At 43.0% G+C, this 144,179-nt stretch overlaps 5 protein-coding genes, 1 long non-coding RNA gene and 1 pseudogene across 7 annotated transcripts; 2 read left to right on the top strand and 5 right to left on the bottom strand.

Moving 5' to 3' along the window:
* Positions 1–17,700: 17,700 nt before the first annotated feature.
* On the bottom strand, positions 17,701–27,573 carry LOC311142369 (NLR family CARD domain-containing protein 3-like). Its single transcript, XM_084178013.1, has 6 exons — positions 27,490–27,573; positions 25,524–27,324; positions 25,018–25,191; positions 22,366–22,539; positions 21,325–21,371; positions 17,701–20,860 (listed from the first exon to the last, which is right to left on the bottom strand). Coding segments are annotated over exons 1-6 (2,727 nt in total). The 5' UTR covers positions 27,491–27,573; the 3' UTR covers positions 17,701–20,330.
* A 12,636-nt stretch (positions 27,574–40,209) lies between these two features.
* LOC311142704 lies at positions 40,210–44,654 on the bottom strand. Its single transcript, XR_014614367.1, has 4 exons — positions 44,581–44,654; positions 43,093–43,281; positions 42,394–42,510; positions 40,210–40,256 (listed from the first exon to the last, which is right to left on the bottom strand). It is a non-coding gene; the product is annotated as an uncharacterized lncRNA (long non-coding RNA).
* A 2,051-nt stretch (positions 44,655–46,705) lies between these two features.
* LOC311142118 (phosphatase and actin regulator 3-like) lies at positions 46,706–94,354 on the bottom strand. The gene is made up of 3 exons (XM_084177707.1): positions 94,038–94,354; positions 48,140–48,304; positions 46,706–47,589 (listed from the first exon to the last, which is right to left on the bottom strand). Exons 1-3 carry the CDS (start codon positions 94,147–94,149, stop codon positions 47,387–47,389), a joined length of 480 nt encoding a protein of 159 aa, XP_084033833.1. The 5' UTR covers positions 94,150–94,354; the 3' UTR covers positions 46,706–47,386.
* A 2,103-nt stretch (positions 94,355–96,457) lies between these two features.
* On the top strand, positions 96,458–111,701 carry LOC311140961 (GPI transamidase component PIG-T-like; annotated as a pseudogene). The gene is made up of 11 exons: positions 96,458–96,653; positions 98,252–98,429; positions 98,854–98,981; positions 99,643–99,805; positions 100,128–100,215; positions 105,171–105,258; positions 106,492–106,651; positions 107,052–107,253; positions 109,481–109,646; positions 110,123–110,206; positions 110,441–111,701. The product of its transcript is annotated as a GPI transamidase component PIG-T-like (transcript).
* Positions 111,702–112,969: 1,268 nt separating this feature from the next.
* On the top strand, positions 112,970–116,790 carry LOC311141737 (uncharacterized protein). The gene is made up of 6 exons (XM_084177169.1): positions 112,970–113,553; positions 113,670–113,803; positions 114,677–114,824; positions 114,920–115,168; positions 115,276–115,546; positions 115,867–116,790. Exons 1-6 carry the CDS (start codon positions 113,168–113,170, stop codon positions 116,062–116,064), a joined length of 1,386 nt encoding a protein of 461 aa, XP_084033295.1. The 5' UTR covers positions 112,970–113,167; the 3' UTR covers positions 116,065–116,790.
* Positions 116,063–121,221, bottom strand: LOC311142108 (uncharacterized protein). The gene is made up of 4 exons (XM_084177695.1): positions 120,895–121,221; positions 120,226–120,372; positions 118,306–118,443; positions 116,063–117,949 (listed from the first exon to the last, which is right to left on the bottom strand). The coding sequence occupies exons 1-4, from the start codon at positions 120,992–120,994 to the stop codon at positions 117,813–117,815; spliced, it is 522 nt and encodes a 173-aa protein (XP_084033821.1). The 5' UTR covers positions 120,995–121,221; the 3' UTR covers positions 116,063–117,812.
* An 11,503-nt stretch (positions 121,222–132,724) lies between these two features.
* On the bottom strand, positions 132,725–142,187 carry LOC311140951 (WAP four-disulfide core domain protein 18-like; the record flags this gene model as incomplete). The annotated part of the gene is made up of 4 exons (XM_084176210.1): positions 132,725–132,736; positions 140,475–140,611; positions 141,145–141,282; positions 142,085–142,187. The coding sequence occupies 4 exons, from the start codon at positions 142,185–142,187 to the stop codon at positions 132,725–132,727; spliced, it is 390 nt and encodes a 129-aa protein (XP_084032336.1).
* Between the last annotated feature and the right edge of the window lie 1,992 nt (positions 142,188–144,179).

The raw sequence follows: 144,179 nt of genomic DNA, 5'->3' as shown, positions 1-144,179 counted from the left end.
AATAGGGCCTACATTACATGTATAATGTATAAATACTCCTTCCATAATATTCCCCTTAATGTTATTAGCCTACCTCCTCCTTCTCTCTCTATTGGTGCTTCATTCCTTCCTCGCTTTAAAACAGTCATCATTGTAATGACATGCTGAATAATAGACCTTCCACTACAGAGACAAAGGAGAGGGAGAGATTGTAGATGTTAATACTGATCCTTTAACAGAGTAGACCTTCCACTACAGAGATAAAGGAGAGAGAGATTGTAGATGTTAATACTGATCCTTTAACAGAGTAGATCATCCACTACAGAGATAAAGGAGAGAGAGAGATTGTAGATGTTAATACTGATCCTTTAACAGAGTAGACCTTCCACTATATAGATAAAGGAGAGAGAGATAGATTGTAGATGTTAATACTGATCCTTTAACAGAGTAGATCATCCACTACAGAGATAAAGGAGAGAGAGGGGGATTGTAGATGTTAATACTGATCCTTTAACAGAGTAGACCTTCCACTATAGAGATAAAGGAGAGAGAAATTGTAGATGTTTATACTGATCCTTTAACAGAGTAGACCTTCCACTATAGAGATAAAGGAGAGAGAGAGAGATTGTAGATGTTAAAACTGATCCTTTAACAGAGTAGACCTTCCACTACAGAGATAAAGGAGAGAGAGAGAGAGATTGTAGATGTTAAAACTGATCCTTTAACAGAGTAGACCTTCCACTATAGAGATAAAGGAGAGAGAGATTGTAGATGTTAATACTGATCCTTTAACAGAGTAGACCTTCCACTATAGAGATAAAGGAGAGAGAGATTGTAGATGTTAATACTGATCCTTTAACAGAGTAGACCTTCCACTACAGAGATAAAGGAGAGAGAGATTGCAGATGTTAATACTGATCATTTAACAGAGTAGACCTTCCACTACAGAGATAAAGGAGAGAGAGATTGTAGATGTTAATACTGATCCTTTAACAGAGTAGACCTTCCACTACAGAGATAATGGAGAGAGAGATTGCAGATGTTAATACTGATCCTTTAACAGAGTAGACCTTCCACTACAGAGATAAAGGAGAGAGAGATTGTAGATGTTAATACTGATCCTTTAAAAGAGTAGACCTTCCACTACAGAGATAAAGGAGAGAGAGAGATTGTAGATGTTAATACTGATCCTTTAACATAGTACACCTTCCACTACAGAGATAAAGGAGAGAGAGAGAGAGATTGTAGATGTTAATACTGATCCTTTAACAGAGTAGACCTTCCACTACAGAGATAAAGGAGAGAGAGAGAGAGATTGTAGATGTTAATACTGATCCTTAAACAGAGTAGACCTTCCACTACAGAGATAAAGGAGAGAGAGAGAGTTTGTAGATGTTAATACTGATCCTTTAACAGAGTAGACCTTCCACTACAGAGATAAAGGAGAGGGAGAGATTGTAGATGTTAATACTGATCGTTTAACAGAGTAGATCATCCACTACAGAGATAAAAGAGAGAGAGGGGGATTGTAGATGTTAATACTGATCCTTTAACAGAGTAGACCTTCCACTATATAGATAAAGGAGAGAGAGATTGTAGATGTTAATACTGATCCTTTAACAGAGTAGACCTTCCACTATAGAGATAAAGGAGAGAGAGAGAGATTGTAGATGTTAATACTGATCCTCTAACAGAGTAGACCTTCCACTACAGAGATAAAGGAGAGAGAGAGAGATTGTAGATGTTAATACTGATCCTTTAACAGAGTAGACCATCCACTACAGAGATAAAGGAGAGAGAGAGAGAGATTGTAGATGTTAATACTGATCCTTTAACAGAGTAGACCTTCCACTACAGAGATAAAGGAGAGAGAGAGAGAGATTGTAGATGTTAATACTGATCCTTTAACAGAGTAGACCTTCCACTACAGAGATAAAGGAGAGAGAAAGAGAGATTGTAGATGTTAATACTGATCCTTTAACAGAGTAGACCTTCCACTATAGAGATAAAGGAGAGAGAGATTGTAGATGTTAATACTGATCCTTTAACAGAGTAGACCTTCCACTATAGAGATAAAGGAGAGAGAGATTGTAGATGTTAATACTGATCCTTTAACAGAGTAGACCTTCCACTACAGAGATAAAGGAGAGAGAGATTGCAGATGTTAATACTGATCCTTTAACAGAGTAGACCTTCCACTACAGAGATAAAGGAGAGAGAGATTGTAGATGTTAATACTGATCCTTTAACAGAGTAGACCTTCCACTACAGAGATAAAGGAGAGAGAGATTGCAGATGTTAATACTGATCCTTTAACAGAGTAGACCTTCCACTACAGAGATAAAGGAGAGAGAGATTGTAGATGTTAATACTGATCCTTTAACAGAGTAGACCTTCCACTACAGAGATAAAGGAGAGAGAGAGATTGTAGATGTTAATACTGATCCTTTAACATAGTAGACCTTCCACTACAGAGATAAAGGAGAGAGAGAGAGAGATTGTAGATGTTAATACTGATCCTTTAACAGAGTAGACCTTCCACTACAGAGATAAAGGAGAGAGAGAGAGAGATTGTAGATGTTAATACTGATCCTTAAACAGAGTAGATCATCCACTACAGAGATAAAGGAGAGAGAGGGGGATAGTAGATGTTAATACTGATCCTTTAACAGAGTAGACCTTCCACTATAGAGATAAAGGAGAGAGAGATTGTAGATGTTAATACTGATCCTTTAACAGAGTAGACCTTCCACTACAGAGATAAAGGAGAGAGAGAGAGTTTGTAGATGTTAATACTGATCCTTTAACAGAGTAGACCTTCCACTACAGAGATAAAGGAGAGGGAGAGATTGTAGATGTTAATACTGATCGTTTAACAGAGTAGATCATCCACTACAGAGATAAAGGAGAGAGAGGGGGATAGTAGATGTTAATACTGATCCTTTAACAGAGTAGACCTTCCACTATAGAGATAAAGGAGAGAGAGATTGTAGATGTTAATACTGATCCTTTAACAGAGTAGACCTTCCACTATAGAGATAAAGGAGAGAGAGATTGTAGATGTTAATACTGATCCTTTAACAGAGTAGACCTTCCACTATAGAGATAAAGGAGAGAGAGAGAGATTGTAGATGTTAATACTGATCCTTTAACAGAGTAGATCATCCACTACAGAGATAAAGGAGAGAGAGAGAGATTGTAGATGTTAATACTGATCCTCTAACAGAGTAGACCTTCCACTACAGAGATAAAGGAGAGAGATATTGTAGATGTCAATACTGATCCTTTAACAGAGTAGATCATCCACCAATGTTCCCTCTAAATGTTTTGGGGCACTGAGCAAATTTCTGCTCTTGTGAGCGGAAACTTGAACGTTGTGAGAATTCTGAGCAACTTCCGGCGCACGTTTACAGTGAACACTGATGCTGTACCCTTACAGTTGTAGACAGTAGCCAATAGGCTGTACCCTGACAGTTGTAGACAGTAGCCAATAGGCTGTACCCTGACAGTTTTAGACAGTAGCCAATAGGCTGTACCCTGACAGTTGTAGACAGTAGCCAATAGGCTGTACCCTGACAGTTGTAGACAGTAGCCAATAGGCTGTACCCTTACAGTTGTAGACAGTAGCCAATAGGCTGTTGTGGCTATTGGGGTATAATGTAGGCCTACCAACCAAACCAATGGTGCAAATCCTATATGTGGTGTTCAATGCAGGCCTACATTGCATGAGACTTCAAAAAAAGTTTTTACCTTATTCAGGGCTTGCCATTAACCCTTAAAAGTATATTGACGCACCAGTGCGTCAACCTAAGTAACATAAAAATCCATAAAAATCCCCAACAAAATCAGTCAGTTAAAGCTGGAGATATCGTCTCAATCCACTGCATCCGCCTATGTTGGCCTTCCACATCTGCGGTGGAAGGTGGCGGATCTACAGCGGAGTTTGTCAGACCATGAGACATCCCGAAAATTGGTCTTCTCACGAAAATGTCTGTAGCATCTGTATGATCCCACTATGAAAAGGAGAGACTCTTGTGAACATGGCAGTGTTCTCCGTTTTGCTCTACGACCCACACAAGTGCTACGGGACTCGTCTGAAGCTATCCCATACAAACAAATAGAAGCATGGAGGTAGTTTTGTGCCCCATAAATATGGGGTTATATGGGTAAAGAAAATGTAAGAATCCTGATCTGTCTTATGTCTCCTAGATACAGGACAGACACTTCAAAACTTTATTCCTTATGATGTATTTTTTTGACTGTCTTTTTTTGCCATTTATGAATGTGTTATTCAATGAGTTTATATGGGCTTTAGTAGTAAAGGACAAATTCAATATTTTATCTAATAATTGTTATATATATATATATATATATTACTAAAATATTACTATTTTTTTACATCTAATGCTAGCTAGCTACCCAACCAGCCCATAGAGAGAGCATTGCGGATGTTGTAGTCAACTTTAACTGCAACAGATTTCCACAACAATTTTCACGTTGCTACCAACCTTACTATACCACGAAAATTTAATATTTGTTCACAAAAAACATTGTTCTCACATATTAGTGTTATTTAACGCTGTAAATTATAGGAATTTGTGGTTTTGGGTGGATTTTTCCTTTAATTTAGGCACGACAGAAAAACATAAAAGCCCATTGATGTAGCTATGCTCTTTTAGGTAAATCAATGAAACAAGCTCCAGTAGGCTAATCTTTTTGAGTGTGGACTGTACTGTATGGTATTATACTGTATTATATGGACTGGAATTACACACATTGTTCAAACCATGAAGCTGGGAGAGAACATGGATGCTTTCGCAGGACATGTAACTGTCACGGATTCTGCCGAGGCTGCTCCTCCTCCTTGCTCGGGCAGGCTTCGGTGTTCGTCGTCCCCGGAGTACTAGCTACCACCGTTAGATGTTTCGATGTTTGATTGGTTTGGTCTGTCTGTTGCACCTGTGTCCGTTTGTGTCTGATTATGTGTCCTATAAGTTTCCTGCTTTGTGTTTGTGAGTTTGTGTGTTGTTGTCCGCCTGTCCGTTGGTGCTGCGTGTTTTTTCTCTGATTAATTTTTTTGTAGTTTACGCACAGTTTGCGTAATCGCTCGCCTCTGTTTTGTGTCGAGGCCGTTATTTGTATTTTGCCTAGTTTTGACTAGTAAAGTCTGTTGGACTAAGCTTCTGTGTCCTGCGCCTGACTCCTACACCACATATACATCAGCCCTTGACAGTAACCTACAAAGTTACAATCATAAGCTAGCGAATTAGATTTTAATAATAGTGCCTACTTTACATGTATAATGTATATATACACCTTCCATAATATTCCCCTTAATAATAATAATAATAATAATATGCCATTTAGCAGACGCTTTTATCCAAAGCGACTTACAGTCATGCGTGCATACATTTTTGTGTATGGGTGGTCCCGGGGATCGAACCCACTACCTTGGCGTTACAAGCGCCGTGCTCTACCAGCTGAGCTACAGAGGACCACAGCTACCTCCTCCTTCTCTCTCTATTGTTGCTTCATTCCTTCCTCACTTTAAAACAGTCATCATTGTAATGACATGCTGAATAATACAGGACTAGAATAATATGCAGACGTCTTTCACTTCTTTTCACGAAGATTGAACAGTTATAGGTCTGAATAAAGAACTGCTATAGCCCAGAGTTTCCCAAACTTGGTCCTGGGGCCCCTCCCCCCGGGTGCACGTTGTGGTTTTTGACCTAGAACTACACAGCTGATTGAAATCATCAAAGCTTGATGTCAGCCACACCAATGTGTCGGAGGAAACCACTTTCGACTGACAACTGGAGTTAGCTTGCAGGCGCCCGGGCTAGAGCGTGGCGAGCCAAGGGAAGCCCCTTGGCCAAACCCTCCCCTGGACGGCACTGGGCCAATTGTGCTCTGCCCTATGGGCCCGGTCATGGCCGGCTGTAGTGGCGCCTCAGCACTGGGATGCATTGCCTTATGAAAGGAGAAATCCACCCATTCCTATAATTTACATTGTTAAATAACACTACTAATAATATTACTAATATGTGAGAACAATATTTTTTGGTGATCAAATGTTTAATTTAGCCGTTATAATAAGGTTGGTAGAAACATGTAAAAATCGTTTTGGGTATCTGTCGCAGCTCAGGTCGACTACAAAATCCACAATACAATTCTCTCTCTATGGGCTGGCTGGCTGGCTAGCTAGCAAGCAAGCAAACGTAGCTACACACATTAATACCAGAGACAATATCAGCATGTGAAGTAGCTAGGTAGCTGTAAAATCGCCTTAACAAACTGCACTATCAATTTAGGGGTCTAAAATCTCACCATGTTCAACCTGCAGATCGATGTGCATCACAGAGTGGAGCCTGACGTTCACAACGGCAGAGATACTTTTGAGGAGATGGGGAAACTCCATTGGACTCCTGGTAACGCCCAATGGTGTACATTGCCCATGCTACGTCCATGGGCCGCGCGGTGCATTCTGGGACAAGGAGAGCTCTCCTTCAAGGAGTGACTGGGAGGCAATAGGCCCTTTTCACGATGACGTCATCTAACTTCCGCCTTTCCGCGTAGCAGGTTAACTTCACTTCCGTTCGCCCGTAACCTGAGACTTCTCAACGAGTAATAATGTTTACGTATATGCAATGGTTTGTAACTTGCTAACGTTATTGTTAATTCATAATTGTTCACTGCCTTAGTTACTTAAAAGTGGGCTAACGTTAGCTAACAACAACTTAGTACCAGATACCGATAACGTTAAAAGGTAGCGTTACATTGCTGCCTGGCTGTAATGTAACAAGTTTACTTAGCTAGCTATCTAACCCTTTGTTAGGCAGTTAGTTTATTCATGAATGTAAAGTAACTCACCTATTCAAATACTGTTGTGCATGATAGCTAGATAAATATTGATTCCTGGTCAAAGCTGAATGTTAATTTAGCTGTTTCTTTTCTCCCGGTGTCTGTATCGCAACAGTATCATAGGCCATCGCCCGGCTGAGGATTTTAGTCGAGAGGGCCATACGGAGGGTGAAGGAGTACCATATCTGGGATGGGCTTGTTCCTCTTTCCACAGTGGGTTCAGTGAATCAGCTGTGGGCCATCTGCTGCCTCATGTCGAACTATCAGGGACCTCTTGACATTAAAGGAGACAAACCAGATGTTTTTGTCAACTGGAAGTTGTATATTTCCTGAGTAAGCTAGATGGGCTGTAAATAGAAGTACTTTTATATTACTGTATTGTATGTACAAAAAAATGTAAATATGAATTAACTTTGTTGGTAATTTAATTGATCTAATGTTATACTGTATGTTTTTGTTAAGGGTAATAACTTTTTCATAGCTATTAATGAACCTAATGTGATATATTGTAAAAATATCCAACTATTAACCATGTTATGTGCTTATGTGTCATGGCACTGATGGAACTATTAAATATATGTTTGCAAGCAACTGCTTCCAATCCTTTTTGATTTTGGTAAGAGCAAAAAGGATTTTATTGTATTTCAATACATAGATATACAGTATATAACACAATTAAGTTCATTTGCAGTTAAAGAAAAACATGTCGACATTTACATCACATTCCTTTTCAAAATGTGTGTTTCAGTACATAGGAGATATACAGTATATGACAAGTTAATTTGCAGTTAAAGAAAAAAATGTCAAAGGTTCACCTTCCACATTTACCTTAACACTATTTACACATAAAATTCTGCCTTATGTTTTATAACTTAAGAAGACATCCATGTAGATGTTATAATAGAAATGATCAAGCTTCTGTCGCATTGAGTGGATAATCTCCTCATCCCTAAAGATTCTCTCAACTGTGAAGTCAGTGCGGGTATCTGTAATGAAGTCACACCACTGAAGTCCGCTTAAGGCGAGTTGGCCTTGAACCTGATAGTAGTATTTGTGGCTCTTCTTAAGGCAGGCCTGGCCTTTAACTGTGATCAGGTGTTTAACTTGGGTAACATTTTCAACATCGCAACTCTTAACCTCAGCAAGACCAAATGGTGGTGCTTCTGTTGGGCAGAAGACTTTAGCATCCGGGCTGGCTGCAAGGTGAGGTGAATCAGGGTGGATGATAACCCCGCATTGTTTCAGAGAGACATCACAAAAATCAGAATATTGCCTCAGTATCTCAGGTTCCAGATCCAACCCTCTTCTCATAGCAGCTGTCTGAGGAGTTCCTCTCAGAATGCGGGTTGCCAAAGCCTTGGCAGACAACTCCCCACGAACATGGCATATTTCACGGAATCTGCTGGCTGTCAGTCGGGGTTTGCGTACCTGGCTCCACAGCTGGCATTCTGACTGCATTCTTGTTTCTGCTTCAATAGCAGCAGACATCTCCTCTGACACAATCAGGCTGTCCAAATGACATTGTTGTATGTAGTTGGGCTCAAAATCAATGGGAAATTTAAAGTTGTAACCTTCAATAGGCAACTGAGGAAACTCACTGGCACCAGGGTGTTTAATAATATCTCTACTTAATTCTAGAGGGCACTGGTAAGAAAGCACAGACCCAAATGGTACAGGGCCAAATTTAGAGTCCACCAAATTAAGGCCCTCAAGCCCGTGCAGCAATTTGCAAATCCCTGGTTGTGGACGGTTGTCTTTCAGTTTCTCAGCACTGGCCATGACGTGAGGATCCGGAATAGGCCCTGGCATGAAAGTGAGATATGTCAAGTTTAGATTTCATTAAATGCAACCTTATCTTTTTCACTAAAAAAGACAACCACACTCATCCAGTCTCGTACATGCTTCTAATACAAATAAAAAAATATCCACTGAAAGTCTATATAAAAAGTAACAAATAATAATCACTTTTATGTTTGTATTATTTTAGAAATGCACTAAAGTCTTTGTGCTCTAGTACAGGCGGGGGCTCATTCAGACTCACCATCATAGGCTCGGTACAGTGTGCACTTCACACCAGCTCTGACACTTGTTTTTTTCTTAGCCGCTGGTTTACACACCGCCATATCATTGGTGGCCTCTGGTACAATTCCCTGTGATATAATAATGATGAACAATACATTGTCAAAAGTCAATACAAACTGCAAAGTTCTGCATCAGTGTAACAAATAATATCTGACCTGTGTCCTAGGCCGGTGCCAGGTCTGCAGTGCGCTGGTGCATGACAGAGGCAATGGCACTGTCTTAAAGCCCATGGTAACATAGTGAGCACTTTGAAAAAGAAGTGCTACTATGTGATTACATAGTGCTTTCCCAGCAGAGCAGGAACATGACATGTGATTGAGTACCACAGGAACCTCTGCAGAGTCTAGTGTAACCTGTTCATAGAGACATAACAATTAGTGCTGTACTTACAAAACATTTTTTCTGCGTTTCATTATAAACTACTGTACACAATTTTCAAAACCCAATTTCTTTTTTTAATTAAGAAAAATTGGCTGTTCTGAAACCTTTGACAAGTAGTGCCAACACTTATCGAAAATTTGAACATTTTGAGTTATCACAGAATCTTTCCCAGTCTTTATTGCCGTCAACAACCCACATCGGTTTGTAAGAATTTCGTTGTGTATTAAGTTTAATGATACAAAATCAGAGCTCAGACTGAGAAACAAACTGATCCACAGTGGAACTTTGTGGAATCATTCTTATTAAATCTGCAACCGCAGCAAAACACAACAAAAAGAAAACGTATCTATCTTAACCTATCTTATCATAATGTTAGAGAACTGTTTATCTGAGAAACCTGAAGCCGATGAGCCTCCTCATTTTTCTTCATGGACCTGTAACATCGCCCTCTCACTGTCACCTCACCGTTAACTACACTTGAGACTGTTTCAATACAGTGATTGGGAGAAAGGGCGCAGCATTAGCCATTAATACATTACTGACTCTTATCTTACGGTCGATACAAACAGCAGTAATATTAAAAAGAGGCTGCAAAACAGAAACTCGTCAGCTCATAACCTTCGCTAGCATAGGGCTAATTTAAGCTAAATAAAGATAAACACGTACCTTCATAATCAAACAGGTAACCTTCAACGAAGAACTTGTAGCCTTTATCAAGCTTCGATCTTGAAGTAAGGGACCACTTGTCAGCAAGTCGTTCTACGTCGTTAAGTCGTATTGGTGGCAGATGTGAAAGGGACTGGGTGAACTCCATAATGATGTGCTACTAGCTAAGCGTTCCTAAGCGACACCGGATGTAAACATAACCTGCATCGCGGCAGAACGGAAGTTGTCTGACGTCACGTGAAAAGGGCCCATTGAGTGCTAGCCAAAAAAAAAAAACATTAGCACGAATTTCGTCAACAAGGTACAACATTACGAATCTTTTCCGAGTTATGATACAATTGATCTCTTTATATCTGTAATATTGTATAGCTTTGGAATCGTCACATTATGTACTTTCGAGGAAAATAGGCACGTTTCTCGACTCATACCCTGACTTTGAGAAGGGATTGCGCGACCATTAGTTTAGCAACCGCGTGACGCTGCATGACAACTTCAACGGGATTGGTCGACAGTCTGCTGGGGGTGGAGCGTTATACTCTCCGACGTGCATTGCCCAATGTGATTCCTATCTGTTTTCTCTAATATCTCTGGCAACGGCACCATGCAGTGCACCCTGGACTGAAGAGGCAGACAAATAGGAGAAATGTGCTAGACAGATGGTTTTATTTGGTTTTATTTCCTGCAGTGTCTATTCATTGTCCAAACGCACGGCCGCTTTCTGGCTTGCTCCTGACTGCTATAGAGTTAGTACACATCATTCCCAAACATTCAAAATAATTTATTAAAATGTGAAAATGAACATTTCTAAGTGGTCACTTGTCAGAAAATGTTTTTAAAGTATCACATTATTCCCGGGGGTGTATAATGCATGTAATTCAGTTGACTGATTTCCTTATATGAACTGTAACTCAGTAAAATCTTTGAAATTGTTTGCTGTTGCATTTATATTTTTGAGAGAAAGACTGCGAGAGAGTGCTGGCATTGATTTAAAGCAACTATATTCAAGTCATAGGCTGTTTTAAAACTCTGCCGCTGCAATAAATAAAAATATAAGTATCTTTACAATAAAAAATGTGCCCCCCACCCCCCCCGAAACCTGATGTAGATGTGTAAATTAGACTCGCATTCTGTCCTTATGTTACTGTAGCAAAAGTTACCATGATGAGATGGTAGGTCTACATGCATTGTCCTGCGCTCCATCCTGAGAGGTGCTCTGTCCCCACCCGGAGGGTTGATGATTGATCATGCAGATAGCAGAGACAAGGCCGTCGATAAGACAGATTTAGACATTGCATATCATTTGACAGTTCCATTTTACATTTTGCTGTTAATATAAACAATGTATTATAATCGACCGGTTTGTGGGTTTGAACGGTAGATATCGGTAACCCGGTTCCCGCTATTCAACCCTAATCACCATGCACTCCTTAAATATCTCAGTGTCTGTGAAGAACTTGGTGTGTTAAGTTAAAACCAGGGCTCTAATTGAGGGGGTATGTGAGGGTATTGTGGCTTTTGTTAAAGAAAATGGCTGATTATATAAAGCGATCTATATGCCAGAAACAAGCTGTAAAATGCAGGCGAAAGACGTGACCGATGCATATTGGACATCTTTGATTTGTCTATGATACTCAGAGGCTGCACAACATTTTATAGGATAAACAAAATTGACTTTGCTTAAGCAATGTGTGATTATGTCACCATCAATTGATGTTCGACATTTCAACCGGCTGTTAAACAACATACTAACACTAAATGATTCAGGAGCAAGCCAGGTAGCCTAAGGAACGAAAATGAATTATTTAGGCTGTATTATTATTATTATTATTCCAAGGCTATAGCCTGCCATTTAAGAAATCAATTGTGAAGCATTTCAAATCAAAATCAAATGAAATTGTATTGGTCACATGCACATGTTTAGCAGATGTTATTGCGGGTGCAGCGAAATGCTTGTATTTCTAGCTCCAACAGTGCAGTAGTATTTAACAATTCACCACAGTACACACTAATCTAAAAGTAGAAGAATGGAATTAAGAAATATATAAATATTAGGACGAGCAATGTCGGAGTCACTGCTGGTGACTCTCAGATCCACCTCTATGCAGACGACACCATTTTGTATACATCTGGCCCTTCATTGGACACTGTGCTAACAAACCTCCAAACGAGCTTCAATTCCATACAACACTCCTTCAGTAGCCTCCAACTGCTCTTAAACACTAGTAAAACTATATGCATGCTCTTCAACCGAACGCTGCTTGCACCCGCCCACCCGACTAGAATCACTACTCTCGACGGGTCTGACCTAGAGTATGTGGACAACTACAAATATCTAGGTGTCTGGTTAGACTGTAAACTCTCCTTCCAGACTCACATAAAGAATCTCCAATCCAAAGTTAAATCTAGAATCGGTTTCCTATTTCGCAACAAAGCCTCCTTCACTCATGCTGCCAAACATGCCCTCGTAAAACTGACTATCCTACCAATCCTTGACTTCGGCGATGTCATTTACAAAATAGCCTCCAACACTCTACTCAGCAAATTGGATGTAGTCTATCACAGTGCCATCCGTTTTGTCTCCAAAGCCCCATATAATACCCACCACCGTGACCTGTACGATCTTGTTGGCTGGTCCTCACTACATATTCGTCGCCAAACCCACTGGCTCCAGGCCATCTATAAATCACTGCTAGGCAAATCCCCGCCTTATCTTAGCTCATTGGTCACCATAGCAACACCCACCCGTAGTCTGCGCTCCAGCGGGTATATCTCACTGGTCATCCCCAAAGCCAACACCTCCTTTGGCCGCAATTCCTTCCAGTTCTCTGCTGCCAATGACTGGAACAAATTGCAAAAATCTCTGAAGCTGGAGACACTTATCTCCCTCACTAACTTTAAGCATCAGTTGTCAGAGCACCTTACCGATCACTGCACCTGTACACAGCCCATTTGAAATTAGCCCGCCCAACTACCTCATCCCTATATTGTTATTTATTTTGCTCATTTGTACCCCAGTATCTCTATTTGCACATCATCTCTTGCACATCTATCATTCCAGTGTTAATACTAATTGTAATTATTTTGCACTATAGCCTATTTTATTGCCTTACCTCCATAACTTGCTAAATTTGCACACACTGTATATTATATGTATTTCTGTTGTATTTTTTACTTTGTTTTGTTTTACCCCATATGTAGCTCTGTGTTGTTGTTTTTATCGCACTGCTTTGCTTTATCTTGGCCAGGTCGCAGTTGTAAATGAGAACTTGTTCTCAACTGGTTTACCTGGTTAAATAAAGGTGAAATAAAATTTAAAAAAATATAAAAAAAAGTGGCATAGACTAAGATACAGTAGAATAGAATATATTACAGTATGTACATATGAGATGAGTAAAGCAGTATGTAAACATTATTAAAGTGGTTAGTGTTCCATTATTAATGTCGCCAGTGATTCCATGTCTGTGTATATCGGGCGGCAGCCTCTAAGGTGCAGGGTTGAGGAACCGGCTGGTAGTGTTCCATTATTAATGTGGCCAGTGATTCCATGTCTGTGTATATCGGGCGGCAGCCTCTAAGGTGCAGGGTTGAGGAACCGGCTGGTAGTGTTCCATTATTAATGTCGCCAGTGATTCCATGTCTGTGTATATCGGGCGGCAGCCTCTAAGGTGCAGGGTTGAGGAACCGGCTGGTAGTGTTCCATTATTAATGTCGCCAGTGATTCCATGTCTGTGTATATCGGGCGGCAGCCTCTAAGGTGCAGGGTTGAGGAACCGGTTAGTGTTCCATTATTAATGTGGCCAGTGATTCCATGTCTGTGTATATCGGGCGGCAGCCTCTAAGGTGCAGGGTTGAGGAACCGGGTGGTAGTGTTCCATTATTAATGTGGCCAGTGATTCCATGTCTGTGTATATCAGGCGGCAGCCTCTAAGGTGCAGGGTTGAGGAACCGGCTGGTAGTGTTCCATTATTAATGTGGCCAGTGATTCCATGTCTGTGTATATCGGGCGGCAGCCTCTAAGGTGCAGGGTTGAGGAACCGGCTGGTAGTGTTCCATTATTAATGTGGCCAGTGATTCCATGTCTGTGTATATCGGGCGGCAGCCTCTAAGGTGCAGGGTTGAGGAACCGGCTGGTAGTGTTCCATTATTAATGTGGCCAGTGATTCCATGTCTGTGTATATCGGGCGGCAGCCTCTAAGGTGCAGGGTTGAGGAACCGGCTGGTAGTGTTCCATTATTAATGTGGCCAGTGATTCCATGTCTGTGTATATCGGGCGGCAGCCTCTAAGGTGCAGGGTTGAGGAACCGGCTGGTAGTGTTCCATTATTAATGTGGCCAGTGATTCCATGTCTGTGTATATCGGGCGGCAGCCTCTAAGGTGCAGGGTTGAGGAACCGGCTGGTAGTGTTCCATTATTAATGTGGCCAGTGATTCCATGTCTGTGTATATCGGGCGGCAGCCTCTAAGGTGCAGGGTTGAGGAACCGGCTGGTAGTGTTCCATTATTAATGTGGCCAGTGATTCCATGTCTGTGTATATCGGGCGGCAGCCTCTAAGGTGCAGGGTTGAGGAACCGGCTGGTAGCCTCCTAGTCATGGCATGTAGCATTGGTCACATGCTGCATGCTGGCAGGAGCATTCAGCATTTCAACAACACATGAACAACAGCACTTCAACAACATGCCTATACATTGAGAATTTAGGCTGTATAAAACGTATGCCTTATTAAGCTATTCAGTGCCTTTGAATTTACTTTTTAGAAACACGAGTTTGGCCAGTCTTTGGTTTGAGGATCATGTGGTGAGTTATAAATGCCTGGTTTGGTAATTTAGCCTAGCAGAGGCTAGTGTATTCCCACGCCCTAATCACAGTCAACACAAATCTATTTTGTAACGACGATATCATAGAATGAAATAGAATACATTAGAAAATAATAGTTTCCCCCAAAAATAATTTACAAGTGCACATTTGCCCACCTGATGATTTGCGGCTGCTGTGTTAAAAAATGAATAACTTTTTCTCTAATTCATTGATGATCAGATACTTCAGTTGTAACTGGTTCTGTTTACATTTGAGTCATTTAGCAGACGCTCTTACCCAGATCGACTTACAGTTAGTGAATGCATACATGTTCTTTGTGTTTTTTTTCATACTGGCCCCTGTGGGAAACATCCCACATCCCTGCCGGCCAAACCCTCCCCTACCTTGGATGACGCTGGGCCAATTGTGCGCCGCCCATGGGTCTCCCGGTCGCGGCCGGCTGCGACAGAGCCTGGACCCGAATCAGGATCTCTAGTGGCACAGCTAGCACTGCGATGCAGTGCCTTAGACCACTGCGCCACTGTTGCACTCCATGTTTCCAGTTGATGGACAGCTTTAGCACTGTTTTTTTAACAATAGCCTGTATAGATATCAAGATGTATCAGGTGCTGCAGCAGGAGCTCATTCGTTGTCATGCTCTGCTGTGGTATCAAAAAAGATTCTGCTTGTCACCAGTCATGTAAAATGACGTAGAATTGCATGAATTGCATTAAAAGGCAATTTTTTTCTCGGACCTCAAATAAGATGATAGACTCATGCAGTGTTTTTATTATAATGGATATCTTTTCACCCCTACTCTTGTCCACGGTGGCCTGCGAATCCACAACCTTCTGGCTACTTTGACATGTAGTGCTTACAAAACGAACAACAGTTTGTAAAACTGCATATCTAAGGCTCTGGTCTGTCCTAGGAGTGAGGGTAAATGCAGGGTTCGATACTGTGATCGATTGACTTGGCAGTGTGTGTGTGTGTGTGTGTGTCCTGTGTGTGTGTGTGTGTCCTGTGTGTGTGTGTGTTTGTGTGTGTCCAGTGTGTGTGTGTCCAGTGTGTATGTGTGTGGTTCCAGTGTGAGTGTGTGTGTGTGTCCAGCGTATGTGTGTGTGTCCAGTGTGTGTTTTTCCAGTGTGTGTGTGTGTGTTTGTGTGTGTCCAGTGTGTGTGTGTGTGTGTGTGTGTGTGTGTCCAGTGTGTGTGTGTGTGTGTGTGTGTGTCCAGTGTGTGTGAGTGTGTGTGTGTCTGTGTCCAGTGTGTGTGTGTGTCCTGTGTGTGTGTGTCAGGTGTGTGTGTGTGTGTGTCCAGTGTGTGTGTGTGTGTGTGTGTCCAGTGTGTTTGTGTGTGTCCAGTGTGTGTGTGTGTGTGTGTGTGTGTGTCCAGTGTGTGTGTGTGTGTCCAGTGTGTGTGTGTGTGTGTGTTTGTCCAGTGTGTGTGTGTGTGTGTGTCCAGTGTGTGTGTTTCCTGTGTGTGTGTGTGTGTGTCCAGTGTGTGTGAATGTGTGTCCAGTGTCTGTATGTGTGTCCAGTGTGTGTGTGTGTGTCCAGTGTGTGTGTGTGTGTGTGTGTTTGTCCAGTGTGTGTGTGTGTGTGTGTCCAGTGTGTGTGTGTCCTCTGTGTGTGTGTGTGTGTGTGTGTCCAGTGTGTGTGTGTCCAGTGTGTGTCTGTTCAGTGTGTGTGTCCAGTGTGTGTGTGTGTCCAGAGTGTGTGTGTGTCCAGTATCCAGTGTGTGGGTGTGTTTGTCCTGTGTGTTTGTTCAGTGTGTGTGTGTGTGTCCAGTGTGTGTGTGTGTGTCCAGTGTGTGTGTGTGTCCAGTGTGTGTGAGTGTGTGTGTGTGTCTGTGTCCAGTGTGTGTGTGTGTCCTGTGTGTGTGTGTCAGGTGTGTGTGTGTGTGTGTGTGTCCAGTGTGTGTGTGTGTGTGTGTCCAGTGTGTTTGTGTGTGTCCAGGGTGTGTGTGTGTGTGTTTGTCCAGTGTGTTTGTTCAGTGTGTGTGTGTGTGTTCAGTGTGGGTGTGTGTGTCCAGTGTGTGTGTGTGTGTCCAGTGTGTGTGTGTGTCCAGTGTGTGTCTGTGTCCAGTGTGTGTGTGTGTCCTGTGTGTGTGTGTCAGGTGTGTGTGTGTGTGTGTGTCCAGTGTGTGTGTGTGTGTGTGTGTGTGTCAGTGTGTTTGTGTATGTCCAGTGTGTGTGTGTGTGTGTGTCCAGTGTGTTTGTGTGTGTCCAGTGTGTGTGTGTGTGTGTTTGTCCAGTGTGTGTGTGTGTGTGTGTCCAGTGTGTGTGTTTCCTGTGTGTGTGTGTGTGTGTGTCCAGTGTGTGTGAATGTGTGTCCAGTGTCTGTGTGTGTGTATAGTGTGTGTGTGTGTGTCCAGTGTGTGTGTGTGTGTGTGTGTGTGTTTGTCCAGTGTGTGTGTGTGTGTGTGTCCAGTGTGTGTGTGTCCTCTGTGTGTGTGTGTGTGTGTGTCCAGTGTGTGTGTGTCCAGTGTGTGTGTGTCCAGTGTGTGTCTGTTCAGTGTGTGTGTCCAGTGTGTGTGTGTGTGTCCAGAGTGTGTGTGTGTCCAGTATCCAGTGTGTGGGTGTGTTTGTCCTGTGTGTTTGTTCAGTGTGTGTGTGTGTGTCCAGTGTGTGTGTGTGTTTCCAGTGTGTGTGTGTGTCCACTGTGTGTGTGTGTCAGTGTGTGTGTGTGTGTCAGTGTGTGTGTGTGTGTGTCAGTGTGTGTGTGTGTGTGTCTAGTGTGTGTATGTGTGTACAGTGTCCAGTGTGTGGGTGTGTTTGTCCAGTGTGTTTAAACAGTTGTAAAAACCCACTTCTTCCAGACAGAATAGTTCCTGTAGATTCAGACTTACTCATCACCAATCTGTTGTTATGTCTCGTTGGTTTCATAACTACGTCTGTATAACAATTCAATAATGATGAGACAGGAGACAGGAATCAGTTCAACCATTTATCTGGAACGTGATCATCTCAATACATACAAACCCCCATGATGCTCTGCAGCACAACCCCAATATACAACAAATACATAAATAAGTAAATGGACACGAAACAAAACTCATAGAGGAATTGAAATGTTCAGTTGTAGAAAGTAGGGCCATGGGATAGGGTCAGAAAGGTCAGTATGTTTGATAACTGGTTACAGAGGTGACATAACAAGCATAAGGTCCATTATAACACAGTGAAGTAGAGGTGGGAGCTAAAAGCAGACATGGACAGTGAGACAGTGTGAGGAGGTCAGGGGTGAAACACTAGATCAGGACAGGTAGAAATGGCAGGGCTGGAAATAGACACAGAGACACATTCTGATCATGGCTAAGACCTGACCTGAGACACCCAAACAGAAGATGCCATAGCAAAGTCCTGTCCAGTAGGCTATATGGGATTTCCTTTCATCAGAATCCAACACATGGAAATGTGTCTAGTGTGTGTGTGTGTGTGTGTGTGTGTGTGTGTGTCATGTGTGTGTTTGTCCAGTGTGTGTGTGTGTGTCCAGTGTGTGTGTCCTGTGTATGTGTGTTCAATGTGTGTGTGTCCAGTATGTGTGTGTGTTCAGTGTGTGTGTGTGTTCAGTGTGTGAGTGTTTGTGCGTGTGTGTGTTTCCAGTGTGTGTGTGTGTGTGTGTGTGTGTGTGTGTCCAGTGTGTGTGTGTTCAGTGTGTGTGTGTCCAATGTGTATGTAGGTGTGTGTCAAGTGTGTGTGTGTGTGAATCCAGTGTGTGTATGTGTGTGTGTGTCCAGTGTGTGTGTGTGGATGCGTGTCCAGTGTGTGTGTGTGTGTGTGTTCATTGTGTGTGTTCAGTGTGTGTGTGTGTGTGTGTGTGTGTTTGTGTGTCCAGTGTGTGTGTGTGTGTTTGTGTGTGTCCAGTGTGTGTGTGTCCAGTGTGTGTGACCTTTGTGTGTGTGTGTGTCCTGTGTGTGTGTGTCCAGTGTGTGTATGTTTGTGTCCAGTGTGTGTGTGTGTGTGTGTGTCCAGTGTGTGTGTGTCCAGTGTGTGTGTGTCCAGTGTGTGTGTGTGTCCAGTGTGTGTGTGTCCAGTGTGTGTGTGTGTATCCAGTGTGTGTGTGTGCAGTGTGCGTGTCCATTGTGTGTGTGTGTGTCATGCGTGTGTGTGTGTGTCCAGTGTGTGTGTGCCCAGTTTGTGTGTTCAGTGTGTGTGTGTCCAGTGTGTGTGTTCAGTGTGTGTGTTCAGTGTGTGTCCAGTGTGTGTGTGTGATTGTGTGTTCAGTGTGTGTGTGTTCAGTGTGTTCAGTGTGTGTGTGTTAAGTGTGTGTGTGTGTGTGTGTGTTTTCAGTGTGTGTGTTCAGTGTGTGTGTGTCCAATGTGTATGTAGGTGTGTGTCAAGTGTGTGTGTGTGTGAATCCAGTGTGTGTATGTGTGTGTGTGTCCAGTGTGTGTGTGTGGATGCGTGTCCAGTGTGTGTGTGTGTGTGTGTGTTCAGTGTGTGTGTTCAGTGTGTGTGTGTGTGTGTGTGTGTGTTTGTGTGTCCAGTGTGTGTGTGTGTGTTTGTGTGTGTCCAGTGTGTGTGTGTCCAGTGTGTGTGACCTTTGTGTGTGTGTGTGTCCTGTGTGTGTGTGTCCAGTGTGTGTATGTTTGTGTCCAGTGTGTGTGTGTGTGTGTGTGTGTCCAGTGTGTGTGTGTCCAGTGTGTGTGTGTCCAGTGTGTGTGTGTGTCCAGTGTGTGTGTCCATTGTGTGTGTGTGTGTCCTGTGTGTGTGTATGTGTGTGTCCAGTGTGTGTGTCCTTTGTATTTGTGTGTGTCCTGTGTGTGTGTGTGTTTGTGTCCAGTGTGTGTGTGTGTCCAGTGTGTGTGTGTGTGTGTCCAGTGTGTGTGTGTCCTGTGTGTGTGTGTCCAGTGTGTGTGTGTTTGTGTCCAGTGTGTGTGTGTGTGTGTGTGTCCAGTGTGTGTGTGTGTGTGTGTGTGTGTCCAGTGTGTGTGTGTCCAGTGTGTGTGTGTGTCCAGTGTGTGTGTCCTTTGTGTGTGTGTGTGTGTTCTGTGTGTGTGTGTTTGTCCAGTGTGTGTGTACTTTGTGTGTGTGTGTGTCCTGTGTGTGTGTGTCCAATGTGTGTGTGTGTGTGTGTCCAGTGTGTGTGTGCTTTGTGTGTGTGTGTGTCCTGTGTGTGTGTGTCCAATGTGTGTGTGTCTGTGTGTCCAGTGTGTGTGTGTGTGTGTGTGTGTGTGTATCCAGCGTGTGTGTGTGTGTGTCCAGTGTGTGTGTGTCCAGTGTGTGTGTGTGTGTGTGTGTGTGTGTGTGTGTGTGTGTGTGTGTGTGTGTGTGTGTGTCCAGTGTGTATGTGTGTGTGTCCAGTGTGTGTGTGTGTCCAGTGTGTGTGTGTTCGGTGTGTGTATCCAGTGTGCGTGAGTATGTCCAGTGTGTGTGTGTGTCCAGTGTGTGTGTGTGTGTGTGTGTGTTTGTGTGTGTATCCAGGGTGTGTGTGTCCAGTGTGTGTGTGTCCAGTGTGTGTTTGTATCCAGTGTGTGTGTGTATACAGTGTGTGTGTGTGTGTCCAGTGTGTGTGTCCAGTGTGTGTGTGTGTGTGTGTGTGTCAGTGTTACCATGGTTATTATTTACAGGGACACTGAGGAGTCATTACAAACCGTAAACCCTGGATAGAGGGGCTCAGTGAATGTGGAGTAGAATGTGTTCAGGTGGGTCAGTGTGTCAGAGGAGACTCTGTAGAAGGACAGAGTGCCGGCTGGCCAGTCCAGATACACTCCTACTCTGTGGGAGCTGGAGGAGGGGACGTCTATGGTAGTGGACTTCTTATTATTGTGCTTGGCAGAGTAACTGTTGTGAAAGCAGTACAGACTCCAGGACTTGTCATTACATCCAATCCCACAGTCATCACCCCCTCCTCTCCTGCTGATTCCTTTATATGCCACTCCTATATCAGCCCCTACCCCACTCCTCTCTACCTCCCAGTAACAGCGCCCAGTCAGACCCTCTCTACACAGCACCTGTCTCCTGTCCTGAAATCTCTCTGGGTGATCAGGATACGGCTGCTTCTCACTCCACATATATGTCACCTTTCTGTTCTCCTCAGACAGAGAGAGGCCTCTGTTTACTGTGTTTAGGTCCAGTGTGAGATCACAGACATCTGATGGATGAAACCAGACACAATATTAGAAATCATCATCATTCACATTAGAATGTTAACTCACTTTTCACTAATTCATTTAATGTAGATGTTTCTAGGTATCAAAAGGAGAAGTTAAGGTAACTTGAGAGTTGTTCAATGATCATATGTTATACTGTATGGTAATATAAAACACACTTATTCCCATTAATTACACACACACACACACACACACACACACACACTGGACACACACACACACACACACTGGACACACACACACACACACACACACACACACATCCTGAACACACACATTGTCAAAGCAACTCTTTGTAAACTTTGGTGTCCCTGATTTGTGCTTCTGTAGAACAACAGCTGATATTTAATATGACCAAGTAAGTAATGATGGTGGTCTTTGACTTTGACTTCACTTGAATTAAGACTTATTCTCAGTCATATTCTTCACAGCAGTCAACACTCACATTTTCTAAGTCCAGGTTTCATTCTGTTCTCTCCACCATGTTCCACACTGTAGCGGTAAGCAGAAGAACAGACAGTCATTGAGGGATACACCTGAACTCACACACACACACACACACACACACACACACACACACACACACACACACACACACACACACACACACACACACACACACACACACACACACACACACACACACACACACACACACACACACACACACACACACACACACACTGGACACACACACTGTATACACACACACTGGACACAGTGTGTGTCCAGAGTGTGTGTGTGTGTCCAGTGTGTGTGTGTGTCCAGTGTGTGTGTGTATATCTAGTGTGTGTGTGTGTCTAGTGTATGTGTGTGTGTCCAGTGTGTGTGTGTGTCCAGTGTGTGTGTGTTTGTCTAGTGTGTGTGTGTTTGTCCAGTTTGTTTGTGTGTCTAGTGTGTGTGTGTGTGTGTGTGTGTCTAGGGTGTGTGTGTGTGTGTGTGTCCAGTGTGAGTGTGTGTGTGTCCAGTGTGTGTGTTTGTCCAGTGTGTGTGTGTGTGTGCGTCATTTGTGTGTGTATGCGTCCAGTGTGTGTGTTTACAGTGTGTGTGTGTGTGTGTGTGTCCAGTGTGTGTGTGTGTGTGTGTCCAGTGTGTATGTGTGTCCAGTGTGTGTGTGTGTCCAGTGTGTGTACTGATACACGTGCACACACACACACTGGACACACACACTGGACACACACACGACACACACAGACACACAGACACACAGACACACACACACACACACACACACATAGGACACACACACACTGGACACACACACACACACTGGACACACACACACACTGGACACACACACACACTGGACACACACACACACTGGACACACACACACACTGGACACACACACACACACACACGCACACACACACACACACACACACTTTATATAACTTAGTCCAAGTCGTGGTCAGAATGTTTGTCTTAACTAGCCTGATAACTCCAACATGTCTGATATGAACATTGACATAAACCCTCTACATACTTGAGTTTCTCCAGTCTGCAGTGTGGATCCTCCAGTCCAGCAGAGAGCAGTCTGACTCCTGAGTCTCCTGGGTGATTGTAGCTCAGGTCCAGCTCTCTCAGGTGTGAGGGGTTTGACTTCAGAGCTGAGACCAGAGAAGCACAGCCTTCCTCTGTGACTAGACAGCCTGACAGCCTGCAAAGAGTCAAATCATATTAAAACCACACTGCTATTCTTTGGTGGTGAAAAAAGTGGCAGTATATTTTTTCTACATATTATGATACATTAATTTATGAATAGATATGGCAGGTTTCAGGACACTGATGTATCATTATTAGATATTATCATAATATTGCTTGTAGAGAGAAACATGTATAGTCCAAATATTTGAGTAGACTGACCAGAGCAGTTTAAAAAGCAGTATCAGTCAAAAGACAGACAGTTAGGTATCAGATTTAGATTGTATTGAGTTTACAGTCCACACCATATCTATTTTGACAGTGAAGCTAACATTTTAAATGTGGCTCTATACTCCAGCATTTTGGATTTGAGATCAAATATTTCATATGAGGTGACAGTATATAATGTCACCTTTTATTTGGCGGTATTTTAATACATATCTGTTTCACCGTTTAGAAATGAAAGCACTTTATGTATCTAGTCCATCCATTTGAAGAAATCATAAGTATTCTGACCAATTCACTCATAGTGTATTAAAGTAGTCAAAAGTTGAGTATTTGGTTGTAAACACGTTGGTTGCATTTGCAGTTTGTCTTGGTTGTGTTTTGGGTTATGTTTTGCCCAATAGTAACTGAATGGTGGATGATGACTGGAGTAATTTTCTGTCTAAGTGAGTAGATAACATGTTTCTAAACACTACTAAATTAATCCTGATGATGCCATGACTAAGAAAAATAATGAATTAATTATTAATAATAATTAGTGAGAGAGTTACAGAGGCTACAACAAAACATGCTAAGCTCACCATTAACATCAAATAAACGGTGACATTCTGTAATGTCACCTAATATGAAACATTTTATCTCAAATCCAAAATGCTGGAGCATAGAACCAAATTTAAAACTGTAAGCTTCACTGTCCAAACACATATGGTGTGGACTATGTGTGCCTGGTAAACACATGTGGATCTGGTGAACAGTTATCACTTGTTGACCAACTACAGGAATACTGACCTCAGAGTCTCCAGTTTACAGTGGGGATTCCCCAGTCCATCAGAGAGCAGCTTCACTCCTGTATCCTTCAGGTCATTGCTACTCAGATCCAGCTCTCTCAGGTGTGAGGGGTTTGACTTCAGAGTTGAGACCAGAGAAGCACAGCCTTCCTCTGTGACTAGACAGCATGACAGCCTGCAAAGAGTCAAATCATATTAAAACCACACTGCTATTCTTTGGTGGTGAAAATAGTGGCAGTATATTTTTTCAACATATTCAGATACATCAGTGTCCTGAAACCTGCCATATCTATTCATAAATGACTGTATCATTATTAGAAATTATCAAATTATTGCTTGTAGATAGAAAAAATTTTTGTACAAATATTTGAGTAGACTGACCAGACCATTTTAAAAAGCAGTATCAGTCAAAAGACAGACAGTGAGGTATCAGATTTAGATTGTATTGAGTATACAGTCCACACCATATCTATTTTGACAGAGAAGCTAACATTTTAAATGAAAGCACTTTATGTATCTAGTCCCCCCATTTGAAGAAGTCAAAAGTATTCTGACCAATTCACTTCAAGTGTATTAAAGTAGTCAAAAGTTGAGTATTTGGTCCCAAACTCATTGGTTGCATTTGCAGTTTGTTTTGGTTGTGTTTTGGGTTATGTTTTGTCCAATAGTAACTGAATGGTGGATGATGACTGGAGTAATGTTCTGTCTAAGTGAGTAGATAACATGTTTCTAAACACTACCGAATTAATCATGATAATGCCATGATTAATAAAAATCATGAATGAATCATGAATAATAATGAGTGAGAAAGTTACAGAGGCTACAACAAAACATGCTAACCTCTCACCATTACCAATAACAGAGGGGGTATGATCCTTGTTCCTCTGTAACTTTCTCATTCATCATCATTCACGATTCATTCATGATTATTCATAATCATGGTAGCATCCACATGAATGTAGAAGTGTTCAGAAACATCTTCTATTCTTACTGACAATACAAGTGAAGTGACTCCAAAATGACAGGACATTATTCACCATTCAGTTTCTACTGGGAAAAACATAATCCAAAACACAACCAAGACAAACTGCAAATGTATTCAACAAGTTTGTAGAATCACAAGCTTGATGTAATCACTGTGGGTAAGGAATATGGGACCAAATACTAAACTTTGGACTAAATGAATTTGTCCAAATACTTATGACTTTTTCAAATGGGAGAACTAGATACATTAAGTGCTTTCATTTCCAAACAGTAACACAGATATGTATGAAAATATCCTCAAATAAAAGGTGACATTTTGTACTGTCGCCTAATATGAAACATTCTATCTCAAATCTAAAATGCTGGAGCATAGCGCCAAATTTAAAACTGTAAGCTTCACTGTCCAAACACATATGGTGTGGACTATGTGTGCCTGGTAAACACATGTGGATCTGGTGAACAGTTATCACTTGTTGACCAACTATAGGAATACTGACCTCAGAGTCTCCAGTTTACAGTGGGGATTCCCCAGTCCAGCAGAGAGCAGCTTCACTCCTGAATCCTTCAGGTCATTGTTACTCAGGTCCAGCTCTCTCAGGTTTGAGGGGTTTGAACTGAGAGCTGAGGCCAACACTTCACAGGATGTGTCTGTGAGTTCACAGCCAGTGAGTCTGTCAACAGAGTAAATACCATGAGGGACAGGTTGTATTAAAATGTTACATTTAGCTTTTCCTGCTTACAGTTACCCCTGCACTAATAATGTGAACACTGTGTATAGATGTCTCAATGCTACAACTTTTCTGATCCGTTTGTATTACAGTTTGTTTAAGACTTTTCAGCTGATAGAAAGTTTAGTCAGCCAATGAAAATATTGTTGTTCTTACATACAGTAAAGTTTGGTCTGAGGGATAGTCACATGAGTACTTACAGAGCCAGTCAGCCAATGAAAATACTGCTATAACTACAATGTATTTTGGTGTGGGATATTTTCATGAATACTTACAGAGCTTTCCTGCAGCCTCTCACAGCTGGGAGCAGTCTCCTACGACCCTCCTGTGATGTCTTGTATTGCTTCAGGTCAAACACATCCAGAACCTCCTCTGATATCTGTAGCATGTAGGCCAGTGCTGAACAATGAGAAAGTGTGAGGTTTTTGGATCTCTTCTCTGACCTCAAGTACGCTTGGATTTCCTCCTGTACTGAATGGTCTTTCATCTCTATCAGACAGTGGAAGAGATTGATGCACCTCTCAGGGGAGATGTTCTTCCTCTGCATCACCTTAAGGGATCGGATTGTTTTCTGGACGCTGTCTGGACTGCTTTCTGTCTGTGTCACCAGACCTCGTAGGAGTTTCTGATTGGACTCCAGTGACATGCCATGAAGGAAGCGGACAAAGAGGTCCAGGTGTCCGTTCTTGCTCTTCAAGGCTTTATCCACGGTATTCTTCAGCAGCTCATGCAAGGTTAGCTCTTCAGATGCAGCTCTAGACTTTCTCTTGAGGAAGGGCTTCAGTGCATCCATGTTCTTGGTTGTGTAACAATGGTACATGTAGACAGCTGAGAGAAACTCCTGAATGCTCAGATGAACAAAGCAGTACACCACTCTCTGAAATAACACAGACTCTTCTTTAAAGATTTGTGTGCACACTCCTGAGTACACTGAGGCTTCTTTGACATCAATGCCACACTCTTTCAGGTCTTCTTCATAGAACATGAGATTACCCTTCTCCAGATTTTCAAACGCCAGCTTCCCCAGCTTCAGAAGAATTTCCTTATCTGACTCCATGAGCTCCTGTTGATCCATCTCATCTCTTCCATGATATTTCTGGTTCTTCAGGCTGGTCTGAATGAGCAGGAAGTGTATTGCCATCTCAGTCAGAGTCGTGGGCATCTCTCTCCTCTTGTCTGTACTCAACATGTGCTCAAGGACTATTGCAGAAATCCAACAGAACACTGGCATGTGGCACATGATGTGGAGGCTCCTTGATGTCTTTATGTGTGAGATGATTCTGTTGGCCAGGTCCTGATCACTGAATCTCTTCCTGAAGTACTCCTCCTTCTGTGGGTCATTGAACCCTCGTACCTCTGTCACCTGGTCTACACACTTAGGGGGGATCTGATTGGTTGCTGCAGGTCGGGAGGTTATCCATAGGAGAGCAGAGGGAAGCAGGTTCCCCATGATGAGGTTTGTCAGCAGAACATCGACAGACGATGTCTGGGTGACATCAGACACCTTTTCATTGTGCTGGAAATCCAATGGAAGTCTGCTTTCATCCAAACCATCAAAGATGAAGATAGCTTTACAGGCAGTGAGTTTCTTTGCATGGTCTATGTCTAGTTCTGTGTGGAAATCATTTAAAAGTCCAAGAAGACTGTACTGGAGATCTTTAATCAAGTTCAGCTCCCGGAAAGGAAGCACAAATACGATATCCACATCTTGGTTCGCCTTCTCTTCAGCCCAGTCTAGGATGAACTTCTGCACAGAGACTGTTTTTCCGATGCCAGCGATGCCCTTCGTCAGCACAGTTCTGATGCTCCTCTCTTGGCCTGGTAAGGGTTTAAATATGTCATTGCAGTGGATTGCTGTGTCATGTGAGGTTGGTGTCCTGGATGCTGTCTCTAGCTGCCACACCTCATGTTCATTGTTAACCCCTTCACTCTCTCCCTCGGTGATGTAGAGCTCTGTGTAAATCCTGTTGAGGGGAGTTTGGTTCACTGCTTTTTCGGTGCCTTCTATCACACATTCATACCTCCTTTTCAGACTGTCTTTATGGTTTACTATAGCTCTCTGCAGGCTGTCATCCACTACAAGGGAAGAGGAAAAATGATGTGTATCAGAAACATTCATTGACAGGATGAAAAGTGGGCCTTCCACAACTACAGTAACTTCTATTATCTCATAATATTGTAGTTACCTACTGTAAATCATATTAAGGTATTGACTTGGCCCACGTGTGCAAGTGGTCTTACTGTTTTCAGAGCCTCTTGTTTTATTGGGTTGACTCAGCTGCTGTAGTACAGGACGTGTTCTGGATCTCTTTCTACACTGAGGACAGTCATAGTCTCCTGAAGGAGCAGGTTTCTCCCAGTATCTGGTGATGCACTGTCTGCAGAACCTGTGTCCACAGGTGATAGAGACTGGATCCCTCAGCACCTGCTGACACACTGCACACCTGGACTGATCCTCTGGCAGAGTAGACCTTCCACTACAGAGGTAAAGGAGAGAGAGATTGTAGATGTTAATACTGATCCTCTGGCAGAACAGACAGACAGACAGACACACACAGAGAGAGAGAGACTTAATACTGATCCTCTAACAGAGTAGACCATCCACTACAGAGATAAAGGAGAGAGAGATTGTAGATGTTAATACTGTTCATAGACAGACAGCTGGGAACAGAATACTCTGCTCTCTGAGTGGTAGTAGCCTCTGGAATGGATAACATGTCCACAGTGGTATTACTAAACTATATGAACTCAGAAGGTTGTAGAAACATGTCCACAGTGGTATTACTAAACTATATGAACTCAGAAGGTTGTAGAAACATGTCCACAGTGGTATTACTAAACTATATGAACTCAGAAGGTTGTAGAAACATGTCCACAGTGGTATTACTAAACTATATGAACTCAGGTTGTAGAAACATGTCCACAGTGGTATTACTAAACTATATGAACTCAGGTTGTAGAAACATGTCCACAGTGGTATTACTAAACTATATGAACTCAGGTTGTAGAAACATGTCCACAGTGGTATTACTAAACTATATGAACTCAGAAGGTTGTATAAACATGTCCACAGTGGTATTACTAAACTATATGAACTCAGAAGGTTGTAGAAACATGTCCACAGTGGTATTACTAAACTATATGAACTCAGAAGGTTGTAGAAACATGTCCACAGTGGTATTACTAAACAATATGAACTCAGAAGGTTGTAGAAACATGTCCACAGTGGTATTACTAAACTATATGAACTCAGAAGGTTGTAGAAACATGTCCACAGTGGTATTACTAAACTATATGAACTCAGAAGGTTGTAGAAACATGTCCACAGTGGTATTACTAAACTATATGAACTCAGAAGTTGATGATACGCCTGTTGCGTAGCAGCCACTGAACTGCTCTCGGACTTACTTATTGCTGTTCACTGGACCTTATGATCACTCAGCTACACAGCTGATGCCTGCTGGACTGTTCCTTTATACAGTACCCCATCCTGTTGATCTGTTTAGCCTCAGCTCAAACTTTCGTCGCCATTACCAGCTGTTGTCTTAGCCCTCTCGAATAACACCTGTGATTGCTTTATGCCTCTCTCCCATGTCAATATGCCTTGCCTATTGCTGTTTCGGTTATTTCTTATTGTACTATTTCACTGTAGAGCCCCCAGCCCAGCTCAACCTGCCTTAGACAGCTCCTTTGTCCCACCCCCCCATACATATAGACCGTCTCAATCGGTGCCTCCAGTGATGCTATCTCTTTCATTGTTACCCAACGCTTAGGTTTACCTCCACTGTACTCATATCCTTCCATATCCTTGTCTGTACATAATGCCCTGGACACCATATGTGAATTGATTGAACCCCATCTATCTTCAGAGTTCGTATTGCTTGGCAGCGATCACTGCCTCATTGCCTGCGTCCGTAATGGGTCCGCGGTCAAAAGACCACCCCACATCACTGTCAAACGCTCCCTAAAACACTTCAGCGAGCAGGCCTTTCTAATTAACCTGGCCCGGGTATCTTGGATGGATATTGACCTCATTCTGTCAGTAGAGGATGCCTGGTTGTTCTTTAAAAGTGCTTTCCTCTCCATCTTAAATAAGCATGCCCCATTCAAAAAATTCAGAACTAAGAACAGATATAGCCCCTGGTTCACCCCAGACTTGACTGCCCTTGACCAGCACAAAAACATCATGTGGCGTACTGCATTAGCATCGAACAGCCCCCGCGATATGCAACTTTTCAGGGAAGTCAGGAACCAATATACACAATCAGTTAGGAAAGCAAAGGCTAGCTTTTTCAAACAGAAATTTGCATCCTGTAGCACTAACTCCAAAAAGTTTTGGGACACTGTAAAGTCCATGGAGAATAAGAGCACCTCCTCCCAGCTGCCCACTGCACTGAGGCTAGGAAACATTGTCACTTCCGCTAAATCTACGATAATCGAAAATTTCAACAAGCATTTTGCTACGGCTGGCCATGCTTTCCGCCTGGCTACCCCTACCCCGGCCACCAGCTCTGCACCCTCCACTGCAACTTGCCCACTCCACTGCAACTTTCTTTCTAAAATTAGCCGCAGAAATTGTCGCAACCCCTATTACTAGCCTGTTCAACCTCTCTTTCGTATCGTCTGAGATCCCCAGAGTTTGGAAAGCTGCCGCGGTCATCCCCCTCTTCAAAGGGGGTGACACTCTAGATCCAAACTGTTACAGACCTATATCCATCCTGCCCTGCCTTTCGAAAGTATTTGAAAGCCAAGTTAACAAACAGATCACCGACCATTTCGAATGCCACCGTACCTTCTCCGCTATGAAATCTGGTTTCCGAGCTGGTGCACCTCAGCCACGCTCAAGGTCCTAAACGATATTATAACCGCGATCGATAAAAGACAGTACTGTGCAGCCGTCTTCATAGACCTGGCCAAGGCTTTCGACTCCGTCAATCACCACATTCTAATTGGCAGACTAAATAGCCTTGGTTTCTCATATACGTGCCTCGCCTGGTTCACCAACTACTTCTCAGATAGAGTTCAATGTGTCAAATCGGAGGGCCTGTTGTCTGGACCTCTGGCAGTCTCTATGGGGGTGCCACAGGGTTCAATTCTCGGGCCGACTCTATTCTCTGTGTATATCAATGATGTCGCTCTTGCTGCTGGTGACTCTCAGATCCACCTCTACGCAGACGACACCATTTTGTATACATCTGGCCCTTCATTGGACACTGTGTTAACAAACCTCCAAACGAGCTTCGTAGCCTCCAACTGCTCTTAAACGCTAGTAAAACTAAATGCATGCTCTTCAATCGAACGCTGCTTGCACCCGCCCACCCGACTAGAATCACTACTCTCGGCGGGTCTGACTTAGAATATGTGGACAACTACAAACACCTAGGTGTCTGGTTAGACCGTAAAACTCTCCTTCCAGACTCACATTAAGCATCTCCAATCCAAAGTTAAATCTAGAATCGGCTTCCTATTTCGCAACAAAGCCTCCTTCACTCATGCTGCCAAACATGCCCTCGTAAAACTGACTATCCTACCGATCCTTGACTTCGGCGATGTCATATACAAAATAGCCTTCAACACTCTACTCAGCAAATTGGATTTAGTCTACCACAGTGCCATCCGTTTTGTCACCAAAGCCCCATATACTACCCACAATTGTGACCTGTACGCTCTTGTTGGCTGGCCCTCACTACATATTCGTCGCCAATCCCACTGGCTCCAGGTCATCTATAAATCTCTGCTAGGCAAATCCCCACCTTATCTTAGCTCATTGGTCACCATAGCAACACCCACCCGTAGTATGCACTCCAGCAGGTATATCTCACTGGTCATCCCCAAAAGCCAACACCTCCTTTGGCCGCCATTCCTTCCAGTTCTCTGCTGCTAATGACTGGAACGAACTGCAAAAATCTCTGAAGCTGGAGACTCTTATCTCCCTCACTAACTTTAAGCATCAGTTGTCAGAGCAGCTTACCAATCATTGCACCTGTACACAGCCCATCTGAAATTAGCCCACCCAACTACCTCATCCCAATATTGTTATTTATTTTGCTAATTTGCACCCCAGTATCTCTATTTGCACATCATCTCTTGCACATCTATCACTCCAGTGTTAATACTAAATTGTAATTATTTTGCACTATGGCCTATTTATTGCCTTACTTCCATAACTTACTACATTTGCACACACTGTATATAGATTTTATATTGTGTTATTGACTGTATGTTTTTGTTTATCCCATGTGTAACTCTGTGTTGTTGTTGTTTTTATCGCACTGCTTTGCTTTATCTTGGCCAGGTCGCTGTTGTAAATGAGAACTTGTTCTCAACTGGCTTACCTGGTTAAATAAAGGTTAAATAAAATAAAATAAAAATTGTGCAAGGGTACCAGGTAGTTAAGGTAATATGTAGGTAGGGGTGAAAGTGACTAGGCAATCAGGATAGAGATTACATCTCCTTATCCAGGGAGTGCACACACACTCACACACAGCGAATGTTGTGTTTGTTTAATATTGTTTTAGGACTATGAAAATGGAAAAAAGGATTAGCCTATGGATTATGAAAACAACAAAAATAAATGGGAAAATGGGAGAGGAGAAATGACTAGAGACAATGTTGTTTAACTCACTGACCATGACCCATGAGTTCTTCTTACCTTTGTTCAGTAGAAAAGTCTCCCTCTCTAAAGTTTAGAGGTTGACTCATAGACCAGTCACTCTTCATGGACACACAGCTGGGGACAGGGGAGGCTGGTCTCTCCTGCTTGATTGGACTTCAATACAACAGAGACAAACATTACATCTCTCATCTACTCTGAACTCAGATGGGGAAACATAAGAGAGTTTCATTCCAAAACGCTATATATCCATTTTCAGAAATGTTGGTAAATTAGCTTTTATTGTTTAAATAAATTATTAAACCACTACAAGGCTTTATAAAGGCTTCTAACGTGGGTAAATTCCACTTAAAGTTTCGGACTTGATTTGCCCTAATGAAAAATTTATCAGCCCTTACAAAAAATGCCCCTTAATTATAATCCACATAAAAATGCACATTTGCTGTTGCTGCAGGATTATTTTCCTGCTGTGAGAAACTGGGTCAAATTAAGATATGGCATCTGTAAATGCATTCATCTTAAGGTAGCTAGGTGAGACAACCACGTATCACAGTCAAATATACAGGATACGAACATTACATTCCAGCAAAACATTGGATATAAAGCGTTTTGGAAAAAAACTAATTTTCATGCACATCTAAACTCTAGAACATTATATTGAAGCAATCATTTCTGATGAAAAAACACAAATATATTTTTTTTTGTTGCATATAGCGTTTTGGAATATAAATTCTTAAACAATATTGTCAACTCACCCAAAGAGACTCATTTTAGAGGCAGGGCCCCCCTCCTCTCTCTCCCCAGAGAGACTCATTTTAGAGGCAGGGCCCCCCTCCTCTCTCTCCCCAGAGAGACTCATTTTAGACCACTGACCCCTAAACAGAGATGCAGCATGTTGGTTGTGGGTAACACAGTGACAACTAATTATTGAAGGTAAATTGTTCTATTTTATTCATTATCTCTTAGAAATAAAACACTTTACTAACAGACACATCCAAACAGTCAGATGATTTAATGCAATGACTTTTTCTAGCCCAATGACTCCGCCAAACCCACCAACAAGGCCTGAAAACTAGGCCAAAACATAGCCCCTGATATGCCTACATCTTATTTCAGATAGCCTCCAGTAGCCTGGGCAACATGTAGGCAAGCTGTAAACCGAACGATTTAGCAGCTTGCTTAGTTCAAATTGACAGACTAATTTATTTAACATGAATAGCAAGACGATGTTGAGGTAGGAAGTGCTTCTGTTGCCCAGTAGCCTGCTGGAATAGGCTACTGAGGATGGGGTCGTAATTTCAATCAATGAATCAAATATTAATAATATGGATATGAACTGAATAGGTCCATGCTTGTCAACAACAGCCAGGTTATTTCTTTACCTGTAGCCTAATCTGGCTGACTGTTACCTTCAATCTAATGCATTCTAACATCTGATCAGCAATTGACCATGGTGACACTTGATAACTTCCAATTGAATTAACTAAACACTGCCATTTATAGTTGCATAATAACACGAGGCTACAACAACATTTATTAAATCTGTTTGCCAGCTCCAGGTTGTCTACACAAGTGGCACACAATGATTTGCAACTAGACTATATACAAGGAGTACCAGTACTGAGTCAATGTGCAGGGGTACCAGGTAGTTGAGGTAATAACTAGACATATACAAGGAGTACCAGTACTGAGTCAATGTGCAGGGGTACCAGGTAGTTGAGGTAATAACTAGACTATATACAAGGAGTACCAGTACTGAGTCAATGTGCAGGGGTACCAGGTAGTTGAGGTAATAACTAGACTATATACAAGGAGTACCAGTACTGAGTCAATGTGCAGGGGTACCAGGTAGTTGAGGTAATAACTAGACTATATACAAGGAGTACCAGTACTGAGTCAATGTGCAGGGGTACCAGGTAGTTGCGGTAATAACTAGACTATATACAAGGAGTACCAGTACTGAGTCAATGTGCAGGGGTACCAGGTAGTTGAGGTAATAACTAGACTATATACAAGGAGTACCAGTACTGAGTCAATGTGCAGGGGTACCAGGTAGTTGAGGTAATAACTAGACTATATACAAGGAGTACCAGTACTGAGTCAATGTGCAGGGTACCAGGTAGTTGAGGTAATAACTAGACTATATACAAGGAGTACCAGTACTGAGTCAATGTGCAGGGGTACCAGGTAGTTGAGGTAATAACTAGACTATATACAAGGAGTACCAGTACTGAGTCAACGTGCAGGGGTACCAGGTAGTTGAGGTAATAACTAGACTATATACAAGGAGTACCAGTACTGAGTCAATGTGCAGGGGTACCAGGTAATTGAGGTAATATGTACATGTAGGTAGGGTTAAAAGTGACTAGGCAATCAGGATAGAGATTACATCTCCTCATCCAGGGAGTGCACACACTCACTGACAGACACACACACACTCACTGACAGACACACACGCACACACACAGGGAGGGAATGTTGTGTTGTTTAATATTGTTTCAGGACTATGAAAATGGAAAAAAGGTTTAGCCTATGGATTATGAAAACAACAAAAATAAATGGGAAAATGGGAGAGGAGAAATGACTAGAGACAATGTTGTTTAACTCACTGACCATGACCCATGAGTTCTTCTTACCTTTGTTCAGTAGAAAAGTCTCCCTCTCTAAAGTTTAGAGGTTGACTCATAGACCAGTCACTCTTCATGGACACACAGCTGGGTACAGGGGAGGCTGGTCTCTCCTGCTTGATTGGGCTTCAACACAACAGAGACAAATATTACGTCTCTCATCTACTCTGAGCTCAGATGGGGAAACAAGAGTTTCATTCCAAAACGCTATATATCCATTTTCAGAAATGTTGGTAAATTAGCTTTTATTGTTTAAAGAAATGATTAAACCACTACAAGGCTTTATAAAGGCGTCTAAAGTGGGTAATTTCCACTTTAAAATGTCAGACTTGATTTTCCCTGAGGAAAAATGTATGAACCCCTCAAAATATCCCTTAATTATAATCCACCGAATAATACACATTTGCTATTGCTGCAGGATTATGTTCCAGCTGTGAGAAACAGGGTCAAATTAAGATATGGCATCTGTAAATGCATTCATCTTAAGGTAGCTAGACAACCACGTATCACAGTCAAATATACAGGATACGAACATTACATTCCAGCTAAACAATGGTTTTAAATCACATCTCAAATCTACAATAGTTATATTGAAGGTACCCATTAGTAATCATTTCTGATGAAAAATCACAAATGTGATTTTCTTTTCTCCTATATAGCATTTTGTAATATAAATTCTTAAACAATATTGTCAGCTCACCTCTTAGCTTTGGTGTCATGTTCCCCAGAGAGACTCATTTTAGAGGCAGGGTCCCCCTCCTCTCTCTCCCCAGAGAGACTCATTTTAGACCACTGACCCCTAAACAGAGATCCAGCATGTTGGTTGTGGTGAACACAGTGACAACTAATTATTGAATGTACATTATTCTCTTTTACTCATGATCTCTTAGAAATAAAACAGTTTACTAACAGACACATCCAAACAGTCAGGTGATTTAAAGCAATTACTTTTTCTAGCCCAATGACTACTCCATCAGGCCTGAAAACTAGGCCAAAACATAGCCCCTGATAGGCCTACATCTTATTTCAGACAGCCTCCAGTAGCCTGGGCAAGATGTAGGCAAGATGTAAGCTGAATGATTTAGCAGCTTGCTTAGTTCAAATTGACAGACTAATTTATTTAACATGAATAGCAAGACGATGTTGAGGTAGGAAGTGCTTCTGTTGCCCAGTAGCCTGCTGGAATAGGCTACTGAGGATGGGGTCGTAATTTCAATCAATGAATCAAATATTAATAATATGGATATGAACTGAATAGGTCCATGCTTGTCAACAACAGCCAGGTTATTTCTTTACCTGTAGCCTAATCTGGCTGACTGTTACCTTCAATCTAATGCATTCTAACATCTGATCAGCAATTGACCATGGTGACACTTGATAACTTCCAATTGAATTAACTAAACACTGCCATTTATAGTTGCATAATAACACGAGGCTACAACAACATTTATTAAATCTGTTTGCCAGCTCCAGGTTGTCTACACAAGTGGCACACAATGATTTGCAACTAGACTATATACAAGGAGTACCAGTACTGAGTCAATGTGCAGGGGTACCAGGTAGTTGAGGTAATAACTAGACATATACAAGGAGTACCAGTACTGAGTCAATGTGCAGGGGTACCAGGTAGTTGAGGTAATAACTAGACTATATACAAGGAGTACCAGTACTGAGTCAATGTGCAGGGGTACCAGGTAGTTGAGGTAATAACTAGACTATATACAAGGAGTACCAGTACTGAGTCAATGTGCAGGGGTACCAGGTAGTTGAGGTAATAACTAGACTATATACAAGGAGTACCAGTACTGAGTCAATGTGCAGGGGTACCAGGTAGTTGCGGTAATAACTAGACTATATACAAGGAGTACCAGTACTGAGTCAATGTGCAGGGGTACCAGGTAGTTGAGGTAATAACTAGACTATATACAAGGAGTACCAGTACTGAGTCAATGTGCAGGGGTACCAGGTAGTTGAGGTAATAACTAGACTATATACAAGGAGTACCAGTACTGAGTCAATGTGCAGGGTACCAGGTAGTTGAGGTAATAACTAGACTATATACAAGGAGTACCAGTACTGAGTCAATGTGCAGGGGTACCAGGTAGTTGAGGTAATAACTAGACTATATACAAGGAGTACCAGTACTGAGTCAACGTGCAGGGGTACCAGGTAGTTGAGGTAATAACTAGACTATATACAAGGAGTACCAGTACTGAGTCAATGTGCAGGGGTACCAGGTAATTGAGGTAATATGTACATGTAGGTAGGGTTAAAAGTGACTAGGCAATCAGGATAGAGATTACATCTCCTCATCCAGGGAGTGCACACACTCACTGACAGACACACACACACTCACTGACAGACACACACGCACACACACAGGGAGGGAATGTTGTGTTGTTTAATATTGTTTCAGGACTATGAAAATGGAAAAAAGGTTTAGCCTATGGATTATGAAAACAACAAAAATAAATGGGAAAATGGGAGAGGAGAAATGACTAGAGACAATGTTGTTTAACTCACTGACCATGACCCATGAGTTCTTCTTACCTTTGTTCAGTAGAAAAGTCTCCCTCTCTAAAGTTTAGAGGTTGACTCATAGACCAGTCACTCTTCATGGACACACAGCTGGGTACAGGGGAGGCTGGTCTCTCCTGCTTGATTGGGCTTCAACACAACAGAGACAAATATTACGTCTCTCATCTACTCTGAGCTCAGATGGGGAAACAAGAGTTTCATTCCAAAACGCTATATATCCATTTTCAGAAATGTTGGTAAATTAGCTTTTATTGTTTAAAGAAATGATTAAACCACTACAAGGCTTTATAAAGGCGTCTAAAGTGGGTAATTTCCACTTTAAAATGTCAGACTTGATTTTCCCTGAGGAAAAATGTATGAACCCCTCAAAATATCCCTTAATTATAATCCACCGAATAATACACATTTGCTATTGCTGCAGGATTATGTTCCAGCTGTGAGAAACAGGGTCAAATTAAGATATGGCATCTGTAAATGCATTCATCTTAAGGTAGCTAGGTGAGACAACCACGTATCACAGTCAAATATACAGGATACGAACATTACATTCCAGCTAAACAATGGTTTTAAATCACATCTCAAATCTACAATAGTTATATTGAAGGTACCCATTAGTAATCATTTCTGATGAAAAATCACAAATGTGATTTTCTTTTCTCCTATATAGCATTTTGTAATATAAATTCTTAAACAATATTGTCAGCTCACCTCTTAGCTTTGGTGTCATGTTCCCCAGAGAGACTCATTTTAGAGGCAGGGTCCCCCTCCTCTCTCTCCCCAGAGAGACTCATTTTAGACCACTGACCCCTAAACAGAGATCCAGCATGTTGGTTGTGGTGAACACAGTGACAACTAATTATTGAATGTACATTATTCTCTTTTACTCATGATCTCTTAGAAATAAAACAGTTTACTAACAGACACATCCAAACAGTCAGGTGATTTAAAGCAATTACTTTTTCTAGCCCAATGACTACTCCATCAGGCCTGAAAACTAGGCCAAAACATAGCCCCTGATAGGCCTACATCTTATTTCAGACAGCCTCCAGTAGCCTGGGCAAGATGTAGGCAAGATGTAAGCTGAATGATTTAGCAGCTTGCTTAGTTCAAATTGACAGACTAATTTATTTAACATGAATAGCAAGACGATGTTGAGGTAGGAAGTGCTTCTGTTGCCCAGTAGCCTGCTGGAATAGGCTACTGAGGATGGGGTCGTAATTTCAATCAATGAATCAAATATTAATAACATGGATATGAACTGAATAGGCCTATGCTTGTCAACAACAGCCAGGTTATTTTTATACCTGTAGCCTAATCTGGCTGACTGTTACCTTCAATCTAATGCATTCTAACATCTGATCAGCAATTGAGATAGAACCGTGACCATGGTGACACTTGATAACTTCCAATTGAATTAACTAAACACTGCCATTTATAGTTGCATAATAACACGAGGCTACAACAACATTTATTAAATCTGTTTGCCAGCTCCAGGTTGTCTACACAAGTGGCACACAATGATTTGCAACTAGACTATATACAAGGAGTACCAGTACTGAGTCAATGTGCAGGGGTACCAGGTAGTTGAGGTAATAACTAGACATATACAAGGAGTACCAGTACTGAGTCAATGTGCAGGGGTACCAGGTAGTTGAGGTAATAACTAGACTATATACAAGGAGTACCAGTACTGAGTCAATGTGCAGGGGTACCAGGTAGTTGCGGTAATAACTAGACTATATACAAGGAGTACCAGTACTGAGTCAATGTGCAGGGGTACCAGGTAGTTGAGGTAATAACTAGACTATATACAAGGAGTACCAGTACTGAGTCAATGTGCAGGGGTACCAGGTAGTTGAGGTAATAACTAGACTATATACAAGGAGTACCAGTACTGAGTCAATGTGCAGGGTACCAGGTAGTTGAGGTAATAACTAGACTATATACAAGGAGTACCAGTACTGAGTCAATGTGCAGGGGTACCAGGTAGTTGAGGTAATAACTAGACTATATACAAGGAGTACCAGTACTGAGTCAACGTGCAGGGGTACCAGGTAGTTGAGGTAATAACTAGACTATATACAAGGAGTACCAGTACTGAGTCAATGTGCAGGGGTACCAGGTAATTGAGGTAATATGTACATGTAGGTAGGGTTAAAAGTGACTAGGCAATCAGGATAGAGATTACATCTCCTCATCCAGGGAGTGCACACACTCACTGACAGACACACACACACTCACTGACAGACACACACGCACACACACAGGGAGGGAATGTTGTGTTGTTTAATATTGTTTCAGGACTATGAAAATGGAAAAAAGGTTTAGCCTATGGATTATGAAAACAACAAAAATAAATGGGAAAATGGGAGAGGAGAAATTACTAGAGACAATGTTGTTTAACTCACTGACCATGACCCATGAGTTCTTCTTACCTTTGTTCAGTAGAAAAGTCTCCCTCTCTAAAGTTTAGAGGTTGACTCATAGACCAGTCACTCTTCATGGACACACAGCTGGGTACAGGGGAGGCTGGTCTCTCCTGCTTGATTGGGCTTCAACACAACAGAGACAAATATTACGTCTCTCATCTACTCTGAGCTCAGATGGGGAAACAAGAGTTTCATTCCAAAACGCTATATATCCATTTTCAGAAATGTTGGTAAATTAGCTTTTATTGTTTAAAGAAATGATTAAACCACTACAAGGCTTTATAAAGGCGTCTAAAGTGGGTAATTTCCACTTTAAAATGTCAGACTTGATTTTCCCTGAGGAAAAATGTATGAACCCCTCAAAATATCCCTTAATTATAATCCACCGAATAATACACATTTGCTATTGCTGCAGGATTATGTTCCAGCTGTGAGAAACAGGGTCAAATTAAGATATGGCATCTGTAAATGCATTCATCTTAAGGTAGCTAGGTGAGACAACCACGTATCACAGTCAAATATACAGGATACGAACATTACATTCCAGCTAAACAATGGTTTTAAATCACATCTCAAATCTACAATAGTTATATTGAAGGTACCCATTAGTAATCATTTCTGATGAAAAATCACAAATGTGATTTTCTTTTCTCCTATATAGCATTTTGTAATATAAATTCTTTAACAATATTGTCAGCTCACCTCTTAGCTTTGGTGTCATGTTCCCCAGAGAGACTCATTTTAGAGGCAGGGTCCCCCTCCTCTCTCTCCCCAGAGAGACTCATTTTAGACCACTGACCCCTAAACAGAGATCCAGCATGTTGGTTGTGGTGAACACAGTGACAACTAATTATTGAATGTACATTATTCTCTTTTACTCATGATCTCTTAGAAATAAAACAGTTTACTAACAGACACATCCAAACAGTCAGGTGATTTAAAGCAATTACTTTTTCTAGCCCAATGACTACTCCATCAGGCCTGAAAACTAGGCCAAAACATAGCCCCTGATAGGCCTACATCTTATTTCAGACAGCCTCCAGTAGCCTGGGCAAGATGTAGGCAAGATGTAAGCTGAATGATTTAGCAGCTTGCTTAGTTCAAATTGACAGATTAATTTATTTAACATGAATAGCAAGACGATGTTGAGGTAGGAAGTGCTTCTGTTGCCCAGTAGTCTGCTGAAATAGGCTACTGAGAATGGGGTCATAATTTCAATCAATGAATCAAATATTAATAAATTGGATATGAACTAAATAGGCATATGCTTGTCAACAACAGCCAGGTAATTTGTTTTAGCTCTCTCTCTCTCTCTCTCTCTCTCTCTCTCTCTCTCTCTCTCTCTCTCTCTCTCTCTCTCTCTCTCTCTCTCTCTCTCTCTCTCTCTCTCTCTCTCTCTCTCTCTCTCTCTCTCTCTCTCTCTCTCTCTCTCTCTCTCTCTCTCTCTCTCTCTCTCTCTCTCTCTCTCTCTCTCTCTCTCTCTCTCTCTCTCTCTCTCTCTCTCTCTCTCTCTCTAAATAAAAAAAGGAAATAGTAACACAATGAAATAACAATAATGAGGCTATAAGGAGTACCAGTACTGAGTCAATGTGCAGGGGTACCAGGTAGTTGAGGTAATAACTAGACTATATATAAGGAGTACCAGTACTGAGTCAATGTCCAGGGTACCAGGTAGTTGAGGTAATAACTAGACTATATACAAGGAGTACCAGTACTGAGTCAATGTGCAGGGGTACCAGGTAGTTGAGGTAATAACTAGACTATATACAAGGAGTACCAGTACTGAGTCAATGTGCAGGGGTACCAGGTAGTTGAGGTAATAACTAGACTATATACAAGGAGTACCAGTACTGAGTCAATGTGCAGGGGTATCAGGTAGTTGAGGTAATAACTAGACTATATACAAGGAGTACCAGTACTGAGTCAATGTGCAGGGGTACCAGGTAGTTGAGGTAATAACTAGACTATATACAAGGAGAACCAGTACTGAGTCAATGTGCAGGGGTACCAGGTAGTTGAGGTAATAACTAGACTATATACAAGGAGTACCAGTACTGAGTCAATGTGCAGGGGTACCAGGTAGTTGAGATAATAACTAGACTATATACAAGGAGTACCAGTACTGAGTCAATGTGCAGGGGTACCAGGTAGTTGAGGTAATAACTAGACTATATACAAGGAGTACCAGTACTGAGTCAATGTGCAGGGGTACCAGGTAGTTGAGGTAATAACTAGACTATATACAAGGAGTACCAGTACTGAGTCAATGTGCAGGGGTACCAGGTAGTTGAGGTAATAACTAGACTATATACAAGGAGTACCAGTACTGAGTCAATGTGCAGGGGTACCAGGTAGTTGAGGTAATAACTAGACTATATACAAGGAGAACCAGTACTGAGTCAATGTGCAGGGGTACCAGGTAGTTGAGGTAATAACTAGACTATATACAAGGAGTACCAGTACTGAGTCAATGTGCAGGGGTACCAGGTAGTTGAGGTAATAACTAGACTATATACAAGGAGTACCAGTACTGAGTCAATGTCCAGGGGTACCAGGTAGTTGAGGTAATAACTAGACTATATACAAGGAGTACCAGTACTGAGTCAATGTGCAGGGGTACCAGGTAGTTGAGGTAATATGTACATGTATGTAGGGTTAAAAGTGACTAGGCAATCAGGATAGAGATTACATCTCCTCATCCAGGGAGTGCACACACTCACTGACAGACACACACACACTCACTGACAGACACACACGCACACACACAGGGAGGGAATGTTGTGTTAGTTTAATATTGTTTCAGGACTATGAAAATGGAAAAAAATGATTAGCCTATGGATTATGAAAACAACAAAAATAAATGGGAAAATGGGAGAGGAGAAATGACTAGAGACAGTGTTGTTTAACTCACTGACCATGACCCATGAGTTCTTCTTACCTTTGTTCAGTAGAAAAGTCTCCCTCTCTAAACACTATAGAACAATCCATAGACCAGTCACTCTTCATGGACACACAGCTGGGTACAGGGGAGGCTGGTCTCTCCTGCTTGATTGGACTTCAACACAACAGAGACAAACATTACAGCTCTCATCTACTCTGAGCTCAGATGGGGAAACAAGAGTTTCATTCCAAAACGCTATATATCCATTTTCAGAAATGTTGGTCAATTAGCTTTTATTGTTTAAAGAAATTATTAAACCACTACAAGGCTTTATAAAGGCGTCTAAAATGTGTAATTTCCACTTACAAATGTCAGACTTTATTTTCCCTGATGAAAAATGTATGAACCCCTACAGAACACATCGCTTAATTATAATCCACATAAAAATGCACATTTGCTATTGCTGCAGGATTATGTTCCTGCTGTGAGAAACTGGGTCAAATTAAGATATGGCATCTGTAAATGCATTCATCTTAAGGTAGCTAGGTGAGACAACCACGTATCACAGTCAAATATACAGGATACGAACATTACATTCCAGCTAAACAATGGTTTTAAATCACATCTAAAATCTACAATAGTTATATTGAAGGTACCCATTAGTAATCATTTCTGATGAAAAATCACAAATGTGATTTTCTTTTCTCCTATATAGCATTTTGTAATATAAATTCTTGAACAATATTTTCAGCTCACCTCTTAGTTTTGGTGTCATGTTCCCCAGAGAGACTCATTTTAGAGGCAGGGCCCCCCTCCTCTCTCTCCCCAGAGAGACTCATTTTAGAGGCAGGGCCCCCCTCCTCTCTCTCCCCAGAGAGACTCATTTTAGAGGCAGGGCCCCCCTCCTCTCTCTCCCCAGAGAGACTCATTTTAGACCACTGACCCCTAAACAGAGATGCAGCATGTTGGTTGTGGTGAACACAGTGACAACTCATTCTAGAATGTCCATTGTTCTCTTTTACTCATGATCTCTTAGAAATAAAACATTTACTAACAGACATATCCAAACAGTGAGGTTATTTAATGCAATTACTTTTTCGAGGCCAATGATTCCTCAAAACCCGCCCACAAGGCCTGAAAACTAGCCCAAAATATTTTTCCCTGATAGGCCTACATCTTATTTCAGACAGCCTCCAGTAGCCTGGGCAAGATGTAGGCAAGATGTAATCTGAATGATTTAGCAGCTTGCTTAGTTCAAATTGACAGATTAATGTATTTAACATCAATAGCAAGGCGATTTTGAGGTAGGAAGTGCTTCTGTTGCCCAGTAGCCTGCTGGAATAGGCTACTGAGGATGGGGTCGTAATTTCAATCACTGAATCAAATATTAATAATATGGATATGAACTGAATAGGTCCATGCTTGTCAACAACAGCCAGGTTATTATTATACCTGTAGCCTAATCTGGCTGACTGTTACCTTCAATCTAATGCATTCTAACATCTGATCAGCAATTGCGATAGAACTGTGACCATGGTGACACTTGATAACTTCCAAATGAATTAACTAAACACGGCCATTATTAATTGCATAATAACACGAGGCTACAACAACAATAAACTGAAGTTAAAGGCTATTTATTACATCTGTTTGCCAGCTCCAGGTTGGCTACACAAGTGGCACAAAATAATTTGCAACGACTCCAGTCATTTCAACATATTTATAGTATAAAATGGCAGGCTACAGTTGCCTGGACAGGCATAACAATGAATAGGCTACTTGATGGCCAACAGATCTATCATTCTCCACATTTAATGTCTGTTTCATTGTGGAGTTTTTCTCATAACAGAAGCACCTGATGGAGTTCCATAACTTATTTTTTCAAAATTTACACTCGAGAAACCCAAGAACTGAGCATGTGTAAAAACCTTCGCATGATATGGTTTTCCATAAGCAAAGTCGACATTAGAATGCAGTTTAAACCAACTCCGACAGAATGTATCTAACGTGCTCTAGAGCGCCTAAAGTAGTTTTCCTGTGATTTGTCACCTTATTTCTTGATGCGCATCAGTTCTACAGCGTTAATATGTTTTATGGAATAAGGGTTGTAAAATAGGTGTCTCCTTAATGACAATCTAAATAACATGTATAATAGTCTACCTTATATCTCATTCCAGGTATTCATTCTCTTACTCTGTCCTTTAGAATAGATTATTGTTCAGATTATTGTTCAGAAATACTTACTTTATTATTCAGTTCTCTCCATATAGTGTTTTCTGCTCTGTCATCTCCAAAATGGACAGCTCAGCCGCAGCTCAGTCCCTAAAATGGATCCTGTACAAAAGAACAACTTTCTGTTTCACTCACAATGAAGGCTTTTCCACGTTCTGTTTCATCTCAGCCGTCTCCACCCCTGAAAATAAATTTTTATTGGTATTTCCACTAGATGGCAGTAAACACCTGCTGTAACTAGACTACGACTATGTGTTCGGTTTCATACATGCAGTTTCCCAGAGGAGGAGTGCTGATCTAGGATCAGGTCCCCCCTGTCCATCTAATCTGTTTCATTATGATCTAAAAGGCTAAACTGATCCCAGATCAGTACTCCTACTCTTTATGAATACTGTCACAGGTGACTCCTCAAGATGAGGCTCATGATTTATAAGTTATATTCTTTAAGAGTCAATTAATATCATTAATTGAACTGCTTTGCCATGAACAGATCTGTGACATCTTAACTTAAAGGAACTATACAGACTTTATGGTCATTTAAATGGGGTTGAACATTAATCCCATCAGATTGTGTAAAGGATTTTATGAGTTCTGAAAAATACTGACTTGGAAGCATCTCTCTGATCTCACCCTGCTGAAACACACCCAAGTAAAGACCACATAGCTACAGTTATATGCTTTTCTGTTTTTACCCACTTTTACAGCCAATGTGTGCACTGGCATCCATATGAATCAGTGGAAAATACAGACTAGTTAGCCATCTCCCAATAGATGGACCCCACGCAGAACTTTCAGCTATGCAGCATCTTCAGTAAGCGAGTATTCCAGACACTCTCTTCTTATGAACCAGTTGCTATTAAATGAAGGTTTTTTGGACAGAAAACCTGCGGCTACGGTAGGATTCTAGGCTAATCTGGGCTGGCACCTCTGTTCCAAGATAGTCAGGAACAGTCGGAGGTGGAGGGGGCTGTGGAGCCATTATCCTGGCGGTGCTTGTGGAAGGGTGGGTAGGCTCTGCACACGGAGCTAACTGGAGCTCGGCAGCATCATCACTGTTGGGCTTGCCGGCGGCCTCGCTGGTTTGATGATGCTGCTGCTGCTCATCACTCTCCTTTGGCTTTGTTTGGCTACTTTTTGTACCATTGTCTGAAGAAGCCTATTGTGGTGAAACGTCAGGAGTACATTTTTTTTTTTAACGTTTAAATGAGCCACATGGATGCTAACTGGGGACTCAGCTAAAACTAGACAAATACACCTTTTAATTTTTGTATTTTGGGGACCAAATACATGTATACCTACAGTGGACAATTCCCAGCAAAAGCATGGAGTTCCAACTCTCTATTGGAGAATAGAGGGAGTATTCCCCTTGGAGAATCCAGAGTGGCTCACCGAAGAAAAACATATTGGAGAATAACAACAATCTCAATCTGAAGCTATAAAGAAAAAAGGGGAATTCCTCTGAAAATCAGGAACACCATTCTTCCTCCTGCCCCACCTATTGTCCCTGTATGAATATTAGTTGGCATCTAATTGAAGAACATACTGCTTTATAGATCCCAGCCTGACAAACAATTGTTTGGGCCTTACTTTGAGCACTTTGCACTGTGTCTCCATTGAGTCTCCATGTGTCAAGCAGTACAGAGAAACGCCCTCTATATGACAGCAGAGGCCTGCTCTTGGATCTACCCTGTCTAACCACCAGTTTAGTGACCTTATTCCATCAATATGTCCATACTACTTCACAACCGATTTGAGGTGTTGACCAGCAATGTCCCATTGGGCTCAACCAAGCCGAGAGTGAGGTTCTAGAAAGAGGACTGACTTTCATACCAACTCCTAAACAGGTGGACTGCGGGGAGCTCCGGAGGGATCTACACTTCTATCATAGAAGATTGAAGTTATTAGATCATTTTGATTATGAAACAGATTTTCCTCATATACTATTTCCAAACCCCTCACATTGGTAACCTCAGTTGGAGTCAGTGTCAGAAACTATACAGACTGTTATACGTAGGGATGTGGCTTCCTTTTCACAATTCAGAACCAGACCTGTATATCAGCTTAACCTTACACATCTTTCAAAAAATCAAGCTCTAGAAACATTGAACATCAGAATATAGTGATTAAACCAGCAGATAAGGGGGCTCAGATTGTTGTAATGGATAAAGTGAATATCTTCTTGAAGCCAATAGACAATAGGATAATGGTAAACACTATGTTCCATTGTCCCACTCAACACAACCTGAAAACACAAAGATTAATCCAGGAGATAGTGAGTAAACTATATGAGGATAAGTACATTACAGATAAACAGATGGTCTATCTTTTTGGCGCAGATTCTCCAAGGCCTAGGCAGTTATACTTACTGCCTAAAATACATATCTCCTGAGACGTTGGCGGTTCCCTGCGGCTGACCAATAGTAAGTGATTGTGTCTCAGAATCTTCCTGTATTGCTGATTATATTGACTTTTATATCAACCCTCTATCCCAGAAACACCCCAGGTATGTTAAGGATAGTTATGAATGCAGGGTTTATTACTATTGTATTACTCTTTATATTAACTTAGCTACTGACTTGTTCTATTGTTGTTGTCAAGAGGTTAACCTGCTAGTCAGCATTTCATTGCACTGTTAACTCCATGTATATGACAAATAAACCAACTTGAACTTAGAAGGGAAGGGGGAGGGCAGCCAGAAAGGGAGGGGAAAAGATGGCCAGCTAAATTACAGTATGTGTCCTCAAATGTTATGTCATCTAAACATCTCACATTAGCTGGAAGAACTGACAAATGAAATGAATCATAGAGGTCTTATAACTTATTCCATTCTACAGGTCCATTGTTTTGTCTCATGTCTCTTTATATTGAGTTCCTCTTCGGGGCCCAAATACTCCACACTGCTGACTGTAAGAGTGGCGTTGAGCGACCCCCCAAACCCCCCCAACATGCCTGTCCCATCTGAGGAGCCCTGCAAGGGGGAACCGGGCTCTGGAGAGAGACACCCACTGGACAACGCCACATCTGCAGGGAGAACATAAAAGAGACAACATACATGGCTTAGTTTTACAACCATGTTTACCCTCTATTTGACACTCATCATCTCCATAGCATGACTGCTAGTCGCGGAAATCTCAGATCTAGGGCAACAGCACTATGCTGTATGCTGTGTGTGTCAGAGGAGGCTGGTGGGAGGAGCTATAGGAGGGCGGGCTCATTGTAATGACTGGAATGTGGTTTCCATATGTTTGACGTGTTTGATACCGTTCCATTTAAGTCCATTCCAGCCATTACAATGTGCTCGTCCTCCTATAGCTCCTCCTACCAGCCCTCTCTGGCATGTGTATGCTGGAACATTGTTAATGTGGGCAGAAACCCGTCTGCTTAGGGAGACTACATGACTACATTTTAAATAGTTGGAGTATTACCCAAGTGTTTTTACTCATAATCTGCTACGCCTGGCCTAATTTTGTAGGGGAGAGGATGGGGAAAAGGTGAGTGTTTGTGTAGCTTACCGATGGATGAGTCTCTCTCTCTCTCACACACACACACACACACACACACACACACACACCTGTGGAGCTCTGCTTCAGCTTCTCGCTTTTCTTTTTCCTCCACTTCCAGGGTTTGAAGATGCGCCTCAGGCTGGCCAGCTTGCTGTTGCGGCGGATGGGCGGGGTGTGCACCCCCGATACCAGGCAGCCGCTATGCAGCACCCTCTGCTGGTCCATCACCTCCACTGCAACCAGGGAGGGCGGTGTGGGGTAGACACGGAGGATGGAGAGACCGGAGGGGGAGGAAGAGAGAGAAAATAGGGAGCGGTAGAAAAGAGAGAGGAGGAAAGGGGGTAAAGAAGGAAGGGGTAGAGATAGGGATGTGGGGAGATGGGTGAAGAAGAGAGACATGGGTAGGGAGAGAGAAATTAGTTAACATTTAAATATGCAAATATTCCCATTATATATGAGCATTTCATGGTTTGGCAAATCATGCCATGGTGTCATTGTTCACCCAATGCCTTAAGTAAATGAAATGTATTTTAATTCAATTGATGTGAACTAACAAAGAGAGACAGAGAGAAAATATTTTATGAACATACAGTGAGGGAAAAAAGTATTTGATCCCCTGCTGATTTTGTACGTTTGCCCACTGACAAAGAAATGATCAGTCTATAATGGTAGGTTTATTTGAACAGTGAGAGACAGAATAACAACAAAAAAATCCAGAAAAACGCATGTTAAAAATGTTATAAATTGATTTGCATTTTAATGAGGGAAATAAGTATTTGACCCCCTCTCAATCAGAATGATTTCTGGCTCCCAGGTGTCTTTTATACAGGTAACGAGCTGAGATTAGGAGCACACTGTTAAAGGGAGTGCTCCTAATCTCCGCTTGTTACCTGTATAAAATACACCTGTCCACAGAAGCAATCAATCAATCAGATGGCCAAGATCAAAGAGCTCTCCAAGGATGTCAGGGACAAGATTGTAGACCTACACAAGGCTGGAATGGGCTACAAGACCATCGCCAAGCAGCTTGGTGAGAAGGTGACAACAGTTGGTGCGATTATTCACAAATGAAAGAAACACAAAAGACCTGTCAATCTCCCTCGGCCTGGGGCTCCATGCAAGATCTTACCTCGTGGAGTTGCAATGATCATGAGAACGGTGAGGAATCAGCCCAGAACTACAAACCTGGTGGCCAACTACTAGAAACGTCTGACCTCTGTGATTGCCAACAAGGGTTTTACCACCAAGTACTAAGTCATGTTTTGCAGAGAGGTCAAATATTATTTCCCTCAATAAAATGCAAATCAATTTATAACATTTTTGACATGCGTTTTTCTGGATTTTTTTGTTGTTATTCTGTCTCTCACTGTTCAAATAAACCTACCATTAAAATTATAGACTGATCATTTCTTTGTCAGTGGGCAAACGTACAAAATCAGCAGGGGATCAAATACTTTTTTCCCTCACTGTAGAGAATGTCCCATCCTTATGTCTCATATGGTTTTCCCCTTTAAGACTTGAAAGCAGAAACCCTACAGTAAGACTCTACAGCTACTAAAGATGGAGCACCGAATATACAGTGGGGAAAAAAGTATTTAGTCAGCCACCAATTGTGCAAGTTCTCCCACTTAAAAAGATGAGAGAGGCCTGTAATTGTCATCATAGGTACACGTCAACTATGACAGACAAATTGAGAATTTTTTTTCCAGAAAATCACATTGTAGGATTTTTTATGAATTTATTTGCAAATTATCGTGGAAAATAAGTATTTGGTCACCTACAAACAAGCAAGATTTCTGGCTCTCACAGACCTGTAACTTCTTCTTTAAGAGGCTCCTCTGTCCTCCACTCGTTACTTGTATTAATGGCACCGGTTTGAACTTGTTATCAGTATAAAAGACACCTGTCCACAACCTCAAACAGTCACACTCCAAACTCCACTATGGCCAAGACCAAAGAGCTGTCAAAGGACACCAGAAACAAAATTGTAGACTTGCACCAGGCTGGGAAGACTGAATCTGCAATAGGTAAGCAGCTTGGTTTGAAGAAATCAACTGTGGGAGCAATTATTAGGAAATAGAAGACATACAAGACCACTGATAATCTCCCTCGATCTGGGGCTCCACGCAAGATCTCACCCCGTGGGGTCAAAATGATCACAAGAACGGTGAGCAAAAATCCCAGAACCACACGGGGGGACCTAGTGAATGACCTGCAGAGAGCTGGGACCAAAGTAACAAAGCCTACCATCAGTAACACACTACGCCGCCAGGGACTCAAATCCTGCAGTGCCAGACGTGTCCCCCTGCTTAAGCCAGTACATGTCCAGGCCCGTCTGAAGTTTGCTAGAGTGCATTTGGATGATCCAGAAGAGGATTGGGAGAATGTCATATGGTCAGATGAAACCAAAATATAACTTTTTGGTAAAAACTCAACTTGTCGTGTTTGGAGGACAAAGAATGCTGAGTTGCATCCAAAGAACACCATACCTACTGTGAAGCATGGGGGTGGAAACATCATGCTTTGGGGCTGTTTTTCTGCAAAGGGACCAGGACGACTGATCCGTGTAAAGGAAAGAATGAATGGGGCCATGTATCGTGAGATTCTGAGTGAAAACCTCCTTCCATCAGCAAGGGCATTGAAGATGAAACGTGGCTGGGTCTTTCAGCATGACAATGTCCCAAACACACCGCCCGGGCAACGAAGGAGTGGCTTCGTAAGAAGCATTTCAAGGTCCTGGAGTGGCCTAGCCAGTCTCCAGATCTCAACCCCATAGAAAATCTTTGGAGGGAGTTGAAAGTCTGTGTTGCCCAGCGACAGCCCCAAAACATCACTGCTCTAGAGGAGATCTGCATGGAGGAATGGGCCAAAATACCAGCAACAGTGTGTGAAAACCTTGTGAAGACTTACAGAAAACGTTTGACCTGTGTCATTGCCAACAAAGGGTATATACAGTGAGGGAAAAAAGTATTTGATCCCCTGCTGATTTTGTACGTTTGCCCACTGACAAAGACATGATCAGTCTATAATTTTAATGGTAGGTTTATTTGAACAGTGAGAGACAGAATAACAACAAAATAATCCAGAAAAACGCATGTCAAAAATTGTATACATTGATTTGCATTTTAATGAGGGAAATAAGTATTTGACCCCTCTGCAAAACATGACTTAGTACTTGATGGCAAAACCCTTTTTAGTATTCACAGAGGTCAGACGTTTCTTGTAGTTGGCCACCAGGTTTGCACACATCTCAGGAGGGATTTTCTGTCCCACTCCTCTTTGCAGATCTTCTCCAAGACATTAAGGTTTCGAGGCTGACGTTTGGCAACTCGAACCTTCAGCTCCCTCCACAGATTTTCTACGGGATTAAGGTCTGGAGACTGGCTAGGCCACTCCAGGAACTTAATGTGCTTCTTCTTGAGCCACTCCTTTGTTGCCTTGGCCGTGTGTTTTGGGTCATTGTCATGCTGGAATACCCATCCACGACCCATTTTCAATGCCCTGGCTGAGGGAAGGAGGTTCTCACCCAAGATTTGACGGTACATGGCCCCGTCCATCGTCCCTTTGATGCGGTGAAGTTGTCCTGTCCCCTTGGCAGAAAAACACCCCCAAAGCATAATGTTTCCACCTCCATGTTTGACGGCGGGGATGGTGTTCTTGGGGTCATAGGCAGCATTCCTCCTCCTCCAAACACGGTGAGTTGAGTTGATGCCAAAGAGCTCCATTTTGGTCTCATCTGACCACAACACTTTCCCCCAGTTCTCCTCTGAATCATTCAGATGTTCATTGGCAAACTTCAGACGGGCCTGTATATGTGCTTTCTTGAGCAGGGGGACCTTGCGGGCGCTGCAGGATTTCAGTCCTTCACGGCGTAGTGTGTTACCAATTGTTTTCTTGGTGACTATGGTCCCAGCTGCCTTGAGATCATTGACAAGATCCTCCCGTGTAGTTCTGGGCTGATTCCTCACCGTTCTCATGATCATTGCAACTCCACGAGGTGAGATCTTGCATGGAGCTCCAGGCCGAGGGAGATTGACAGGTCTTTTGTGTTTCTTCCATTTGCGAATAATCACACCAACTGTTGTCACCTTCTCACCAAGCTGCTTGGCGATGGTCTTGTAGCCCATTCCAGCCTAGTGTAGGTCTACAATCTTGTCGCTGACATCCTTGGAGAGCTCTTTGGTCTTGGCCATGGTGGAGAGTTTGGAATCTGATTGATTGCTTCTGTGGACAGGTGTCTTTTATACAGGTAACAAGCTGAGATTAGGAGCACTCCCTTTAAGAGTGTGCTCCTAATTTCAGCTCGTTACCTGTATAAAAGACACCTGGGAGCCAGAAATCTTTCTGATTGAGATGGGGTCAAATACTTATTTCCCTCATTAAAATGCAAATCAATTCATAACATTTTTGACATGCGTTTTTCTGAATTTTTTTGTTGTTATTCTGTCTCTTACTGTTCAAATAAACCTACCATTAAAATCATAGACTGATCATTTCTTTTTCAGTGGTCAAACGTACAAAATCAGCAGGGGATCAAATACTTTTTTCCCTCACTGTAACAAAGTATTGAGAAACTTTTGTTATTGACCAAATACTTATTTTCCACCATAATTTGCAAATACATTTATTAAAAATCCTACAATGTGATTTCCTGGAAAACATTTTCTCATTTTGTCTGTCATAGTTGACGTGTACCTATGATGAAAATTACAGGCCTCTCTCATCTTTTTAAGTGGGAGAACTTGCACAATTGGTGGCTGACTAAATACATTTTTTCCCCACTGTAAAAGCCACAGCTCCCAAGAGGAAAACAGGTACATCAACCCAAACAAGTTTCTCATGAAGGCATAAGCAGAGTATGTACAGAAAGACTGAATCTCTGATAATCTGGCTCTATCTATTAGTCTGATTTGATGAACTGACTGCGGTGACTGATTTGACATTACCACATCAAGAGCTCCTCAACATCAGAAGTGAACACGGGTGTCAATGAATTACTGCATGAGTGACACGGCCACAGGCCCACACAACAGTTACACTGACTTAGATGCGTTCGGACTGTCATGTTGTGTTAACATTCAATCTCAAACAAACAGATACAATACATAAAAATGTGCAGTAAATAGACCAGAAAAAAATCCAAGCGCCAAACATTACTCTGACTAAACCCACTACAACAGGAACAGGCAGGAGGCAGACATTTTGGTTTCTTTATTCAGCAGAGGTGGCAGTTCAATCAAAACGGGGAAATTACTGGAAAATCTCAGTTCACTGAAGCTCTGGGTGTTGTTGGAGTAAAGTGGGAGAGAGGGAGGGTGGATAGAGCCCTGATGCTGTGATAACATGCTTTTCTCTCTCTTCTTACAAACACATGGCCTGGGGATGGGATGTGGGGGAGGAGCTGGCTCTGGCGTTTGACCCCAAATAATGGGGAAACGCCAGCACACCACGGAATCCAGGTCAAGCCTGAAGACGTGCAGCGGCGAGCATTACCACAGTGAGCTTAGAAAAGGGGGGAGGAGGAGGATGGGGAGAGGAGGGGAGGGGGAGGGGGGGTGGACCATTGCTGTTGCCATGGCGACCACATCCAGATGCTGCAGTCAGTCGGTGGGGAGGAGCCCCCTCGGAGGCAGAGCAGTCCAAGTGCATTCAGGGAAGAGGGTAAGCAGCGTGGAGGAGGTCTGTGAGTAGAAAAGGGGAGGGGGACAGGAGAAGAGAGAGGGGGGTGGGATTCCAGGCTGTTGCCATACGGAAGGAGAATCTCCAGCAGCCAATCAGAGCCCAGCAATTCATAATGTATATCAAGTATTTCAAAACATTTCAGAGGGAAAGCTGTTTAAAAACAATGTAGTCATATAACATTGAATTTGGAGAAAGCTCAGCCTTTTCTTCAACGGATGGGTATATATAAAAAAAAGTATGTCAAATTTCCATCATGAAAGGTCTGTTCCACGTGGTGAACAATACTATTTAAATGAATATGCTAATTACATCCATGTATCGTGTTTAGGCAGCACACCATGTCTTTGCAGTCCAACAAACAGCGTGTATTAGGCGAGCAGACTAATAGCCTATACAAGCCTACCTAACTGTAAAGTTTAGACGAAATACATTTTGTGGGGAAAAGGGGGGAATTCTAATTGTTTGCAGCATTAGAGTCCAATGATTTTCATAGTATATTGTGCATACAGTATTCTAGTTCTCACACTTGCTAGATGTTTTATATATATGTAGACTGTTGTCATGTTACCTAATGATACTGAGGATTCCATAAATAATCCAAGTCTACTAAACCACTGTGCTTCTGCATGTTACTGAAGAGGGACCCCACCCCATTTCACCATGCTGTCAGCAAATTCAAAACCAGAATTTTAACCAGCAAGCCTGCTCTGTATAGCTCCACAGCCAGTCACTCACCTTCTAGTCTTTTACTGATGAAGAAAGGAGAACAAAGCAATTGTCATTTTAACTGCCATTATGGTAGTCACTCATGTAAATATGAGAGGACAGATTCTAAATATTTCAACATTTAAAAGATGTTAGCTACATCTACCCCCCTAAAATACTATATTTATTGCTAGCTGCATATCTGATGATACACTCTGTTTTCCTGTGACTTAGTGTCTTTTTGATTCAAGGCCAAGTGCACAATCAACAGATAAGTGTGACACTCAGATATAGAGCAAGATTGATATTTTCATGCGTGATTGACAGTGTTGTGAGAGGTTACTGCTGTACCGTCACAATAAAACAATGAAAACTGAGCAAACAACATAGTTTGCATCTTAAATAGGCCTTTTATGTTGTAATGAATACCCTTCAGTGTGGATGCTATGGTAAGGGTTCTTCAAATTGTGGAATTATAGTTACAATAATGGTGCCCTGCTGACTGGCCGAGTTTAACTCCCTCACTTTTCACACACTTGAAGACCAGGGTTGTGTTCATTTGGCACCAAACCGAAGAAAACTGACAAAACCGGGAGGGACTACTTGAATTTGCAAATCATTATAAAATGTTTTCAGTTGCGTGCCCCAATGAACATGACCCTGCTCTGTATTTGGTCCTACTTAACCTGCCATATCGCACTCATACATAACACTAAATCTCATTCAAATTATTGTAATGAATTTACAACGGTCTATCTAATGACAAAAGTCAGACATAAAACATGACTGACATAATGTATGACAGACACAGTTGTACCTAACGTCTGTTGTCCTAAGGTGGAGTTGAAAGGTGGGCTGTTTATAGGTGCAATTATAACAGCCTTATGACCATGTTACAAGGGCATTGTTGAAGTGCACTTCGTGGTGCAATGTCACGGTCGGTGGAGGTCAGACTCACACGATACACACACATGGCTTGTAGAATAACCTAACGTAGCAGGTGTAAAAGATGCCTGAAACTAGATCCCCCTACATACTGGTCTTGACGAGAAGCTTCTCTTCTGCACTGTTCAACCAATCCAGTAAATGTGGAGGAGGAGTTAAGATGCAGTGCCACCTTGTTAACATCCAAAAGCGGAAGTCGTGTCACAGGCTCTTTCCATTTCCCCTGAAAACCGGACATCTGGATGTTGGAGACTCAGAGGCTACTTGTAGAGTAACATGGCTCGAATCTCACACAGTGAAAACGAATGGATCAACCAACCTCCAGAAATCCATTCACAGCTCAGGATATGGCTGTGTCTAGATATTTATATATGTCAATGGCTTCATCATGCCCTCTGATAGGCCAGGTGGAATTGTCGCCATATCACTTTCACCTATCCAATTGTCTCAGATATATCCAAGTGTATAGGGGGTAGGGGCTAGCAGTTGATTTGGGGTTCAGGGTCTTCTCAGTTCAGTCCTGACTCCTGTTCAAAGCTACTTTCCATCGCCCTATTTTTCCTTCACCAGGGGGATTAACAATGTGTCCTTGAACAGTCCACCTCCTTACCCGCTGCCATGCCAGCTAACCTCCTCACTTACACCCCCGGCACTGCAACTTTGCTGCCATCTGTCCATGGCCTACTGCCTACGGGGCTGCCACAGTCAGAGCACACAGCTAACTACCAGAACACAAACAGACAGAGAGACAGAGAGAGAGAGTGAGAGAGTGAGAGAGAGAGACTGCCTGTGTCTATGCTTCCTAGTGAGCAGCCACACAGTGATTTAAGAGGGAAAGTGATCTGAGAGAGACTAGAGAGCACCTGCACCACCATAACACAAAGGAAGGTGCAGAGTTCAGAGCGAGCTGGTCTATATACAAAAGAGTGGCGTGTCCACACTAGCAACTGGTTGGTCAATGAATCACTTAGATCTTTGTTATTGCTTAACACTGAATTGAATGATAACATCGTATAATGGCAAATATAGTTACAGGGAATAAAAATGTAAAATGACTAAACAGTTTTAAACAGCAGACCCTTCCATACAAAGCTATTTTGAGTTGCATCCTTATGCAAAGTCAATGGGTGAGTGGATGTTGTATGTGAGGTCGAGCTATATCACAAATATAACGAATATCACCTACATTTATTCTACTCCTTGGCCTGTATTCATAAAGCGTCTTAGAGGAGGAGTGCTGATCTAGGATCAGGTCCCCTGTGTCCATGTCATCGTATTAATTATGATCAAAAAAGCCCTGATCTAAAGGCAATCCTAGTTTGAGACGCTTTATGAATACAGCCTGGACTTAGAGATTCTGCATTGAATATGCTTTTCAGTTCAGGAGTAGACTTACCTAAATCAGCTGAATAACTCAGTCTGAGAAACCGGCCTTATGTGTGGTATTCTCATATGTGTGCTACTGGCTTTAAGAAACAATGTCAGGAATGAGAGCAGCCAATAGTAAGTGCCAGAGGGCCTTGTTTGCTACCATATGTTTGAGTTAAGAATGAGAACTGGTGGGGGAGTACACAAATAGACTGACTACTGCAGGCAGGCAGCCTCACAAAAAACACTTAGGATCAAGTCCTGTTTTACATATTTTCAAGTAAAAACATTTAGGATCAAGTCCTGTTTGTATGTATTTTCGAGGAGGCTTATTTCTGCCCTTTGTTTTGTATCTGCATAGGATAAGAGCTACGTTGGTTTTGATTTTGACACACACAAGGCATATGCACATACTGTACACAAACACGCATGTATACACGCAAATACATGTGCACGCACACACGCACCCACAATTTGTCTCATGGCCTGAACCAGGCATGCTGCTTTGAGGTTAAATACTGTAACATACAGATGTAGGATCTTAATTTGATCACTCTAATTGTTGCTGAGAATTTCACTGGATTTGAGTTAAAAGGCTTCTAAAGTTTGTAATTTCCATTTTGAAATTTCAGACTTGATTTGCCCTAACGAAAAATGTATCAACCCCTACAAACATTTTCATTAATTATAATCCACATAATAATTCACATTTCCTGTTGCTGCAGGATTGTTTTCCTGCTGTAGCAAACTGGCTCAAATTAAGATCCTACATCTGTACACTCTTAGAAAAAAAGGTGCTATCTAGAACCTGAAACGGTTCTTCGGCTGTCCCAATAGGACAACCCTTTGAAGAACACTTTTTGGTTCCAGGTAGAACCCTTTTGGGTTCCATGTAAAACCCTTTCCACAGAGGGTTCTACATGGAACCCAAAATAGTTATCCTAATAGGGACAGCTCTTTTGGAAGTGTACTGTACACACTGACCATGGCTGGTCTTTGACAAGGACATAGTATGTTCCATTCACACACGGTAAGATCAGAGCCTAACAGCCAAAACACAGGCCCACACTCCTATTTGTAGTATGTGTTTGTAACACGCTTTCTCTCTCCCACACATGCACGCACACAAACACACACTGATCATACCACCCTAATCCAGCATCTCCCTGAAAGCAAACAGATTTAACCAGTGGGATGTAGCTAGTCGTGCTAAGAGTGTCTATCTTGCCCAACTCCTATCACTCACACAATAGGCTCAGACACTAAGAATAGATCTGTTTCATGAGAGTGAGAGAGCACCCTCAGCTCTCTGGTTTCAAACAGTCAAGTGTCTGTTTGTGTCTGTGACTAAACATATAAAAAGAGGATGCACATACCGGTGCGTGTGTATGAGTATGCGTGTACTATATGTGTGCTGAATGGCTTCCATTGGGCACCCTGCAGGCAACACTGTACTGGCAGTCTACTACTACAGCATCATGGTCGCTAGGCAGGATAGGCAAAGCGAGGCGCACAGAACAGGGAAAATCCCCACTGCTGACATTTTAGTGATACATAAGTGGAATGGTTTTACTCTGATTCATACTAGTTCAACAGTCAAAAGAATAGCTTCAGAAATAAGTAGAGCTGTGAAAAATAATATATTGACAAAGTCGCTCTACTATATGCAAGTACAGTGTAACCTTATGGGCTAAAGTACGTCTGTGAATGATGTATCCTGAATAAAATGTAATGTGTAAAAAGATGTGATGCTGTATCCCAATGCTTTAACTCAACAAACACATGCACAAAAAAAGAGCATGGAAAAATCAGTGGCAAGTGTGTGCGTGCGTGTCAGAGACGTGTCTGGTTTGCCATAAGACAGATACAAGAACTGAGTGGGTTGGGAGAACAAAACCCATGAGTTAGAATAACTAGCTATGATCCATTGTGTTTGTGAATATAGACAGGTAACCCAGGTAACAGTTCAATTGATACTTCTCTTTCTCCCTCCCGCTCTCTCGTAACATAGTCACGACCAATAATGTATATAAACCCTGGATTGCTGATGCTATGTATTGTCCATTGAAAGCAGTGGAGGCTGCTGAGGGGAGGACGGCTCATAATAATGGCTGGAACGGAGTAAATGGAATGGCATCAAACACATGGCATCAAACACAAAATATATATTTTAAGGAAAACATTTGTATATATTTTTTCATTTGTATGTTTAGCTCACTGAACAAAAACATAAATAAAACATGCAACAATTTCAAAGACTTTACTGCGCTACATTTCATATAAGGAAATAAGTCAATTGAAATAAATTCATTAGGCCCTAAATCTATGGATTTCACATGACTGGGAATACAGATATGTTAGTCACTGAAATAATTTTTGTTAAAAGGTAGGGGTGTGGATAAAAAAAACAGTCAGTATCTTGTGTGACCACCATATGCCTCATGCAGCGCAACACATCTCCTTCACATAGAGTTGATCCAGTTGTTGATTGTGGCCTGTGGAATGTTGTCCCACTCCTCTTCAATGGCTGTGTGAAGTTGCTGGATATTGTTGGGAAATGGAACATGCTGTCGTACACATCGATCCAGAGCATCCCAAACATGCTCAATGGGTGACATGTCTGGTGAGTATGCAGGCTATGGAAGAACTGGGACATTTTCAGCTTCCAGGAATTGTGTACAGATCATTTCGACATGGGGGCGTGCATTATCATGCTGAAACATGAGGTGATGGCGGCGGATGAATGGCACGACAATGGGCCTCAGGATCTCATCACGGTATCTCTGTGCATTCAAATTGCCGTAGATAAAATGCAATTGTGTTCGTTGTCCGTAGCTTATGCATGCCCATACCATAACCCCACAATGGGGCTCTCTGTTCACAACGTTGACATCCGCAAACCGCTCGCCTACACGACGCCTACACGCTGTCTGCCATCTGCCCGGTACTGTTGAGACTGGGATTAATCTGTGAATAGCACACTTTTCCAGCATGCCAGGGACCATCGAAGGTGAGCATTTGCCCACTGAAGTTGGTTACAACGCCGAACTGCAGTCTAGTCAAGACCCTGGTGAGAACAACGAGCACGCAGATGAGCTTCCCTGAGACGGTTTCTGACAGTTTGTGCAGAAATTATTCGGTTGTGCAAACCAACAGTTTCATCAGCTGTCTGGGTTGATCGTCTCAGTTGATCCCACAGGCGAAGAAGGCGGATGTGGAGGTCCTGGGCTGGCGTGGTTACACGTGGTCTGTGGTTGTAAGGCTGGTTGGACATACTGACAAATTCTATAAAACGACGTTGGAGGCAGCTTATGGTAGAAAAATGAACATTCAAATCTTTGGCAACAGCTCTGGTGGACATTCCTGCAGTCAAATCAAATCAAATTGTATTGGCCACATGCGCCGAATACAACAGGTGCAGACATTACAGTGAAATGCTTACTTACAGCACTTAACCAACAGTGCATTTATTTTTAATAAAAAAGTAAAATAAAACAACAACAAAAAAAGTGTTGAGAAAAAAAGAGTAGGGAGGCTATATATACAGGGGGGTACCGGTGCAGAGTCAATGTGCGGGGGCAAATAGTCCGGGTAGCCATGATTAGCTGTTCAGGAGTCTTATGGCTTGAGGGTAGAAGCTGTTGAGAAGTCTTTTGGACCTAGACTTGGCACTCCGGTACCGCTTGCCGTGCGGTAGCAGAGAGAACAGTCTATGACTAGGGTGGCTGGAGACTTTGTCAATTTTGAGGGCCTTCCTCTGACACCGCCTGGTATAGAGGTCCTGGATGGCAGGAAGCTTGGCCCCAGTGATGTACTGGGTCGTACGCACTACCCTCTGTAGGGCCTTGCGGTCGGAGGCCGAACAGTTGCCATACCAGGCGGTGATGCAACCAGTCAGGATGCTCTCGATGGTGCAGCTGTAGAATTTGATGGTCTGAGGACCCATGCCAAATCTTTTCAGTCTCCTGAGGGGGAATAGGCTTTGTCGTGCCCTCTTCACAACTGTCTTGGTGTGTTTGGACCATGATACTTCATTGGTGATGTGGACACCAAGGAACTTGAAGCTCTCAACCTGTTCCACTACAGCACCGTCGATGAGAATGGGGGCGTGCTCAGTCCTCATTTTTTTCCTGTAGTCCACAATCATCTCCTTTGTCTTGGTCACGTTGAGGGAGAGGTTGTTATCCTGGCACCACACGGCCAGGTCTCTGACCTCCTCCCTATAGGCTGTCTCATCGTTGTCGGTGATCAGGCCTACCACTGTTGTGTCGTCGGCAAACTTAATGATGGTGTTGGAGTCGTGCCTGGCTATGCAGTCATGGGTGAACAGGGAGTACAGGAGGGGATTGAGCACGCACCCCTGAGGGGCCCCCGTGTTGAGTATCAGTGTGGCAGATGTGTTGTTACCTACCCTTACCACCTGGGGGCGGCCCGTCAGGAAGTCCACGATCCAGTTGCAGAGGGAGGTGTTTAGTCCCAGGATCCTTAGCTTAATGATGAGCTTTGAGGGCACTATGGTGTTGAATGCTGAGCTGTAGTCAATAGCATTCTCATGTAGGTGTTCCTCTTGTCCAGGTGGGAAAGGGCAGTGTGGAGCGCAATAGAGATTGCATCATCTGTGGATCTGTTGGGGTGGTATGCAAATTGGAGTGGATCTAGGGTTTCTGGGATAATGTTGTTGATGTGAGCCATGACCAGCCTTTCAAAGCACTTCATGGCTACAGAAATCAGTGCTACGGGCCGGTAGTCATTTAGGCAGGTTATCTTAGTGTCCTTGGGCACGGGGACTATAGTGGTTTGCTTGAAACATCAATCAATCAATCAATTTTATTTTATATAGCCCTTCGTACATCAGCTAATATCTCGAAGTGCTGTACAGAAACCCAGCCTAAAACCCCAAACAGCTAGTAATGCAGGTGTAGAAGCACGGTGGCTAGGAAAAACTCCCTAGAAAGGCCAAAACCTAGGAAGAAACCTAGAGAGGAACCAGGCTATGAGGGGTGGCCAGTCCTCTTCTGGCTGTGCCGGGTGGAGATTATAACAGAACCATGCCAAGATGTTCAAAAATGTTCATAAGTGACAAGCATGGTCAAATAATAATCAGGAATAAATCTCAGTTGGCTTTTCATAGCCGATCATTAAGAGTTGAAAACAGCAGGTCTGGGACAGGTAGAGGTTCCATAACCGCAGGCAGAACAGTTGAAACTGGAATAGCAGCAAGGCCAGGCGGACTGGGGACAGCAAGGAGTCACCACGGCCGGTAGTCCCGACGTATGGTCCTAGGGCTCAGGTCTCTCAGTTGGCTTTTCATAGCCGATCATTAAGAGTTGAAAACAGCAGGTCTGGGACAGGTAGGGGTTTCGTAACCGCAGGCAGAACAGTTGAAACTGGAATAGCAGCAAGGCCAGGCGGACTGGGGACAGCAAGGTGTCAGCATGCCCGGTAGTCCTGACGTATGGTCCTAGGGCTCAGGTTCTCAGAGAGAAAGAGAGAACGAGAGAATTAGAGAGAGCATACTTAAATTCACACAGGACACTGGATAAGACAGGAGAAGTACTCCAGGTATAACCAACTAACCCCAGCCCCCCGACACATAAACTACTGCAGCATAAATACTGGAGGCTGAGACAGGAGCGGTCCGGAGACACTGTGGCCCCATCCGAAGAAACCCCCGGACAGGGCCAAACAGGAAGGATATAACCCCACCCACTCTGCCAAAGCACAGCCCCCGCACCACTAGAGGGATATCCTCAACCACCAACTTACAATCCTGAGACAAGGCAGAGTATAGCCCACAGAGGTCTCCACCACAGCACAAACCAAGGGGGGGCGCCAACCCAGACAGGAAGATCACGTCAGTAACTCAACCCACTCAAGTGACGCACCCCTCCTAGGGACGGCATGAAAGAGCACTAGCAAGCCAGTGACTCAGCCCCTGTAACAGGGTTAGAGGCAGAGAACCCCAGTGGAGAGAGGGGAACCGGCCTGGCAGAGACAGCAAGGGCTGTTCGTTGCTCCAGAGCCTTTCCGTTCACCTTCACACTCCTGGGCCAGACTACACTCAATCATATGACCTACTGAAGAGATAAGTCTTCAGTAAAGACTTAAAGGTTGAGACCGAGTCTGCGTCTCTCACATGGGTAGGCAGACTGTTCCATAAAAATGGAGATCTATAGGAGAAAGCCCTGCCTCCCGCTGTTTGCTTAGAAATTTTAGGGACAATTAGGAGGCCTGCGTCTTGTGACCGTAGCGTACGTATTGGTATGTACGGCAGGACCAACTCGGAAAGATAGGTAGGAGCAAGCCCATGTAACGCTTTATAGGTTAACAGTAAAACCTTGAAATCAGCCCTTGCCTTAACAGGAAGCCAGTGTAGGGAAGCTAGCACTGGAGTAATATGATCAAATTTCTTGGTTCTAGTCAGGATTCTAGCAGCCGTATTTAGCACTAACTGAAGTTTATTTAGTGCTTTATCCGGGTAGCCGGAAAGTAGAGCATTGCAATAGTCTAACCTAGAAGTAACAAATGCATGGATTAATTTTTCTGCATCATTTTTGGACAGAAAATTTCTGATTTTTGCAATGTTACGTAGATGGAAAAAAGCTGTCCTTGAAACAGTCTTGATATGTTCGTCAAAAGAGAGATCAGGGTCAAGAGTAACGCCGAGGTCCTTCACAGTTTTATTTGAGACGACTTTACAACCATCAAGATGAATTGTCAGATTTAACAGAAGATCTCTTTGTTTCTTGGGACCTAGAACAAGCATCTCTGTTTTGTCCGAGTTTAAAAGTAGAAAGTTTTCAGCCATCCACTTCCTTATGTCTGAAACACAGGCTTCTAGCGAGGGCAATTTTGGGGCTTCACCATGTTTCATTGAAATGTACAGCTGTGTGTCATCCGCATAGCAGTGAAAGTTAACATTATGTTTTCGAATAACATCCCCAAGAGGTAAAATATATAGTGAAAACAATAGTGGTCCTAAAACGGAACCTTGAGGAACACCGAAATGTACAGTTGATTTGTCGGAGGACAGACCATTCACAGAGACAAACTGATATCTTTCCGACAGGTAAGATCTAAACCAGGCCAGAACTTGTCCGTGTAGACCAATTTGGGTTTCCAGTCTCTCCAAAAGAATGTGGTGATCGATGGTGTCAAAGGCAGCACTAAGGTCTAGTAGCATGAGGACAGATGCAGAGCCTCGGTCTGACGCCATTAAAAGGTCATTTACCACCTTCACAAGTGCAGTCTCAGTGCTATGATGGGGTCTAAAACCAGACTGAAGCATTTCGTATACATTATTTGTCTTCAGAAAGGCAGTGAGTTGCTGCGCAACAGCTTTTTCTAAAATTTTTGAGAGGAATGGAAGATTCGATATAGGCCGATAGTTTTTTATATTTTCCGGGTCAAGGTTTGGCTTTTTCAAGAGAGGCTTTATCACTGCCACTTTTAGTGAGTTTGGTACACATCCGGTGGATAGAGAGCTGTTTATTATGTTCAACATAGGAGGGCCAAGCACAGGAAGCAGCTCCTTCAGCAGTTTAGTAGGAATAGGATCCAGTATGCAGCTTGAAGGTTTTGAGGCCATGATTATTTTCATCATTGTGTCAAGAGATATAGTACTAAAACACTTAAGTGTCTCTCCCGATCCCAGGCCCTCGCAGAGCTGTGCAGATCCAGGACAGCTAAGCCCTGGAGGAATACGCAGATTCAAAGAGGAGTCCGTAATTTGCTTTCTAATGGTCATGATCTTTTCCTCAAAGAAGTTCATGAATTTATTACTGCTGAAGTGAAAGCCATCCTCTCTTGGGGAATGCTGCTTTTTAGTTAGCTTTGCAACAGTATCAAAAAGAAATTTTGGATTGTTCTTATTTTCCTCGATTAAGTTGGAAAAGTAGGATGATCGAGCAGCAGTGAGGGCTCTTCGGTACTGCACGGTACTGTCTTTCCAAGCTAGTCGGAAGACTTCCAGTTTGGTGTGGCGCCATTTCCGTTCCAATTTCCTGGAAGCTTGCTTCAAAGCTCGGGTATTTTCTGTATACCAGGGAGCTAGTTTCTTATGACAAATGTTTTTCATTTTTAGGGGTGCAACTGCATCTAGGGTATTGCGCAAGGTTAAATTGAGTTCCTCAGTTAAGTGGTTAACTGATTTTTGTCCTCTGACGTCCTTGGGTAGGCAGAAGGAGTCTGGAAGGGCATCAAGGAATTTTTGTGTTGTCTGAGAATTTATAGCACGACTTTTGATGCTCCTTGGTTGGGGTCTGAGCAGATTATTTGTTGCGATTGCAAACGTAATAAAATGGTGGTCCGATAGTCCAGGATTTTGTGGAAAAACATTAAGATCTACAACATTTATTCCATGGGACAAAACTAGGTCCAGAGTATGACTGTGGCAGTGAGTAGGTCCAGAGACATGTTGGACAAAACCCACTGAGTCGATGATGGCTCCGAAAGACTTTTGGAGTGGGTCTGTGGACTTCTCCATGTGAATATTAAAATCACCAAAAATTAGAATATGATCTGCTATGACTACAAGGTCTGATAGGAATTCAGGAAACTCAGAGAGGAACGCTGTATATGGCCCAGGAGGCCTGTAAACAGTAGCTATAAAAAGTGATTGAGTAGGCTGCATAGATTTCATGACTAGAAGCTCAAAAGACGAAAACGCCATTTTTTTTTTTGTAAATTGAAATTTGCTATCGTAAATGTTAGCAACACCTCCGCCTTTGCGGGATGCACGGGGAATATGGTCACTAGTGTAACCAGGAGGTGAGGCCTCATTTAACACAGTAAATTCATCAGGCTTAAGCCATGTTTCAGTCAGGCCAATCACATCAAGATTATGATCAGTGATTAGTTCATTGACTATGACTGCCTTTGAAGTGAGGGATCTAACATTAAGTAACCCTATTTTGAGATGTGAGGTATCACGATCTCTTTCAATAATGGCAGGAATGGAGGAGGTCTTTATCCTAATAAGATTGCTAAGGCGAACACCGCCATGTTTAGTTTTGCCCAACCTAGGTCGAGGCACAGACACAGTCTCAATGGGTATGGCTGAGCTGACTACACTGACTGTGCTATTGGCAGACTCCACTAAGCTGGCAGGTTGGCTAACAGCCTGCTGCCTGGCCTGCACCCTATTTCACTGTGGGGCTAGAGGAGTTAGAGCCCTATCTATGTTGGTAGATAAGATGAGAGCACCCCTCCAGCTAGGATGGAGTCCGTCACTCCTCAGCAGGTCAGGCTTGGTCCTGTTTGTGGGTGAGTCCCAGAAAGAGGGCCAATTATCTACAAATTCTATCTTTTGGGAGGGGCAGAAAACAGTTTTCAACTGAGACTCTGCTGTAGAGCTCGTCACTCCCCCTAACTGGGAGGGGGCCAGAGACAATTACTCGATGCCGACACATCTTTCTAGCTGATTTACACGCTGAAGCTATGTTGCACTTGGTGACCTCTGACTGTTTCATCCTAACATCGTTGGTGCCGACGTGGATAACAATATCTCTATACTCTCTACACTCGCCAGTTTTAGCTTTAGCCAGCACCATCTTTAGATTAGCCTTAACGTCGGTAGCCCTGCCCCCTGGTAAACAGTGTATGATCGCTGGGTGATTCGTTTTAAGTCTAATACTGCGGGTAATGGAGTCGCCAATGACTAGGGTTTTCAATTTGTCAGAGCTAATGGTGGGAGCCTTCGGCGTCTCAGACCCCGTAACGGGAGGAGTAGAGACAAGAGAAGACTCAGACTCAGACTCCGACTCGCTACATAATGGGGAAAACCGGTTGAAAGTTTTTGTCGGCTGAATGAGCGACACCGGTTGAGCATTCCAACAGTATTTCCCTCCAGAAGCCATGAGAAAGTTGTCCGGCTGCGGGGACTGTGCGGGGGGATTTATACTAACGTTACTATCTGTACTTACTGGTGGCACAGACGCTGTTTCTTCCTTTCCTACACTGAAATTACCCTTGCCTAACGATTGCGTCTGAAGCTGGGCTTGTAGCACAGCTATTCTCGCCGTAAGGCGATCGTTCTCCTGTATATTATGAGTACAGCGACTGCAATTAGAAGACATCATGTTAATGTTACTACTTAGCTTCGGCTGTTGAAGATGTTGACGAACCATGTCCAGATAAAGCGTCCGGAGTGAAAAAGTTGAATGAGGGAAAAAAGTTGCGATGGAAAAACTAAAAATATAAACGGTAATTAAAAAAAAAACAAAAAAAAAAAAAACATAAAGTTGTCAGCTAGCAAAATAAAGTAAAGTTGGCAGCAAAAACGCACAGCAACAAAACGCACAGCAACACGTCTGATGGATATACTGAGATCATCAACTGGCAAGTATCATCAACATGTTGGTATTACAGACTCAGTCAGGGACATGTTGAAAATGTCAGTAAAGACACTTGCCAGTTGGTCAGCACATGCTCGGAGTACACGTCCTGGTAATCCGTCTGGCCCTGCGGCCTTGTGAATGTTGACCTGCTTAAAAGTCTTACTCACATCGGCTACGGAGAGCATGATCACATAGTCATCCGGAACAGCTGGTGCTCTCATGCATGCTTCAGTGTTGCTTGCCTCGAAGCGAGCATAGAAGTGGTTTAGCTCGTCTGGAAGTCTTGTGTCACTGGGCAGCTTGTGGCTGTGCTTCCCTTTGTAGTCTGTAATAGTTTTCATGCCCTGCCACATCCGACGAGCGTCAGAGCCGGTGTAGTACGATTCAATCTTAGTCCTGTATTGACTCTTTGCCTGTTTGATGGTTCGTCGGAGGGCATAGCGGGATTTCTTATAAGCGTCCAGGTTAGAGTCCTGCTCCTTGAAAGCGGCAGCTCTACCCTTTAGCTCAGTGCGGATGTTTCCTGTAATCCATGGCTTCTGGTTGGGGTATGTACGTACGGTCACTGTGGGGACGACATCATCGATGCACTTATTGATGAAGCCAGTGACTGATGTGGTGTACTCCTCAATGCTATCTGAAGAATCCCGGAACATGTTCCAGTCTGTGCTAGCAAAACAGTCCTGTAGCTTAGCATCTGCGTCATCTGACCACTTTTTTTATTAACCGAGTCACTGGTGCTTCCTGCTTTAGTTTTTGCTTATAAGCAGGAATCAGGAGGATAGAGTTATGGTCAGATTTGCCAAATGGAGGGCGAGGGAGAGCTTTGTATGCGTCTCTGTGTGTGGAGTAAAGGTGGTCTAGAGTTTTTTTTTCCTCTGGTTGCACATTTAACATGCTGGTAGAAATTAGGTAGAACGGATTTAAGTTTCCCTGCATTAAAGTCCCTGGCCACTAGGAGCGCTGCCTCTGGATGAGCGTGTTTCTGTTTACTTATGGCCTTATACAGCTCATTCAGTGCAATCTTAATGCCAGCATTGGTTTGTGGTGGTAAATAGACAGCTATTAAAAATATAGATGAAAACTCTCTTGGTAAATAGTGTGGTCTACAGCTTATCATAAGGTACTCTCCCTCAGGTGAGCAAAACCTCGAGACTTCCTTAGTATTTGATTTTGTGCACCAGCTGTTGTTTACAAATATACACAGACCGCCACCCCTTGTCTTACCGGAGTCAGCCGTTCTATCCTGCCGATGTAGCGTATAGCCCGCTAGCTGTATGTTTTGTATGTATTGTCGTTCAGCCACGACTCGGTGAAACATAAGATATTACAGTTTTTAATGTCCCTTTGGTAGGATAACCGCAATCTTAGGTCATCCAGTTTATTCTCAAATGATTGAAGATTGGCTAATAGGATTGATGGGAGAGGCAGTTTACTCGCTCGCCGTCGGATCCTTACAAGGCACCCCGACCTACGTCCACGATATCTTCGTCTCTTTCTCATGCGAATGACGGGGATTTGGGCCTTGTCGGGTGTCTGTAGGATATCCTTTGCGGCCGCCTCGTTGAAGAAAAAATATTCGTCCAATACGAGGTGAGTATTCGCTGTCCTGATATCCAGAAGCTCTTTTTGGTTATAAGAGACGATGGCAGAAACATTATGTACAAAATAAATTACAAATAACGCGGAAAAACACACATAATAGTACAATTGGTTAGAGGGCTGTAAAATGGCAGCCATCTTCTCCGGCGCCATATAGGATCTTTGTCAGCATGCCAATTGCACGCTCCCTCAAAACTTGAGACATCTGTGGCATTGTGTTGTGTGACAAAACTGCACATTTTAGAGTGGCCTCTTATTGTCCCAGCACAAGGTGCACCTGTGTAATGACCATTCTGTTTAATCAGCTTCTTGATATGCCACACCTGTCAGGTGGATGGATTATCTTGGCAAAGGAGAAATGCTCACTAACAGGTATGTAAACAAATGCGTGCACAACATTTGAGAGAAATTAGCTTTTTTTGCGTCTGGAAAATGTCTGGGATCTTTTATTCCAGCTCATGAAACTTGGGACCAACATTTTACATGTTGCGTTTATATTTTTGTTCAGTATAATTTAAAAGTATGTATTAAGGTGTCTAAATAAATGCAAAATATTTTTTACGATGGTGTAGGACTGCCAAGATGGAGGCGTGATGGTCACAACCATAAAACCTCCATATAGGATCTTTGTCCTTAGACTACACCGTCATGACAAGCTATGGCAGAATAATACGCTCACCTGAGCAACATCTGTTTATCAATGTTAAGTCGGTTTTCATAACCTGTGGAAAGTTGTTATGCCTGCTTATGACATCTACTACTACAATATGTAATGCTTATGCTATTATTAGCTACTGTCTGTAGGTCATATAGAGGTGTAGGGTTAAGTTTTACTGGACACATTTCACGTCATACGTTAAATGTAGTTTAGATCGGCACTCCTACTCTGAGAAGTTTTGTGAATACAGGCCCAGGAGTTCCACTGCAATGTGAGTGTTTCGCTCTCCATGGTGCTGAAAGAATACAGAACGCCCACCATCCATAAAATACTGGTATACCTCTCGCACGCACACACACACGACTGCCCTGCATTCTTCCACGCACTCCAAGCAGTCCAGTGAGACAATGAATAGATAGATTAATTTCCCTTACAACCGAATTCTATCTATTACTGTCATCTGATACGGCTATGTATTTAATTTACCATCTCAAGAGAGGGCCTGTAAGGATCGTTGTGTTCAATACTGCTCTACTGTAAGTGCTTATCAAGCTAACAGTTACTCTGAAAGGGCTTCCTCTACTCTCCCTCTGTAGTGATTTGATGTTGGCATCCCTTGAGTGGCTGGGAAGTCTGTCTACCTATTCTACCTCATCCACCTTGGGCTCATTGTTCTTTTTCAGTCCTCCCCATCTCCTTCTCTCTATACCCTTGGTGTTCCCAGCCCAGACACTGTTTATTTGATCTCCCTTGATCATCTATCTCTGACAGAATCGCCCACATTGTCGGAGTGGGAAACTCAGACTATAAATGGGAGGGTGAATCCTAACTTCCACTTAAGGAACATTTTCACGTAGTCATGCATTGATTTCAATGGTAGGCTAGAAGTGAAAATTTGATGTAAATGGGAGTTAGGGTTGGCCTCTGTAATACCAGCCAACAGCGAGTGTGTGGGGGGCTCCTTAGTCTACATGTTCGCTCTCCTCATCCTCATTGATTGGAAATAGTATTGCTGCCGTCCCTCTCCTCGCCCTAACCTGGGCTCTGCACACATCAACAACAGTCACCCTCGAAGCATTGTTACCTATCGCTCCACAAAAGCCGCGGGAAACAACTACTTCAAGGTGTCAGAGCGAGTGACGTCACCGATTGAAACACTACTAGTGCGTACCTCTAACTAGCTAGCCATTTCACACTGGTTACAAAAGCAACCTCCTACCCAGCTGCCAGTTGGCTTCAACTGTACCATATGGCTTTCACCAATCCAAGGTTTTTGTTTCTGATTAGAAAATGACTCATGAAATGATACAAGGGGAAAAAAACTATAGAAAAAACCAGAGCATGGTATTGGTATGCAGCCGCCCAAAATTTGAGAAGATGATTGATGTTGATGAATACAGAAACTATCCAATAGACCTCAGGTAACTAATACGAGTGTCTATTTACAACAGATTCACAGTCTATCCCTCAATGTTGTCCAGATAGCCCAGGTGGGCAATTCTACAGTATCTCTCTGGCTTTTCACACAGGCAGAGGTTGTCTCCTCCTCTTTTGTGCAAGGGCAAAAACTATAGTTTTCCTCTTCTCTCTGCTCTACTGTAGCATGGCCTCCTGACCCCACTTAACCTTCTTTAGCTCCATTACTTTCTTCCTTAAGATAGTTCACCCAAATTACTAAATGACATATTGGTTTCCTTACTCTGTAAACAGTCTATGGACAAGTTATGATAGCAATACATGCTTTGGTTTAGTTTCCCTGGCACTGTTCCCACATGCTAATATTTTTGCATTTGTTGCACAAATCCCATTCAAGTTATGGGACTGATATTAGGATTTTTCGTGCATCATGTTCAAATCATCTATAAAAGTGACTTGTTGAGCTTCACAATCAATTTGAGATACTTTTGGATGAGTTGGACATGATGCGCAAAAAATGCTAATATCGGTCCCATAACTTGAATGGGATTTGTGCCACCAATACTAAAACATTAACATGTGGAAACAGTGCTAGGGAAACTAAACCAAAGCATGGATTGCTGTCATACCTTGTCCATAGACTGCGTACAGGGTAAGGAAACCAATGTCTAATTTGAAAAATTGGCTGAACTATCCCTTTAACACTGAGGCCTACGACAGGTGTTTCGCTTTGCTCGGGTCCTAGTTCCACGACGGTCTCACAGGGCTGTCTGCTGAACTGCCTGACTGCTTTCCCACTCAGTCTGATTCTGGCTGTGATTTTTCAGTGTTGCACAAGCTCAGGCAGTCGTGCTAGTTCTCCCAACACATCAACAAACACACACATGCTCGCAAATACACACACACACACACACACACACGTTCCCAAGTACATGTATAGGTATAGATGCATGGACGCACACACACACGCACACGCTTATTCCCTGGCATTTGACACAGTTCACACTGTCAAATGCCTAATCTGCATCCACAACCTCAGGGAATAAGCATAAGGCTTGTTGTTGTCGTGTTTCATTTTCATGTGTGGAGATAAAATGACGTCAAATCACGTTATATATACACAGTAGCGTTGATTGGACTGATCATGTCAACATCATACTTTCGAAATCTTAGCTAGCAGTCATCATCATGAATCAAGTCGACAATCTACTGGCAAATGCTTTTTAATCCTTGTCATATGAAGAGACTCCCGAGTGGCGCCGTGGTCTAAGGCACTGCATCGCAGTGCTAGCTGTGCCACTAGAGATCCTGGTTCGAGTCCAGGCTCTGTCGCAGCCGGCCGCGACCGGGAGACCCATGGGCGGCGCACAAGTGGTCCAGCGTCGTCCAAGGTAGGGGAGGGTTTGGACGGGGGGCCAGTATGAAAAAAAACAAAAAATCATGTATGCATTCACTAACTGTAAGTCGCTCTGGATAAGAGCGTCTGCTAAATGACTAAAATGTAAGAGCAATTATAGATAAAACGTATCGGTGCTCATCGGCCATAAACATTACACAACAAGTTGGAAATCGCAAATTCAACAATGAGTGGTTTGGAAGGAATCAGTGGCTAACTGCAAGCATTGCAAAGCAATCACTAGCCTGATATTCAGTGGAGTGGGTTTGTGGTTCCAAGTCTGGGTTTAAGGGTCTCTTTTCCAAGCTTAAAAGGAAAACATTCAACATTGGCCATGCTGTCAATCCAGCATGACTTCATCAAGACAACTGGGAACTCGGGGGAAAAATGAGCTCCGACTGGGAAAATATGTTTTGAATGGTCATCCAACTCGGAATTACAAGTCGGGAACTCGGGCCTCTTTCTAGAGCTCCGACCTGAAGATCACTGACGTCATCATGATTCGACATTGTTTTTTTCCCCCGAGTTCCCAGTTGTCTTGAAAGCACCATAAATCCAGAGAATGCCAGACTTTGATGACAAAGTTTGATGACAAAATTTGCCCACGAAGGACCGCCGTGCCACCTTCCTGTTCAAGTGAGCACAACACAAGGTGAGTCCAAAAATGTATTGTATGCTGCTGCATAAATGATGTAATATGCCAGGGAGATATGTATACTGTAGCTAAGAAAATAATATTAAGTGTATGTTGTGTAGTAAGCTGTTAGTAGCCCATGTGCCTCACCCTAATAATTTGGTCCCTTTTCACCTCTTAATTTCGCCTACTGTTCTGACTTGGTGGTGCACATGTAGCCTATAACCTGTTTTAGAGAAATGTAATCATCGAATATTGTAAGAGCTTTCATTGTCTGCTTATATGGCCCCTTTATTTATCCTACGGTTCTGACTTGGTGTACAGGGAGAACACTGGAGTCAGATGGCCCATGTTCTGAATTCTGTCACTGTACATTTCAAAAGTGCTGAACAAATAGTTATATTGACTACGTTCGTCCTAGCTCACTCATTAATGTCTTAATCGAAATTACGGATTGCCTCTTATCCGCTCGTCGTCTCCTTATGCCATAGTTTGTACATCTTAATTGTCAGCTGAAACCACATTTGTTTAAGCAAGTCAGCCATATCAGCTATGTTTTTTTTAAAGGCAGTAAATGAGGCTGATTGAACTGTTTCGCTGCCAGACAAGGCTCTGCTGATTGCCAGGTGTAGCAGTGGTAAGGTGTTGGGACTGCTGTTGGGACTGCTGTCGGGACAGCTTTATGTAGGCCCTAACAGTTTGTGGGCACCGTTTGTCACCGTTATAGTGAAATGAATGTATTGTTTAGTGTTGTGGCTTTGCTGGCATGCACAACACCAAAGAAGAAATGTGTTTGCCCCACCAAGATTGACATGCTAAAATCGGCACTGGTGGACAGTATATGACAGTAGTGGTGATCAATGTTCCCTCTAAACTGCGCGCGTGCGTGGCCGCTCACCTTCTCCACGACTACAGCGCAGAAGAAATGCCAAGCCGCACAGAGACGCAAGAGATTGAACTTCACTGAGTTTGCGCCATTAGTTTGCACTATATAAATTTAGATCAGGGTTGCCCAACCCTGTTCCTGGAGAGCTACCCTCCTGTAGATTTTCGCTCCAACCCCAGGTGTTACTAACCTGATTAATCTTATCAACCAGCTAATTACTAGAATGAGGTCTGCTAGATTAGGGTTGGAGTGAAAACCTACAGGATGGTTGCTCTTCAGGAACAGGGTTGGGCAGTTCTGATATAGATTATAGTGATCGAATTAACTAACATATCAGACCCTTTTCAATGCAACAAACCAAAACAAATCTATCTTTGCAAGATTGAGTCTGATTTTGTTGTAGGCAGAGCCAGAGTGCAACGGAGTAGAATTCTATTGGCGGTGTAGCCCACGAGCGGACTTTCAATCAAACCAAATCAAATCAAATGTTATTGGTCACATACACATTTAGCAGATGTTAATGGGGGTGTAGTGAAATGTATCTAACAATTCACAATAATACACACAAATCTAAAAGTAAAAGAATGGAATTAAGAAATATATAAATATTAGGACGAGCAATGTCGGAGTGGCATTCATGAAAATACAGTAGAATACAGTATATACATATGAAATGAGTAAAGCAGTATGTAAACATTATTAAAGTGACCAGTGATTCCATGACTATGTACATAGGGCAGCAGCCTCTAAGGTGCAGGGTTGAGTAACCGGGTGGTAGCCGGCAAGTGATGGCTATTTAACAGTCTGATGGCCTTGAGATAGAAGCTGTTTTTCAGTCTCTCTGTCCCAGCTTTGATGCACCTGGACTGACCTCGCCTTCTGGATGATAGCGGGGTGAACAGGCCGTGGCTCGGGTGATTGATTTCCTTGATTATCTTTTTGGCCTTCCTGTGACATCGGGTGCTGTAGGTGTCCTGGAGGGCAGGCAGTATGCCCCTGGTGATGCGTTCGGCAGACCGCACCACCTTCTGGAGAGCCCTGCGGTTGAGGGCGGTGGAGTTGCCGTACCAGGCGGTGATGCAGCCCGACAGGATGCTCGCAATTGTGCATCTGTAAAAGTTTGTGAGTGTCTTAGGGGCCAAGCCAAATTCCTTTAGCCTCCTGAGGTTGTAAAGGCGCTGTTACGCCTTCTTCACGACACTGTCTGTGTGGATGGACCATTTCTGATTGTCAGTGATGTGTATGCCGAGGAACTTTAAGCTTTTCACCTTCTCCACTTTGGTCCCATCGATGTGGATAGGGGCGTGCTCCATCTGCTGTCTCCAGAAGTCCACGATCAGCTCCTTCGTTTTGTTGACGTTGAGTGAGAGGTTATTTTCCTGGCACCAATCCGCCAGGGCCCTCACCTCCTCCCTGTAGGCTGTCTCGTCATTGTTGTGTCGTCTGTAAACTTGATGATGGAGTTGGAGGCGTGCGTGGCCACGCAGTCATGGGTGAACAGGGAGTACAGGAGGGGGCTGTGCATGCACCCTTGTGGGGTCCCTGTGTTGAGGATCAGCGTAGCGGAGGTGTTGTTTCCTACCTTCACCACCTGGGGGCGGCCCGTCAAGAGGTCCAGGACCCAGTTGCACAGGGCGGAGTTCAGACCCAGGGCCCGAGCTTAATGATGAGCTTGGTCGGTACTATGGTGTTGAAGGCTGAGCTATAGTCAATTAACAGCATTCTTACATAGGTATTCCTCTTGTCCAGATGGGATAGGGCAGTGCGATTGCATCGTCTGTGGATCTATTGGGGCGGTTAGCAAATTGAAGTGGGTCTAGGGTGTCAGGTAAGGTGGAGGTGATATGATCCTTAACTAGCCTCTCAATGCACTTCATGATGACCTAAGTGAGTGCTACGGGGCGATACTCATTTAGTTCAGTTACCTTTGCTTTCTTGGGTACAGGAACAATGGTGGGCATCTTGAAGCAAGTGGGGACAGCAGACTGGGATAGGGAGAGATTGAATGTCCGTAAACACTCCAGCCAGCTGGTCTGCGCATGCTAGGGATGCCGTCTGGGCCAGCAGCCTTGCGAGGGTTAACACGCTTAAATGTCTTACTCACGTCAGCCACGGAGAGCAAGAGCCCACAGTCCTTGGGAGCGGGCCACGTCGGTGGCACTGTGTTATCCTCAAAGCGAGCAAGAAGGTGTTTAGCTTGTCCGGGAGCAAGACGTCGGTGTCCGCGACGTGGCTGGTTTTCCCTTTGTAATCCGTGATTGTCTGTAGACCTTGCCACATACGTCTCGTGTCTGAGCCGTTGAATTACTACTCCACTTTGTCTCTGTACTGACGTTTACCTGTTGGATTGCCTTACGGAGGGAATAATTGCACTGTTTGTATTCAACCATATTCCCAGTCACCTTGCCGTGGTTAAATGCGGTGGTTCGCGCTTTCAGTTTTGCGTGAATGCTGCCATCTATCCACGGTTTGGGTATGTTTTAATAGTCACAGTGGGAACAACATCCCGCGAGTGAATGCGGTTTTCAGATCAGATCAGTTGGGATCAGAGCACAGAGCCGCGTGTGTGCACATTTCTTTATATTATTTGCTAGTTAGCGAGTTATTAGCCTAGTTATAGATAAGTATAGGTCAGTAATGGGGAGTTACTGCTTCCTACAAGAGCACAAAACGTGTAGGCTACATTTCAAGCTGTCTTCGAAAAGCCAGTCATGTAAAAGGCTTACGTCTTAATTAAAGGGGCAGTGTTGTATTTTGAGACAGGCTTGAATATGCAAATAAGCCAATAAGCAGAGGGGTAGCCTACATTGTCTAATTCTCTGTATGGTAATAGTAATTAATTGTATTTTGTAAAGTGGTTTCTTGCATCACACAATTCAATGTAATTCACAGCCACCTATTTGGCCCATGGTGTTACAGATCAAGTAAAAAAGTATTAATTAATATCAAGCCCTTCATAATGTAAAAACGTTTTTAAAAGTCTCATGCAATGTAGGCCTGCATTGAACACCACATATAGGCTACTGTAGGCTATATCATAGAAATCAAAAGCTATTTCCATGTTAAAATGTTATGTGATTTTCTCCATTGGTATTGTTGGTAGGCCTACATTATGCTTAAATAGCCACAATAGCCTACTGGCTACTGTCTAAAAGGGTAAGGGTACAGCCTCGGTGTTCACTGTAAACGCGCACCGGAAGTTGCACAAAATTCTCACAATGTTCAAGTTTCCGCTCACAAGACCAGAAATTTGCTCAGTGCCCCCAAAACTTTGAGGGAACATTGGTGGTGATAATCATGTAACAGATGCTGTGGTCATGCAGACTTACTCTCATTGACCAAGCAGTGATGCGCTGCACAGATGTAGGATCTTAAATTTGAGCCAGTTTGCCACAGCAGGATTAGAATCCTGCAGCAACAGGAAATGTGAATTATTATGTGGATTATAATTAAATAGACATTTTTGTAGGTGTTGATACATTTTTCATTAAGGACAATCATGTCTGAAATATCTAAGTGGAAATTACAAACTTCAGAAGCCTTTTTAAACCTCAACTACATGTATTGCAAATGTCCTTGCATTGTAGGAAATTAAGATCCTTCATCTGTAGCACGGGCACTGTGACAAGCTGAGAAGAGACACATCACTCACTTTGAAAGTAGAAGCTAAATGTACAACCAACTGATGAAATGTATGTCCATCGATCAAGTGTACAAGTCGTGGCCCAGATCACTCACCCCCAAAACATTTTTTACCTGCTTTTAACCTGCATGGGATTACTTTTAGGTATTCCTTAGGAGTTCCTCTAGTAAGTGTTTCTCCTGCCTCTGTGGAGAACATGAGTGGCTCAAGATGGAAATTAAGAGAGGTCTTGCCACAACAAATAGACTTCCTGGTCTTGGCCGGCCGAGATGAATGAGTCGTGAGCTGACAGCTTCGTGAATTACAGTTCTAGTTCCATAATAGAAATGGGATTAAAGGAATAGTTCAACCAAAGTCCATCATTGATTAATTGTTTTGTTACCTTGGAAGTAGTCTATAGGCGGCCTATGGGCTATCTATCAATCTATCGGTGTATCTATCGATGCACCTACACTGAACAAAAATATACAAGCAACATGTAAAGTGTTGGTCCCTTGTTTCATGAGCTGAAATAAAAGATCCCAGAAATGTTCCATATGCACAAAACGCTTATTTCTCTCAAATGTTATGGACAAATTTGTTTACAACCCTGTTAGTGAGCATTTCTCCTTTGCCAAGATAATCCATCCTCCTGACAGGTGTGGCATATCAAGAAGCTGATTAAACAGCATGATCACTACACAGGTGCACCTTGTGCTGGGGACAATAAGAGGCCACTCTAAAATGTGCAGTTTTGGTCCCATAACATAATAGCGTGCAATTGTCATGCTGACTGCAGGAATGTCCACCAGAGCTGTTGCCAGATAATTTAATGTTCATTTCTCTACCATAAGCAGCCTCCAACGTCATTTTAGAGAATTTGGCAGTACGCCCACCAGCCTCACAACCACAGACCACGTGTATGGCGTCGTGTGGGCGAGCGGTTTGCTGATGTCAACGTTGTGAGCAGAGTACCCCATGGTGGTGGTGGGGTTATGGTATGGGAAGGCATAAGCTACGGACAATGAACACAATTGCATTTTTATCGATGACAATTTGAATGCACAGAGATACCGTGACGAGATCCTGAGGCCCATTGTCATGCCATTCATCCGCCGCCATCACCTCGTGTTTCAGCATGATAATGCACAGCCCCATGTCGCAAGGATCAGTACACAATTCCTGGAAGCTAAAAATGTCCCAGTTCTTCCATGGTTCACATACTCACCAGACATGTCACCCATTGAGCATGTTTGGGATGCTCTGGATCGACGTGTACGACAGCGTGTTCCAGTTCCCGCCAATATCCAGCAACTTCGCACAGTCATTGAAGAGGAGTGGGACAACATTCCACCGGCCACAATCAACAGCCTGATCAACTCTATGCGAAGGAGATGTGTCGCGCTGCATTAGGCAAATGGTGGTCACACCAGATACTGACTGGTTTTCTGATCCAAGCCCCTACCTTTTTTTAAGGTATATGTGACCAACAAATGCATATCTGTATTCCCAGTCATGTAAAATCCATAGATTAGTGCCTAATTTATTTATTTCAATTGACTGATTTCCTTATATGAACTGTTACTCAGTAAAATCTTTGAAATTGTTGCATGCTGTGTTTATACTTTTGGTCTGTATATCTATCTGTCCATCTGCATGCATGCATGTCTGTCAGTCTGCCTATCTGTCCATTTGTCTGTCTGCTCACCTATCTGTCTGTCTCTCACCTATCGGTCTGTCCGTCCATCTGCCCGCCCATCTGTCTGTTTGTCAACCCACAGAGTCCTCCAGTTAAATGAGTCCCAGGATACAGCCGCTATATCTAAATGAGGTGGGGAGAGACAGTCAGAGAGTGGCCTCCCTCCCACCCTTTAGTGGCCGTGCTCTTTCAGCAGCCACTTAGCAACACAAGGGATGAGTCATTTCCTGCTTCTGGCTTGTCAATTACCCTGACATGGCATGTAGCGAGAGGGTGGGTCACCCAACAGAGCTAGGTGCAGAGGGGGTGGCACGACCAGGGTTACTGAGACACACTGAAGCAGCAGGAGAGATGGAGAGCCAAAGAGAGAGATGGAATGAGTAAGAAAAATGGAGACGTGGGGAGGTGGTCAATAGAGAGAGTGTGGTGTAATGAAAAGTCAATGTGAAATTGAGGGACTCAAATCAAAATCAAACCAAAGTTGATTAGTTGCGTACACAGATTTGCAGATGAGTTTTGCAGGTGCAGCGAAATACTTGTGTTTGTAGCTCCCACAGTGCAGCAATAATAATAATAATAATAATACAAAATTAATTTAAAAAACACATAATCCAGAAAAAAGATGACTGAGGTGTGAATATCTGCTTAAATGCATGTTGCGTTTATATTTTTGTTCAGTAGCATGAAGGTGTAGCAAGTCTCGTTCACAAAAATTGCCCAATTGAGAGAGTAGCGAAGCAAAACAAAACATTTGGTTTCATTCAACTTACGGTTATAATAGGCTACCACACTTCCACCATATTTTGAACACAAAATGTGCTAAACATGCTGTGGAAAAGTGAACTTGAGCTGAATGAAGCTACAATCTGACAGTATTTCAAGTGTCACAGATAACTGGAGTTATCGACAAATGCCTATTAGTCTTATGCTGGTTTCTCTTTACAATAGCACTTGAAAACAACTTCAAGAACAGATGAAAAGACAGAAGTGCTAGGCTACTAGCGTTGCTGTAACTGTAACTTCCAGTCCGCATGACTTGACTGACAGCCCTGAGGACAGCAGGACTACTTCTAGTTCAGTGCTCCTGACTACAGGGCCAGGCTGGTGTCAGGATTCCTTTCCGACTGCAATACATGTTCTCACTGCTGCTGTCCTGTCTTTTCCAGTAAGGTCTTCACCATGGGCCTCAGATCGGAGGTATTTTCCTATTGCCTCTTCCTACTGGCATTTGCTTTTCCACTAATAGGTCTCGGACCATATGTATCAAGCATCTCAGAGTAGGAGTGCTGATTTAGGATCAGATTTGCCTTTTAGATGACAAAAAATAAGATTACATGGACAGGGGGGACCTGACCTTAGATCAGCAGTGCTACTCTGAGACTCTTTATACATATGGCCCCTTATCTCTTTATTTGGTGCCCTGGTTCTTAGGAGCAGGAGGCAGAGAAAATGTGCATGAAGTGTGACCTCAGTCAGGTGGGGGAAGAGGAGGCAGACAGGCAGCTCTATGAACAGTATACCTGGGTCGTATACATTAGGGCACACTGTACCAAAATGTTATGCAACGGATACCGAAAATGTGTGTTTCTTATTGGAAACTTAAGACAGTACCTTCCCGTTTTGGACTGTTTTCTTCCTTTTAGTGAATACGACCCTGTTCTGTCCATCTCATGGAATAAAGCCTGAGAGCCTTCTAAGATTAAGTAAATCTCTCATTGTGTTATTTTGAGGGCTTCAACATATTTTATCATGAATTAGTCCACTATTGGTTCTTCCTGTATGGGTAGTCCTTTTTTGGATATCTTTCTTTATTGTTGAGCACCGCTCTTACCTTCCTTTGTTGGCTGAAGTGCTGTGGCCTACCTGAACTTGCTGATCAATGAACATTTGTGCAGATTCTGTAGGGTTTGAGTGGTGAGGTGTGTGTGTGCATGCATGAGTGTGTGAAAGGTTTTATGGTATCACTTTATTTGGATAGTCCACAGTAGAGGGCTTATAGATAGTTTTTAGATGTTCAACTAACTCTACTAGCCTGTAGAGTCTTGCATACTGTCAAATGAATATAGTGTGGGGGGCACATTCTTTTAGGCTTCTTATAAACTTCCCTTGTCTACATTCAGAGAGTGAAGGGGAGGGTAATGATGAGTGAGCGTGACTCAAACCTTTTACATCAGTAATCAAATTGTTCTTCTTCATAATAAAAGCACGCTTGGCTAATTGAGCAAGTACATAAAATAATCTGAGTCTGAACATCACAGTTTAAAATATCATACCATAATATATTCCATTTAGCAGATGCTTTTATCCAAAGCAACTTACAGTCATGCATACATTCATTTTAAGTATGGGTGGTCCCAGGAATCAAACCCAAAGCGCCATGCTCTACCAACTGAGCTACTGAGGATCTACATGGCGGAAGAGTATAAGAGAAATTATCCAGAATGCTTTGCACCACTGCTACTCCACCTTGTCTCAAGCACCTTCTTAGAGTAACTGCCCCTCTTGAATCTGGGAGAATTGGTGAGGTATCAGCTGTACTTACACTACATGACCAAAAGTATGTGCTCGTCGAAGATCTCATTCCAGAATCATGGGCATTTATATGGAGTTGGTCCCGCCTTGGCTGTCCACTCTTCTGGGAAGGCTTTCCACTAGATGTTGGAACATTGCTGCAGGGACTTGCTTCCATTCAGCCACAAGAGCATTAGTGAGGTCGTGCACTGATGTTGGGCGATTAGGTCTGGCTCGCAGTCTGCGTTCCAATTCATCCCAAAGGTGTTCGATGGGGTTTAGGCCAGGGCTCTGTACAGGCCAGTCAAGTTTTTTCACACCGATCTCGACAAACCATTTCTGTATGGACCTCGCTTTGTGCACAGGGGCATTGTCATGCTGAAACAGGAAAGGGCCTTCCCCAAACTGTTGCCACAAAGTTGGAAGCACAGAATCGTCTAGAATGTCATTGTATGCTGTAGCGTTAAGATTTCCTTTCACTGGAACTAAGGGGCCTAGCCCGAACCATGACAAACAGCCGCAGACCATTATTCCTCCTCCATCAAACTTTACAGTTGGCATTATGCATTCAGGCAGGTAGCGTTCTCCTGGCATCCGCCAAACCCAGATTGGTCCGTCGGACTGCCAGATGGTGAAGCGTGATTCATCACTCCAGAGAACGCGTTTCTACTGCTCCAGAGTCCAATGGCAGCAAGCTTTACACCACTCCAGCCGACACTTGGCATTGCGCATGGTGATCTTAGGCTTGTGTGCGGCTGCTCGGCCATGGAAACCCATTTCATGAAGCTCCTGACGAACAGTTATTGTGCAGACGTTGCTTCCAGAGGCAGTTTGGAACTCGGTAGTAAGTTTTGCAACCGAGGACAGACATTTTTTACGCGCTACGCGCTTCAGCACTCGGCGGTCACGTTCTGTGAGCTTGTGTGGCCTACCACTTCGCGGCTGAGCCGTTGCTGCTATTAGACGTTTCCACTTCACAGTAACAGCACTTTACAGTTGACTGGGGCAGCTCTAGTAGGGCAGAAATTTGACATACTGACTTGATGGAAAGGTGGCATCCTATAACGGTGCCATGTTGAAAGTCACTGAGCTCTTCAGTAAGGCCATTCTACTGCCAATGTTTGTCTATGGAGATTGCATGGCTGTGTGCTCGATTTTATACAAATGTCAGCAACAGGTGTGGCTGAAATTGCCGAATCCACTAATTTGAAGGGGTGACCACATACCTTTGTATATACAGTGCATTCGGAAAGTATTCAGACCCCTTGACTTTTTCCACATTTTGTTATGTTATTCTAAAATTGATTAAATTGTTTGTTTTCTTCTCATCAATCTACACACACAATACCCCATAATGACAAAGCAAAAACAGGCTTTCAGACATTTTTGCAAATTCATAAAATAACAATAACTGAAATATCACATTTACATAAGTATTCAGACCCTTTACTCAGTACTTTGTTGAAGCACCTTTGGCAGCGATTACAGCCTTGAGTCTTCTTGGGTATGACGCTATAAGCTTGGCACACCTGTATTTGGGGAGTTTCTCCCATTCTTCTCATGTGACAGACCTTACTCTGTCACATGATCTGTCACATGATCTCAGTATATCCATCAGACGTGTTGCTGTGCGTTTTGTTGCTGTGCGTTTTTGCTGCCAACTTTACTTTATTTTGCTAGCTGACAACTTTATGTTATTTTTTTGTTTTGTTTTGTTTTTAATTACCGTTTATATTTTTAGTTTTTCCATCGCAACTTTTTTCCCTCATTCAACTTTTTCACTCCGGACGCTTTATCTGGACATGGTTCGTCAACATCTTCAACAGCCGAAGCTAAGTAGTAACATTAACATGATGTCTTCTAATTGCAGTCGCTGTACTCATAATATACAGGAGAACGATCGCCTTACGGCGAGAATAGCTGTGCTACAAGCCCAGCTTCAGACGCAATCGTTAGGCAAGGGTAATTTCAGTGTAGGAAAGGAAGAAACAGCGTCTGTGCCACCAGTAAGTACAGATAGTAACGTTAGTATAAATCCCCCCGCACAGTCCCCGCAGCCGGACAACTTTCTCATGGCTTCTGGAGGGAAATACTGTTGGAATGCTCAACCGGTGTCGCTCATTCAGCCGACAGAAACTTTCAACCGGTTTTCCCCATTATGTAGCGAGTCGGAGTCTGAGTCTGAGTCTTCTCTTGTCTCTACTCCTCCCGTTACGGGGTCTGAGACGCCGAAGGCTCCCACCATTAGCTCTGACAAATTGAAAACCCTAGTCATTGGCGACTCCATTACCCGCAGTATTAGACTTAAAACGAATCACCCAGCGATCATACACTGTTTACCAGGGGGCAGGGCTACCGACGTTAAGGCTAATCTAAAGATGGTGCTGGCTAAAGCTAAAACTGGCGAGTGTAGAGAGTATAGAGATATTGTTATCCACGTCGGCACCAACGATGTTAGGATGAAACAGTCAGAGGTCACCAAGTGCAACATAGCTTCAGCGTGTAAATCAGCTAGAAAGATGTGTCGGCATCGAGTAATTGTCTCTGGCCCCCTCCCAGTTAGGGGGAGTGACGAGCTCTACAGCAGAGTCTCAGCACTCAATCGCTGGTTGAAAACTGTTTTCTGCCCCTCCCAAAAGATAGAATTTGTAGATAATTGGCCCTCTTTCTGGGACTCACCCACAAACAGGACCAAGCCTGACCTGCTGAGGAGTGACGGACTCCATCCTAGCTGGAGGGGTGCTCTCATCTTATCTACCAACATAGATAGGGCTCTAACTCCTCTAGCCCCACAGTGAAATAGGGTGCAGGCCAGGCAGCAGGCTGTTAGCCAACCTGCCAGCTTAGTGGAGTCTGCCAATAGCACAGTCAGTGTAGTCAGCTCAGCCATACCCATTGAGACTGTGTCTGTGCCTCGACCTAGGTTGGGCAAAACTAAACATGGCGGTGTTCGCCTTAGCAATCTTATTAGGATAAAGACCTCCTCCATTCCTGCCATTATTGAAAGAGATCGTGATACCTCACATCTCAAAATAGGGTTACTTAATGTTAGATCCCTCACTTCAAAGGCAGTCATAGTCAATGAACTAATCACTGATCATAATCTTGATGTGATTGGCCTGACTGAAACATGGCTTAAGCCTGATGAATTTACTGTGTTAAATGAGGCCTCACCTCCTGGTTACACTAGTGACCATATTCCCCGTGCATCCCGCAAAGGCGGAGGTGTTGCTAACATTTACGATAGCAAATTTCAATTTACAAAAAAAAAAATGGCGTTTTCGTCTTTTGAGCTTCTAGTCATGAAATCTATGCAGCCTACTCAATCACTTTTTATAGCTACTGTTTACAGGCCTCCTGGGCCATATACAGCGTTCCTCTCTGAGTTTCCTGAATTCCTATCAGACCTTGTAGTCATAGCAGATCATATTCTAATTTTTGGTGATTTTAATATTCACATGGAGAAGTCCACAGACCCACTCCAAAAGTCTTTCGGAGCCATCATCGACTCAGTGGGTTTTGTCCAACATGTCTCTGGACCTACTCACTGCCACAGTCATACTCTGGACCTAGTTTTGTCCCATGGAATAAATGTTGTAGATCTTAATGTTTTTCCACAAAATCCTGGACTATCGGACCACCATTTTATTACGTTTGCAATCGCAACAAATAATCTGCTCAGACCCCAACCAAGGAGCATCAAAAGTCGTGCTATAAATTCTCAGACAACACAAAAATTCCTTGATGCCCTTCCAGACTCCTTCTGCCTACCCAAGGACGTCAGAGGACAAAAATCAGTTAACCACTTAACTGAGGAACTCAATTTAACCTTGCGCAATACCCTAGATGCAGTTGCACCCCTAAAAACGAAAAACATTTGTCATAAGAAACTAGCTCCCTGGTATACAGAAAATACCCGAGCTTTGAAGCAAGCTTCCAGGAAATTGGAACGGAAATGGCGCCACACCAAACTGGAAGTCTTCCGACTAGCTTGGAAAGACAGTACCGTGCAGTACCGAAGAGCCCTCACTGCTGCTCGATCATCCTACTTTTCCAACTTAATCGAGGAAAATAAGAACAATCCAAAATTTCTTTTTGATACTGTTGCAAAGCTAACTAAAAAGCAGCATTCCCCAAGAGAGGATGGCTTTCACTTCAGCAGTAATAAATTAATGAACTTCTTTGAGGAAAAGATCATGACCATTAGAAAGCAAATTACGGACTCCTCTTTGAATCTGCGTATTCCTCCAGGGCTTAGCTGTCCTGGATCTGCACAGCTCTGCGAGGGCCTGGGATCGGGAGAGACACTTAAGTGTTTTAGTACTATATCTCTTGACACAATGATGAAAATAATCATGGCCTCAAAACCTTCAAGCTGCATACTGGATCCTATTCCTACTAAACTGCTGAAGGAGCTGCTTCCTGTGCTTGGCCCTCCTATGTTGAACATAATAAACAGCTCTCTATCCACCGGATGTGTACCAAACTCACTAAAAGTGGCAGTGATAAAGCCTCTCTTGAAAAAGCCAAACCTTGACCCGGAAAATATAAAAAACTATCGGCCTATATCGAATCTTCCATTCCTCTCAAATATTTTAGAAAAAGCTGTTGCGCAGCAACTCACTGCCTTTCTGAAGACAAACAATGTATACGAAATGCTTCAGTCTGGTTTTAGACCCCATCATAGCACTGAGACTGCACTTGTGAAGGTGGTAAATGACCTTTTAATGGCGTCAGACCGAGGCTCTGCATCTGTCCTCGTGCTACTAGACCTTAGTGCTGCCTTTGACACCATCGATCACCACATTCTTTTGGAGAGACTGGAAACCCAAATTGGTCTACACGGACAAGTTCTGGCCTGGTTTAGATCTTACCTGTCGGAAAGATATCAGTTTGTCTCTGTGAATGGTCTGTCCTCCGACAAATCAACTGTACATTTCGGTGTTCCTCAAGGTTCCGTTTTAGGACCACTATTGTTTTCACTATATATTTTACCTCTTGGGGATGTTATTCGAAAACATAATGTTAACTTTCACTGCTATGCGGATGACACACAGCTGTACATTTCAATGAAACATGGTGAAGCCCCAAAATTGCCCTCGCTAGAAGCCTGTGTTTCAGACATAAGGAAGTGGATGGCTGAAAACTTTCTACTTTTAAACTCGGACAAAACAGAGATGCTTGTTCTAGGTCCCAAGAAACAAAGAGATCTTCTGTTAAATCTGACAATTCATCTTGATGGTTGTAAAGTCGTCTCAAATAAAACTGTGAAGGACCTCGGCGTTACTCTTGACCCTGATCTCTCTTTTGACGAACATATCAAGCCTGTTTCAAGGACAGCTTTTTTCCATCTACGTAACATTGCAAAAATCAGAAATTTTCTGTCCAAAAATGATGCAGAAAAATTAATCCATGCATTTGTTACTTCTAGGTTAGACTACTGCAATGCTCTACTTTCCGGCTACCCGGATAAAGCACTAAATAAACTTCAGTTAGTGCTAAATACGGCTGCTAGAATCCTGACTAGAACCAAGAAATTTGATCATATTACTCCAGTGCTAGCTTCCCTACACTGGCTTCCTGTTAAGGCAAGGGCTGATTTCAAGGTTTTACTGTTAACCTATAAAGCGTTACATGGGCTTGCTCCTACCTATCTTTCCGAGTTGGTCCTGCCGTACATACCAATACGTACGCTACGGTCACAAGACGCAGGCCTCCTAATTGTCCCTAAAATTTCTAAGCAAACAGCGGGAGGCAGGGCTTTCTCCTATAGATCTCCATTTTTATGGAACAGTCTGCCTACCCATGTGAGAGACGCAGACTCGGTCTCAACCTTTAAGTCTTTACTGAAGACTTATCTCTTCAGTAGGTCATATGATTGAGTGTAGTCTGGCCCAGGAGTGTGAAGGTGAACGGAAAGGCTCTGGAGCAACGAACAGCCCTTGCTGTCTCTGCCAGGCCGGTTCCCCTCTCTCCACTGGGGTTCTCTGCCTCTAACCCTGTTACAGGGGCTGAGTCACTGGCTTGCTGGTGCTCTTTCATGCCGTCCCTAGGAGGGGTGCGTCACTTGAGTGGGTTGAGTTACTGACGTGATCTTCCTGTCTGGGTTGGCGCCCCCCCTTGGTTTGTGCTGTGGTGGAGACCTCTGTGGGCTATACTCGGCCTTGTCTCAGGATTGTAAGTTGGTGGTTGAGGATATCCCTCTAGTGGTGCGGGGGCTGTGCTTTGGCAGAGTGGGTGGGGTTATATCCTTCCTGTTTGGCCCTGTCCGGGGGTTTCTTCGGATGGGGCCACAGTGTCTCCGGACTGCTCCTGTCTCAGCCTCCAGTATTTATGCTGCAGTAGTTTATGTGTCGGGGGGCTGGGGTCAGTTGGTTATACCTGGAGTACTTCTCCTGTCTTATCCAGTGTCCTGTGTGAATTTAAGTATGCTCTCTCTAATTCTCTCGTTCTCTCTTTCTCTCTGAGAACCTGAGCCCTAGGACCATACGTCAGGACTACCGGGCATGCTGACACCTTGCTGTCCCCAGTCCGCCTGGCCTTGCTGCTATTCCAGTTTCAACTGTTCTGCCTGCGGTTACGAAACCCCTACCTGTCCCAGACCTGCTGTTTTCAACTCTTAATGATCGGCTATGAAAAGCCAACTGAGAGACCTGAGCCCTAGGACCATACGTCGGGACTACCGGCCGTGGTGACTCCTTGCTGTCCCCAGTCCGCCTGGCCTTGCTGCTATTCCAGTTTCAACTGTTCTGCCTGCGGTTATGGAACCCCTACCTGTCCCAGACCTGCTGTTTTCAACTCTTAATGATCGGCTATGAAAAGCCAAATGAGATTTATTCCTGATTATTATTTGACCATGCTTGTCACTTATGAACATTTTTGAACATCTTGGCATGGTTCTGTTATAATCTCCACCCGGCACAGCCAGAAGAGGACTGGCCACCCCTCATAGCCTGGTTCCTCTCTAGGTTTCTTCCTAGGTTTTGGCCTTTCTAGGGAGTTTTTCCTAGCCACCGTGCTTCTACACCTGCATTACTAGCTGTTTGGGGTTTTAGGCTGGGTTTCTGTACAGCACTTCGAGATATTAGCTGATGTACGAAGGGCTATATAAAATAAAATTGATTGATTGATTGATTGATTCTCTGCAGATCCTCTCAAGCTGTGTCAGGTTGGATGGGGAGTGTCGCTGCACAGCTATTTTCAGGTCTCTCCAGAGATGTTCGATTGGGTTCAAGTTCTGGCTCTGGTTGGGCCACTCAAGGACATTCAGAGACTCCTGCATTGTATTGGCTGTGTGCTTAGGGTCGTTGTCCTGTTGGAAGTTGAACCTTCGCCCCAGTCTGAGGTCATGAGTGCTCTTGACAAGTTTTCATCAAGGATCTCCCTGTACTTTTCTCTGTTCATCTTTCCCTCGATCCTGACTAGTCTCCCAGTCCCTGCCGCTGAAAAATGGTGCCAGGTTTCCTCCAGACATGACGCTTGGCATTCAGGCCAAAGAGTTCAATCTTGGTTTCATCAGACCAGAGAATATTGTTTCTCATGGTCTGAGAGTCTTTAGGTGCCTTTTGGCAAACTCCAAGCGGGCTGTCATGTGCCTTTTACTGAGGAGTGGCTTCCGTCTAGCCACTCCACCATAAAGGCCTGATTGGTGGAGTGCTGCAGAGATGGTTGTGCTTCTGGAAGGTTCTCCCATCTCCACAGAGGAACTCTGGAGCTCTGTAATAGTGACCATCGGGTTCATGGTCACCTCCCTGACAAAGGCCCTTCTCCCTCGATTGCCCAGTTTGGCTGGGCAGCCAGCTCTATTAAGAGGCTTGGTGGTTCCAAACTTCTTCCATTTAAGAATGATGGAGGCCACTGTGTTCTTGGGGACCTTCAATGCTGCAGAAATGTTTTGGTACCCTTCCCTAGATCTGTGCCTTGACACAATCCTGTCTCGGAGCTCTACGGACAATTCCTTCGACCTCATGGCTTGGTTTTTGCTCTGACATGCACTGTCAACTGTGGGACCTTATATAGACAGGTGTGTGCCTTTCCAAATCATGTCCAATCAATTTAATTTACCACAGATGGACGCCAATCAAGTTATAGAAACATCGCAAGGATGATCAATGGAAACAGGATGCACCTGAGCTCAATTTCGAGTCTCATAGCAAAAAGTCTGAATCCGTTTGTAAATAAGGTATCAGGTTTTTTTTATATATATAAATTTGCAAACATTTCTAAAAACCTGTTTTCGCTTTGTCAATATGGGGTATTGTGTATAGATTGATGAGGAAAAAATGTTATTTAATCAATTTTGGAATAAGACTAACGTAACAAAATGTGGAAAAAGTCAAGGGGTCTGAATACTTTCCGAATCCACTAGTGTAGCTAGCTGAGGAAGGCCCAGAAGATCGTGAAGGACTCCAGTCACCCGCACCATGGACTGTTCACTCCGTTACCATTTGGCAAATGGTATCGGAGCATCAGGTCTTTGACCAACAGGCTCCGAGACAGCTTCTACCTTCAGGCCATCAGACTGTTGAACAGCTAACCCTAGCTGTCTACCTGCTCAGATCTGCATCTAAGAGACTATTAGACAAATACACTATCCACTATATATTGTAAATACAGTCATACTTGACCACACATTCATAATTTATACTGTATATCCTATTGTGTACATATTTGTTTTAGTATGCATACAACTTTCTTCTAATTGTTATTTTTGATTGATATTGATATTTGTACTACATTGTTGAGGGAGCTCGCAAGTAAGCATTTCACTGCACCTTTTATACCTGCAGTATACAGTATTCTCCTAGGGTGCAAAGCATCCCATTGCTTCGTTGCCTCAATGGTCAGATGCTGCTAAGAGACTACAGTAAGTGAGACTGAGCTAAAGTGACTTGGTATTAGCAGGAGTGTGTAAAGGATTTGTGCCTGAACAAACTGATTGAACGGTTGGGGCTTTAAGGAACCATTACTGTGTCAACCATGCCTGGTATTACGTATACATTCTAAGTGGCGTATATAAGACCCTGTAGTGTTTTCCCTAAATGTCTTCAGACTGGGTGCAAAACCCCTCAAAGTAAAATCCTGGCCTGGCAACAACATCTCAGACTGTAAGTATTTGTTTAATCCTGTTCATATTACCCATTGTGCTTCAAATAAAAAATAGCCCTTAAAATAATGCAAACGAAGGGTCAAATTGCCTTGAATGTTCTACAGCTAATGCTGTGTCTTTGTCCTCTTGTTTTGTCTTCTCTCTATGGCGTTAACGAAGTGGATGAATACAGTGTCTGTCTCTGCAGCTGCAAAGGCCACTGCGTAAAAGGCTTAGTAATCCTTTGGCAAAGACTGCAGGCCGAGAGTTCCGCGACGCTCACACAGTGACGATAAACTGAGGACAGACAATGTGTACTTTGGGTCACCAGACACTGCTACTGTTCTCTTGAATGAACTGTATGTACAGTATACTCCATTAGCTGTGCCGTGTGAATGGGCGTAGGTCACATGTGTAGGCACATTAAAGTATAAGACCTGGTTCTCATAGTACTGCTTCAATGCTTCAATCACTGTTCATGTGTGATGTTGTTTACTAAGATGTAAGAGGGCATATTGTTACATTATCACATACAGGTATGTGACAATTAGATTAGCCATAAGTGGAGCAGTTTCATTAAACATTTGCTGTAAAATATTGATGAATGAAGAGGGTAGAGACAATTGTAAAAGTGCAAAAAAAGGATCCAAACAGATAGCTGGTTGAAATATGAATAGACAACAGTGGTTTTGTGAATCATGCTCATGCATACTTTACCAACATGCTTCTGGTGTGTGTGTGTGTGTGTGTGTGTGAGAACAGTAAATGGTGAAGAAGAACCCACTCAATTTAACCATAAATATGCCATAAACATACAGTAATCTTCAACAGACACGGGCTGGCACCAACACTAAACAACTGTCCAATAAAATATTTTATGCAACTGTGTTAAAAATATCAGCTGTTGATAACAAAATGCCATTAGGCCTGCCGCCTATGTCTAAAAGCACTTGAGAATAAAAACGCCTGGCTGATAAACAGTCTAGGGAAGGAGGGCCTGTCTGTTTATGAAGGAAAAGTGATTCATCACACATATAGGTGAAAATAGCTGAGAGTTAGGTTAAGAGGTAGGTTAACTGAAATGGGAATAGCCTGCATGGTCCACGCCACAGTAAGTCAATGTTCTATAGGCCTATGTAGGGCTGCACAGATGTGGAAGTCTTTGATCCTATCCATCATGTGGAACACAGGGTCATTGATCATAGGACTGTTTGATCTGCTCAGCATGGGAACCAATTGATGCTGTGAAACACAATGGCTGAGTTGGGATGGCCAAGGGTCCATGGAATGAGTGTCCAATATAGGCTACTATCCGAAACCCAGTCTTATGCTGAAGGCAATTGCTCAAATAATCATAATACATACACTATATATACACAAAAGTATGTGGACACCCCTTCAAATTAATGGATTTGGCTATTTCTGCCACACCTGTTGCTGACAGGTGTGTAAAATCGATCACACAGCCACGCAATAGACAAACATCGACAGTAGAATGGCCTTACTGAAGAGCTCAGTGACTTTCAATGTGGCACCGTCATAGGATGCCACCTTTCCAAGAAGTCAGGTCGTCAAATTCCTGCCCTGCTAGAGCTGCCCTGGTCAACTGTAAGTGCTGTTATTGTGAAGTGGAAACTTAAAATATCAACGACAGCTCAACCTCGAAGTGGTAGGCCACACAAGCTCACAGAACGGGACTGCCAAGTACTGAAGCGTGTAGCGTGTAAAGATCGTCTGTCCTCGGTTGCAACACTCCCTACCGAGTTCCAAACTGCCTCTGGAAGCAACGCCAGCACAAGAACTGTTTGTCAGGAGCTTCATGAAATGGGTTTCAATGGCCGAGCAGCTGCACACAAGCCTAAGATCACCATGCGCAATGCCAAGCGTTGGCTGGAGTGGTGTAAAGCTCGAAGCCATTGGAAAGGTGTTTTCTGGAGTGATGAATCACGCTTCACCATCTGGCAGTCCGACGTACTAATCTGGGTTTGGCGGATGCCAGAAGAACGCTACCTGCCCCAATGCATAGCGCCAACTGTAAAGTTTGGTGGAGGAGGAATAATGGTCTGGGGCTGTTTTTCATGGTTTGGGCTAGGCCCCTTAGTTCCAGTGAAGGGAAATATTAACGCAACAGCATACAATGACATTCTAGACTATTCCGTGCTTCCAACTTTGTGGCAACAGTTTGGGGAAGGCCCTTTCCTGTTTCAGCATGACAATGCCCCTGTGCACAAAGCGAGGTCCATACATAAATGGTTTGTCGAGATCGGTGTGGAAGAACATGACTGGCCTGCACAGAGCCCTGACCTCAACCCCATCGAACACCTTTGAGATTAATTGGAACGCTGACTGCGAGCCAGACCTAATCCCCCAACATCAGTGCACGGCCTAACTAATGCTCTTGTGGCTGAATGGAAGCAAGTCCCTGCAGCAATGTTCCAACATCTAGTGGAAAGCCTTCCCAGAAGAGTGGAGGCTGTTATAGCAGCAAGGGGGGACCAACTCCATATTAATGCCCATGATTTTGGAATGAGATGTTCGACAAACAGGTGTCCACATACTTTTGGTCATGTAGTGTAGGCTATGTCTGCCCACTGGGTAAAAACTGGTTTAATCAATGTTGGTTTCACCATTTCAAACAAACATGGAAAACGGATTGGATCAATATAATGGAATGTCGTATTTTTTCCCCTAACTTCTAACCTAAATCCAATGACAGAGTTACATTTTTGGTTGATTTCACGTTGAATTCATGTCAGTTGACAACTCAACCAAATGTAAATAAAAACTAGACGTTGAACTAACGTCTGTGCACAGTGGGAGTGTCTGTGCGCTCAATGTAACGAATCACAATATAACCTAGCGACGAAAAAAGCGTCTAGACATTTCGCCTAAAATGATTGACCACACCACATGCGGATTTCTTCACTGTAGGCTGTCATCTTCACGTCCAATCTTATTAGGCCAATAGATACATGTAGCAATGGTGCAATGATGATCTAAATAGTATGGGTTTGTGTAAAATAGGCTTTGCTGTATAGGCTAGCCTACAGTTAATTTCTAATCAGCACATTTACTGCAAAACCAGATGGGCTACGCGCGCATACGGCTCCAAATATCACGCACAAATAGCGTTTTTGGGAGAGCATCCATTCATTTTAAATAGAACTGGATGAAAATGGCAAACGCGTCATGATTTTTTCCTCTCTCAATTGTCTGAGAATCACTTTTATTGTATTTTTTGCTGTCAAATGAAGCATGGAGTGCTTATTATTTCCGATGTGGTCCTCAAATCCCATTTAGCAATACGGGATGGCTTTAGGAGACGACTGTATCGCCAAAGCGATTAGACTATAATAAAACGCCAATATCATAACCTATAGAATATCCTGACAATAAAAATATGTAGGCCTATCTTACCTGTATTGTGCACTAGATCGATGCCGGATTCGGTGAGTAGGTTTGGGTCACTTTGAGATCTGCCTCGTTGCAAAAGACAGCCTTCTATTCCATTTCCATCGGATGTAGCCATGGGGATAGAGCACAGGAATTCGGACTACAATATTGAAAACCCTACCAGAGGCAGGCAAGGTCAGAAGTAAACAGCAGTAGTGCAGATATAATTCGTTCTGACAACAGCCGCTTTGAGCATCTAATGGGGGGCCATGGGTGCTGAGCAGAAATTCCTAGTATGTTGGAGCGCGTGTGTACGTGGGAGCGGTGATACGGATGTGCCCGTCTATATTCATGCGTTCATAACTAAGTGGGAATGTGGTAATTATCAGTTGTGAAGTCGTAAATACCAGTTGGATGGATTCATGTGCTTTGAACTCGTTGGGAAACGCCGATTGGCTACTGGCCAACAAGCTGTGACAACCTAAACTAAAAGTACAGCTATCACGCTTGTAAACAAATTATAGTGTTCAAAAACGCTTTTATCGCGGTAGGTGACGTCAGAGGTCAGCATGTAGAAGTCAGGAGCTCAGGGATGATAGACGAGTTTCCCACTAGTAATTACGAGTTGGAAGGGCGTTAAAGTGGATTTTCCCCAGTGGTATGAGGTAAATACCACCTTCAGACTTGGTTATTTGAACGCAGCATTAGTCACTGCCGCCTGACTGTTGCTCGCGACATTGGCAGCGTTTATACGCTGATTTATACAGACTGTCCAATTCTGTTATTTTTCCCACTAATTGGTCTTTTGACCAATCACATCAGATCTTTTTCAGATCTGATTGGTCCAAAGACCAATTAGTGAGAAAAACAAATATCAGAATTGGTCTTCCTGTGTGAGCGCAGCAATTGTAGCCAGCAACACACATTTAGGCCAGGCCTACATACACATCTGAATGTAATAATGTACTGTCTGTCACCACATCAATGTCAACAAAGCATTTATGATTTCTGATGCTGTTTTGGCCAATTCGAATTATTCTAATATCCACAATAATAAAATAAAATAAAATGTATGCACGCACTTTGGATAAAAGCGTCTACTAAATGGCATATTAGTATTATTTATAATATGAGCATGGATGGTGATGAGGTTGAATAGAGCAAAACATAAAGATGTGGTTAAATTGGTTCATTGAAGAAATCTCAGCACTACAATGATTTTGAATTTTTTATATATTTTGTTATACTGCAACTTATCCCAATATCCTAATATTTCAATGTAATGTAATTATGAATGGCATTGAAGGGATTAACGATGCACTATGTAGAAATCGCTCCACCATTTCCTGGTTGCTAAAATTCTAATAGTTACCCTACTTTCAGTTTATGTGACAAAACAAGCAATTATAGTGTAGAGAATCATTGTACCATCTAAACCGCTGTGAAATATATTTTCCATAACCAAATATATTGTATTTTCAGCTGTTTGAAGCTGTTGTACCAAACCGAAAGTAAAATACATAAAAACGAATCTTAAGAACGAGAAGTATAGAAATAACTTACATACCTACCGCTTCTTAAACTTGCTTTCAATGAGAATGACAGATCTATAACTACAGTTCTATGTGAATTTGGTTGGTTTGCACAAAAAATTCCATATTGCAGATTTAAGAAAAAAACAGCTGGATAGGCCTAGTGTTATTGGCTGAAGGGAGATCAGTAGCCAAGGCATATTATCCATAAGTAGAGAGAGTAATAACAGAAATTAAGGGACAATTTGGTATATCCATCAGTAGTCTAATAGGCTACTGGTTTAAAGGCCTGAGAAGCAACAATATAAAGCCTTCTCCTCGGCTTGACTGTGTAGCTATGAAAAACACAGATACATTAATTTTTTATATTCTGTTACATCAAAATGTAAATATGAAATGCTCAATTGATCAAACAATTAATCAGATTTAAATGTTGCAGGTAACAAAGCAAGTTTAGATCAGTCGCTATGCCCATCTTTTGCGCAGTGATGATTGTCCATAATAAACTAAAATCCTTTCATCCTATTGGTCAACATGACGCGCCGCCATTAAGCAGTCGGGAAAATGGCACCGCACTGGTGCAATATTTATATGCTGGCGTTCGTTCTTTGTGGATTAACATACGTGTTTGTTACAGCAGACATACAAGAAACAAATCAGGTGAAAGATGCTGAGAGCGTCTACGTTGATAGTGCACAGACGACGAATACACGAGTAACCGAGGGCCAAACCCATGCCGCGGAAGAGGAGAGGCAATTGGAGGCTACCAAGTTCGAAACGAATCTATCGTTAACAGATTCTCAAAGCGACAACGAAGCTGACCATGTGCAAACCCATGACATCCCTCCAACACCTCCCGCAAAAGACCAAACCCAAGAGGCCGCGAAAGAGGAGTGGCGGGACGCTATCGAAATGAATCTAGTTGATGCTCCAAGCCACAAAGAAGCTGACCATGTCTCTGACACTATGCAAACCCTAGACGTCCCTCCACCACTGCCTGCAAAATACCAGTTTCAGGAAGAGTTGGTGATCACACCATTGCATTCTGGGGATACTTACGCCAGTTTCCAGTTCCGTACCCTGTGGGATACAATCTTCTTGCGAGGAAGTAAAGAGTTTGATTTGAAATAATATTTGGGTCAATCACATTATGTTCTAGTCATCTATCTAGTAGCCACACAGGGACACTAGTCATCAGTGCATCTTCAGTCAAGATCCTGTAGTGTAGACCCACAGTGCGGGTTTTGTTCCAGCCCAGCACTGTGGTTCACGTTTGATTCAACTAACCAATCCAGGGCTTGATGAGTTGAATAGTTGAACAAGGTGTTGTTAGCCTTACAAGCCAGAATGTTGAATAAAATTACATTTAAACTTACTCTACCGGTTGTCTGCGGCTTGACCTTAAGCTGCTCGAATTTTGAGACAAAATGTCCACAGGAAAGTATTCTTTACCTGTTTAGTTTTATATTGGATATTGGGTTTTTCCTCGTCAATAGCGATTGAACCAAGCATGAAAATTGTATATTCTGAATCGGGAGGATGGAGAACGATCAACACTTTTTTGTGCATTTTTTATTTTTGAAATGTTTTTATCCGATTTCAATTTTCACAAAAATATTTTAAAAAATGTGTGGATTGTTCTCCGTCCTCCCCTGATTCAGAATATAACAATACTTTCCTGTGGATATTTTGTATGAATTTTCAAGCAGCTGAAGGACAAATAGCACAGACAACCGGTCGAGTAAGTTTTAAATGTAATTTTATTAAACATTCTGGCTTGTAAGGAATATTTACACGATTTTGCAGGCATTAGTTCCATGGAATGAGCATCCAATATAGGCTACTATCCGCAACCCAGTCTTATGCTGAAGGAAATTGCTCAAATAATCATAATACATACACTATATATAAAAACGTATGTGAACACTCCTTCAAATTAGTGGTTTTGGCTATTTCAGCCACACCCGTTGCTGACAGGTGTATAAAATCGAGCACACAGCCATGCAATCTCCATAGCCAAACATCGGCAGTAGAATGGCCTTACTGAAGAGCTCAGTGACTTTCAACGTGGCATTGTCATAGGATGCCACCTTTCCAACAAGTCAGTTCGTCAAATTTCTGCGCTGCTAGAGCTGCCCTGGTCAACTGTAAGTGCTGTTATTGTGAAGTGGAAACGTCTAATAGTCGGGAACAATCAACACTTTTGTGTGAGTTTTTTAATTTTGTAAATGTTTTAATCCAATTTCAATTTTCAAAAAATATATAAATAAGTGTGGATTGTTTTCCGTCCTCCCCAGATTCAGAATATACCATTTTCATTGTCATGGCATATTTGTTTCAATAGCTATTAACGAGAGAACCTAACTAAAAAGTTGGGTAAACAATACTTTCATGTGGATATTTTGTATCAATTTTTGAGCAGCTGAAGGAGAAATAGCACAGACAACCAGTAGAGTAAGTTTTACATGTAACTTTATTAAACATTCTGTCTTGTAAGGAATATTTACACGATTTTGCAGGCATTAGTTCCAGGCTGTATATACCAATTAATTGTCTATTGCAACCTGATTAATCAGACTAACTTGCTGTGCATTCACTGTCATCCGTACATAGGCCCCATGCCTAATTTGTATGACAGTTATGTCCAAGTCAACATACTAGTGTTATATGCAACTCACTGTTTTCCCACAAAATGTATATTTTCAGTCTCCCACTACCGACTCTTCCCGACATCTCTGGGCCAGGTGATTTCGAAGTTTTCTGTGCGTGAGCTCCACATCTCCTTCACTCAGGGCTACAGGAGGACCATGCAGTGGGGCCAGACCTTCCTACCGTCGCCCCCTGGTGCCGAACTGTGGGTATGGTTTCAGGACACTGTCACGGAGTGAGTATATACTCTATATTTATCCACACAGGTTCACTTTCCTTACTGTTGAAGATAGCAGCTTTATATCTGTCATCATGGTTAGTAGACGTATATATCGATACATATGTGTGATGCTAGTCTCACCCATTTTGTAAACTATGACAGCCTGCACGAGGGACCAGTATGAAAATGTATGCACTCACTGACTGTAAGTCGCTCTGGATAAGAGCGTCTGCTAAATGACTTAAATGTAATACACCACTATCATTTGGCCCATTGATTCTTTGACCAAGAACGTGTCACAACATTTGACAGGCATGTCTTTCTCATGACTGGTGGCAGATACTGCCATTTTACCCACCACCATTTCTCCCAAACTATGTCAGCATTGAAATTCTATTGAAGTGAATGATAACCCATCGTTTCGTCCTTTGTCTTGTAGTGTGGATGTTACCTGGAAGGAGCTGACCAACGTCCTCTCTGGGATCTTCTGTGCCTCGCTGAATTTCATTGACTCCACCAACATGGTGCAGCCCAGTGCCTCCTTCAAGCCTCTAGGCGTGGGCAACGGTAAGGCTCCTCACACTCAGCACCCAAGTCTCTACAGTAGCTAGCCTACCTCTGAACAGAGAGCAGGCTCGTGTTCATAAGGGATCAAATGGAAGAAATGGAAGAAAACGATCTGAAACAGCATGAAACGGGGAGGTACCATCTGTAATTGAGTGGCGCAGTGGTGTAAGGCACTGCATCGCAGTGCTAACTGTGCCACTAGAGATCCTGGTTCGAATCCAGGCTCTGTCGCAGCCGGCCGCGACCGGGAGACTCATGGGCGGCGCACAATTGGCCCAGCGTCGTCCAGGGTAGGGGAGGGAATGGCCGGGAGGGATGTAGCTCAGTTGATAGAGCATGGCGTTTGCAACGCCAGGGTTGTGGGTTCAATTCCCACGGGGGGCCAGTATAAAACAATTATATATATGTATTCACTAACTGTAAGTCGCTCTGGATAAGAGCGTCTGCTAAATTACTAAAATGTAAATGTAAATGTAATTGTCCGATCAGAAACACTTTTCTACGGTGTGCCCTAATGAACAAGGCCACGTGCCAACCAATGCTTTGCATATGCACTCAAAGGAATCATGACGCAGTTACGGAATTAGATAGTACAGTATTATTAAAGATGTGAAACAATACCGTATTGATGTGTGTCCTGTATACGTCCTCTGCTATACAGTAACTGACCAGCGCTTTCTCCGCTATGCTGTGTTGCCGCGGGAGGTCGTTTGTACTGAGAATCTGACGCCGTGGAAGAAGGCTGGTCTGGCAGTCCTAATGAAGTCTGAGAAACTCTTCCACAGCAGCTTCCACTCCCAGGCTACACATCAGACCTGTGTCAGGTAAGGTGTATGTATATACAGTCTGTAGCTATATGTATTACAACACTATGGGCGACATTTTCATAGTGCAAAAGAATTGGGCAAATTGCAAAAATTACTGTAAACCTCATTATCTGGCATTATTACAACTACCTTTTATCATGTTGTCAGCCATATCAAAGAAAAAGAACCAGACATTTTTGTTGTTGGCTTTTTAAAGTAATGATGTAGAAAATACCAAGCCACTGATTTCACCTTCCATCCTACTTGTAATCCCGTTTGAGAACCTGTCACTGTTGATGAGTCCCAGCCTTGACATGACACTCGGCTACTGTTGTTTCAGGACTGGCAGTGCAAGTCCACAGCGTGGGAGCTGAGACAGACACTGAACGTGGTGTTCGACCTGCACTCCTCTGGCCAGAGCAAACGAGGTGAGAGAGGCCTCTCCTCATTCAGTATTATACCCCTTTCACAATACTGAGCTGAGCCGAGCTGTTCCTCGCTGGACTGGTTACGCATCGACCATATATTTGCTGGAAACGTGGACAATGTGAAAGGAAAATAACTGAGCCAGTACAGTTTAGGTCGACTTGATAGTGTGAAAAGGGTATAACTATACTGAACAAAATTATAAATGCAACATGTAAAGTGTTGCTTTCATGAGCTGAAATAAAAGATCCCAGTAATGTTCCATATGCAGAAAAAGTTTATTTCTCTAAAATGTTGTGCACAAATTGGTTTACATTCCTGTTAGTGAGCATGTTTCCTTGGCACAAACCGGTTCTGGGGAGAATAAAAGGCCACTCTAAAATGTGCCGTTTTGTCACAAAACACAATGCCACAGATGTCTGAAGTTTTGAGGGAGCGTGCAATTGGCATGCTGACTGTAGGAATGTCCACCAGAGCTGTTGCCAGATAATTTAATGTTCATTTCTCTACCATAAGCCACCTTCAATGTTGTTTTAGAGAATTTGGCAGTACGTCTAACTGGCCTCACAACTGCAGACCACATGTAACCACACCACACCAGCCCAGGACCTCCACATCTGGCTTCTTCACCTGCGGAATCGTCTGAGACCAACCACCCTGACAGCTGTTGAAACTGGGTTTGCACAAGTGAAGAATTTCTGCACAAACTGTCAGAAGCCATCTCAGGGAAGCTCATCCGCTTGCTCATCGTCCTCACCAGGGTCTTGACCTGACTGCAGTTTGTCATCGTAACTGACTTCAGTGGGCAAATGCTCACCTTCGATGGCCACTGGCACGCTGGAGAAGTGTGCTCTTTACGGATGAATCCCAGTTTCAACTACCGGGCAGATAGCAGACGGCGTGTATGGCGTCATGTGGGCTAGCGGTTTGCTTATGTCAACGTTGTGAACAGAGTGCCCCATGGACGTGGTGGGGTCATGTTATGGGCAGGCATGAGCTACGGACAACGAACACAATTGCATTTTATCAATGGCAATTTGAATGCACAGAGATACTGTGACGAGATCCTGAGGCCCATTGCCGTGCCATTCATCCGCTGCCATCACCTCATGTTTCAGCATGATAATGCACAGCCCAATGTCGCAAGGATCTGTACACAATTCCTGAAAGCTGAAAATTCCCAGTTCTTCCATGGCCTGCATACTCACCAGACATGTCACCCATTGAGCATGTTTGGGATGCTCTGGATCGACATGTACGACAGTGTGTTCCAGTTCCCGTCAATATCCATCCTTTTTAAAAAAGGTATCTGTGACCAACAGATGCATATCTGTATTCCCAGTCATGTGAAATCCATAGATTAGGGCCTAATTAATTTATGTCTATTGACTGATTTCCTTATATGAACTGTAAAATCTTTGAAATTGTTCCATGTGGGTTTATATTTTTGTTCAGTTTAATATCACCTCACTATTGCTAAAACATGCTGGTATTACCAACATTTACAGTCTCTTGCGCTCTGACACTGCTTCATATACAGTGTGGAGAACAAGTATTTGATACACTGCCGATTTTGCAGGTTTTCCTACTTACAAAGCATGTAGAGGTCTGTAATTTTTATCCAGAAAATCACATTGTATGGTTTTTAAGTAATTAATTTGCATTTTATTGCATTACATAAGTACACTGCTCAAAAAAATAAAGGGAACACTAAAATAACACATCCTAGATCTGAATGAATGAAATAATCTTATTAAATACTTTTTTCTTTACATAGTTGAATGTGCTGACAACAAAATCACACACAAATAATCAATGGAAATCAAATGTATCAACCCATGGAGGTCTGGATTTGGAGTCACCCTCAAAATTAAAATGGAAAACCACACTACAGGCTGATCCAACTTTTATGTAATGTCCTTAAAACAAGTCAAAATGAGGCTCAGTAGTGTGTGTGGCCTCCACGTGCCTGTATGACCTCCCTACAACGCCTGGGCATGCTCCTGATGAGGTGGCGGATGGTCTCCTGAGGGATCTCCTCCCAGACCTGGACTAAAGCATCTGCCAACTCCTGGACAGTCTGTGGTGCAACGTGGCGTTGGTGGATGGAGCGAGACATGATGTCCCAGATGTGCTCAATTGGATTCAGGTCTGGGGAACGTGCGGGCCAGTCCATAGCATCAATGCCTTCCTCTTGCAGGAACTGCTGACACACTCCAGCCACATGAGGTCTAGCATTGTCTTGCATTAGGAGGAACCCAGGGCCAACCGCACCAGCATATGGTCTCACAAGGGGTCTGAGGATCTCATCTCGGTACCTAATGGCAGTCAGGCTACCTCTGGCGAGCACATGGAGGGCTGTGCGGCCCCACAAAGAAATGCCACCCCACACCATGACTGACCCACCGCCAAACTAGTCATGCTGGAGGATGTTGCAGGCAGCAGAATGTTCTCCACGGCGTCTCCAGACTCTGTCACGTCTGTCACATGTGCTCAGTGTGAACCTGCTTTCATCTGTGAAGAGCACAGGGCGCCAGTGGCGAATTTGCCAATCTTGGTGTTCTCTGGCAAATGCCAAACGTCCTGCACGGTGTTGGGCTGTAAGCACAACCCCCACCTGTGGACGTCGGGCCCTCATACCACCCTCATGGAGTCTGTTTCTGACCGTTTGAGCAGACACATGCACATTTGTGGCCTGCTGGAGGTCATTTTGCAGGGCTCTGGCAGATCTCCTCCTGCTCCTCCTTGCACAAAGGTGTAGGTAGCGGTCCTGCTGCTGGGTTGTTGCCCTCCTACGGCCTCCTCCACGCCTGTCTCCTGGTAGCACCTCCATGCTCTGGACACTACGCTGACAGACACAGCAAACCTTCTTGCCACAGCTCGCATTGATGTGCCATCCTGGATTAGCTGCACTACCTGAGCCACTTGTGTGGGTTGTAGACTCCGTCTCATGCTACCACTAGAGTGAAAGCACCGCCAGCATTCAAAAGTGACCAAAACATCAGCCAGGAAGCATAGGAACTGAGAAGTGGTCTGTGGTCACCACCTGCAAAACCAGTCCTTTATTGGGGGTGTTTTGCTAATTGCCTATAATTTCCACCTGTTGTCTATTCCATTTGCACAAAAGCATGTGAAATGTATTGTCAATCAGTGTTGCTTCCTAAGTGGACAGTTTGATTTCACAGAAGTGTGATTGACTTGGAGTTACATTGTGTTGTTTAAGTGTTCCCTTTATTTTTTTGAGCAGTGTATTTGATCACCTACTAACCAGTAAGAATTCTGGCTCTCACAGACCTGTTAGTTTTTCTTTAAGAAGCCCTCCTGTTCTCCACTCATTACCTGTATTAACTGCACCTGTTTGAACTCGTTACCTGCATAAAAGACACCTGTCCACACACTCAATCAAACAGACTCTAACCTCTCCACAATGGCCAAGACCAGAGAGCTGTGTAAGGACATCAGGGATAAAATTGTAGACCTGCACAAGGCTGGGATGGGCTACAGGACAATAGGCAAGCAGCTTGGTGAGAAGGCAACAACTGTTGGCGCAATTATTAGAAAATGGAAGAAGTTCAAGATGACGGTCAATCACCCTTGGTCTGGGGCTCCATGCAAGATCTCACCTCGTGGGGCATCAATGATCATGAGGAAGGTGAGGGATCAGCCCAGAACTACACAGCAGGACCTGGTCAATGACCTGAAGAGAGCTGGGACCACAGTCTCAAAGAAAACCATTAGTAACACACTACGCCGTCATGGATTAAAATCCTGCAGCGCACGCAAGGTCCCCCTGCTCAAGCCAGCGCATGTCCAGGCCCGTCTGAAGTTTGCCAATGACCATCTGGATGATCCAGAGGAGGAATGGGAGATGGTCATGTGGTCTGATGAAAAAAAAAATTGAGCTTTTTGGTCTAAACTCCACTCGCCGTGTTTGGAGGAAGAAGAAGGATGAGTACAACCCCAAGAACACCATCCCAACCGTGAAGAATGGAGGTGGAAACATCATTCTTTGGGGATGCTTTTCTGCAAAGGGGACAGGACGACTGCACCGTATTGAGGGGAGGATGGATGGGGCCATGTATCGCGAGATCTTGGCCAACAACCTCCTTCCCTCAGTAAGAGCATTGAAGATGGGTCTTGGCTGGGTCTTCCAGCATGACAACGACCCGAAACACACAGCCAGGGCAACTAAGGAGTGGCTCCGTAAGAAGCGTCTCAAGGTCCTGGAGTGGCCTAGCCAGTCTCCAGACCTGAACCCAATAGAAAATATTTGGAGGGAGCTGAAAGTCGGTATTGCCCAGCGACAGCCCCGAAACCTGAAGGATCTGGAGAAGGTCTGTATGGAGGAGTGGGCCAAAAGCCCTGCTGCAGTGTGTGCAAACATGGTCAAGAGCTACAGGAAACGTATGATCTCTGTAATTGCAAACAAAGGTTTCTGTACCAAATATTAAGTTCTGCTTTTCTGATGTATCAAATACTTATGTCATGCAATAAAATGCAAATGAATTACTTAAAAATCATACAATGTGATTTTCTGGATTTTTGTTTTAGATTCCGTCTCTCACAGTTGAAGTGTACCTATGATAAAAATTACAGACCTCTACATGCTTTGTAAGTAGGAAAACCTGCAAAATCGGCAGTGTATCAAATACTTGTTCTCCCCACTGAAGGTGCATTTGCCTGCTAGCTATACTTTGCAAAGCAAAAATGGCAAATTTTTCTAATCAAATTTATTTAAAGTGAATTTAAAATAGCAACCCACTTTACAGTAAAACAATCAAATGAAGGAGATGAAGAACAAATAACTTTTCATGGAAAAGTCACTTCTTTCTGCTGTGGTGTACAGACATTGGCCTTCTGAGCTCCATGAAAAAGACTGGTCACTGCATTTAGAAACATACAAAATGGAGGCCATGAACATGATGGTGATGTGTTGGGTTACTGGGTGTTTCCACAGAGTGGTCCCTGTTCAAGATGTTCTCTCGTACCCTGACTGAAGCCCCCTGGCCTCCTCCAGTAAAGTGGACGTCACAGACAACCCTCAGGTCAGCAACTTTACATGACCGCTAGCTTTACATTTCTAACTTTACATGATCGCATACTTTACACAACTAACTTTACATGACCTCTAACTTTACATTAATCCAAATTCTATTTAGTTAGCAGACGCTCTTACTCAGACTGACTTAGTTACTTCGTACAGTCAAGGAACAGGGCTTCAGCATCAGTTTGAGTTTCAAAAGCAAATTCTCTTTAAGTAAGAAGAAAAGTCAGCAGTCAGCACCAATAATACGTACAGAAATGAGAACAACTCAACACTCCACGGTCTTCCTATTGAAATGAGCCTTTCTCAGGCTGTTATTGGGACTGACGTCTTTGTGTATGCCAAGCTTTAGTCCAATCACTAACATACCTGCTACATTGGTGCATCGCAAAAGTAGTTGGCTGAGCTACTAAAACACCAGTCAACACTACTTGTATGGAGAAGTGCAATGGGGACTTGCTCTCAAGCTGTTCAAACAAATTCTCCAGCTGGTTGTCACCTACAAGTGATCAGAGATCCGGAGTAAGGTTCATGGCAGGGCAGGCAACTACGGGAGATCAGATGTAACACTGAACACTCATTAGTTAGTCTTTTAAACGGACCCTAGATAGGGTAGTTGTTCAAATTGAAACGTTAGTCTCATTAGTTAGGCTTTTAAACAGACACTAGATGGGGTAGTTGTTTAAATTCAAATGTTAATGAGTTTCTATTTTAATCATGTTCATGTTCTTATGTAAGCTGGACTACAATTCAGTTTTCTTTATTGTAAAGCGGTCATGTAAAGTTGCTGACCTGAGGGTTGTCTATGACGTCCACTTTACGTCTCCTGAGTGGCGCAGTGGTCTAAGGCACTGCATCGCAGTGCTAACTGTTCCACTAGAGATCCTGGTTCGAATCCAGGCTCTGTCGCAGCCGGCCGCCACCGGGAGACTCATGGGCGGCGCACAATTGGCCCAGCGTCGTCCAGGGTAGGGGAGGGAATGGCCGGCAGGGATGTAACTCAGTTGATAGAGCATGGCGTTTGCAACGCCAGGGTTGTGGGTTCGATTCCCACGGGGGGCCAGTATAAAAAAAATATATATTTATTCACTAACTGTAAGTCGCTCTGGATAAGAGCGTCTGCTAAATGACGTAAATGTAAACTTGTATGTATTTGTGTAAATAAAACCTATTTATCTCTATCAATCCTATGGTAGTTGTGCAGGATGAGATTGTTGTTGTGTTTCCCTTATAGGGGGAGCTGTTTGAGTTGAGCCCAGCCACTCCCATGCTGAGCCAGGCTGTGGTGCTGGGGGATCGGAGAACCTACTCGGTCTAGGACCTCATCAACCAGGCCACGTTCGGACAGACGCGCTCCCTCAACATCCTGCTGCGATGGAGATCAGCCGAGAGTGGTGAGTGAGTGACACAGGACAAGGACACGACTCCATATGTGGGCTGTGTTTCATTCCAGGAAAGATGTTCCCTCGACAGTCTGTTCACTTCTCTTACACAAGTGGAATAAGAAACAGTCCCTATCCCTCTTGTGTATTTTATTTAAAAAACTACTCAATCCAATTACAATGCAGTTACTAAAGTACTAAGAAACAGCATGTTAATACATTGTTGTTAATGGTATAATTTGCAGTTACTGCACAGTAAGATAATGTCGTGTTACAGAAAAGGGAAGATTTTGTGATATTAATGAATTTTCATGTAGGGTGTCTTTATAGAATTGACCATATAGAAGTTATATTTCTGTTCTAGTATTTATATTATTGACCATATGAATGCTCCCTCCTTTCCTCCCACCAGGAGACATGCTGCGCCCTCTACTTCACGGAGAGCGCTATGTGTCAGGCTACGGGCTGCAGACGGGGGAGATCCACACCCTGGTGTACAACCACCACCCGTACCGGGCCTTCCCCGTCCTCCTGCTGGACACCGTGCCCTGGTACCTGCGTCTCTACATCCCACACACTCACTGTCACCAGCAAGGGCCGCGACAACAAACCCAGTGAGTACTGCTGCTGCTCACCTGTTGACATTGTTCCACCTAGGCCTGGGTCGTGTTCATTAGGCAACAAACCAAATAAATCAGACTAAAACAGGGAGGGTCTTCCTGGCCTTGTCTAATATAAAACTGTTTTTCCGTTGCAAAACATTTTCTGTTGGGTCCCCTACTGAATATGACCCTGGTTCCTTTTTGATCAACTAACGTTTAGATTTGTGCACTTTGAAGAAGTAGGGCCTAGTGTTGATATGAATGTCAGCTACATATTAATAGCTCTTGAGGGAAAGGCTCTGCATCTATCAGTTACATATTTATGACACTGAAGCACATAAATATGTAACTGATGGAGGCACACACACGCACACTACATGTTAATGTTTTAAAATGTATATTTTGTGTGTAATGCCTTTTCCGTTATGTGTTGTACCCCAGTAAGACTAGCTGTCGCCATTGGCGTTGGATAATGGGGATCCTAATAAAATAAAGCCTCATGCACCCACTGAATGTGCCTGACCTACAATGTCACATTTAAAGAGAACTTGAAAGAGGTTTTTATATGCCTATTGGCTTGTTAGGAAATAGGAAAGGAAGTATCTTTTCAATATTAAGACATCCCTTTTCTTTTCCTATTGAAGTTGTTAATTTCATGGGAGATGTTTTTATGAGCAGTTGGGTTTTCACCTCTCCTGCACATACACTGAGTATACAGTGGCTTGCGAAAGTATTCACCCCCCTTGGCATTTTCCCTATTTTGTTGCCTTACAACCTGGAATTAAAATTGATTTTTTGGGGGGTTTGTATCATTTGATTTACACAACATGCCTACCACTTTGAAGATGCAACATATTTTTTCTTGTGAAACAAACAATAAATAAATAAGACAAAAAAACAGAACTGAGTGTGCATAGCTATTCACCCCCCCCCCCCCCCCCCCACGAAGACAATACTTTGTAGAGCCACCTTTTGCAGCAATTACAGCTGCAAGTCTCTTGGGGTATGTCTCTATAAGCTTGGCACATCTAGCCACTGGGATTTTTGCCCATTCTTCAAGGCAAAACTGCTCCAGCTCCTTCAAGTTGGATGGGCTCCGCTGGTGTACAGCAATCTTTAAGTCATACCACAGATTCTCAATTGGATTGAGGTCTGGGCTTTGACTAGGCCATTCCAAGACATTTAAATGTTTCCCTTAAACCACTTGAGTGTTGCTTTTGCAGCATGCTTAGGGTCATTGTCCTGCTGGAAGGTGACCCTCCGTCCCAGTCTCAAATCTCTGGAAGACTGAAACAGGTTTCCCCTCAAGGATTTCCCTGTATTTAGTGCCATCCATCATTCCTTCAATTCTGACCAGTTTCCCAGTCCCTGCCGATGGAAAAACATCCCCACAGCATGATGCTGCCACCACCATGCTTCACTGTGGGGATGGTGTTCTCGGGATGATGAGAGGTGTTGGGTTTGCGCCAGACATAGTGTTTTCCTTGATGGCCAAAAATATCACTTTTAGTCTCATCTGACCAGACTACCTTCTTCCATATGTTTGGGGAGTCTCCCATATGCCTTTTGGCGAACACCAAACGTGTTTGATAATTTTTTTCTTTAAGCAATGGCTTTTTTCTGGCCACACTTCCGTAAATCCCAGCACTTTGGAGTGTACGGCTTAAAGTGGTCTCAACATCAACAGTGAAGAGGCGACTCCGGGATGCTGACCTTCTAGGCAGAGTTGCAAAGAAAAAGCCATATCTCAGACTGGCCAATAAAAAGAAAATATTAAGATGGGCAGTCTGAGATATGGCTAGATATTCCTAGAAGGTCAGCAACCCGGAGTCGCCTCTTCACTGTTGACGTTGAGACTGGTGTTTTGCGGGTACTATTTAATTAAGCTGCCAGTTGAGGACCTGTGAGGCGTCTGTTTCTCAAACTAGACACTAATGTATTTGTCCTCTTGCTCAGTTGTGCACCGGGGCCTCCCGCTCCTCTTTCTATTCTGGTTAGAGACAGTTTGCGCTGTTCTGTGAAGGGAGTACAGTGTCTACACTGTATTTCTGATCAATTTGATGTTATTTTAAAGGACAAAAAAATATGCTTTTCTTTCGAAAACAAGGACATTTCTAAGTGAGCCCAAACTTTTGAACGTTAGTGTGTGTGTGTGTGTGTGTGTATGTGTGTATACTTTTTTTTAAACATGGCTTTCCTGCTTCTGCAAATAAATACGAATTCTCTCTCCTCTACCTAGGTTACATCCACTACCAGCCGTCCAAAGACCGCCTTCGGCCCCACCTGCTGGAAATGTTGGTCCAGCTGCCCCCTAACTCTGTGATCGAGGTCACCGTACAGTTTGAGAGGGCACTCCTGAAGTGGACAGAGTACACCCCCGACCCCAACCACGGCTTCTACGTCGGGTATGACTTTGAAGTCTACAGAAACAGAATAAATATCTATTTGTCTATGCTATGGGTCAAGTTCTGTACTCAATCTGTCTTTGTCTAAAGAAATGCTAACTGCAATAGAAACTATGACAGTTAATGCGCCCTTTTGTCATAACGTTGTGAGGTGTTGTTTGCCTATAATTGCTGTCATAGCTTTTAGATTTGTGCTTCAGAACTGGGTCCAAATTCAATTAGGAATCTTTCAAATTCCTTTAGAAATTCATTTAGCCTGCCTGGAGTGCCAGATGGGTGGAGTTTGCAGTTTTACCACTTGGTTCCATTGTGCCAAGCAAGGTCAATCAATTATGAAATAATTTAAATATTTGTCTTGACTTTGATTTTGAATGAAGATGGGGCCATGGCTAAAATTGAGATATACCACTTGCTTGTAGTCTGCAGATATTCAGGTTTCCAGTAGCAGATATTTGATTAAATGTCCCTCGCTTCAGGTCTTCTGTTATCAGTGCTCTCGTGCCCAGTGTTGTCGCCATGGATACCAACAGCACCCAGGAACGTCCGCTTTTCAGCAGCTTGTGAGTCATAAGGCTGTTTATTTTCTTTAAGTACTGGTTGAGCACTTACGTAGCAGTTGTCTTAAGTGTGTTAGTTTCTCACCTGAGGTAATGCAATTTAAATGAATCTCTGGAAATTACACCAAATAAAATCCTCTTTGAAAGTAGTGTACCATACCTTAATTCATTGATTTGGAATGGAATTGACCCCCAACCTTTATAGGTTATTGTAATAATGCATTTCTGTATTCCCAGTTTCCCATGTAAAGAGGAGTCCAGTTACTTCATGCAGGTCTACACGGAGCCTCTGCTAGTGAACCTGCCAACCCCTGATTTCAGCATGCCCTACAACGTCATCTGCCTCACCTGCACCGTGGTGGCTGAGGGTTACGGCTTCCTCTACAACTTCCAGACCAACACCTTCCAGGTGGAGGAGCCCAGCCCGGGCCTGGCCAAACGGCTAGCCAACATCATCTGCAGGCTCAGGGGTGTGCCGCTGCTGTGATGGGCCAGAATGCTATCATGCTAAAGCTAACAACATTATCTAGCACATTTTTGCAGTGGGGCAATGAGGTCAGGTATTACACCACTTGGGAAATGTGAAGGTAAGTTTCAGGGAGATGCCACTTTAAGCATGTGAAGCTTCTGCAATAAAAACAAAACTCTCAGTTCTGTTTTGTGGATGAAAAAGGAGTTAAACAATGAAGTATTTGATGAAGTGTCATGGATTCGATGAACGTTCAAGGCATTTTCTCGCCGTGAGGAGCAAAAAGGGTGGTATTTCTTCAGTGCACTACTACTGTTGGTGTAGTTGAACAGAGAATAAGGCCTTTTTAGTGTTTGTAACGAAGGAACCAAAGTGTTTGCTCCAGGTTTCAGTGGGGACAGTTGGCTGCCAGATGCGGCAGCAGATCACAGCAAGCTCTGATATATCTGTAACTGGAAAAAGTCATTGCACTGTTTGAAGCCATTGTTCTAGAGAGATATGATACACCTCTTCAATCTAAACATAAATAATATTTGTACTTTTAGTTGATGTTGAGTGCATGTTCAAAAGTTAAATGCACTGACTTACAGAACTTTCATAACCAGTTAGTTGGATTTCTATAAACATTTGTTAATTGCTCACAGAACCAGTCAACATGGTTGTACTTGTAGAAAACCCAACCATCTCTACTAGAAACGGCCATTGATTTGACCAGATTTTCCTTAGCCAGCCATTGTCTGTGTTTCTCATTGACGTTTGTGTTCTCTAAATGGCAGTAACTTTGGTAAGCCTTTCTAGCACAGATGCCCACCACTCAACTTTAAGGATATGAGTTTGCCATGCATTATTTAAGACCTGATTTACCAAGACAAATACACCCTTAATACATTTACTTTTTAAGACTGCTCATTCTTTGTATACTAAAACTGCTATTAATGCTTTACATTTTACTGAACAGCATGAGAATGTTTGAAGATATGGGGTAACCTGGGCTGTTTATTGTATTTTCAATAAAATGGTCAACTGACCAAACATTTGTCATTTTTGTTTAATACATGGAGGCTTGTGAAGAACATAGAAAAAAGGATTGCACACTTGAACGACGTGGACTCTCATCCCAGTCCAAAACAGTACTTTTGGACTGATGGAGAACTCCTGAGAATAAATGATGAAGGAACACTTGGCCGCTGAGCATGGATTGGATCAACTGTATCATAATCCAGTTTAGGAGTCTTCACGACATAACATGTCATAAGCAGTCATAACAGCTGATGTAATTCTATGACAAGCCATACAGTATGGACCTATTCAGGCAGATGTAGCGTTACAGAACATTCCGATAGAAATGTATCATGAACAGATATCATTGTCTACTTTATCAGATAGACTAGGGAAATTGTCTGCTCCATTCTATTTCTATCTGCAACGTTCAGATTGTTTCAAATCACTTAATACACCCCAGGACCAGGAGTTCACTTTCTGTATCCCATTTCACTTGCCTCAGCTGTGGAAGTGTGTGTATGTGAAGGGGAGGGCTGATTATTTTCTCAATAAACAAGCTTGGCCTCACTCCTGCCAAGTTCCATCAGAACACAGACAGACACAGAGGTCTCTTTCTTTGCAAGTCAGCAATTTCCTCTCTCGCATGTGTTTGGCAATCTAGAGTGGGGGGGAAAAAAGCCCTCTGCATTCCAAATCAAAAGCCTTGTTTATACCTGGCGCTAACAGACGTACTGTGTCCTGATCTTGTCCACATTCAGATTGTGCCCACATTTTCCAGACATCTGTCTACACGTGGTATTGAAATGTGTCTCTTGTCCGTACACGGTGTACGCATTGTGACCAGATTTCCCGGTCCCTCCCTGTTCATTGTTTATTTTAATGTGCATATTGATGCCATAAGTCAAATGTGCCACCTGTAAATGATTTAGGGGGCGGGATAATTATGATTTAAATGGTTTCACTGTCCAGATCCGTCTACAAATGCGTGCCTGACTACCTCCGGCGGTGGGCAGGAATATCTGATCGTGGACAGGATCAGGACAAAGGATGCATGTTAGAACCAGGTATAAACAGGGCTAATGATGGTCATGTCTGGTTTAATAGCTCTGCTAAACTCAGTCCATTTAGACAGGGAAGTGGGTATACTTTGGCCCGGGAATATGGAGGACTAAAAGTGCCACAATTAAATAAATAAATACACCATTAAATAATTACTTAAATGTGTCATTAATTAATTCAAATTAGAATTAAATACATAAATGTGTAATTAAATGTATCATTAATTAATTCAAATACCGATTCATTTTATGTAAAATACATATATAATTATTTCACTATTTACATTTACATTTCATGATCCTGCGTTGCAGTGATTCATGAATTACTTAAAACTGTCAAACTGACCCATCAAAGTCAGTGGGCGGGGCTAACGCGAATCTAGTCTGATCCATTGCTTTGGTCTGAAGGAGAGTAGGCCAACCTGGATAGAGACAATGGAGGATCTCCGTGAACTTTCCAGGGAGTTGGTTAGAGACATTTTAAACTTAGCAGAGGATGTAGAAGCAGGACCTGCTGACCCAGAGCATGTAGCTAGTAAAGCAGAGGAACTTATTGAAGTTGTTGGAGTCATTTCCGCACTTTCTGACGAAGATATCGACCACAGAGTGATTGCAAATCTAGAAGAAGTTGTCCACCGCTTCTCTGGTACCAGGGCACTTCAGGCCCAACACACACAGGGACCGGGGCGTTTGGCGTTTGACATACCGAGTGCAGTTCTGGAGCACCAACTTCTTTGTGGAGTTCCCGCAGTTCAAATTGCAGCGATGTTCGGTGTGTCAAAGAGGACCATCAGGAGGCGCATGCAACAATACAGTTTAAGGTATTTACACTAAATTCATGAGTTTTCTGTTTATGAATTGCTGCTCTCATACACTCGGAAAGAATATGACGTTTAAGGTAACATTACTTGATGTTGTGTTTTTCTTGTTTGTACAGAAAGACAGATCTCTATTCAGCTGTGAATGATGAGGAGTTAGACCGTATTGTAAGTGAAATTCACAGAAGTCATCCAAACACCGGCTACAAGCTAATGCGTGGTCACCTGAATGCAAGAGGTGTGCATGTTCCAAGTGAGTAGATAATAATATGGGCATTATTTAAATGTATTTTTAATTTGGAGCTCTGCCCCTTTGAAAGGTGAAGGAAGCCCGCTTATGGAAAGACATCGCCTCTGAGATGTAGAATGTGTAGAAGAAATGTGAAGAGAAACACACATTTCAGGACGGCTGACTTGTATCATCAGGATAGACATGTCCTGTGATTTTTAGCCTCCTGTTTAATAGAGGTGGAACAATATCTGACAGTAATATTCTCAGCTGTCCGGATGTGCCCCTGCTGTAAAGGGTATAATATAATCATAGAAAAGCAAAATATCATAGGAGGCAAAAAATCTCAGGTCATCTCTGTTCGAGCATGTGGTATCTATCTATCTATCTATCTATCTATCTATCTATCTATCTATCTATCTATCTATCTATCTATCTATCTATCTATCTATCTATATATGTGTGTATATATATGTATATGTATATGTGTATATATATGTATATATATGTGTGTATGTATATATATATATATAAATATATATATATATAAATATATGTATGTATGTATATATATGTATGTATATGTATGTATATATATATAAATATATGTATGTATGTATGTATGTATATGTATGTGTGTATATATATATATATGTATATGTATATATAATTTTTATATATGTGTATATATATGTGTATGTATGTATGTATATATATATATGTGTGTATGTATGTATATGTACAATATCTGACAGTAAAGTACATTTTTGAAGCTGTGGTGGTTCTGTAATAGTTGACTGTTTTACACACATTATTTATTTTATTATGACACCACTATATCCTCAAAATAAGTAGCCAGTGAGTGTGTGGTTATTCATTTTAAATTCCTCCCCTCAGTCTCAAGACTGCAAGAGTCTTTACGCAGAGTCAATGCAGAGGGAGTCTACATGAGACGTCTGAGGCTGCGTGTATTAAGGCGACGGCAGTATTTTGTTCCTGGCCCAAACTCTTTGTGGCATATAGATGGCCACCATAAGCTTATCAGGTCAGTGATATTAGCAGATAAACAATGCATCTTTCTATATGTTTCATTACAATTGTTATACAATAAAGTTATATTTTTTCATGTGTTTGCAACAGGTGGAGATTTGTTGTCCACGGTGGGGTGGATGGATTCAGTCGTTTAGTGGTCTACCTGACTGTGGCCGGCAATAATAGAGCTCATACGGTCTTACAGAGCTTTATCGCCGCTGTTGAGCAGTATGGGCTGCCATCAAGGGTACGGTCTGACAAAGGGGGGGAGAATGCAGATGTAGCAGAATTCATGATCAGAAGCAGAGGTACCGACAGGAATTCACACATCACAGGCAGAAGTGTCCACAATCAGCGGTAAAGAAATATGTTTGGCAACTAGGCTCACACAACTAACATACTAGTTGAATGTACTTTAGCATATGTCATAAATTAACAATTTCTCAATTTTATCCTAAACACAGAATAGAGAGGATGTGGAGAGATGTTTATGAACATGCCCTGGACCTCTTCTATCAGATATTTACTTCATTGGAAGATCAGGAGACACTGAATCCAGACAATGAAGTCCATCTTTTCGCTCTGCACCGGATTTTCCTTCCACTGGTTCAGCAAAGCCTCGACTCTTTTCGAGATGCTTGGAACTTCCACGGTCTTAGAACTGAAAGGAATCAGTCACCACAGCAACTCTGGAGAAGTTACAGAGAGCAAGGCCCTGAGGAGGATCCTACTGAGGTTAACAATGAACTTTAAACACTTTCTTAAAATTGTTTCCCCAAAGGAATTATGGGAGAAAAAAATGGTGCTAAATGTGATACTTTAAATGAAACATTTACTATAGATTATTGTCTCTTTAAAATCTCCCGAGCTTTTAAAGATCAACCTGTGAGCTGTAGTTTCTACAGTGCATACTATGCAAAGCTGTATTATTTAAAAAAACTGAATAAGTAACATTTAATTTCTCACTGCCTTGGTGACCAAAAATAACAATCTTGTGTAAGGACATGTCAAACTAGTTTTAAGTACAAGACTGATTATGCTTGTCATCCATTCAGGTTCCTGAAGAATATGGGATCGATTGGAACGGACCTCACTGCCTTCATCGAGGCACTGTGTCAGTCCCCGAGGTTCAGCTGGCCCGTGAGCTCTCAGATGAAGAGGTTGCAATTTTGCCAGCTCCAGGAGTTTCTGTTACTGATGCACTTAGACTATATGTAGAGACTGTGGAAGTGTTATCAAGAATCTTAGACTGATGTCCAACCCATGTTTTTATTTGTTGTGTTAGAACAAGCAAGGAAAAACTGAAAGTTTACTTTCCTTTTAAAAGAAAGGAAAAAAAGCTGTTTCTTTGAAGCTTCCTGTCTCATTATGGTCCACAGAATGACTAACATGAATGCTGTACTGTTAGCACTGAAGGTGCAGAACAGTTTGATTTTAGTAAATGGAAGAAAAAAAAGTAAACTACTGCACAGTGTGTTAATGTTTTCAAAGACACTGAACTTGTGTCAATTCATCTGAACTGTGTATGCATTGACATTAGGGCTGGGCAATATGGAGAAAATCAAATATCACATTTTTGACCTAACACCTTGATGTCGATATTGCAACGATATTGTAAGGTTGACAATTGGTGCATTCACAAAATATCTTCCACATTTAGATTTCGGATAAATAACTATCATATTGTGGATATAATGACTAAGTGGTAAAAGGCAAATAATAGAACAGCTAGAACAGTCTGGTAAGTTCAGAAAATGACATCACTTTACTGTAATGCAGCCTTTGAAACCAGGAAAAGACTAAACTTACCATGTAACGATATTACACTTCTTCAAAATCTAATGGTGCTTTTCCATTACATGGTACCTACTCGCCTCGCCTTGCCTTTTTTGGTTTTCCATTACGAAAAAAAGTACCTGGTACCTATGGAGGACTAAAAGTGCCACAATTAAATAAATAAATACACCATTAAATAATTACTTAAATGTGTCATTAATTAATTAAAATTTGAATTAAATACATAAATGTGTTATTAAATGTGTCATTAATTAATTCAAACTGCACCTCACACAGCGTCTCAACATTGGGGCTAGCAGGACCGAGTCTTCTCTTGATTTTTAGCCGTTGCAATGAAAGTTCTGTTTAACCGTGTAACTAAACCAATGTAGAGGTGAATAGCGCCACCCAGTGTATTGGAATGTGTTCAGTAGCTCTGCATCAATCCATTATCCGGAATTGATTTGTCTTGGCTTGATGCAGAGGGTAACCAATCAGGCGTTAGGTTCCGCCTACCAACTTTTGATGGGTCAGTTTGACAGTTTTAAGTAATTCATGAATCACTGCAACGCAGGACCATGAAATGTAAATGTAAATAGTGAAATTATTATATATGTATTTTACATAAAATGAATCGGTATTTGAATTAATTAATGACACATTTAATAACACATTTATGTATTTAATTCAAATTTGAATTAATTAATGACACATTTAAGTAATTATTTAATGGTGTATTTATTTATTTAATTGTGGCACTTTTAGTCCTCCATACGGGAACACAGAAGCTTTGTGCGGAGTTGAAAGTTGAAACCTGAGTACTCCAGACAAATCACTGGCCAAATAGAAGAATAAGCACTGAATCTGGTGGACAGCCAGAAAACGTGTACATACTTGAGCAATTTCCATTCTTGGTGTGTCATTGCAGCTCAGTGCCAGCATTTGTCATTGCAGCTCAGTGCCAGCATAAAAACTACATAAAAAGGCACCCTGGAAACTTTTGATTTCCACCAACAAGGTAATACATGTACAGGAATGTATATAAAGGCTACACAGACCGCTTTATTGATTGGAATACAAACAAGTACAACCCCCTCTCCCCCCTCTAAAAACAACAACAACAAGCATTCCTCTTCTTGAAGGAGAACTCTTATTTTTTGTTGAAATTATTTGAGAAGGAGTCTATGAGTGTTGTCACTCATCTCCAGACCCAAACCTTGCTGTCCTATGAGCATGGCTCACTGCAGGAGTGGCCGCAGGTTGTCCGGCAACACTTCTGTTCCTCGGGGCACTGGCCGTCATGGTAACAGTACTCAGCACACATGGGGGTCCCCTTAGGCAGGGCACAGCGACCAGGTTTCACTAAGGTAACAGAAAAAAGGCGTTCAGTTATAAAGTAGCAACATTATGTAGGTTTATGGTAGCAACTATACTGACTATTCCCATTAAAGTTGTACTATTACAATGACATGGAATCTTTCTAATTCTATGGCTGGAATGCTCAGGGTCATATACAGTATATAGACTCAATAAGCCTGCATGGCTCTTGGAAATCTTCTTAATTTAGTGTCTCAGCACTAGAGAGAGTGTATGTGAAATATACTGATCTATGTGTATGAAATGTACTTTACAAGCTCCAGCTTTCTTGTTTCCAGAGTAAAGCAGCAATAATTAATGCAATGGACGGGTGTATCTGTCACTTTGGGACCATAACCTACCTGTGTAAGGTGCAATGCACTCGTGCCCACATCCGTTGTGGCAGCATTTTTCATCATTGGGGCAGTCACTGTCATTGGAACAGAACTCGGCACACATCCCTGAGCCCCATCGTCTGCGAGGACACACTCCTGGCTTTGCTTTGGGAACACAATTTGCAGAGCAGACATGTTAGGGAACCCAATTTACCACAAAGCGACATGAACCATTTTCTGAAAATCTGTCATATTTGTGACTAGATATTTAGGCCCCATCATCAATGTTTCCTTCAGGCCTATGTTCCCTCAGCCCTATGTTCCCTCAGTCATATATGTTCCATTTACATTTCAGTCATTTAGCAGACGCTCTCATCCAAAGCGACTTACAGTTAGTGAGTACATACATTATTTTTTAATTTTTCATACTGGCCCCCCGTGGGAATCGAACCCACAACCCTGGCTCTACCAACTGAGCTACATCCCTGCCGGCCATTCCCTCCCCTACCCTGGACGACGCTGGGCCAATTGTGCGCCGCCCCATGGGTCTCCTGGTTGCGGCCGGCTACGACAGAGACTGGATTCGAACCAGGATCTCTAGTGGCACAGCTAGCACTGCGATGCAATGCCTTAGACCACTGCGCCACTCAGTGTTCCCTTAGCCTATATGTTCCCTCAGTAATCACTGAAACAATTTCAATAAAAATTGGCACAAATGCTTATTGTTATAAGGTAAAACATTATTTCAGCATCTACATAAGTAGTTAAGTAATAATAGTTAAGCATATATGGGACCTACTGAACATGTTCAGTCACTGTGACCTTGACCTTTTGTCAATATTACAGCCGAATTGCATTTTCTAAGATAGATTATTATTTGTATTTGTTTTGCATCTACTCAAGTAAAAATAAATGTAACGCCTTATCGGAGCAGTTCTATGCAAGGTACAAAAACATGCATCTAATCTGTTATTGACGGTTCTTATTTATTCATTCATGCAGCAGCGGATCAACTCACCAAAAGACCTGTGTACATCAAGGATGTGAAAAATATACACGATGTAAAATATTAGTTTTCACATAAAGTTTTGGTCTATAATGTCCCTCTTTCCCGTTTTTCCTCCTCTTAAACAGGGGTACATTCCGTGCAGCTCCAACAAATACTAGATATTGAGAGATTTTGAAAAAAAAAATATTCCTCTCATTTGGGTTGCCGAACCCTGGTTTAGAATATAGAAAGAACTGAAAGAACTTAGGGCTGAGGGAACATAGGCCTGAGGGAACATAGGGCTGAAGGAACATGCATGGTCCCATACCAACCATTAGCTGTGCGATTAACGGGGTTTGTGAGACAAGGGCGGATCCTGAAAACGGTTCTTCTCACAAAGACGTCGGAAAACTCCAAACGGTTTGAGGTACACGCTATTATGAACCCTACTATGAAAAGCTGAGACTCTCACGAACACGCACTGATTTGCTCTATGAAGCTCACATGCCACACAAGAGTCGTTAGAAAGCAAGAGTTCTTCTACATACAAGATCATAGGACACGCCAGAACATGTCTATAATGCTGTAATAAGCTCACATTGTTGCTGTCACAAACTCCAAACTCCACACAGTTGTCACTGACTAGTTGGATATTCATTTCTTACTAAGCAAACCATTTCTGTAAATTATTTTTTATCAGGTTATTGTTTGGCGGACCTCATTTGTTTCTTGACATTAGTCAATAATACTCATGAAGGCAACTAATTTGTCTAATTCTTTTTCATTATATTTCTACTTCTACTTTCATGGTACTGAAAATAAAATCGTCAAACACTTAATTGTGAGGCTAAATATGAAGGCTGTACATATAGATAAATGAAAGTAGTGAAAAAAACACAGATTTTTGCTGGGTATCGCTGGGCCTGATGAGGTTCATAAACCAGTCAGGTTCTTCTTACTGAAGGCAGTTGGGACACACACTGCGCCGCAGTCAAATACGCAGCATTTGTCATATCCAGGACAGTCCTCATCGCAAAAGCATCCCTTGAGTGATGGCACCACGTTCAGAAGCCGCGGGCACTGACCTGGCTTCGGGAGGATTGGCACTGTGAGAGAGCAGGAGGAATCTTTGGAATGAACTGGGGCGACCTCAAATCAACTTAATAACGGTGTAATTACTAAGTAGGCTTCCATAGAAACATTGCGGCAATGGATTACAAAAACTATTTGGTCTCGCGTTTTTTCTTTCAAAATAACTTTTTCCTTCATTTACGGTATATAAACATTCAGTGTAGCCTACACTGAATGTTTATATACCGTAAATGAAGGAAAAAGTTGTAGGCTGTGTAGGCTATGCGTAAAATATGCGTAAAATGGCCAAGGGTAAGGCTGGATTGTTTCAACCAATACATTTAAGTCATAATGGCTGGCTTGTATTTTTTTAAACAACACAATAGGATGCAAAATAGCCTATACACAATTAGGCCTATATAAGCTAGTCACTAGTGTCTCACATTACATAGGCAGGCCTACATGTCAAAAGGCTACTTAAAATAACTCATCAAATTGTCTTACTTTGTTTCATGACAAATAGTGACAAATAATGCAAAGTAATTTGAACAACTCACCTGTAGAATTTCCTCTAGTTTCTGCAGCAGAGATTATTTTCAAATCAAATGCCAACAGAACAATAACCAAAGCACAAACCGCTGACGAATTCATTTCCATGCTGACTTCAAGACTATCCTAGCTGGAGCAAATAGTCCAAATAGATTTCATAGAAGCGAGAGATCTGGGCTGCGTTCAGCATGAAAAAACGGTGTGCATCGTTCAATTAAACGGAAACGGGGCTGTTCTGAACGACCAGTTGAAAAACGTGGAGGGGTTGGGTTGTGGGTTCAGGCCAGGGTTGGGGAACGCTGTCAGCATCACTGATATATATGAACGGCCAGCATGGCCGCTGCCCTTTAAAAACGTCACTCATTGCTTCAAGCCACCACACCTTATTATACCACAGTAAGCCACACCCGCCACACCCACCAAACGGAGCAAACATACGTCAAAGTCTGTTCAAGAACGTTGACGAACGTTTTGGGGAAACGTGTCGTTCAGTACAAACCGTCACGCAACGTAGCAAACGTTTAATCGAACTGAATGCACCCTAAAGGAGAGCCCAACGCATGGGGAACAATATGCCTGCAGGGTCCCTATGTCCCTGAAATTACATTCCGAGTTCGGATCCGAACACTTGTTTAGGTCACATCTAATAACAATTATTAAAGAGGCAATATGGAACTTTTTATGTGGGTTGCTCTTGATCCAAAAAGGGTGCCCCAAATGGACAGAAACATTATCCAGAAATTAGAACACAAATTCGTAATTGGACAAAAAGGGGAACACCTCCCCAAACCAATCAGCAAAGCAAATATTGTTAGCCTACAACTAAGGATTTGTATGGTTTTGGATAAGAAATTGATTAATAATACATGAACCATACAGCCAACATTTACATGGGTGTCATGTAGCCTAAGGGTAAGAGCGTTGGGCTAGTAACCGAAAAGTCGCTAGATCGAATTCACAAGCCTACAAGGTTAAAATCTGTCGATGTGCCCTTGAGCAAGGCCCTTAACCTTAATTGCTCAATTGCCGTTGATAATAGCAGACCCTGTCGGTGACCCCACTCTCCGAAGGTATATCAAGGAGAGTTGTGATATGCAAAAAAACATATTTCCGTTCACACATGCGTATTAATACACACTTGTACATGTGTGAAATTGGACAAATATAAGCACCCACCAAATTATTATTATTAACATTCAAGCCAAAATTTGCCATATACAATGAAACTGTTTTAAAATATACACTCAATCAATCAATCAATTTTCAATCAATTTTATTTTATATAGCCCTTCTTACATCAGCTAATATCTCGAAGTGCTGTACAGAAACCCAGCCTAAAACCCCAAACAGCTAGTAATGCAGGTGTAGAAGCACGGTGGCTAGGAAAAACTCCCTAGAAAGGCAAAACCTAGGAAGAAACCTAGAGAGGAACCAGGCTATGAGGGGTGGCCAGTCCTCTTCTGGCTGTGCCGGGTGGAGATTATAACAGAACCATGCCAAGATGTTCAAAAATGTTCATAAGTGACAAGCATGGTCAAATAATAATCAGGAATAAATCTCAGTTGGCTTTTCATAGCCGATCATTAGAGTTTAAAACAGCAGGTCTGGGACAGGTAGGGGTTCCATAACCGCAGGCAGAACAGTTTAAACTGGAATAGCAGCAAGGCCAGGCGGACTGGGGACAGCAAGGAGTCACCACGGCCGGTAGTCCCGACGTATGGTCCTAGGGCTCAGGTCTCTCAGTTGGCTTTTCATAGCCGATCATTTAGAGTTGAAAACAGCAGGTCTGGGACAGGTAGGGGTTTCGTAGCCGCAGGCAGAACAGTTGAAACTGGAATAGCAGCAAGGCCAGGCGGACTGGGGACAGCAGGGTGTCATCATGCCCGGTAGTCCTGACGTATGGTCCTAGGGCTCAGGTTCTCAGAGAGAAAGAGAGAACGAGAGAATTAGAGAGAGCATACTTAAATTCACACAGGACACTGGATAAGACAGGAGAAGTACTCCAGGTATAACCAACTAACCCCAGCCCCCCGACACATAAACTACTGCAGCATAAATACTGGAGGCTGAGACAGGAGCGGTCCGGAGACACTGTGGCCCCATCCGAAGAAACCCCCGGACAGGGCCAAACAGGAAGGATATAACCCCACCCACTCCGCCAAAGCACAGCCCCCGCACCACTAGAGGGATATCCCCAACCACCAACTTACAATCCTGAGACAAGGCCGAGTATAGCCCACAGAGGTCTCCACCACAGCACAAACCAAGGGGGGGGGCGCCAACCCAGACAGGAAGATCACGTCAGTAACTCAACCCACTCAAGTGACGCACCCCTCCCAGGGACGGCATGAAAGAGCACCAGCAGGCCAGTGACTCAGCCCCTGCAACAGGGTTAGAGGCAGAGAACCCCAGTGGAGAGGGGAACCGGCCTGGCAGAGACAGCAAGGGCTGTTCGTTGCTCCAGCCTTTCCGTTCACCTTCACACTCCTGGGCCAGACTACACTCAATCATATGACCTACTGAAGAGATAAGTCTTCAGTAAAGACTTAAAGGTTGAGACCGAGTCTGCGTCTCTCACATGGGTAGGCAGACTGTTCCATAAAAATGGAGATCTATAGGAGAAAGCCCTGCCTCCCGCTGTTTGCTTAGAAATTCTAGGGACAATTAAGAGGCCTGCGTCTTGTGACCGTAGCGTACGTATTGGTATGTACGGCAGGACCAACTCGGAAAGATAGGTAGGAGCAAGCCCATGTAACGCTTTATAGGTTAACAGTAAAACCTTGAAATCAGCCCTTGCCTTAACAGGAAGCCAGTGTAGGGAAGCTAGCACTGGAGTAATATGATCAAATTTCTTGGTTCTAGTCAGGATTCTAGCAGCCGTATTTAGCACTAACTGAAGTTTATTTAGTGCTTTATCCGGGTAGCCGGAAAAAAGAGCATTGCAGTAGTCTAATCTAGAAGTAACAAATGCATGGATTAATTTTTCTGCATCATTTTTGGACAGAAAATTTCTGATTTTTGCAATGTTACGTAGATGGAAAAAAGCTGTCCTTGAAACAGTCTTGATATGTTCGTCAAAAGAGAGATCAGGGTCAAGAGTAAAGCCTAGGTCCTTCACAGTTTTATTTGAGACGACTTTACAACCATCAAGATGAATTGTCAGATTTAACAGAAGATCTCTTTGTTTCTTGGGACCTAGAACAAGCATCTCTGTTTTGTCCGAGTTTAAAAGTAAAAAGTTTTCAGCCATCCACTTCCTTATGTCTGAAACACAGGCTTCTAGCGAGGGCAATTTTGGGGCTTCACCATGCTTCATTGAAATGTACAGCTGTGTGTCATCCGCATAGCAGTGAAAGTTAACATTATGTTTTCGAATAACATCCCCAAGAGGTAAAATATATAGTGAAAACAATAGTGGTCCTAAAACGGAACCTTGAGGAACACCGAAATGTACAGTTGATTTGTCGGAGGACAGACCATTCACAGAGACAAACTGATATCTTTCCGACAGGTAGGATCTAAACCAGGCCAGAACTTGTCCGTGTAGACCAATTTGGGTTTCCAGTCTCTCCAAAAGAATGTGATGATCGATGGTGTCAAAGGCAGCACTAAGGTCTAGTAGCACGAGGACAGATGCAGAGCCTCGGTCTGACGCCATTAAAAGGTCATTTACCACCTTCACAAGTGCAGTCTCAGTGCTATGATGGGGTCTAAAACCAGACTGAAGCATTTCGTATACATTGTTTGTCTTCAGAAAGGCAGTGAGTTGCTGCGCAACAGCTTTTTCAAAAATGTTTGAGAGGAATGGAAGATTCGATATAGGCCGATAGTTTTTTATATTTTCCGGGTCAAGGTTTGGCTTTTTCAAGAGAGGCTTTATCACTGCCACTTTTAGTGAGTTTGGTACACATCCGGTGGATAGAGAGCTGTTTATTATGTTCAACATAGGAGGGCCAAGCACAGGAAGCAGCTCCTTCAGCAGTTTAGTAGGAATAGGATCCAGTATGCAGCTTGAAGGTTTAGAGGCCATGATTATTTTCATCATTGTGTCAAGAGATATAGTACTAAAACACTTAAGTGTCTCTCCCGATCCCAGGCCCTCGCAGAGCTGTGCAGATCCAGGACAGCTAAGCCCTGGAGGAATACGCAGATTCAAAGAGGAGTCCGTAATTTGCTTTCTAATGGTCATGATCTTTTCCTCAAAGAAGTTCATGAATTTATCACTGCTGAAGTGAAAACCATCCTCTCTTGGGGAATGCTGCTTTTTAGTTAGCTTTGCAACAGTATCAAAAAGAAATTTTGGATTGTTCTTATTTTCCTCGATTAATTTGGAAAAGTAGGATGATCGAGCAGCAGTGAGGGCTCTTCGGTACTGCACGGTACTGTCTTTCCAAGCTAGTCGGAAGACTTCCAGTTTGGTGTGGCGCCATTTCCGTTCCAATTTCCTGGAAGCTTGCTTCAAAGCTCGGGTATTTTCTGTATACCAGGGAGCTAGTTTCTTATGACAAATGTTTTTCGTTTTTAGGGGTGCAACTGCATCTAGGGTATTGCGCAAGGTTAAATTGAGTTCCTCAGTTAAGTGGTTAACTGATTTTTGTCCTCTGACGTCCTTGGGTAGGCAGAAGGAGTCTGGAAGGGCATCAATGAATTTTTGTGTTGTCTGAGAATTTATAGCACGACTTTTGATGCTCCTTGGTTGGGGTCTGAGCAGATTATTTGTTGCGATTGCAAACGTAATAAAATGGTGGTCCGATAGTCCAGGATTTTGTGGAAAAACATTAAGATCTACAACATTTATTCCATGGGACAAAACTAGGTCCAGAGTATGACTGTGGCAGTGAGTAGGTCCAGAGACATGTTGGACAAAACCCACTGAGTCGATAATGGCTCCGAAGGACTTTTGGAGTGGGTCTGTGGACTTCTCCATGTGAATATTAAAATCACCAAAAATTAGAATATGATCTGCTATGACTACAAGGTCTGATAGGAATTCAGGAAACTCAGAGAGGAACGCTGTATATGGCCCAGGAGGCCTGTAAACAGTAGCTATAAAAAGTGATTGAGTAGGCTGCATAGATTTCATGACTAGAAGCTCGAAAGATGAAAACGTCATTTTTTTTTTTGTAAATTGAAATTTGCTATCGTAAATGTTAGCAACACCTCCGCCTTTGCGGGATGCACGGGGAATATGGTCACTAGTGTAACCAGGAGGTGAGGCCTCATTTAACACAGCAAATTCATCAGGCTTAAGCCATGTTTCAGTCAGGCCAATCACATCAAGATTATGATCAGTGATTAGTTCATTGACTATGACTGCCTTTGAAGTGAGGGATCTAACATTAAGTAACCCTATTTTGAGATGTGAGGTATCACGATCTCTTTCAATAATGGCAGGAATGGAGGAGGTCTTTATCCTAATAAGATTGCTAGGGTGAACACCACCATGTTTAGTTTTGCCCAACCTAGGTCGAGGCACAGACACAGTCTCAATGGGTATGGCTGAGCTGACTACACTGACTATGCTATTGGCAGACTCCACTAAGCTGGCAGGTTGGCTAACAGCCTGCTGCCTGGCCTGCACCCTATTTCACTGTGGGGCTAGAGGAGTTAGAGCCCTATCTATGTTGGTAGATAAGAGGAGAGCACCCCTCCAGCTAGGATGGAGTCCGTCACTCCTCAGCAGGTCAGGCTTGATCCTGTTTGTGGGTGAGTCCCAGAAAGAGGGCCAATTATCCACAAATGTTATCTTTTGGGAGGGGCAGAAAACAGTTTTCAACCAGCGATTAAGTGCTGAGACTCTGCTGTAGAGCTCGTCACTTCCCCTAACTGGGAGGGGGCCAGAGACAATTACTCGATGCCGACACATCTTTCTAGCTGATTTACACGCTGAAGCTATGTTGCACTTGGTGACCTCTGACTGTTTCATCCTAACATCGTTGGTGCCGACGTGGATAACAATATCTCTATACTCTCTACACTCGCCAGTTTTAGCTTTAGCCAGCACCATCTTTAGATTAGCCTTAACGTCGGTAGCCCTGCCCCCTGGTAAACAGTGTATGATCGCTGGGTGATTCGTTTTAAGTCTAATACTGCGGGTAATGGAGTCGCCAATGACTAGGGTTTTCAATTTGTCAGAGCTAATGGTGGGAGCCTTCGGCGTCTCAGACCCCGTAACGGGAGGAGTAGAGACTAGAGAAGACTCAGACTCAGACTCCGACTCGCTACATAATGGGGAAAACCGGTTGAAGGTTTCTGTCGGCTGAATGAGCGACACCGGTTGAGCATTCCAACAGTATTTCCCTCCAGAAGCCATGAGAAAGTTGTCCGGCTGCAGGGACTGTGCGGGGGGATTTATACTAACGTTACTGTCTGTACTTACTGGTGGCACAGACGCTGTTTCTTCCTTTCCTACACTGATATTACTCTTGCCTAACGATTGCGTCTGAAGCTGGGCTTGTAGCACAGCTATTCTCGCCGTAAGGCGAGAATTCTCCTGTATATTATGAGTACAGCGACTGCAATTAGAAGACATCATGTTAATGTTACTACTTAGCTTCGGCTGTTGAAGATGTTGATGAACCATGTCCAGATAAAGCGTCCGGAGTGAAAAAGTTGAATAAGGGAAAAAAGTTGCGATGGAAAAAAGGAAAATAACGTAAAGTTGGCAGCTAAAACGCACAGGAAAATGACTCTTCTGTCTCGGGATAAACGTCCGGGGTGAAAAAGTTTAACGAAAAAAGATGAGTGAGGACAAAACTAAAAAGTTGGTAAATTTGTTGAACACAGAGATTGATTAAACGTTTATTAAAAGTAAAACGTGAATAGTTTGGCAGGTAGCCAAGTAGCAACAAACAGCAGAGCAGCACGGAGACAATGCGGAACTTCAAATGAGATGGTAATTCAATGACTGAAAGGATTTCTGTTGAACTGCTGGTGACATTCCATAATGCATAATGATTCATAAACTAAATGTTTCAAAGTATGTAAAGAGATAGCACACTGCTGATTGGCTGATTTTGGGAAATGGTTTTAGTCCGTTGCCTATATATTGTATAATATATTTTTTTTTGTTGAAAACGTATAATTAATCTTTAGGATGGTCTTTAGGCCTACACATGACCCATAATTGACTCACCTGTCATGGTTATGTTGGGCAGACGAATAAGCGTTTTTCCTTTGACTACACTGACATCTAGTGGCTTAGACCGGACAACTATTTGGCGGACTAGATAAACGCTCAACATTGGATTTTCTTACATTGTCACTTTTATAATGTAAACCTCTATGAACAAAGTAATTGCTGTATTTCAACTTCCCTCCAAATTACGCTGTAGGACTATACACATCACATTCTATATGACTGACAGAGACAACTTAGGTTAGCTAAAGAGGAGATAGCCTATTGATTAATAAGAAAATAAATAACATGTTGTGGTTCATATAGTGATAAAATGCATATGTCCGAAGAGGAGAATTTGGGAATATCGGACTGAGACTTCAGAGGGTAGCAACATACACTACTTACTATACAGCAATTCACAGAACATTAAGCTGACAATTTGTCAAGGGCCACCAACACTTCTGAGATCAGCCAGGAACCAATTCATAGCATGGCCCAATTATCCAGTGTACAGCTCATCACCTTGCCAGCATGACATTGAGATCGGCCCACAACGGAAATGATCTATTTCACAGAATGTTATGCATGTAGAATTAAATACTGTATTCGGTAGCACTTTATAATATATCCACGTAATAAAGCATATATAATGGCTTGGTAAATATGTTATGAATAATTTATTAAATCATTACTCCCACATTTGTAAATGTTAGTTACCTAGTTATTCACACATTTATAAACAACTTGTAAAGTATTTAATAATATTCATAAGGCGATTACATAAGATGTTTAATATAGGTCTTTATAAACTACTTTACTAATCATTAGTTAAGTCTTTTTGCGTGGCCTCATCTAAAGTGTGGGCTATTTATACTTTATAAATACTTTCTAAATGTTTTGAGTGACGGGTGCAATTTCTCACAAAACGATGGACATGCCATTGGTAGACATTCCAGCAGTACCTGATGCTCCTTAAGGTCTCAAAATGGCCCCTAGAACATATCAAAGGTTAAACAATAAGCACACAATATTCCAAAACGGTCACACTGTTGTGATACTGTGATCTGTAAATTCAGATACACTATGCTGAGTAATATAACATTTTTTGTCCAAAAATGCTTTTCTTGGCAGGGACTTTTCTACCACAGCCAAAGTGTGGATTGCAGCAGTCAGTCCTTAGAGCAGTCTAATCTTGGTTAACCCAGAACTAAAATCTTGCGTAATTTGGTCAGCTGTGTGATTAAATTCTGGGTCTATAGAGCTCGCCAGCTTGTAGTCCTAAAAAACTGAAATGATTTACCTCTGGTTCATTCAGCCATTCCTATTGGCAAAATTAATGGGGAAAGAATAGAGTCTGAGGTTAACACAGGTTCATGAGATCTTATACGTTTAGTTCTATGAGATAATATCAGTCAGTTATCATGACAATTATTAATTATGAAGACTTTATGTGCGTTATGTTTTTTAAATTACATAAATGCTTAAACATTTACAAAAACTGACATTAGCTGATGAAAATGATCTCATAGAACAAAACGTATAAGATCTCCTAAACCTGTCTTTACCACAAACCTTATTTTCGGCGTTTATCCAAAAGCCCTATAGAAACTCCATTCATTTTCCCATAGACTTTGTTCAACGAACCATGGCGGAGTTAGTGCCTACAAAAATACATTATTACTATTGCTCTCTATACATGTTATAAATTGGGAGTTCCGGTTTGTGAAGTCTCCACACTTGCAAACGGAAACTCTTAATCAAAACCACCCACCCCCCTTTCGCTAATTTCACCACCAGCAAAGCATTTAACGTATTTTCTCACCCAACTACACACAATACCCCATAATGACAGTGAAAACATGTTTTTAGAAATGTTTGCTAATTTATTGAAAATTAAATACAGAAATGTAAGGGTTGGGGTGAGGTGTGGCCCAGGTGCGGTGCAGGATACACAGTAGGCAGTAGGTATAGATGGTGAAACAAGGATCTTTACTGGTGGTCCCGAAGCCAAAATACAAAATAACGGACTTATCACGATAAAAGAAAGGCGGAGCAAATAAGTCTCCAAAAACCGGGTGACAGCCAAAATATGAAATACAACCTAAGACTGAAACAGGGAGAACACTTCTCAAGGACCTGTACATGGATCTCCGATCAGACACTGAGTTGTACTGCTGGACACAGAGAAACTAGCAGAGAAAACTGAGCAAGGGAACACAGGGACGTGAGGGCATAAATACACAGGTGAACCGATAGACACAGGTGACACCAATAGGATGATGATTAGTCCCGACTGTGAGTGAGGAGGTGCCTAAGGTTGTCGGAGGATGACACCTAGTGGGTCGCTCCAGAACTGCGACCCCCTCCTGTAACACAGAAATATCTAATTTACATACAGTACCAATCAAAAGTGTGGACACACCTACTCATTCCAGGGTTTTTCTTTATTTTTCTACATTGTAGAATAATAGTGAAGATGTCAAAACTATGAAATAACACATATGGAATCATGTAGTAACCAAAAAATGCTAAACAAATCAAAATATATTTTTTTTGTTGAGATTCTTCAAAGTAGTCACCCTTTGCCTTGATGACAGCTTTGCACACTCTTGGCATTCTCTCAACCAGCTTCATGAGGTAGTCACCTGCAATGCATTTCAATTAACAGGTGTGCCTTGTTAAAAGTTAATTTGTGGAATTTCTTTCCTTCTTAATGCGTTTGAGCCAATCAGTTGTGTTGTGACAAGGTAGGGGTGATATACAGAAGATAGCCCTATTTGGTAAAAGTCCAAGTCCATATTATGGAAAGAACAGCTCAAATAAGTAAATAGAAACAACAGTCCATCAATACTTTGAGACATGAAGGTCAGTCAATACGGAAAATCTCAAGAACTTTGAAAGTTTCTTCAAGTGCAGTTGCAAAAACCATCAAGCGCTATGATGAAACTGGCTCTCATGTGTACCACCACAGTAAAGGAAGACCCAGAGTTACCTCTGATGCAGAGGATAAGTTCAATAGAGTTAACTGCACCTCAGATTGCAGCCCAAATAAATGCTTCACAGAGTTCAAGTAACAGACACATCTCAACATCACCTGTTCAGAGGAGACTGCGTGAATCAGGCCTTCATGGTTGAATTGCTGCAAAGAAACCACTACTAAAGGACACCAATAAGAAGAAGAGACTTGCTTGGGCCAAGAAACACAAACATTTTTACATGACGCTCTTATCCAGAGCTACTTACAGTTAGTGAGTGCATACATTTTCATACTGCCCCCCTGTGGGAAACGAACCCACAACCCTGGCGTTGCAAGCACCATGCTCTACCAACTGAGCTACAGGGGACAACAATGGACATTAGACCGGTGGAAATCTGTCCTTTGGACTGATGATTCCAAATGAGAGATTTTTGGTTCCAACCGCCGTGTCTTTGTGAGGCGCAGAGTAGGTGAATGGATGATCCGTGTGGTTCCCACCGTGACGCGTGGAGGAGGAGGTGTGATGGTGTGGGGGTGCTTTGCTGGTGACACTGTCGGTGATTTATTTAGAATTCAATGCACACTTAGCCAGCATTGCTACCACAGCATTCTGCGTGATACGCCATCCCATCTGGTTTGCGCTTAGTGGGACTATCATTTGTTTTTCAACAGGACAATGACCCAAAACACAACTCCAGGCTGTGTAAGGGCTATTTTACCAAGAAGGAGAGTGATGTAGTGCTGCATCAGATGACCTGGCCTCCACAATCACCCGACCTCAACCCAATTGAGATGGTTTGGGATGAGTTGGACCACAGAGTGAAGGAAAAGCAGCCAACAAGTGCTCAGCATATGTGGGAACTCCTTCAAGACTGTTGGAAAAGCATTCCTCATGAAGCTGGTTGAGAGAATGCCAAGCTGTAATCAAGGCAAAGGGTGGCTACTTTGAAGAATCTCAAATATAAAATATATTTTGATTACTACATGATTCCATATGTGTTATTTCATAGTTTTGATGTCTTCACTATTATTCTACAATGTAGAAAATAGTAAAAATAAAGAAAAACCCTTGATTGAGTATGTGTGTCCAAACGTTTGACTGGTACTGTAAGTATTTACACCCCTGAGTCAATACATGTTAGAATCACCTTTGGTGATTACAGCTGTGAGTCTTTCTGAGTAAGTCTCTAAAAGCTTTGCACACCTGGATTGTACAATATTTGCACATTATTACTTAGAAAATTCTTCAAGCTCTGTTCAAGTTGGTTGTTGATCATTGCTAGACAGCCATTTTCAAGTCTTGCCATAATGCAGAGGCATTACAAGGAATCCTGTCGATGAATGCTCCGTCCTCACAGGCACCTGAGCCTGTGTAGGGATGTGATTTGAATGTGACTGAAGGAGTGGAATGGTTGTTGGATTGATTTTTGTATTTTGTATTATGTCTCAAGAGACTTTGTATGACAGATGGGGCACTGGACTATTGAAGTGTTTAGACTACTGAAATGAGGTGAACGATGGACTATTACACTCCAACACATCAAAGACAAAAGAGAAAGATATATGTTGTTAATGCCTTCATTCACATGCCTACTGAAAATACAATCACAGCACCAATCAGGCCATCTAAATGAATAACACCTTAATGCGGCGTTTCCCAAACTCGGTTCTGGGGTCCCCAAAGGGTGCACGTTTTGGTTTTTGTACATCGAATGTATGCTCAATAGAAAATTATAACTAGTTAATCGCAGCTCTGCCACAAAAATGGAAGAGGCAATTACTTAATAGAGAAAGGAATGAATTAATGGTAAAATACTTAAAATGACCAATATACTGTAAATTGTAAAATGTATCAGTTTCACTTATTGTCAAGAGGGTTGACAACTATGCCTCATAAAATTCAAGATAGTTGGGAACAGATTTTCGATATCCTAATACCATAGCATCAGATTTATGAACTGATATACAAGTAACAATTGACTCATTGTCACGGATTCTGCCGAGGCTGCTCCTCCTCCTTGCTCGGGCAGGCTTCGGCGTTCGTCGTCCCCGGAGTACTAGCTACTGCCGTTCGATGTTATCGGTGTTTGTTTAGTTTTGTCTGTATTGTTTACACCTGTTCGTCATTACCTTTGATTGTTTCCCTTAAATTACCCCTGTCTGTCATCAGGTCATTGTGTGTGATTGTTTTCCCTTCACGTATGTCAGTTTAGTGAGCGGGTTATTTCCTCCCTGCGTGGAGTTATTTGTGTGTTCTTTTGTTCCTTATCGGATTAAAGTACGTGTCCGAGAGTTCTGTGTCCTGCGCCTGACTTCTTCACCGCATCTCATCGACAGTCGTGACAGAATCACACACCAACATGGAGTCAGCAGGAGCGACGGCACCAAGCGGATCACTCGAGGAGCGCGTCCTACAACAGGCAGCGATGCTCCAAAATCTTGGTGCCGCTATGGAGGACGTGATGAACACTTTGGGACGATGGGAGAGAGGAGGTTTGCCCACACCTCCTCCAACGATACCACCACCATCGGCTACGCCTATCGTCTCACATCCGGAGTCCAGTGGGATTCGGCTCTCGCTCCCGAGGGCTTATGATGGCACCGCAGCCGGGTGTCAGGGTTTCCTGCTCCAGGTGGAACTTTACCTGGCAACCATTCACCCGGTACCCTCGGGATACGAGAGCGTGTCCGCCCTCATCTCCTGTCTGTCTGGCAAGGCACTGGAGTGGGCCAACGCTGAGTGGGGAGGGATAAACGCAGCTACTGTGAACTATGCGGAGTTCACCCGCGGCTTCAGGGCAGTGTTTGATCATCCCCCGGAGGGGAAGGCGGCGAGTGAGCGTCTATTCCACCTCAGACAGGGGAGGAGGAGCGCGCAGGAATTCGCACTGGACTTCCAGACTCTGGCTGCCAATTCGGGATGGAATGAGAGGGCCCTCATCGACCACTACAGGTGTAGCTTAAGAGAGGACGTTCGTCGAGAGTTGGCCTGCAGGGACACCAACCTCAGCTTCGATCAGCTGGTGGACATGTCGATTCGCCTGGATACCCGGTTGGCTACCCGCGGACGTCCGGCGCTGTGGCCGTCCATTCCATCCCCCAGCACCTCCGAGCCGAGCCCTATGGAGCTCGGGGATGCTGGTAGTAGGGAGGCCAGGAAGGAGGCTGTCCCCTGCACCAACTGTGGCCGCCGAGGACACACGGTGGTTCGGTGCTGGGGAGGGTTTCCTCGGATTCGAGGCAGCAGGCAGCGCACGGATCAGTCATTCCCGGTGAGTAAGGCCCCAACTCACCCAGAGCTCTCTGTTGGTCATATGTGTATCCAAGTTGTGTTTCCAGAAGTTTCTGCTTACTCCCAGCATAAGGCGCTAGTCGATTCAGGCGCAGCTGGGAATGTTATCGATCGCCATTTCTCATATAAGTTAGGGATCCCTATATTACCAGTCGATGTGCCCTTCCCTATCCATGCCCTAGATAGCCAGCCTTTGGGGTCTGGGTTAATTAGGGAGGTCACAGCGCCACTGAAGATGAAAACGCAGAAGGGTCATGAGGAGACTATACAGTTGTATTTAATTGACTCTCCTGCGTATCCAGTGGTGTTGGGACTTCCCTGGTTAATATCTCATGACCCCAACATTTCATGGCAACAGATGGCTCTCAAGGGATGGTCTGATCAGTGTGTGGGGCGGTGTGTAGGTGTTTCCGTAGGGGCAACGACGGTGGAGAGTCCGAACCAAATGCCCACAATGCACATTCCTCCTGAGTATGCCGATTTGGCAAGCGCCTTCTGTAAGAAGAAGGCGACTCAATTACCACCTCATCGATAGGGCGATTGTGCGATAGACCTCCAGGTTGGCGCTGCGCTCCCTCGCAGCCATGTGTATCCTCTGTCTCAGGAGGAGACGGCTGCTATGGAGACATACGTCGCCGAATCCTTGAGACAGGGATACATACGGCCATCCACTTCTCCTGCGTCCTCAAGTTTATTTTTTTGTGAAGAAGAAGGATGGGGGTTTACGCCCGTGTATTGATTACCGTGGTCTCAATCAGATCACTATTAAATACAGCTATCCTCTCCCTCTGATTGCTAGTATGACGGAGTCTTTACACAGGGCGCGCTTCTTCACAAAATTGGATCTCAGGAGCGCTTACAACCTGGTGCGCATTCGGGAAGGAGATGAGTGGAAGACAGCACTCAGTACCACCTCGGGTCAGTATGAGTACCTCGTCATGCCATACGGTCTAATGAATGCTCCTTCAGTCTTCCAATCATTTGTAGACAAGATTTTCCGGGATTTGCATGGACAGGGGGTAGTGGTGTATATTGATGACATTCTGATATACTCCGCTACACGTACCGAGCATGTGTCCCTGGTACGTCGGGTGGCTGGGTAGACTGTTGGAGCATGATCTGTATGTGAAGGCAGAGAAATGTCTGTTTTTCCAGGAGTCCATCTCCTTCCTGGGACACCGGTTGTCTGCGTCAGGGGTGGAGATGGAGATTGACCGCGTTTCAGCCGTGCGTAATTGGCAGACTCCAACTACAGTAAAGGAGGTGCAGCGTATTTTGGTTTTGCCAATTACTACCGGAGGTTTATCCTGGGTTTTGGACAGGTAGCAGCTCCCATTACCTCCCTGCTAAAGGGGGGCCCGGTGCGTTTGCAGTGGTCGGCTGAGGCGGACAGGGCGTTTAGTCATTTGAAGGACCTGTTCACCTCAGCTCCGGTGCTGGCACATCCGGATCCCTCTTTGGCGTTCCAAGTCGAGGTGGATGCGTCCGAGGTGGGGATTGGTGCTATACTGTCTCAGCGCTCGGGCACGCCTCCAAAACTCCGCCCCTGTGCTTTCTATTCTAAGAAGCTCAGTCCGGCGGAACACAATTATGACGTGGGGGACAGGGAGCTGCTAGCTGTGGTCCAGGCCCTGAAGGTGTGGAGACATTGGCTTGAGGGGGCTAACCACCCTTTTCTCATTCTGACTGACCATCGTAACCTGGAATACATCCGGGCAGCGAAGAGACTGAACCCTCGTCAGGCTAGGTGGGCCATGTTTCTTGCCCGGTTTGTCTTTAAAGATCACGTATATCCCGACGATATGACACAGAGGAGAGGTCCATTGAGCCCACTCCCATACTACCGGAGACTTGTCTCGTGGCACCGGTGGTGTGGGAGGTCGACACGGAAATCGAGCGGGCGTTACGTACCGACCCTTCTCCCCCAGAGTGTCCAGAGGGACGGAGGTACGTACCGCTCGAGGTCCGTGACTGACTGATTTATTGGGCTCACACGTCACCCTCCTCTGGTCATCTATGTATTGGTCGGACAGTGCACTGCCTTAGTGAGAAGTACTGGTGGCCAACCTTAGCCAAGGACGTGAGGGTTTATGTTTCCTCCTGCTCGGTGTGTGCCCAGTGTAAGGCTCCTAGACACCTGCCCAGAGGGAAGTTACAACCTCTCCCTGTTCCACAACGGCCGTGGTCTCACCTGTCGGTGGATTTTGTCACGGACCTTCCCCCCTCCCAGGGGAATACCACAATCTTGGTCGTTGTGGATCGGTTTTCTAAGGCCTGTTTACTCACGTTTTCCGGCACTACGGGGTGCCTGAGGATATAGTGTCTGATCGGGGTCCCCAGTTCACCTCTAGAGTGTGGAGGGCGTTTATGGAACGTTTGGGGGTCTCGATCAGCCTTACCTCGGGTTTTCACCCTGAGAGTAATGGGCAGGTGGAGAGAGTAAACCAAGATGTGGGTAGGTTTCTGAGGTCCTACTGCCAGGACCGGCAGGAGGAGTGGTCGAGGTATATTCCCTGGGCAGAGACAGCCCAAAACTCACTCCGCCACTCCTCCACTAATCTCACTCCTTTCCAGTGTGTGTTGGGCTATCAGCCGGTTCTGGCACCCTGGCATCAGAGCCAGATCGAGGCTCCTGCGGTGGATGAATGGTTTCGGCGCTCGGAGGAGACATGGAATGCTGCGCACGTCCATCTGCAGCGGGCCATCAGACGGCAAAAGGCGAGCGCCGATCGCCACCGCAGTGAGGGTTCGGTTTATGCACCGGGAGATCGGGTCTGGCTCTCGACCAGAAACCTGCCCCTTCACCTGCCCTGCCGGAAGCTGGGCCGGCGGTTTGTGGGGCCATTTAAAGTCCTGAGGAGATTGAACGAGGTATGTTATAGGTTACAGCTGCCTATTAATTATCGCATTAACCCCTCGTTCCATGTGTCTCTCCTCAGGCCGGTGGTAGCTGGTCCACTCCAGGAGAATGAGGTACGAGAGGCCCCTCCGCCCCCACTAGACATCGAAGGGGCTCCGGCGTACTCAGTCCGTTCCATCGTGAATTCGAGGCATCGGATGGGGGGTCTGCAGTATCTCGTGGAGTGGGAGGGGTACGGTCCGGAGGAACGGTGCTGGGTCCCTAGGAGGGACATCCTAGATCCCTCCCTGTTGACAGAGTTCCACCGGAGTCATCCGACTCGCCCTGCTCCGCGTCCTCCTGGCCGTCCCCGAGGCCGGGGTCGGCGCACGGCTGGAGCCACGCGTCAAGGCTGCCGAGGCTGCTCCTCCTCCTTGCTCGGGCAGGCTTCGGCGTTCGTCGTCCCCGGAGTACTAGCTACTGCCGTTCGATGTTATCGGTGTTTGTTTAGTTTTGTCTGTATTGTTTACACCTGTTCGTCATTACGTTTGATTGTTTCCCTTAAATTACCCCTGTCTGTCATCAGGTCATTGTGTGTGATTGTTTTCCCTTCACGTATGTCAGTTTAGTGAGCGGGTTATTTCCTCCCTGCGTGGAGTTATTTCTGTGTTATTTTGTTCCTTATCGGATTAAAGTACGTGTCCGAGAGTTCTGTGTCCTGCGCCTGACTTCTTCACCGCATCTCACCGACAGTCGTGACACTCATCAATCCTTTCTTTTCAATTTAAGCTATTATATAAAATTCTCGCTACATCAATAATGCTCAGTATATGGAGCATTGAACAGTCAGCCCTGTGCAGCCTCTGCCACAAGGAAACAGAATCAATAGAGCATCTCTTTTGGTACTGTCCATCGGTGGCTTGTTTTTGTGCACCCAGGAGGGGCCACAGGACCGAGTTTGGGAAAACCTGCCCTACGGTACTGCCCAGGGACACAGTGATTTATGGCAAAGTGGTGGATTGTGGGCATGCGCCTGTCACGGAGGAACATCCAACTCCTCCACTGTGTGTTGTCAGAGTAGCCCACCATTGTCACAGGGAACATTCAAACTACCTCCAAATCAGCTCTTATCTGACGCACCAGGGCTGTCCACTTTGTGTGTCCTAAGTCGTTTCCACCGAGGTGGATGACTATGATATATTCACGGTAACACCTCGCTTTGGCAAGAGAGAATATTTCAGAACCCTTCCATTGAGAACAGCTTAGCCATATTTCGCGCCCCTGTAGTCATCTAGCCAGCTACATTGTGTAATCGCATAGTAAATATTTGCTTCAGTCTTTGTTTCCTTGCTCTCACCAATTTGCTTTGAGCAATGATCAGTCTGATTTTGAGCTGGGATCTTATCAATAAATAAAACACACAACATTGTGAAGGTTGACAAAGAGAGCATGTGTTAAGCTGTATTATCATGTTGCATAATCACCTTCCGGGAGTAAAAACCATGGAAATTAAATACAAAAAACTAAGTTTAAGTGAGAATAGGCATTGGTCTGAAGCTGAAAAATTAAGGATATTCACATGAGCACCACATGAGTCTCAAAGAAACCCCTAAAAAAAACAAGCACTGGTGTTAAAAATCTTGTTTTATTCAAATTCAGCAGTCCACGTGTTTGTCAATTCACAAACTGTCCACGAAATTTGTCTGGTTTCCATAAAGCTCTGATCATTTTTCGTATTTATTATTGCATAAAATCATTTGTTTTCCTAGACATAATTTTACATATAATAATTTGCATTTTCTTAGAAATTAATAAGAATTTCCAATAAAGCTCCAATGGCTCACTGCAGGCGTAGCATCAGAATATCCGGCAACACTTCTGTTCCTCGGGGCAATGGCCATCTTGGTAACAGTACTCGGCACACATCTAGGTCCCCTTGGGCAGGGCACAGCGACCGGGCTTCACTATGGTAACAGAGAAAAAGCGGTCAGTTACACTGTAGAAACATAGGTGTAATAGGAATTTCTAGGTAAACAAACGAGAAAAGCAGTAGCAGATTAAGTCAATCAAATCTATCCATAATAAATCTATCCATATAAAAGTAAAATGTATGTAAAATGTATATGTAAAATGTATGTATATGTAGCAGAAAAGCTGTAAAAACCAAAAAAGATATGTGTCCTTCGAAGACGTGGATGGGTTAATAATAATAATTTTTCATTAATGTTTATTACAAGTTGCAACAGGGAGACACTTCCAGCACAAAAACAGAGAAAATGTCTAACTGGCTTCTTGGAGACAGGCCCTTTCTATTCTAATCAGACAGCACCAAATGTTCTGTAAACTCCAGCTCTAGAGGCCTGTAGGAAGTCAAAACAAACATGCAGTGACTTTGTCAGCTGCTACAGAGTCACACAGTGTTCATAGAATGTCATCAGTACAATACAACAGTGAATAATCAGTGTGTCCTCGGCTCTTGTACCTCCAGTCTGGCGTCAATCACTATCAACAGATATGAGAACAATCCATGACATTCAGCGTCAAGTCTAGTGACCATCAACCCACACCTTGAGTGTCACAAGTAGAACTCTGGAAATCATCCGTACACTGACTCTTTCCATTGAAGTCTTACTATTACAATGAGTTGGAATCTTGTTGGTGGCCCTTGACAAATTGTCATCTTAATGTTCTGTGAATTGCTGTATAGTAAGTAGCATATGTTGCTATCCCTCTGTAGCTCAATTGGTAGAGCATGGCACTTGTAACGCCAGGGTAGTGGGTTCGATCCCCGGGACCACCCATACGTAAAAATGTATGCACACATGACAGGAAGTCGCTTTGGATAAAAGTGTCTGCTAAATGGCATATTATATTATTATTATATATTCCCAAATTCCCTTTCCCTGAAATATGCATTTGCATCACCTTATCAACCACAATGTGTTATACACTGAGTGTACAAAACATTATGAACACCTGGTCATTCCATGACATAGATTGACCAGGTGAATCCAGGTGAAAGCTATGATCCCTTATTGATGTAACTGGTTAAATCCACTTCAATCAGTGTAGATGAAGGGGAGGAGACAGGTTAAAGAAGGATTTTTAAGTGTTGAGACAATTGAGACATGGATTGTGTATGTGTGCCATTCAGAGCGTGAATGGGCAAGACAAAAGATTGAAGTGCCTTTGAACGGGATATGATTTAGTGTCACAGCGCTAAAGAGAGTGTATGTGAAATATATCCATCTATATGCATGAAATGTACATTACTAGCTCCAGCTTTCTTGTTTCCAGAGTAATGCAGAAATAATGGATGCAATGGATGTCTGTATTTGTCACTTTGTGTCCATATCCTACCTGTGTAGATGCAATGCAGTCATGCCCACATCCGTTGAAGCAGCATTTTTCATCATTGGGGCAGTCACTGTCATTGGAACATAACTCTGCACATATCCCTCCGCCCCAACGTCTACGAGGGCACACTCCAGGCTTTGCTTTGAGCAGTCTGGCGTCAATCACTATCAACAGATATGAGAACAATCCATAACATTCAGCATCAAGTCTAGTGACCATCAACCCACACCTTGAGTTTCATAAGTAGAACACTGGAAATTATGTGTGGTACAGAAACAGTATACGTTAAACATTGTGTTGATCACTCTAAACTAAATATGAACTTTAGCGATCTTACATTTCCCCATCATTACAAATAGGTTTATGGTAGCAACTTGTCAGCCTACACTGACTCTTCCCATTGAAGTCTTACTATTACAATGACTTGGAATCTTTCTAATTATATGGCTGGAATGCTCAGGGTCATATACAGTGTATAGACTCAATAAGCCTGCATGGCTCTTGGAAATCTTCTTAATTTAGTGTCTCAGCACTAGAGAGAGTGTATGTGAAATATACTGATCTATGTGTATGAAATGTACTTTACAAGCTCCAGCTTTCTTGTTTCCAGAGTAATGCAGCAATAATGAATGCAATGGATGTCTGTATCTGTAACTTTGGGACAATAAACTACCTGTGTAAGGTGCAATGCAGTCATGCCCACATCCGTTGAAGCAGCATTTTTCATCATTGGGGCAGTCACTGTCATTGGAACATAACTCTGCACATATCCCTGAGCCCCATCGTCTACGAGGGCACACTCCAGGCTTTGCTTTGGGAACACAATTTGAACAGACATGTCAAGGAACCCAACTTTCCACAAAGAGACATGAACATGGACATAATTAGACTGAACCATTTTCTGAAAATATGTCATGTTTGTGTGGAGATGGTTACGATAAGTCGGAATTTGCATCTCTGGAAAGATTGTAGACTATACCCTAAATAATTTAGTGTCAAATTAATCATTTTGGAGACATTTGGCCCCCATCATCAATGTTTCCCCCATACCACCCTTGAAAATGCATGACAGCCTTCTGAACACTCACAATCAAACATTGTATGTTAACTAAAAAGGTCTGTGCAACTGGTTATACACAGACACACAAACAGTGCTTTAAGATGCCCAAATAATAACTTCTAGTTTACAGAACATATGAGACAAATTGAACAAACACATCATTTTATGTTGACTGAATTTTTGCATAAGTTTTCTCAAGTTGGAGCTAAGTTTGGACCAATTAAAAATGTTATGTTCAGGTAACACTTTGATCGAAAAGTTGAGTAAACTTAAAATGGCTGTGGAACCAGTTACTGAATAATAATTAGTTGAAACAACTATTTTAAAAATTACATTGTATGCGTAAAATGGCCGTAAAATTGCCAAGTGTAGGCTGGATTGTTTTAAGTCATAATGGCTGGCTTGTATTTTTAGTAAGGTAGCAACAAAATAGGTTGCAAAAGGGCCTATGCACTATTATAGGCTAGTGTTTCTAACCACATAGGTAGGCTATAACACCTAAGTCAAGTGTAGTAGGCTTCTTTAAAAAACTCAGCAAATTGTCACAACTCACCTGTAGATGTTCCTCCCGTTTCTGCAGCAGAGACTATTTTCAAATCTACAAATGCCAACAGAAATAAAAACAAAGCACAACGCGCTGACACATTCATGTCCATGCTGACTTCAAGACTGTTAGAGCAAATACAGTGCAAATCGATTTCATAGAAGAGGAAGGAGACCATGATGTGTAATAAACTTAGATGACTCAAATGGGGCACTGTTTTGAAGCCACCGCACAGCCATTTTGGTACTCCTTATTCATTGTAAAAAAGATTTTGGAAGCTATAGAAATGCATTTATTCATGTCTACATTCGTTTATTGACAAACATGTTCTATTACAGACACCTTAATGCATACTTTAAAATTATATTAAGTGAACCGAACATGAAAATAAAATATTAAGAGAGAGTTAATGTTACTGTCCACACCACAACAAATATCTACTTAAATACATGAAATTGTGTCCTTGAAATATTTTATTGAAATACTGTAGATCTGGGGAGGCAACCCCCCCCCCCCCCCCCCCCCCCCCCCCACCCGGCTTTCGCTAATTTCACCATGGGCAAAGCATTTAAAGTTTTGATTCACTCATCTACACACAATACCCCTTAATGACAGTGAAAACATGTTTTTAGAAGTGTTTGCTAATTTACATAAGTATTCACACCCATGAGTCAATACATGTTATAATCAATGATTACAGCTGTGAGTCTTTCTGGGTAAGTCTCTAAGAGCTTTGCACACCTGGATTGTACAATATTTGCACAGAATTCTTCAAGCTCTGTCAAGTTGATTGTTGATTATTGCTAGACAGCAGTGGAGGCTGCTGAGGGGAGGACGGCTCATAATAATGGCTGACACGGAGCGAATGGAATGGCATCCAACAAATGTAAACCATGTGTTTGCAGTGGAGACCCATCATTCAGGGCAAGTGGGGCAGAGACCCACCTGTTTTGAGCCCCACCTTTTTAGGGTTTCCTGTTTTGCATGTTATTTTGATATTAATATGTGTCACATATCAGTTTGCAAACAATGTTATTTTGACATTAATATGTGTCACATATCAGTTTGCAAACAATGTAAAAAAATATAAAAATAATCATTCAGTTAATAAAGCAGCATACAAACTTGGTCTCTTTTTTACTTTCTGCAGCTGTTTCAGCCTAGCTCAGTGCTTTCTGTGGTGGTGGGGCAGCCAGCGGAAAATATGGAGCGTAGGGGTTGGTAATGTTCTCTAGTTGCGCTGTGATTGGGTTATGTTCTCTAGTTGCACCGTGATTGGCTCAGTGTTCTGTCACTCATGGGGACACTACGTCACCACCAAATCTAAAGGTAGAGCTCGAAAATTCAAGCCCCTTGGGTGCTGCCATAGAGTTACATTAGAAGTGCCCATCCAAGAAGGCTCAAGGTCATTGGTCACAGATAAAATTATGTCAAATCACGTTATATCTACAGTACCTTTGATTGGACTGATCATGTCAACATCATACTTTCAAAATCTTAGCTAGCAGTCATCATCATGAATCAAGTCGACAATCTACTGGCAAATGCTTTTTAATACTTGTCATATGAAGAGAAATAATGAAGAGAAATTATAGATAAAACGTATCGGTGCTCATCGGCCATTGAACATAAACATTACACAACAAGTTGGACATCGCAAATTCAACAATGAGTGGTTTGGAAGGAATTAATGGCTAACTGCAAGCATTGCAAAGCAATCACTAGCCTGCTATTCAGTTGAGTGGGTTTGTGGTTCCAAGTCTGGGTTTAAGGGTCTCTTTTCCAAGCTTAAAAGCATAAACATTCAACATTGGCAGTGCTGTCAATCCAGCATGACTTCTGCCGCGCTCAAAAGAACTGTAAACTCAGTACTGGGATATCTGACTTCAGAGAGTTCAGGACAACTGGGAACTCAGAACAAAAAGAGCTCTGACTGGGAAAATATGTTTTTAACGGTCACCCAACTCGGAATTGCAAGTCGGGAACTCGGGCCTCTTTCTAGAGCTCCAACCTGAAGATCACTGAAGTCATCATGATTCGTGTTTTTCAGAGTTCCCAGTTGTCTTGAAAGCACCATAAATCCAGCGAATGCCAGACTTTGATG

Source organism: Coregonus lavaretus (assembly GCF_964263955.1).
Source record: "Coregonus lavaretus genome assembly, chromosome: 2".
NCBI classification, from domain to species: domain Eukaryota; kingdom Metazoa; phylum Chordata; class Actinopteri; order Salmoniformes; family Salmonidae; genus Coregonus; species Coregonus lavaretus.
Note: the sequence above shows the minus strand (reverse complement) of the source record. Positions and strands in the feature narration are given on the sequence as shown.

Coding starts and splice junctions, on each gene's coding strand:
- LOC311142369 (XM_084178013.1), bottom strand. Junction 25,192..25,523: donor AGAGGCTGCAGGAAAGCTCT/GTAAGTATTCAT, acceptor CTCTGTTGACAG/ACTCACTGGCTGTGAACTCA. Junction 22,540..25,017: donor TGTAAACTGGAGACTCTGAG/GTCAGTATTCCT, acceptor GACTCTTTGCAG/GCTGTCAGGCTGTCTAGTCA.
- LOC311142118 (XM_084177707.1), bottom strand. CDS start 94,149: ATGGCTACATCCGATGGAAATGGAATAGAAGGCTGTCTTTTGCAACGA. Junction 48,305..94,037: donor CGATCTAGTGCACAATACAG/GTAAGATAGGCC, acceptor CCCTGGTTGCAG/TGGAGGTGATGGACCAGCAG. Junction 47,590..48,139: donor GCTGAAGCAGAGCTCCACAG/GTGTGTGTGTGT, acceptor TTCTCCCTGCAG/ATGTGGCGTTGTCCAGTGGG.
- LOC311141737 (XM_084177169.1), top strand. CDS start 113,168: ATGGAGGATCTCCGTGAACTTTCCAGGGAGTTGGTTAGAGACATTTTA. Junction 114,825..114,919: donor GGCCACCATAAGCTTATCAG/GTCAGTGATATT, acceptor TGTTTGCAACAG/GTGGAGATTTGTTGTCCACG. Junction 115,169..115,275: donor AGAAGTGTCCACAATCAGCG/GTAAAGAAATAT, acceptor TCCTAAACACAG/AATAGAGAGGATGTGGAGAG.
- LOC311142108 (XM_084177695.1), bottom strand. CDS start 120,994: ATGGAAATGAATTCGTCAGCGGTTTGTGCTTTGGTTATTGTTCTGTTG. Junction 120,373..120,894: donor AACTAGAGGAAATTCTACAG/GTGAGTTGTTCA, acceptor GCTCTCTCACAG/TGCCAATCCTCCCGAAGCCA. Junction 117,950..118,305: donor GTGCATTGCACCTTACACAG/GTAGGTTATGGT, acceptor CTGTTACCTTAG/TGAAACCTGGTCGCTGTGCC.